Genomic DNA, 142,766 nt, shown 5'->3' on the forward strand with positions numbered 1-142,766 from the left:
CGCTGGGAGAACGCAGAGTATTGGAGTGCGCCCTGTGACGCGTGTGGCGGCTTAAGGAAAGGAGATGATCATATCTGGCAGTGCTTGTGCCCGCAGCATCATCCCCGCGGTTTTAAGGAGTACTTGGATCGCTTTGATGATTGGCATGCTCAAAACATGGAGGTAAGGAAAAGGCGTCCTTAGTTTGCGCAAAGAGTCTCAAAACACACTCTTATATTTATTAATATTCTTTGATTGTTTATTAAGAAGAAAAGAAGAAACATTAATAAATATAAGGACCCCTTTTGTAGAAGGTATGCAGAACTCAATAAGAAAAGAAGAAACATTGATAAATATAAGGACCCCTTTTAAAGGTATATGCTAGCCTACGCAGTCGCCTTCTTAGGAGGATTCCTAATCGCCCTTTCAATATATGGACTGTATTACTTGCGAACTACCTGCCGACTGCATTACGCCACCGATACCCAAACCGCGTAAAAAATACACCTGCCTTCATTGCGACAGGGTATTCTCCGAAGGATCCTTTGTGGGGCATTGGTGCTCCGCGGATCCTAAAGCGCAGCGGACTTTAGCAGACGCGCTTAACTACAAAGAGGAGATGGAGTGACTCTTCTTTCAATGTCAAACTTCCATCGGCCATTTACCTTACCATAGCTGCGTAAGTGGGTGAATTCCTCGCCCTGAATTACGTACCGCACGCAATCCGGCGCCCAAAGGGAATATTCCTTGCCTTCTAAGTCTTTGAGGACTAACCGTAAACGGTCGATGTCTTCGAAGACGACGTAATTTTTTATTTCGTATGCTTTACCGTGGGCAAGATCACGCCAGTGAGTCAAGCTGAGCTTCATTATACCTATGGAATATCTTTAAATGCGTTTTCAAAGTGGCGTAGGACTTAAACCGCTTCACGCAGCCCCTACAGGGAATACGAATGCCATCCGCGTAATCCATCAGGGCACGGCAGATAATGTCGTAATCGTTGCTAACCATCGTTAGGTAACCATTTACGTCAAGCTGTGAGATTTTCTTAGATTGCTTCGCGGATAAGACGCCGTTTCCTTTTGGGGTTTTCAACTCGATACACAACCCGCGGTATTCCTTATGCGCATTTAGGATTAAAAGGTCGGGTTGACCGGCTTGGTAGCCTTTTCGCCAGCAGGTTATTCGCTTGCTGTCTGAATCTTGAAGTTCGCCAAGACCCGGCGCTATGATGAAATCGGGGTAAAACCTACGTATGTAGTCGACTACCTTCGCGTGTAGGTCGGCTTCATTTTCGATCTTGAATACTAACTTGTTTGGGCCGCCAAACCGCCTTTCTATTGCATATTTACCCGTTTTCCTTAGCGCGGGTAGGACTTCCTCAAAGACCCAATCACGAAACTCCACAGCTTTGGGTAGTTTGGAGCTAAATATCAGTTCGTACAAACCAGGTTCGGATATAAACACGGCATTTGGTTGCGTAGTAAAGGAGCGGTGATTCGCAGCCCCTTGTAGATCAGCCCATTTTTTCTGGTATTTTTCAGATACGTGTGCTCTGATTGCATCTCTGGGGCGCTCATAGCCTAACGCGGCTGCCACCTCCTTCGCTTTGAAGTATAGTTTGTCGCCTTGCACTATGCATTGCAGTTTGGTGTCGTTGTTTTCAAATACGCGAAGCATTGTATATTTAAGAAATATTTTAACATTAATATGCAACGCTCTTTAGCTGATTCATTTCTACGCTCAGTTGCGCGTCAGACACGACGAAGACGTAGCAGTTTATTTTGTCGCCGTCGCTCGCACTGGTGTTTTTGGTGCGTTTGATCTCCAATGTTATGCCATCCTGCGTATTTACTAGACGTAAACCCTGACCATGCAGGTCTTCGTCGTTAATGGTGCGCATGTCAATCCACAGCGCATACTTATCCTTAAAGAATTCCTCGGGGCTAATTTGGTCGCCAAACTTGCGCTTTGCCTCCCTGTACACGTCTGCGGGCTTTATCCCCTGGGAGTAAACCTTGTTTGGGACTCCGTTAATATTCACGCCGACGTTAGTAATGTTAGGGTTGTGAAAGGCTTCGGAGTCGCGCTTACCGGCCTCGTAGGGTTTAGCAAACACCAACATTAACCCCGTGAGACTTCTTCGGGGGAGGTTAATGCTTTGGTTGATAACCTCATCCGTCTTATCCAAGAAGCTAAATGTCTTATACATCACTACGTGGTCGTAAAGGAATGCCTTACCGGAGCTGTATTCCATGCCAGCGCTACGGGCCAGCTCTTCGCTGTACACGGTCTCATACTGCAGCTCTAAGTTGGTGATAGAATAGGGATCCGACAGCTCCACTGAATTGCGCTGTCCATTCCTCCTATAACGTTCGTAGGTGTCTGCCTAACGTTACTTCAAACTGCAACTCGGATAACTGTCTGGGGTAATACGCGCCATGGTTCGTAATTACTTCGAAATCCAAGGGGATAACGTACTTGCTACCATAGGCGGTCTTTACCCTCGTTGCGTCTGCTACTGCGGTTGCTCCACTGGAGTCCGTAGGCGCGGGGTTAGTATCGCTGCGAAGCTTACGAAGGATAACGCTTCCAATTCCCTGCTCTATCTTTTGTGCACGGTCGAAGGCTGTTAGCCACAGATCCTTATACGTGGTGTACAAATCGTACCTATTCAAATCCAAGAGGGATTCCCCTGCGAACTTGATTCTCATCTTAGAGACGAGGTTCCTACCCACATTATTGACGGTATAGCGCTTGTCCTTGGTGCTTGGTTGTATTGCTAGGTCAAACCTTAAAGCCAAGGTACCAGGAACCAATACTAGGTTATCCGTTAGGCGGGGCACGCCTACGTACAGCGTCTCCCCCGGCTTTGCGCTAGAAGGTGTGAATGTGACCCGGTGAAAGGTGCGTTCTGCTTTTAGTCCGCCAACCTGCTTAGGTAATACGTTGGGATTTAACTTTGAGCTTATCATATATAATGGAAGTAGAAGGAACAGACCCCGACTTCGATCCCACCACTGAGGAAGGTCAGGCTGACATTAACGACGGTGACGAAGAACCGCTGCTTCCCACCCAACAAGTCGACGATTCCCTAAGGAATAGAATTGCAAAGGCCCTAAGACATCCCAAAGCACGCGAGTACACGTTTCCGCGTGAGCACATAGAGCTTCAAAACATGGGCGAGCCGCAAGCAGCCGCGCGGGAAACCAGTAGAGTGGGCGAAGCAGGAGCTAGAGCTGCGCTACGACAACTTTGATGCTGACGACGTAAAGCTCACGGAAAAGGGAAACAAAGTCCTCATAAGCGTCCAAGACTTAAGATTTCCCGACAAAGACCGCTGGACAAAACCGCAAAACCTCTTTGATGAGGAGGGCAACGTTAGGGGTGACGTCTTGAGATTAAGAGGCTTTCAGCGTGCTACTAGAAGCCTGTTAGAAAGGCTGCACAACTTAACCGAAAGGACCAACGCGGAAAAACGTGCCGCGGAGCTGCAAAGGGAGTTAAAAGAAAAAGATGTAGAATATGCAAAGCAAGGTCAGCTACTTGCCGATGCTGAAAAGAAGTCCGCCCATCAAGATGAAAGAATAAAAGAAATAGGAAATCAGGTGGATCAGGCCTTACGCGAATTAGACAAAGCACGGGAGGACTTAGGAGAAGCCCAAAGCTCTGGCGCCTCAGTGGAAGCGCTGCGGGAAACGTTGGAAGAAAGGGAGGAGGAATACATGAAGCAAAACCAGCGGCTTGCCGACGCGCATAGGAGGGAGGTCGAATTTAAAAATCAAGAAATAAGGGAGCTGGTAGACCAAAGAACCCAAATTCGACGCGAAAGAAATCAAACTCAAAGGGCTCTTAACCTCGCCCTGCAAGAGTTAGACTTAATTAAAGACGATACCGATAACCTGCAAACCACCATAGCCGGCTCTTTAGTGGAACGGCGACGGTTAATGGCTGAAATCAATACTAAGGAGGAACAAATCCGGCAAAGAGATCAGGCTATTGAAGACCTGGAGGGACAAATAGAGCGGCAGCAAGAAGTAATCGAGGACCAAACTCGTACCGAGGAAGAAAGGGAGGCAGCTCAAAGGGAAGTAGAAATCCTTCAGGAAAGAGTCGCGGAATTACAGGCGCAAAAGGACAACCTGGAAAAAGAGCTGGGGCTTACCACCAAGGAAAAGGTAAAAAGAGCTCTGGTGAAGTATGGTATTCCGCTGGCATTTGCGGTTGCTATTTCGAGCGTAGTAGGAGTCATCCTATCCACGCTTAAGGCTACGGGCGCGGGCGTAAAGAAATTAGGCAGTGGGCTGACGGACTTGGGGAAAAAGATGGCAGCCGGTCTTCCTGGGCTGCTGGGTTCGGTTGTTTCCTTGGCACTTAGGGCCGGCGGAGAACTGCTAAGGTTTGTGGGCAACAACATTTGGATCTTGGTCGTCGCTATTGGGATGGTACTCCTGAAGAAGATGAAGGCTTAATCTTATCCTTGTGTATTATGTCGGGCTTATCGTTGTCGGGTGTCCGAGGCGTTCTCGACTGGGGATAAGTAAAGATAGTATTCGCGCCGCCCTGATAATGCGGAACTAGTGGTATAGCGGTCATAGTACTAATGGTCTTATGATGCCAGGTCCTGTCGGGGGTGTTAGCGTATCCGTCCGTGCTATTTATGAAAGCATAATAACCAAGATTGCTACTACCGTCAGGGTAAATCTGTAACTTAGCATACTTACAATTGACTACCATTTGAAACGTAGCCACGTAAAACGCCTCATTACTAAATGGATATGGCTGCGCCGAGAAATGAGTAGGACTTCGATTGTTGGTCAATGCCCTATAAGGAGCTAAGGGCTCACCATTCTCGTCAACCAACCTAAACCCTATGATTCCCGCCCGCCCCGAGGTAACGTTAATGCTACAAACGATCAACGCAAGACCTCCAACTTCAACCCACATCCCAATATCGAGCCAGGTGTGATCAGTATACCGCTCATCCCTTAAGTAATAAGCGTAATGGGCTTCCTTCCAATGTGGATTCATATATTTCAGCAAATAAATTTGCTTCTAAAGGCTAAGCACCGTAAGAGTGCTTATGGTCTCGTGGTTATAGGTCGTATCCCTTTGATTTTCTATGCCATTTACGCAAACGCTCCCAGTGTCGTCTACGCGTATTTGCAGCTTTACCTTCCCATGGCAATCAGCAACCATGTGAAAAGTCCAAGTCGTAAGATTCTCAGCGCTATTCGTTGGCGGCTCTACGGAGAAATGCGCAGGCTCCCTGTTGTTCGTTTTCGTACGCATAGGCTGCAGTATGCCATTCTCATCCAGGAACCTGAAGCCCACGTTGGCATGGCTGCTCGTGCCAATGCAAATACTAAAAAGGATCAATTTCTTTCCTGAGTAGTTCAAATTCACGGACATGCCCGTGACATCAACCCAAGATGCCTGGGTGTATTTTTTCTCGCCTGTGTAAGTCGTATAAACACAATCTACTCCAGCTACGTAGGGGTTGTTCATCGCCATATATAATAGCTCAGACCAATGCTTGCAGCGGTTAAGCCGACCTTTAGTAAGTTATGGTCATATTCCTCAGGTATCGCAGGCAGGGCCTTCTTTGATGGTTTCTTAACTACGGGTAGCTTCGTTTCATGCGACTTTTTTGACTTCTCCACGAAATGGGGGATGTTCCTAAGAGTGTCAGAGTTCACGTCGTTCACCCCAAACTTCATATCCTTAGTAGCTCGTTGAAGTTTGTTGTTGTATCCTACTACAGAACCAGTATTTATAGATAAATTACTAGGCATTAACCAACAACCCGGGGCTACTGCATAGTCCAACCTCGCCTTAGAATTTTGTATAGCTAGTTGGTAACGCTGTACGCCCTTGCTAATGTCGCCCTCCAAGATTGAACTTTCGAATAAGATCAAGGCTTCGGCTCGCGTCTCTTCTGCGGCGCCGGTATTCCCCACTATGCTCGATCGGGTGTTTACCTGAGCTCCAAGGATGGAATACACGTAAGCTTCTATGCTGCGGTTCAAACGGGCAAGGCCGGCTTTGGTTAGTCCTTTACCTTCTGGGGGTATGAAATTAAAGTATTGCTTCGTTTGCTCGTCGTTGGTAATCTTGATAATCAGCGGGTTAGCCCCTGCATACTTACCGCCCTCGTCTTTGAACAGAGGTCCGTCTCTGACTTCTTTAGTGGTTTTGGCATTTGGTTCAAAGAAGGTGCTACTGTCGTGAGTTTCCTTATGATACCCAGTGTTCCATCGTAGATTCAATGCATGAACTTCCCTGTTGCTTAGCTCGTGCCCACCAATCCCCCAATAAGCCCAAATATGCCCCAAGCCATTGTTAGCACCGACAGTGCATCTAAAATCCTTCCCTACAACACCAAACTCCTTACAAAGTCGGTCGTAAGCAGGAACGTTGTATTTATTATCTCTTGGATAAAACGTGGCATCTCCCGGCAGCGCAATAACACCCATCTCATGCAGTATTCTTCGGACGGTAAAGTGGAAGTGAAACATAAATATCGAATTCTTCATCAAGTTTGCACTTACACCACAGCCGCTAGTGGCACACCAAACCGCAAAGTTCAGCTGCTGCGGCCAATAACGCATGTTAGGACCACTTAACCATTCATGAGATTCCTTAGCGGTGGTATGATTAATGGGTACGTCTTTGAAGATATCTCGCACCTTTAACGAAAAGGAATGGTTGTTAGAGATCCGCATGTTCAATGTCAAATCCAAACTTGGATGTTTATCAAATGAAACCGCGGGTATCGGATAAGTACCGGTACCAAGCAATAATTCCTTTGACCAACCTTGCACGGGCTTATGTTCGATATAACCAGAATTCTTCAGTTGATTGTCTATCTGATCGACCAGCGTAGGTTTCAAATCCTCGTTGCTGTACATCCTAGAGCCGTTATAGTAAATCCCATCGGGTCTCCTTTCGAACTTACTAGGGTCTGCATGCGGAAACATCTTCCTAAAGGCCCTCCAGTTCCAGTAATCTCGATTATCGTGATGTGGCTGCTCCTCAATATCATTCCCAAAAGCGTCGTACATTAGTATATATAATGGATGTTATACCTTCAGCACCTAAGTTGTACCCAGATGTTCCCTATACTACACCTAACGAACTAAACGCCGAAAACTTTCGTCTGAATAAAGCGAACTTAATCTTGGCTTACTTGGAAGGGCAGGCAAAACACTACGAAAAAGTCCGAAAAAAGTACGTCAGAGCCCGGAGTACGCTACATAAGATTGCGATAACTTCAGGATCCATTTCTGTTGTGTTAACGGGCTCCGGCGTTGCTACTTCGCTTACTGGACCGGGAATAATCGTTGGAGTTCCTTTGGCCGGCGTTGGGGCAGCTTGTGGTATCATTTCGGCTGTTGCTACGGGCATTATGAAAAAGCTATCCACGAAAATATCCAAGCATGACACGACAATAGCTCTATCTAGGGCTAAAGTAAATACTATTACCGATCTTGTCTCAAAGGCTTTGCGTGACAGAAAGATAGACGACGTAGAATTCTCGCTTATTCTGGCCGAAGAAGACAAATACGAGAAATTAAAGACGGACATAAGGAATAAAAAAACAGTCGTAAAAGATCTTTCCGAGGAATCTCGCAAAAAGATTTACCAAGAAGCGAAAGAAGAGCTTCAAAGAAAGCTTGCTCAGTAAATATCGTGACAGGATTCTATTTACATATTGAACGTCAGTCTGGAAATTACGCGTAATCTTATGCCATAAGATTTATGCTAATTACTCATCTTATGGCATAAGATTTATGCTATTCGCTCATCTTATGGCATAAGATTTATGCTATTCGCTCATCTTATGCCATAAGATTCACTATCTTCTCGGAATCCATCCTAACAGGGGGTGGTTGGGGTCAATTTCGTAAAATATTTCGTAAATTACGTCAGGATAATAAGGAATATCCTTATCCAGCCGACAAAACATCCACTCGGCTTTTGTCATATCAGAAACCTCGGGAATAGACTTACCGGTAATTTCAGACAAAAGATAAGGAATAGCTTTGTAATATTTCCCTAGTTTTAATTTTTTCAGCGTTTTCCGTAGACTTTGCGGGGTTGGCTCTTCTAAATGGTCTATGATTTTCTTCTTTACTTCGTCGCTTAAATATATCGGTCGATAACCTTGGATATGACTCATCCAGTCCCTAAAGTATTTTATTCTCTTATAAGGTGTTTTCTTACGACCTCCATTGGCGTAATACTGCTCTCTGGTAGCATTTGGTACGGCATTACGAATATTCTTACCACACTCGTAACACTGTGCTGACGTGTCATCTTCTATTTGCATTTTTTTACCACAACACCAAAAGGGTTCTGGCTTAGGTACGATAACTTTAGGTCTTAGACAAATTATGCAAAAGTCGTTAACGAACTTCTTACATTCGTGCATCGTATATTTATAAGATATTTTAACCTCCGTTTGCGGTAAATCTGCTGTACCCGTCTTCGTAAATCCGCGAGTTAAACCCGTATATCTTTGGCATCGATCGCGAGTCCCCCTACCTGCTGCTTGTGGGACCTGGGCTCCATAACCTTGTGCGCAAGGCATGATGGTAGTGGAAGCCCTCGGCCAGTGATGCTTTTATTTTTATTTTAATTTCTTTTATCCTTTATTAATTTTTTTTTTTAAATAATCACCGGCCGAGGACTGCCACTAATTTTTATTTTGATGTCATTTCCTTTTATGTATGTTCTCATTTTTTTTTCATTTTATTTGCGTTTTATTCTAAATAGATTTCATTATGTTTTTAATTTTTTTCGTTTTTTTTATTATTTTGTTTTGTTTTGTTTAATACATAATTAAAACAAAATAAAAATAAAACAAAAGATAAAAGAAAATAAAACAAACGAAAAATTAAAAAAATAAAATAAAATGAAAATAAAATATAAAAAATAAAAGTAAAAGAAATAAAAAAAGAAATGAAAAAAATTCAATAAAATAACGCCATATTTTATGAAATAAGTAGTGGCAGCCCTCGGCCACCATAGATTATCAAGCAAAACACCGCACTCGCTCGTAATTCGCTGATTTCACTTTCAAGTGACGCAGGCTAAAAATATCACAATGACAATGTTTATATAACGTCAACATATAATTATAAATACTCGCAAACATGGTAAAAATAGCCAATCATGAGGAGCCCCGACCCTTCTTTTTTTGTCCCAGCGGTATATCTTGGAAGCGTTGAGTAGGTGATAAGTCAATTGGCATTGTCCAGTCGTCAGAGGCTTCGAATGATAATATAAACAGCATGAAGAAGGTTGCTTTCAAGTGTTTTCGATGAAAATAAGCAGCTCAGTTGTTCAAGCTTTAATAGGATAATGCTTTTTATGGTCATGGCCAACTCTTGGCGCGAGAATCAAAACTTGATTCACCTCTTGCATCACATTCACTTTGTGGTTCGTCGTTGGCACCTCAACATGATGTATCATGACGGTCTTCCATCAAGTGTTCTCCTCCACTCTAGACGTTAAAAAGCACTGGTATGCTCTAAATTCCGAAGTTTGTGGTACCCTTCCGAGGAAATTTTCTAGTTATAAAGTTTTTAAGGTTTTTCCAAGCGATATTCGAGAGGTGGCGATAAAAGAATTGACTACGATCGATGGAGGCGAAGTTCCCGCTAAATGGTTCGTAGGCTCAGAGTCGAATGCAAACAAGAATCGAACTCAAAATGTTTTCGTATCATCAACGCTTGGTGTGTTTGCAGGCATTCTGAGCTCATGCAAGGAAGGAGGAAAGCACGAAAACTTTGGGTCCAATCAAGCACATATTGGACCTTATTCAAGAACAGAAGCTTGACAACGAAGACGTCTCGACCCCTATTAAAGCGAATAAGAGACCATTGCTCGATGAAAGAAAGCAAAATCACGCCCATTCCTAGCTGAGCCAGCCAAATCAAATCCATTCCCAGCCGAAAAGCCCCCCTTCAAATCTCATTCAGCCCAGCCCGCCAAATCTCATAAATCAGTCCAGCCCGCCAAAACTTCATTATTTCAAGCAGACCCCGCCAAATTTTTATTGCAGTTTTTCCTCACGTAACAGTGGCAGCAATGAATTTTCCATAATAGAAATTGAGAATTCTGATTACACTCCAGCCGTGAAGAAAAGAAAAATAAGAAAGCAGGCAAATAGAATCATAAAAAGAATTAGCGGACGTATCTCGATATCAAAAAATATATCTCTTTCCTTTTCACTTCCATATATGGACTCTATGAATCCTACAATCACTACTGGTGACATCACTTTCCTACATCTACAAAACGAAGGCCAGGAGCCTCACTGATAAATGCACATGCGAACCCTTCGATGGTTTACAACTTTTGGATTTCGGTCTTGATTTCTCGATTTATTCTCCTTGGAATGGAAAGTAATATTGACGATCAAACGCCATCAACATCTGGAATTCCTTCCACGACACACTCAGAGAGAGAAGATGTAAGTAAACTTGTTCAAAATCACTTCATTAAGGCTTTAAATATGGAGTACAGAAAAGTGACAAGAACTGGTATACTGTAAGCTTAATATGGTACGCTATTTATTCATGACTGTAGATACGATAGATACTGAGAACTACAAACTTAGAAAATAATGTTCTTGCTTTTACAGTAAGCTAAATGATGACTCGTTATCATGCAAATTTGTTGAAAATATGAGTAAACTTGTGAAACGTATAATAAGCCTGGTTTCCATAATAGATAGCCCAAAAAATCTTCCAGCGAGATAACCGAACTTTTTTTATCTCAGTTTTGGTGGCAACAGCGTTTGCTGCGATCGCTTGAACGATTTTTTTGGCGATCATATGGAAACCAAAGCACATGGGATGGCTGGTAGTTCGGAAAAAGACCAGAGAGCCAAAGGAGGTTGAAGAAATCGACTGCTCTCAGGTAATATATAAAGCTTAAGTGATTCGACCAGCATTGTTAGTTTGGTTCTTATTTTATTATCGTTCTATTCGAGACTCCGAATTTTTAAGCAAATGCTTTTCACCTACATGCTATTAGCTGAAACAGAATTTAATAAAATAATGTAACATTTTTTCCAGGGTCCTGTCGCGATACAGAAATTAGCTCCTCCTCTGAAGATCAAGTAAGTGCATAAAAGGGCAAGGGCCATCTTCAACAACAAATAATGTTGAGAGGCAAATATGACAAAATTTCATTATGTTATGAAAGCAGTAGAACTAGGAATTCAGTATCACAAACAAATGTAAGCTTATATTTCAAATTATATATTTCATGTATTAATAAAAGATTGTGAAAATTTTGAGAAAGTTTTAATTAAGAGTAGCTGTTAGAGGAGAACATTATTTTTGGAACAGTCATGCCTGATTTTTGTTTTGACATTGCCAAAGTTTTTTCAGTTAGGTGTATACACCGCTCATATTGGCTGCTGATAGGCAGTGCACCCCCAAATATTTTCAATTTTGATTAAAATGTGGCTAAGCTGCTTATTAAATACCAAGGTAAAGAGTGTGAATTCAAGTAAAAACAAATGGTCAACATTCTAGTAAATAAAAGTGCTTTCATGTGTTTCCAAAATTAGCAGCAGTAAGGGGGACTCGCGGTCACCATTCGGAATCGCCCGGGAATTACCCGTGTTTACGCACTAGCGTCCCCCGCGGGAATTACCCGTGTTCTGTTATATGTTGCGCGAATGTTAAGATATTTGTCTTATATATGCATGAATGTAAAAAGTTCACCAATGATTTCTGTGTGATTTGCCTAAGATTCAAAGTTAACATACCCAAGCCCAAGGGTTTCTGGTGTTGTGGTAAGAAAATGCAAATAGAAGACGACACGTCAGCACAGTGTTACGAGTGTGGTAAGAATATTCGTAATGCCGTACCAAATGCTACCAGAGAGCAGTATTACGCCAATGGAGGTCGTAAGAAAACGCCATATAAGAGAATAAAATACTTCAGGGACTGGATGAGTCATATCCAAGGTTTACATCCGATATATTTAAGCGATGAAGTAAGGCAGAAAATCATAGACCATTTAGAAGAGCCAACCCCACAAAGTCTACGGAAAACGTTGAAAAAATTAAAGCTAGGGAAATATTACAAAGCTATTCCTTATCTTTTGTCTGAAATTACCGGTAAGTCTATTCCCGAGGTTTCTGATATGACAAAAGCCGAGTGGATGTTTTGTCGGTTGGATAAGGATATTCCTTATTACCCTGACGTAATCTACGAAATATTTTACAAAATAGACCCCAACCACCCACTGTTAGGATGGATTCCAAGAAGATAGTGGATCTTATGCCATAAGATGAGTAATTAGCATTAGAAGAGTATATTTTTACCCATTGTTTCGGCAACCATTTTCGGCTACCTTTTCTACTCTCGTAGACACATTTTGCGTAGGAAAAGTATTTTTTTGTGTCCACTGCGCTGGCAGCAAGCACCAGAAATGTCCGTGGTGCGATTTGCCTCTCCTTTTTTTGTATGGGCTGCGAAACGCCTCTCTTGGAAAGAAGGGCAGCATTTTCCCACCAGAGCAAGAGAGGAACGATTCATTCCCCTTCTACTATCTATGTCGCGGTAGCTGTGCCAAAGTGGCCACGTAGCCCGGTATGCGAATTCCTTGCAAAGTCTTTTGCGCTCGGTAGAGACCTTCCAAGATCTCCAAAAGTATTTGTGTAGTTCTTTGCTTTCCTAGCACGTATGCGACCATACCCGCAGCTATGTAGAGATACATGTCTATATACCTATGGACCCACGGAATACCCCTATGGATCCATAGGTACCTAGCTATGTTCGAACCGTATTCGTAGATATATATGGCAACACCCAAGATACTATCCGAGGAGGAAATCGCAGGATTGTTGGAAGATCGACGAAATGGCGTAGGGCTGCAGAAGGTAGCCAAAACGTACGGCATAGGCATACCGAAAATACGTAGGATAGAACGAGAAAATGGTCTGGAGGTAGCAATCCCCGAAAAGCCTCCAACTACAGACCTGCAGAAACATTTCCTAGAAGTGCAGGATTCCTTTGCTATAGTCCTCGACGATCTCCAAAAAGCTAGAGAAGAACTACAGAACGCAAAGGAGGAACTACTAGCCAAAATGGAGCAGGAAGAAGATTCGTTCGAGAACGCAGAGGATTTGTCCGAAGAAGTAGAGGAAGTATCCACAAAAATAGACTGCCAAATAGCCGGCAATGTACTATTTGCCGCCTTGGGCATTGCTGCCGTCGTTTGGGCGCGCATGCAACCACCCAAAGTTGTCTACTACAAACATCCAGCGGAGCCGCAGAGAAATTCTAGGATTCCGGAAATGGAGTAGAGACGTGTACTAGCCGGTCCTTCTTCTTTGCCTTGGTAGTCTTTTCTCTGCCTATCTTGCAGTACAGCGGCGGCTGCGATGTCCAGTCTATCTTTTGCTCGTCCAAGAAGTGTCCCCAGACCGGAGTGGTTGCATGTTCTACCGTGCAGCCCTCCAAAACGCACTCCGAGCATTTTTCGGAAAGGAATAGGATTGTCCTTTCTTTTTTTCTGTAGGTGGTTTTGGCGTATTTCCAGCATTGGTATTCGCCTGGATGCATATGTAGCGCCTGCACGCATTCTTTGTTTGGCGGCGCAGGTACTTCTAGTAGTCTTTCTGGATTTTTGGGAGGGTCTATTTTCCTAGCCAACTCGTAGTACGTATCCAAACCGGGACCTTCGGGTACGAAGACAGTTGCTACGTTGTTTTTCCACTCCACCAATATTTCTTCTCCGGGTATGGCAGTGCGTATGTTGCCGTTGGCTTCGAACTTTCCAGCCGCACACGCTTCCAATAGGGCTTCCGTGGCCCATGCTACAGAAGTTTCTCTATTCCTTCGCAATACTACGCGGTGCCCTCTTGCCAACCAGTTGGCATCCAAGTCTCTGGGGATCGCATATCCTAGTATCTTGTAGTCTCCTGCAGGTATTTGGTCCATCCTATGTACTTTGGCCCTAGGCGTCTCTGGGCCAAACGGGCTTTCCTCTCCAAAGAACAATCTACGCAGATTGTCTGTCCTTCTGGAAATCCTATCCAATAGTTTCCTATATTTTTCCAACTCTTTTTCTATGGCTTTCCTGTCTTCTTCTTTTTGCCGCAGGATGGACTGCCTTTGTTCCGACAGTTCTGCGTGGTATCTTTTCGTGGCTTCGACCCACTCGTCGCCTTCCAAATCGTCCCGTATGTCTTCCAATCTTTGCTGTCGTTTTCTTTTGGACAGGAAGGATATTCTGCGGGAGGAAGGCACTTCCAAAATGCCGAACGGACTCTTTTCTACTCCGATCCTTTGTGCCTTCTTTGTGCGCCAAACCCACTCCACGTGTTCCGTTGGGGGCAGCATCGTGGCAATGGTGGGGGCATTTGCATGCACTCGAGTGGGAAACTTGGACTCCGCTAGTATGGTTGGGGAGTCCTTCGTGTAGCAGCGCAGTGGAGCTATTTCCACCGGGTCTGTTCCTAAGATATCCACGCGGAATATAGGACATTTTCGGAACCCAAACTCTGCTATCGTCCAAAGTACGCATTGTTCCCACTTTTCGTTGCCTCGAACTCGCACACCGGCTATGCGCCGTGTTCCCAAATTGCAGTACCACGCTAGGAATATTTCTCCCGTCTCTTCGCAGCAAATGCAGCAGCATCTATCCAAGTGTTCTGCGAGAGCCAACCACAAATTCTTTGGCGGCTGTACTACGAATATGTCCTGCAAAGGTTCTATGGTCTCCGCTATGGCATTGGTGTGGGATTTGGAGAAGTCTTTGCCGTAGATGGATATTTCCACTCTGCTGCATCCTCTTTTCTGCACATCTGGATGCAGGAATGTTCTACGCAGGTGGTCGTTCGGACAATCCACGTACTCTGCTAGCTTTGCTCCTACTGGGTTTTGCACTTCTCCGGCTTCGAAGTTGGATACTATTTTGTTGTATATTTTCGTACGTTTTCCGTCTTCCATCCAAGTGCAAACATGTTCTCCCACAGCATGCGTGTTCTCCAAAATCGTACCGTTGCGCCAACCGCTACTATGCTGCGGCACGTATCCCAACTCCCGCAAACGACGCACCAATGCAGCTCTATCCAAAGTTCCGGAGAAGTCCTGTGTGTAGTCCACGGAGTATATTCCATATCCGTGTGCTTGTAGCAGCCTAGCAAACTTGGAAATGTTTTTGTCTACGGCTTCTATGGACAACTCCGAGGTGTCTACTTTGGCTACGAATACCGCGGCGGGTTCTCCATGCAAACTGGACCACTTGGCTGCCATATTGGAGATGCGGTCTACTATGTTTCCCTGCCTGCACGTGTGCACTACGCTGGTTGGTAGGAACACCCCAAATGTCTCCGTGGCTGCAATGGATATCTTGGAGACTATTGCCTTCGCATTCCTACAAAGCAGCTTCTTTCCATACAAATTCTCTTCGGAAACAAAACCATAGACAAACACATCGTCTACGAAAGGAGGCAATCCTTCCAGCGGCTGCAGACTGGTTGGTCCTTCGTTGCCCCGCAAGTAGTCGCACTTGGATATGTCTGGCAGCAGGTTTCCGTCGCAGGCATTGTCCAGCAGCAAATGTGCTAGTAGCCTACTCTTTGCTCGTATACCCATCTCTTGCAATGTAGTCGAAATACTCTTTTGCTCTTCCATCTTCTATATATAGGGGTCGAAGGTTTTGGGCCCTTGCTACCATGGAGAGGCATTTCGCCTCCACCTACTTCCCTACGGACATTCCTGGTGCTTGCTGCCAGCGCAGTGGATACGCAAAATGTGTCTACGAGAGTAGAAAAGGTAGCCGAAAATGGTTGCCGAAACGATGGGCAAAAATATACTCTTCTAAAGGCAAAGTCGGCGTCTAAGCGGTCCAGCACCTGAGTTCGCAGTCGGCGCACAGTCTTGTTACTAATGCTTTTGATGGTGTCCATCTATATCTAAGGAATATTTTATCCTCCGTTTGCGACACAAATATTTTAACCTTCGCAAACATAGCAGCAGTAAGGAAATCTTCGCGCAACATATAACGGGACACGGGTAATTCCCGCGGGGGACGCTAGTGCGTAAACACGGGTAATTCCAGGGCAATTCCGAATGGTGACCGCGAGTCCCCCTTACTGCTGCTAAATTTATTTCTCATAAATTAATGTCTGGGTGACCTTTTTTTGCATGCACCTAGCAGCCATTATGAGAGAGAAAAGAATAACTTCACATGTAGTTATGTAAGTTTTCATACCTGTTTCGTGGTTGTAAAATCAGTTACTTTAATTTATATTTTTATACAAAAGAAAAGTGTTGTTAAATTTTGTAGGTCCTGCCAGTTGCAAGTATATTGGATTTACAGTGGAAACTTAGTTATTTATATATGACCAAAACATTAATCCATATATTTGCTTATGCTTGTAGGATACTGACGACTCCAGCAATGAAGAATTCGGCAGCAGTGATAATGAGGGGAAAGAGGTGAGTGTTCATTTAAAATACACATTACTTTTTATTTTTATTAGAATTTATAATCCTATTTTTTAATGTTCACTTTTCAGTTTTACAAAGGAAGGGATATTCACTTCATACCTGAAGAAATTGTCCACAAAGCAAGATATTGCTGAAGTCAAAGAACAAATGACATCAGATGCATTATCCACATCATCCATTATCAATAGCTACCTCTCACGTGCATCATGTCATCCACCAGTAATGCCTTCATAATCTTCACCTTCATCATCTTCACATCAAGATATTCTTAATGCACGTTCTTACATTACATCCAAACTTGAACGCTTTACTGCAAACATTCCCACATTACCTGAGCACACCAATAAAAATAAAAATAAAATAAAATAAATAAATAATAAAAAATTAAATAAAATTGTTTCAGGATTTTTTTATTAATCAGATAAATGTGAATGCCACTGAAAGGCCACCCTATTGCAGCTAAATAATGTTTTTTTTCTGTTTAATTTCTTCAAATTCAGTCGATGTAAATATTTACCAAAGACGATAAAACGCTTGTGAAGAATATCGTGGTGATTCAAGTGAAGACGATTCTGGGCTGAGTGGGCAGGATGCCTGGGAAAAGGCAGCAGAAACGACTAAGAAAAAAGATACTCGACTTGTCAGGCCCATCTTGAAAGACTCTTTGTCGAGGGACGATGTCATGGATGTGATTAACAATGACTGTGACACTAACGAAAGCACAGAAAAAACTGGCATACGAAAGTAAGTTGCGAAGCAATATCTTAAAACTGAGCGCAAATATTATACCCATGAAATAATAGTTAGAGAGAAATTTTAACTAATTAGTGCCTTATTAGACAAAAAATAGTTAAGGTGTGCGCTGCTCGAGAACAAGAATTAGTCGCAAATTCATAGTGTTGCTAACTTTTTCACGAGTATAGATGAAGACATTTTAAAGGGCCACTTGGACAAACATCGCTCCAAAATTAATTCTCTTTCTTTTTTTCTTTTTCTTTTTTTTAATGAATATTAAAACGTTACAATTTTTCTTTATCTCCTACTTAACCACATAACTATAAATAACTATGGCTCTAATTTTTTTTTTTTTTTTTTAGCTTTAACTATAAATAACTATGGTTCTAATTTTCTTTTTTTTTTTTTTTTACATACACCGACCTCCTCCACATAACTATAAATAACTATGGTTCTATTTTTTTACATACACCAAATTAATTCTCTTTCATTCGAGCTGCGATTTTGCTGAAATAATCTTGAATCACAACGCAGGATTCAAAAGGCAATCGGTTTTTTTCATAACATCCATAGCTGTTAGATTACATTGAAACTTCAAATTTAAGATCTTTATATCATGGACAGAGTATGTAGCTAATGCAAATAATGAAATGAAAGTAAGGAATTCTTAAGAAAAACTTTTCCCAAACATTGCTTCTTCTTCTAGTTCGGCTTCGTCTTCTCTTTTATACACGATAACTTCTGGTTCTAACTCTTCAGGATTGAGAAAGCGAGCGTCCAAAGGACTTTCCATCATATTTGAAAAGGTATCAAATATTTGAAAAAAAGTCTGTTTAGATTATTCTTTTCACGATAACGCGTTTAAAACATCAAATAAACTTCGGGTAATTTAACAATAAATGTATGGTCAAAACGACGCTAACATGAAGGTGTTGAGTAAATGACGTCACAGCGTAAAACCGCTGAACATAATAACTCTTTGACCGTGAATCAAAAAATTAATGGCGGACGAAAATAAATCGTAAAATTTTGGGCCCTTTCCTTTCGAATATCAGAAAGATATTTCAGTGAGTGGTTCTTAATGTTTCAACATTATTTCAGCAAAGTTCCAGTTCGAATAAAAGAGTTTTAATTTTGGAGCGATTTTCGTTCAAGTGGCCCTTTAAAATTGTAATAGTCAAAGTAATAGTCTAATAGACAGAAAATAAAATAAATGGAATTAGGGTCTACTAAAGTGTCTCAGTCTAGTATCTATTTCACGGGTTTATTGACTTCACTCTAATATTTTCACTATGCTCTTTACCGCTTGTATAGTCTATTATCTCTACCTGCGTGGAATATTTCTATCCCAACAAGGGAAAGCCTATATGTTTATTTCATCTTCTCTCTCTCTCTCTCTCTCTGCAGGAAAGATACAGGAAAGAGAAGGCATAAGCAGAACACGGAAGAGAAATGGACAACATTCTTGCCTCCTTGCCTTGCCACAGCTAATAAAAAATGCGAACAAAGCAGCAAAAAACCACAGTGAATGCTTAAAACAATTGAAGGGGGATGAACCTTGGATGACTAATGGAAATTTTGGATAAATCCATGAATATGTCTTTATATAGTTACTGTTCCGTATGGGGAATATATAAACCTTAAAAAACAAGAAAAGAAATTCATCAAAATGATAAGAATGCTGCAACTGAAGTCTGAAGAACAAAATAGCGTTCAGACTGTGTAAGAAATGTGTAATGATCTAAAAATATAAATATTTGTAACCCTTTCCTCTCATCGCTCCACTATCTTTTTAATGTCTGTGAGTACCACGTAACTGAATGCGTACGAAGGCTAGATTATGGCACAAGAATTACGAAATCCTTAATCTGTTTACAAGTCTGAGGTATAAATCAGGAAAAAATCGTATATCAAAATCGATGGAAGTGGATTAAGATTGTACTAGAGAATGAGGTGGAATACCCAAATCACAAGTATGTCAATAGAAAATATGTTCATTTTATAGCGATTTTTGCGAGCAATCATGTGAAATGTAAAAGATGAAGCAATTCACTTAGATGTTTTGGCACGTTCTGTTACCAAATTGCCAGATTTGAGAAAAAAACACTAAATCGGAAAACTTTTTTGAAAGTGCTGGTTAACATTTCAGCGAAAGAAATTGATATTGTCAAACGAGATACAAGAGCCCAAGCAAAGGGACCAGGTTTTGTTAAGCACAGGGCAGTTAGGATAGCAGCCTCTGTTTGTATTGCTGCCTACCATACCTATCTAGCCCAGCCATCCCAATCACTGATTCAATCCATTTGTTATCCTCATTTGTTTAAACTTAACAGCAAGGCCATAAAACATGGTTGCAAATACGAAGGAATCTGCAATTAAAGCATATGTACAATATATGAAATTGAATCGTGAATTTTAAACTTGAGAGATGTAGAATATTTATCCACAATGAATCTAAATATATCCATGCTACACCAGACGGTTTAGTTGCTTGTGATTGCTGTGGATTGGGTTGTGGTGAGTTTAAATGTCCAATTTCAATCCAAAATGGTGACATGGAAGGGTATGTCAAGAAGTCAAGCACATGTCTAGAGAATGTGAATAGACAATTTAAGTTAAAGACAACACACAACTATTACTCCAACAACAGTTGTTTACACTATCATAGAGGAAATATTGTGACTTGTGGTTTATTCAGTTGATTTGTGTGGAAATTAAATCACTGTTTATGACCGAATCACTCCTGACATAAAACACTCACAAACTCATAAAAAGAGTTGAAGCCTTTTGGAAAATATGTATACTTCGTGAAATGTCGAAAAGTACGCAAGGACTCATGAGTGGCCAAAAGCCAGAAAAAATCAACACCTTGGGAAATTCCATCGTGCATTGTTAGAAGACTGCACGAGTACCCCTACGTCAAAATCGAAATTGACACATACTAGCTCCACTGCAACTACGAGCTCTACGTCCTCAAGTGACAACTCTTTTGGACTCTTCAGAGCTGTCTGTTTCGTTTGAAGAAAATTGACTTTCTCCCATTTTCAAACAAGCATATCAAAAGGTCGTGCGCCTTATTAGTTCCGTTGACAACGTCGTTAAAGTCCCTGGCCATCACAAAGGCTACTTTGTAACAAGTGAAACTGAAGCGAGCCTGCATTTGCCAGTGCAAGGGCTTCAAGGTTTCCTCACTTTGTTTACACTCACTCGCGTTTGAACAGCGAAGCAATAATCTAGAACAATACATGTAACTAAATGAAATTTAAGCGAAGTTAAAACCGAGACAATGCATGCTGCTCTGCCGTCTTCCTAACAATGTGCGGGAGGGACCTAGGGCATTCTCAGGGACTCACTTGTTGTTTGCAGTGCTGGTTGATTTTCACCAAGAGTTTTTCTACTTTTTTTCCCTTTGTTTTCACCCCTCTTTTTCACTGTAACTATCTGTAAAATCCCCGCAGAAGCTTCCAAGTCGACGACATCCTCTACCTTATCATCTTGCTTGCCTTCAGCGTCGCTGTCTCCAGACCAAAAGTTTTGGCGGCTTTTCATCTCGCTGTCAGCGAGGCGATGGTGGCTAAAAACACCACACCAATTCAAAGCACTTCTTCGCTCCTTGATGGCCCATTCGCGTCCACAATAACGTCTTTTCTAGACCCAAGCGGAGCTGTACTTCCCAGTCAAATCCCAGCAAGCTCCCTCAGCGGAGGTAGGTCGACAGTTTCTTCCTTTTTACCAATATTTTCATTGCCAAACGCCAATGCTTCATTGCCTCCCTCATTAAGTGTGAGCTCCACTGGCAGTATGTAGTTTTCAGCGTCATCCCCTTTCAAGCCTTTCGTAGTAGTCCCTGGGTATTCCGCTATTCCATCCAAATTGGTGTCACAGATAGTTTCAGGAAAATTTACCTAAACGATTTGATGCCTGCGAACTTGGCCCCAACATCGGGTGATGAGCCCCAGCAACGGGTGATTAGCATGCTAGATGGTCGTTTAGTTCTTACAATCCGGCCAAAGAAACCGTCTTTTCGGGGGCCGTACGTGGCTTACTTAGAAAGAAAGAAAGGAGGGAGGGAGGGAGGGAGGAAGGGAGGAAGGGAGGAAGGGAGGAAGAAAGAAATGTGTTCCAATATTTATAAACTTATAAACTCAATCACCTTAGTCACCACATCTTTGAATATTCCATGCAATTCTGCTTCATCAACTCCAGATCTTTTTGATGTACCATTTTCTTTACAGTATCTTCTTACCGATCTTAAGGAGCTCACTTATCTGATGATACTATTTACTTTCATAATACACCTAAATGAACTGCGCGATCTAGGTGTGTTGTCGCCTTCCTAAGCGAACAAACGTGGAATCTTTTACTGTGGTAAAACTCGTCTTTGAGCGATAATTCGCCAATTACAATGTCCGAAAGTTCAACTAATGTTGATCCTAAGGGCAGGAAAGAAAGTGTTATAAGAAAGGGGAGTAAGAATGACATGGAACTCATTGAAGCCAATGTCAAAATCCAAGACGGAGAAAATGGCGCCAAAAAAGACCTGGCAAATGTGGTTAATGCCAAGCTCAAAGACGGTCTGCTGGACGAAAAATACAGGAAAAGATGAATAAGTATCACAGGCCTGAGAACTGTGAAGCTCTGACCAAGGTCCGAGTTAATGAAGCTGTGTAGGACCATTTATCGCCATCAGTTCGTTCACAAGATGTGAAACTACAGAAGGTGCAGGCTGCTATCTTCAAAGGAATGTGCGCGTTGACAGGCACAGGTGACAGTCTTTTAGGCCCTTTGCAATCGCTACCAGCAGGGAACGATCTCTTACAAAGGTCAACAGACGCACTGGCATTGTTTGCTAATGCAAACCACGAACTGAATTAACGATGAAGAGAACTGATTAAACCAGATCTTCATGATGAATAAAAACATTTGCGTTCTTCGTCTCTGGCAATTACCGACCAGTTACTTGGTGATGATTTGCCTAAACAAGTAAAAGAGTTGACTGAGGTCAACCGTGTTGGAAAGAAAAACCCATCAAAATTTCAAAAGGAAAAACGAGGGGAAGCAGAAGTGACTCAGAATCCAATAAATTGGGATAATCTTTGCTTTGGAAAGAAGTCGTTAGAAAACGCTACCAAATTCATAACGAAATATGTAGGTACACTACAAATTTTTTTTGTCCCTGTCTTTTGTTCAAAATTCAAGAAATTTTAGAAATAAAACCCAGAAGGGTACTAGATTATAAATATATAAAAATATTTCTGGGCAAATGCAAGCGCGCTCTGTAATCCAGTGCTGAGTTTGGCGTATTTTTAGGAATCGGTCATGAGTTATTGCGTGACAGGCCGTGACAGTACTATCATTACTATTTACGCTATGTTATTTGCCGTGGTATTATTTAATTCCTTTCGAAAATCATGTAGAAACTTCCATTTGAGTTGTATATCACCCAATGAATGAAAGACCTGCAAAATATATGGCAAAAAGTTACAGGTTATATCCAAAGTTTGAAACTAAATACTGGTATGCAAATTTAGCTGAGAAATTCCGTGAGACACTACTGGGAATTAAGCAGTTTAATATATTTTCTCCACTTGCTATATATGAAAGTGATGAAATGGAGATAATCGAGGCAGGAATAAATAGTCTGTATAATTATAATCATTTTTATTTTCCCTAATGATGTCGAGTCTAGGAATCTGAAGCCCGATAATTTATGCTTTTAAATAAAAAAAAACTGTTCTGTACAACACCAATTTGCTTTTTTTTTCTTGAATTCATAGTAAAACATAGAACACTATATTGCGCATTTAATTTTTTCCTCTAGTATATATAATACAAAATACAGAACCGGCCAAGGGGTTGGCCAACTGGAGGGTTAGCCTCATTTTTATACAGAATGATCATGTGTTCAAGTGAGAGTCCCGTGGGCTGTCAAAGCGTTCTAATTTATTGAAGTTGCTTTGCCTTTACTATTTATGAATATTTAGACATAGAAAAAGAAGCCTTCAATCAAGGAACACGACTTGATATTTTACGATTTCGAAGGGTCTATCATCTAGCTATTGGTTGCAATCACAACCCTTGACCAAATTGGTTAGCATGTCTACGTAAGGCCTCTTTCTCCTGACAACAATGTCTGATGTGTCAAGGCCAAGGGCTTGACAAATGTCCTGCAACTTGGCTATTGAAAGCGAGTTGATTTTGGAGCTCATTACCATTTCACTAATATTACTGGAATCATGCATAATTGGGTGTGAGTGCTGAACACTGATGTCGGCCAGAACCTGGTTTTGGAGTTCATGGTGTAACTCATTTTCCAAGTCGGCATCCTCTTCATCGTCACTTTCTTATTCATCCGGCATAGTACTATGCTTCGCAGCCATGCGGGAAAAATAACTACGGAGCTGTTGCGTAGACAAAAACTCGACACTATCAAATAAGCTCATTCCGTTAGTGTCTTTTGCAGTTCTCGTTTCTCTAGACACCTACATTGATAAGGTATGGTGACCTTATTCAGGATTTGGCATCTCGTTCCCAAAATTGGAAATATTATGAAAATGTTCGGTTCCTGAGGCAGGGTCAACCTGAAGCCTATCCCTGGGGTACGATTCATTGGGAGCTGTGGCTTCGTTGGCAAGTGAATCATGTTAAGGTGTCGAGTCAACTAGTGAAAGTTTTGCACCCAATGCAAATAAGAAAATTGCAATCCCTAGGGGTTATTGTTATCGATTCCATCAGGGGAAAGAGTGCCCAGGTTGCGATTACAAACATACTTGTTTCAAATGTGAACGCAACCATAGTGGTTTGCAGTGCAATTTTCGTCCCCCCACGAGAACAACCCCAGCAACCTCTAATACCAGATCCCAGCCTCCCAACACCAATAAGAGCTGATCGTTTGCTAAATCTCCTTTCTGGGTATACCCCATCTTTAGTTAATTATTTATACTCTGGGTTTACAAAGGGTTTTCCTCTACATTTTGAGGGGGAAACCCTTTCCTTTGAGGCTGAGAACCTATTAAGCGCCCGTGATTATCCTGACATTGTTTTAGAAAAAATTAAAAAGGAACTGGATGCCCATCGTCTGGCTGACCATTTCATTCCCCACCATTTCCTCAATTTCGTGTTTCTCCTTTGGGTGTGGTGCCAAAGAAAACCCCGGGTGAATTTCGAATGATACATCACTTGTCATTTCCCAACGGATCTTCAGTAAATGACGGCATTCTCCCTGAAAACACAACCGTCCATTATGCCACCATTGAGGATGCAATACGTTTGGTTAAACAGAATGGCAAGGATTGTTTTTTGGCAAAAACGGATATGCTTTTCGTATAATTCCAATTCAATCATCTGACTACCCTTTGTTGGGAATGAAATGGGATGGCCTTTATTATTATGACCGTTGTATGCCTATGGGTTGTTCCAGTTCCTGTAGAACATTCGAGACTTTTACTTCATCAGTGGAGTGAATTGCACGTTCTACGCTTAAGATTTCTTCTATCTTCTATTTTTTCTTATCTCTGCTTTCCTTCGGCGTAAGAAGGTCACTTTAGTAGAGCTTCAGTCCTTGATAGGACTTTTGAATAGCTCTTATCGTAGATGAGCACGCCACCCCAACAAACCAGCGGTATCGTGATGAATGTAGCATCAAAACGAGACTATCGAGTGGAGCTTCGGATAATTTGCTAAGAAATTTACTAAAAATCTTCGAGAGATCACTACATTTTGATGGATATCTTTCATATACAAAGAATTTTGAAGGCTTTCTAGCTATGGTCAAACACTATATAGCTTTTGAATATATGAACAGTAGTTTGAAGGAAGAAAGCAAGGAATTATCGTGGCTTTGCTACCATTGACAACTGTGAAAAGTGTATGGCTCATCAGTCAAAATACGTAGAGAGAACTGAGTTACCAAAAAGTCTTACATTTATAGTTGGCATTTCGAACATGAATGCTTTATTAAGCCACTGGGATGACAGATGATTGATTTGAAGCCGAGATCTTTGCAGTCCAATATTTTTTTTATACTGTCCACACTATGCGAGGAGGTTCTCAGTAAAACACTGCATACGAGGGCTCTTATGAGTCTATTCGTACGGCAGTCAATTTCGTTCTGTAGTTCTCAAGTATGTTAAAAAGAGTTGTTCGAATCTTAACTATCCTATCTTCGTTCAGAAATAGAAAGCGAATAGCTTTTAAACACTTATAAGTGTACGGCTATGAAATAAGCGCCGAATAACTCGATGATCACGATGGACTAGCAAACTATACTGACACACGGCTTCAAAACAAGAACTTCGTGACCAGCATAAAAGACCATAAACATTACCCAAACTTTAATGGAATATGAACTAGTAAAGCTCTTCTGTATCACTTATTGTTTCTTAACAAACATAGAATAGTTCGATTCAAGTTTTTTAAATTACCAAAAGCCGACTGCCAAATCAAAGGTTTGCAATATGTTTACGTTTATTATGCCGTACGAACGGTCACTCCGTTTCTATCTCAACGGCTTTTTAAAGGCAAAAGCGAACTTTGTGGCATGGATACTGGCTTCAAACAAATCCCCCTATCCTCCATGTGGCTTAAAAAAGCATTTAGCTTTGAAATTGTTGATACAAATGTAAGAAATTGTGTTAAATGGAGTGTTCTTTCTCAGTGGCTTTTCTGTGGCAAATTACAAAATGGCAAATGCCGATCGAATTCCTTGCCTTCTGCCTTCAAAATTCTATTCGTACATCCAAAAGAAAAGTAGTGTTTGACCAAAGTTAGAAAGCCTACAAAATTCTTTGTATATGAAAGATATCCATCAAAATGTAGTGATCTCTCGAAGATTCGTAGTAAATGTCTTAGCAAATTATCCGAAGCTCGACTAGATAGTCTCGTTTTGATGCTACATTCATCACGATACCGCTGGTTTGTTGGGGTGGCGTGCTCATCTACGATAAGAGCTATTTTGCTTGTTCGGTAATAATTCCAGGAAGGGCTTACTTTCGTCGGCTTATTGATCTTACAATAGGAATTAAAGCAGCCCACCACAGAGTGAGAATTACGTCAAACGTGAAGGACGATCTACATGTGTGGTTGACTTTTTTGCGTAATTTCAATGGGAAATCCTTTTTCTTGGATGAAGATTGGGTAAATTCTCAAAAATTGCAATTATATACAGATGCAGCAGGCTCCCTTGGTTTTGGGGCCATACTAGGCAGCCATTGGTGCTATGGGCCTTGGCCACGCAAATGGCTTGGTCGAAATATCGCTTTTCTTGAATTCTATCCTATTGTTTTGAGTTTATATTTATGGGGAGCTGAAATGCGGAATCGTTGCGTTCTATTTTTTACCGATAATGAGGCATTAGTCCATGTTATTAATAAGCAGTCCTTCCAGGACAAGCTGCTCATGTTCTTTGTTCGTAAATTGGTGTCAATTTGCCTTGAACATAACATCTTATTTCGACCTAAGCACATTCCACGTGTTTTTAACACTTTGGCCGACCGTCTGTCTCGCTTGTAGGTTCACAACTTCAAGAAGCTTACTCCAGCCCACATGGACCCAGAGCGAACAGTAATTCCCCTTTACCTGCAGCCACAAAATTGGCAGGTATAGTAAAGGATCCGTTGGAGTCTAGCTTGCAGCCGTCATCTGTGCCCATCTATTTCTCTGTCTTGCAAGGGCAGCAGTGTTTGTCCTGTCAATTGTGTAATTCAAAAAATTTAATTCTGTGAGGTACGGATATGAGCAATTAATATTTACTTTATTATAACTTTCTTGTAAGGGCAGAGTTGTTTAGACCTTTTCTTCATAAAATAGGTCAGTTAACACTGTCTTGCAAGGGCAGCGGTGTCTTTAACTGGTCCATTTAATTCAAGGTGATATATTAACTTCCCTTTATTTGTTTGAATATAGGACTCAATTTTTTTTGTCATAAATTTTATGCTGGTTCATTTACTGCATTTGCCTGGGGTGGGGCTGCATCTCGGCTTTCGAGATGCATTTGGCGTTTGTAGTCGCCCTCACCTTTGCTGGGCCAGATGTCAATATTTAGAGAATTTAAAGTATTGTAATTAATTGATTGAACTTATTCACTTAATAAACCGGCTTTGGGTTTTTAACCCATAGTCCTTACCGTTCAATCCTGCCTTAATCAGTGTCTACTTAGCCCAGTAAACCAAGCTCAGGCAAAGCAGTATTTCCAGCACTTATTTTGAGTAGGGTAAGTTAGAGGGAGAGCATGAATTTACCTTTAACTATCATTTATATGGCTTATTATAGTATATTAAGTTCCTTTTACCGATATTCAAATTAAGTGAATAAACAATGATGAAGGTACCTTTAACTATCATGAATAAGGCTAATTAAAGGTAGTTTATGTTCCCTTTACTAATGTTTAATAAAATAATCAAAGGATCATAAAGATAACTTTAAATTTGTTTAACTATACTTTACTCACGTAATGCAAGGTACCATTACATACATTTAGTATACCATTAAACGAAAGTATTACAGCCTCCACTACTAAACTTTAATCGATATGTTTTAAAGCTAAACATACAAGGTTTTAAAATCTTTAATCATTTTGAATAAAGGTATGTAAAAGCTCCATAACCACACCTTTAAAGTGCACCTCAAGTGTAATTTTTCCCCTATTTGAAAGAAATTCTCAATATCTCAGTAATGCTTTTTTGTATCTTTTTCCCATTTTGGAGAAATTCTTAAGCTTTTGCGGCGTTTTAAAGTACGCAAAAAAACTAGTGCCCACTTACTCACAACATGACAGCACCGTGTCACAAAGAGTCCTGTTACGAGAAAGATATACGTCATCGGGGTGAGATGTCATGCGGCCTGTTGTATTGCAAAGTTATGTACAAATTTCGTAAGGTGTTATTTGGTTTCATAAAATGCGTAAATATTGTGTTGTAACTCACTGTAAAAGTGAATCCAACTTGAAAGAAGGCATCAGTCTGCATACGACTCCCTTCTTTAACGATGATCGCCCAGAAGCGAAAGAAGACGTAAACGATGGGTTGACTTTGTATGCCTTCCGCTCAAACACTGGCAGTCATCAGAATGAACCGCAATATGCATTTAAAGCATTTCAAGTCGCAAGACTATGAAACCATGTTTTCAAATATCGAGAAGCTTGAAAAACCCTGTCCACCCAAGATTACGGCGAGATGAGTTTGGCATAATAGCATAGCCAACTATTTTTGTCAGCGACGAATAGAAAGCGCCACCACAAAGTGCATGATTTCGCTTATCTATGGTACTGATGGTGTGCGTAAAATATTTCGTAGATCATGAAAGAAATATAATAACGATAATAAGGAAATAAGAAATAAATAAAATCTCAAAAGATCTCTGAAACTGTAGCGTACCAATGTACACCCTTTTCGAGAAAGTTAGTCACCCGTGGAGAGTGAAAGCCAGTAAGCTAGCGGCGCGGAGGTTCATGGTTACCCTTTAAGAATCACGTGCTTTAAGTCCACTTTACCACGAGGCGGGATTTTCAAAACATTCAAAATGGACACCGGAACGGCACGTGTGAATATTATGCTGAAAGTTTTAAAATTGGAAAACAAAAACCAGTCTTCTTTGTTTTCCTTGAGAGAGGTGCCAATATTTAAAGATGTTGAGATGTTTAAAAGATATTTATTAGAGAAACATGCCGCTGAAATAAGCCCGGCCAAAGAAGTGAATGGCTTCGAACTAGGTTATTATGGACCAAGAGGGAGAAAGCTTTACATACGTACAAACGAACACCTGAAAGAGGCATACTTGAAAGAGAGTTTGAACTACGTGACATTTTGGTTGGATCCCTTTCCTTCGTCTACTCCAAAAGGAAAGGCAATTCTAGGAAAACGAGGGTCGGCTGACGACGACGAGCTCATCTGCCTTGACTTTAGGCCGACGGGAAACAAGAAAACAAGTGAGTGACAGTCAAACTAAAAGGTCTATAAAGGAACTAGCTATGTTTTTTTCAACACTGCAGCTATCTGTTTTTTAATAGAAAGAAAGAACTAAAATTAAAAAAGGATTTACGGTCTGTAAAAATATTAATTGGGCTACGCATTGAGCGCACGTGAAAATTTCGGCATATTGATACGTGCGCTCTAAAAACTATTTTAAATCGAATAAATTATGAACTTGCTCGCTACTTTAATTCAAAAAAATGACTTTGCTACAACGAAAAACTATTAGTACTGAAGTTCGGCTCACGGGAAAAGAAGAAGAATGTAGGGGTTCTTTCTTTCCCAAGCCCTAAAAAAACGATAAACATTCCTTCGTTATTCTTTTATAATTCCTCGAATTATTATTTTGTAGAAACAGAAGTCAAGAAAGAAGGTGATAGTCGCTTCAACAGCTATTTGTCAAAACTACGCCAAACCGAACATGGCTCAAAACTGGCCGATTTTAAAATAAAGTGTTGGGCAAGAATGTTGGTAAGAAAATGTTATTTTTAACTCATTATCTGCACACAAATTTTACGAGTTTATTAAGTAAATTATTATCATACTTATTTTCAGGTAAATGGAAGTCACCATGACGAGACAGTGCCACCAAATGTTTCGTTTTTTGCGACAGAGCCTAAAGGTGTAGTTAAGTCATCAACATCGACTTCCCCGTGTTCTACCTCAGCACAACCCAGCAAACGAGAAATGGATGCCACGGGAGTAAACGAAGCGCAGGTTTGAAATGCCCTTGTAATCTTTTTTGCTGGTGTTACTTCATTTTAAAAAGTTCTTGTTCTACATTTTTTGATAAATGAAACGCGGCTTTCTCTGTTTTTACTATTATAGATCAAAGCACGAGGACTAATTCTTGGCCAACTAGTTGAGCTGAAGAACCTGAGGGATGGCGATGTCATTAGCAACGAAGAGTTTCAAGAGCAGAAAAAGAAGATGTTGGAGGACCTCAAAAAAACTAATTAAACCGAGCAATGATGTAATTTATTACTCAGAAGGTTTTACAAATTAATTACAGAGTATCACCTATTGTAAAACTTAATCATTAAAAGGCTTTACACTTTGAGATATCTTGTGTCGTAGTCTATAGCATATTGGGAAAATTGTCAAGATAACACTGACCCCAAGTTAGAATGGATTTTATAGATACCCAATAAATCGTAAATAGTTTCTGATGTCTACATCAGAAACTTGCATAAAGGCCTCAAAAACCATTTCCTCTGGATCATGACACACTTGCCACACAACATCATTAGCTCGAATCCAACTCTTTGCTTGAGAAAAAATGTTTTCGCACGGGTTAAAATCTGGACTATAAGCTGGAAGGAACACGATTAGAGCACCAGTGGTATTGATAGCTTCAACAACGCGACGGCAGCGATGAATCGCAGCATTATCTGTAAGATAACAAAAACCTTGCTTAACATGATAAGATGAAATAAAAGTCTGCCCTTATGAAGTCATGATAAAAATCATTACCCATAACAACCACAGAGCGCGAATTAATTCCGTCGAACCGCTGTAGATTAGGGATGAGCTTCTCATTTACAAATGCCAGGAAACTCTCTTCATCAGTAGTTCCTCGACGAATGTTCAATTCAATGATCCCTTCTGAGCATATGACAGGAATCGCTGTAATTCGTGGACCCCAATTGCCATACCACCTTAGAATTTGAGCTGGGCAGCCTCGAAAGCTGTAACCAAAGCGTCTCATAATTCGTTTATCCTGAAAAAAGGAAAAAAGCAACAATTTATTAATACTCGATAAATATTTATACTTGCTACTCTCGTTAGGCTTACTGACCTAAAGTGCAAAAGGCCAACGACAACGGTTTATTTTAATATTTACTATTAACGACTTAATTATTTAGATAAATGGAAATGGTGGTCAAAAGGGGAAAAAATGGACTTTGCACAGTACTTACAAATCCACACTCGTCAAGAAATACAAGCATCGCTGGATGAAATAGAGAGACCACAGACCAATAATTTACTCGGTCATCTTCACATCTTTGAGAAGCAGTTCTTCTTAGCTGTAATTGCCAAATATGAAATTTGTATGGAAGTTGTTGTTTGTTTTTTTTTTTTTCATTTATCCTAGTATTTCACGCATTCTCTGCTCACCGGATTTTAATTATCAATTTAATCACCATTTTATGCGTAACGCCATTTCTTTTGAAATAGTCGTGCAATGTGGAAACTGCGACCCTAGTACCGTTAATTCGCCTTACGTGCTCACAAAGCTCGCCAAGAGTTCTTTCTGGGTGCTCTAGTATCTCTTGTATGAGAATGGCTTCGTCTCGAGGTAAAAGGGCATATGAACCTACTGGTCTTCCTTGCTTGTCAGCTTGAACCTTTCCCGTTTCGTCATACCGTCTGGCGAATCTTAGTACGGATCTTGATGGCATTCCAAGACGAACGGCAATTTCTTCTTTCGAATAATTCATGCCATAAAGCAAGACGCTTCTCATACGCAAATCATCACTGAACGTTGAAGACTGTCTATCTTCGGACGAAGATGAAGAGATGTTATTGGACGAGAATGAGGTCGACATGTAGTATGAGACAGGAACAGAAAAAGAATCGTCGATAACCGATGAAGAGGAGAACCAACCGCCAAGGTATATTTCTCATATCCATATTTTTGGTTTAACATCAGGACTTGCATTGATAACAAATACTGATTTATGTAATAATAATAATAATAATTTGTTTTCTTTAGAAAAAAAATTGTATTTGGTATCTATATAGATATATACGACGTATAGATTATCTCTTCATATATCCTACAATAAAAAATTCTTCATGGGCGCTCACGTGATCAATTTTCTGTAATATGATGCCTGGTTACCATGCTGGTGTACAGCTCTGAGTAGAACGAAGATGTGTGTGAACCTTGCGAATCATCATTTTTACTCTATTTTCAATGGTTTTGTGTATTATTGTTGGTTGTTCGACTAGATCTGGTCGAGACAAAGATTTTTCCTTCTTTCGAGTGCCTTGTGTGGTCACAAATAGAGGAGAATTAGAAGAGGAGCTTTCTCGAGAACGCCGAACCCGCTGGATATCCGCCATTAGTCGGGATAACTTGACGGACAAAATCCTAGATTCCCAACGTATTTGTAGCCGACATTTTGTTTCTGGCAAAGCTGCTAGTATATGGGATAGACATAATGTTGACTGGATGCCCACTTTAAACTTGGGACACTCAAAAACTGCTCCAAACGCTTTGAGCGCCGAAGCGAAGAAAGCAAGAGCAGATCGTGAGAAGGAAAGAAGGAAGCGAAGCTTAGAATGGCAGGCTATGGAAGTCGCCGAAAAAGTTAAAAGAATTAATGAGCCAGGACTTTGTGTTTCAAATATTGACTTTGAGACGGTAGATTTAACAGAATCTGTCGAAGGAATTGAGCAAGTAACGAAGCAGCCTCTGAATCACCAGCACACTGTACAGATGACATTTTAGCATCAGCTGCACAATCACTAAAACTAGTTGATAAAGCGTCCCAAACAGAGGAGTTTGAGTACCTTTTCGAACAGAGACAACCCGAATGTTTCAGCGAAAGGTACTTTCTCGAAACTAATGATTGTGACGAAAGAGTTAGATTCTACACGGGTTTGCCTTGCTTCGCTATTTTAAAGAAAACATTCCGCCATGTCTCACCCCATGTGACATACAAGAGCAAAAGGCTCAGTCAGTTTCAGGAGTTTGTGCTGGTCCTGATAAGACTCAGACTGAATGTGTTTATGCAAGACCTGGCATATCGGTTTGAAGTAACTAGGAGAACTGTGAACAGAATATTTCATGCCTGGATGATAATCATGGATGAGAGGCTTTCCCCTCTTATCCACTGGCCAGACAGAGAAGCCTTGCAAAGCACTATGCCTCAGTGCTTCCAATATTCATTTGCAAAGAGGGCAACATGCATTATTGATTGCTATGAAGTATTCATTAACAAGCCAAGCAATTACCTGGCCAGAGCACAACCATTCTCTAACTACAAGCACCATAACACCGTAAAAGTGCTCATTGGTATTACCCATCAGGGTACAGTGTCATTTGTCTCTCAAGCATGGGGTGGGCGCACTTCGGACAAATTTCTCACTGAAAACTGTGGCTTTCTAGACAAATTATGACCTGGGGAAATAGTAATGGCTGATCGAGGATTCACGATTGAAGAAAGTGTTGGACTACGCCAAGCCAAATTAGTAATACCAGCATTCACAAAGGGAAAGGCACAGCTTAGCCCTTTTGACGTGGAAAAAACCAGGGGTATTGCTGCTGTCAGAATCCATGTTGAAAGGGTTATAGGATTACTAAGGAGGAAGTACACTGTTCTACAAGGAATACTTCCAATCGACGTGCTTCAAAAGAGTGGAAAAGATCAAGCTCCAATGATTGACAGGATTATTCAGGTTTGCTCAGGATTAGTGAATCTTTGTCCTCCTATTGTCCCCTTTGAGTGGTATGGCACGGTCTGTATAAATTATACACAGAGGATATTAAGGCCCGGACAAATGCAAAATTTTCAGTGACTGAACAAGCTGAATTTATAAAAACAATTTTTTATTCTCTTAATTATATCCTTTTTCTGTATTACATTTTAATTTTCAGCTGAGAGTATTTCCTTGTACCTACTACTGTTGAATGCATTCTCTAATAATGAAAATTGGTTTAAAGTTTTGATGACACTGATTTAGTCTAGAGTGCAAAACGTTGTGTACAATACATTGTACTATTTACTCCTATATGGTGGCCCACTGAAGCCATAGCATTTTTTTTAGTCTTTTTTAATTATTTCTTTCCTACTTTTTTCATTTTTATGTTTTTATTCTTTTTTTTTTTTTTTTGAAATCAAAATTTAATTTAATTTAATTCCATATTTCGAAACTAATTTTCTTTATCGTGAATTTAATAAAATTGTATTAATTTTTATCTATTTATATTTTATTTATATTTATATTTTTTTAATTAAATTAAATTATTGATAAAAAAATTGATATCAAAATTATAATACTTTGATTTATTTATTTTTTTTTTTTATATATATATTTTCACGTGGCCCATTGAGGCCATAGGGCTAGGAAGGCCATAGACCATGTGATAGATCGCGGGCGCATGATGTACATCATTCCATGTGACATATCTCAACCACTCGACTATTTACTGCTTGAAATGTCTATAAAACGTAAGAAAGATTGGGAAAACTTTCGCGACAAAATCTCAAAAAAGCGAGCTGTTGGAAAGAAGAATCGCGGAGGGTCTTCAGGCAATTTAACCGTGCAAAGGCTGTCAGATAACGTCGAAGGTAAATGTCAGAAGTACTCGAGGATCGGGCCATTAACTCTAGTTCCCTTGGAACCAGAGAAAGAAGTTAATCTGCCAAACATCAAAGCAGCTTGTCAAGCACATTTCAAGAAAAATCTCGAGTGCGATGTCTTAGCTGGAGAGAGGGGACCCTCATTTACCGATGTCGGCCAGATCGAGAACTGGAAGGTATTACATGTCCGGTTTATTGATAATGCTAGCCAGCACACTGTCATTGACAGCGGTCCTTCAAGTACCCCACTTAACGTTAACAAGGAAACTCTGGTGCAATCTCCCTGATCTTCCTTCTCGTGGCCCCTCGTATTGGAAATTAAATGTCTCTGTCCTTGAAGAAGATGACTACTTTCTCCTAATTTCTGACCTCTGGAAACAATGGCGCCTTCAAAAACTGCACTATAGGTCGCCTCTCGTCTGGTGGGATGTAGGAAAACTTCGAATTAAGGAAATCTCTATTAGATACTGTTCTAAACGCCGAAAACAAACTAGGGCTTATCGTAATTCTCTTCAACAAAATCTTTCCTCTCTTCAAAACCGCGTTGATAACGGCGATATTTCTGCTATTCCCTCTCTTCAGTCCTCAAAACTCAGATTAGTCCAGCTAGACAATGAGGAAGCTAAAGCCAGCAAAATCAGAGCCAGAGCCCAGTGGATTGAAGAAGGGGAAACCTCTTCTGCTTTCTTTTTTCGCTTAGAAAAACAAAATCGCGCTTCCCAAATTATTGATGTTATCTTGGATGATAACGGTCACCTTGTCACTGATTCTGAAAACTTATTATCTGCATGGCGTTCGTTTTATTTCTCCCTTTTTGCCTCTCAATCTACTGATGATGTTCTTCAAGATTCTTTCCTTGATTCTCTTGAACGGGTTCTTCCATCTGAGGAACAGACTCTTTGTGAAGGCCCGTTGTCTGTTGATGAGTGCTTGTCTGCTTTGATGGGGATGGAGAATGGCAAGTCTCCTGGCATTGATGGTCTGCCCAAAGAATTCTACGTCAGACTTTGGCCGGTTCTTGGTAGTGACCTTGTTTCTGTACTTAATTATTCCTATCAGTCTGGTCTCCTTTCTGTTTCCCAGCGTCGGGGTTTGATTACTCTTATCCACAAAAAGGGTCCCAGATATCTTCGTAAGAACTGGCGACCCATATCTCTCTTGTGTACCGACTATAAAATAGCCTCCCGCTCTATTTCTTGCCGTCTGCGTAAAGTCATTTCTTCTGTCATCTCTCCAGATCAAACCTGCTCAATTCCTGGCCGCTTTATTGGCGAAAACGTTAGACTTCTGTCTGACGTTGTAGCCTATTCTGATATGATGAATCTTCCCCTGGCACTGATCTCGTTTGATCAAGAGAAAGCCTTTGATCGTGTCGATTGGTCTTATCTGTTGGCAGTTTTGCGTAAGATGGGTTTTGGCCCTTCCTTCTGCCAATGGATAAGACTATTTTATACTGGCCCTGAATCTTCAGTTATCGTTAATGGCTTCTTTACTAACTGGTTTTCTCTTTCTCGTGGTGTCCGTCAGGGTTGTCCTCTCTCTGCTGCTCTCTATGTTCTTGTTGCTGAGACTCTAGCTTGTAAACTACGCTCTTCACAGATCCTCAAAGGCTTGTCTCCTCCTCAAACTAATTTTGAACCCAGTCTCATTTCGCAGTATGCTGATGATACTACTGTTTTTTGTACTACTGATGATGACATCCGTGAAGCTTTTTCCATCTATCAGCAATATGAATCTGCCTCTGGTGCTAAACTTAACATGGAGAAATGCAAAGGTCTTTGGTGTGGATCCTGGAGAGGTCGCCTTAACTCTCAATTCACTATTCAGTGGTCTTCCACTTACATTGTTTGTCTGGGTATTGCTATTGGCCATGGTGACCTATCGCATGAAAACTGGGATCATCGTCTTGCAACATTTTCAAACATCTTACATTCCTGGAGACAACGTTCTTTGTCCTATTCGGGCAAGGCTCTTGTCTTAAATGGCCTTGCTCTTTCCGGTCTCTGGTATTCCGCCACTGTTCTTCCTTTGCCAAATTGGGTTTTACTCAAAATTAATAAAAAAATCAGTTCTTTCTTTTACTCTAAGAGATATCTGCCAATCTACGAGAAAACGCTTATGCAACCTCAGTCCAGAGGGGGCTTTAATCTTGTCTCTGTAGCTTATAAAGTTAACGCTCTGCACATCATGTGGGTTCGACGGTTCTTGTCTACCCCAAACAAGTGGTGTGCCTTTTTTTCTTTTTTCATTCAGAGGGCTTTCATTGACAATCCGAATACAGTTCTTGCTACACCCGCTTTTTACCCTTCTGATTGTCTCCCTCCTTTCTATTCATCAGTTTTAAAATCTTGGTGTCTTATTGGTGGATATCTCTCGGCTGGTCATCTTGGTTACGTTGTTCCCAAGCCATATACGGGACAACCCTTTTCCATCCTTGCATTAACTACCAAGATGACCTACACTTTCCTAATTGACAAAGTTTCTCAGCCCCCTACTTGTATTGCTTCTTTTCGGCCTCAATTTGGACTTCTATATTGGCAGGACACCTGGCAGCAAATTTCTTCTTTCCCGCTTGACCGCAAAGTTCGTGATCATGCGTGGAAAATTGCTCACGGTGTTCTTTATACCATGGACCGTGTTAACAACGCTGGTCGTCAGCTTGACCCCTTATGTTTTTGTAGCCACGCCCCGGAAAATCTTACTCATCTTTTTTTTCATTGCAATTTTATTCAATCCTTACTGCTATGGGCTCAGTCTATGTTTCTCAGGGTTACTCCTCTTTCTCCCAGTCTGCAGCCCCGTCACATTCTTTTTGGGTATGATCATGATGAGAGACAGATAGTGCCCCCGGTCTTCTTTTATCTGCTGTCTCTCATCAAATATTTTGTCTGGCTTGCCCGAAATGATTATCGCTTCAATTCTGTTCCACCTAGTCATGATCATGTTCGTTCTTCCGTTATTGCTCGACTAAATGTTCATCTTCTCTCCTTTTCCAAACGCTTCCGCTCTCCCAGCAAACGTCGATTTTTCAACCGCTCTTGGAACGTGCTGGGCAAGTTCTCTCCTGATATTGAAACAATCACTTTCTAATTTTTTTTTTTTTTTTTTTTTCCAATTTTTCTTTGTTCTGACTCCTGTTTCTGATGTTTTAATTCGGCTTGATATGTATTCATTGTGTTTGTAAAAATGATAAAATTCCAAAAATATTTGCATGTGGTATTGTTTTGTGTGTATGTTTATACTTTATAACTCATATAGTTCTTGACCCTGTATGAATTAGTCTTTTTGCATCTTCGTTTGTGCGTTTGTGTTAACTGGATCGTGATTGTTGTTTTTGTGCTGATGTTATTCTCTGGTCAAGAGGGGGGCGGGGTTCATAACCCCGGCGTGCGGTCGACGTCCTAGTAGGACCCCCCCTTGCTAATGATCACCATTCTGACCTATTTGCACACCCCGGGTCACTGGTGTTGAGGCAGAATCAAAAAGATCAAGTGTAGTATCTGTTCTTATCAGCTTAATATCTGATACGCTGCTCATTGAGTAGCTCATATATTAAACTGATTTTTGGAACTGGGCTGTGGAAAAGAGGCTTGCCTCGTCCCAGCCACGGGTTGTCTCGGTATTGCACTACCTCCGTGTACGGCCCACTTCCTTCGGGAAGATTTTCATCCAACTCAACAACCAAAAGAAAACAACATGTAGATTCTAACTTGGCCTTCTTGTTCTCTATCCGTAGCAGCAGGCAACTCCAAGGCCAGGTGATCAGCTAATCCCACATGGCAGAAGTCATTGATGGACGAGGGGTGAGTGGTAGGGCGGACTATCAAGCATACTTACCTGACGCGGGAGGTTCACTGTGATCATGAAGGCAGTCCTCTCAGGGTGAGGCCCTCTCATTGCACTTCGATTGGGTTGACCCCTGCGATTACCCCAAATGTGGGTAACTCGAGCGTATAATTTCTGGTAGTGGGGACCTGCGTTCGCGCTAGTCCCCGAACAATTCAATCCTAACAACAACAACAACAACAACAACAAAACAAAAACAACAACAGCAGCAGTAATAGTAGTAGTAGTTTCCACTGTGTTCTAGTCCTAGCTAGCTAGATGCTGAACCCTAACGTTGCTCAAACCCTAGGACATGTTTAACCCTAAATTTTCCCTAACCCTAACTACAATGTTAACCCTAAGTCTGCATTTGAACCCTAACTTGGATTTCAACCCCAACCCTAGCTCTATGTCTAACCCTAACCCTAAACCCTTAAAATTTCATCAACTTGTGGTCCAAAAAGGTACTCAAACGTCCTTAGCCAAATATGATCTACGTCTCCTGAAACGTATTTCGGACGTATAACCTCAAGTACTTTCTCATATATAGAAAGGGGCAATCATGTAATCATTTGAATGATTGACACCTGTCAGTTCTCTTCCTGTAGCTTTCCGTAGGGACAACATACCCGTGAAGTATGATGGACATCTGTTGAATATTGACTGAGATAGGGATCATCAATGTTAGGGTTGACAATCTTGGCACTTGGAAAAATTTCGTACTTGTGATATATAACCTGAGGTACCCAATCAAAACCATAGGGAGCAATCATGTAAGGCCTTGATGGACGGATGTCATCTTGTGCTCTTTGTGTAGCCCACCGTTGGGACTACCCACCCTTGAAGTTTGAGTGACATCTGTTGAATATTCAATGAGTTAGAGATCCTCAAACTTAGGGTTTCCAGTCTTGGCACTACAGAGAGAGAAAAAAAAGATAGTCTACAGCACCAGGTATTCCCAGGCGGTCACCCATCCAAGTACTAACCTGGCCCTACCGGGCTTGACTTCGGTGATCGGACGAGAACCGGTATTTTCCCGGTGGTATGGCCGTAGACGAAAGAAAAAGTTGCACTTTAATGGTTTTATAGCTGTGGGCTAGAAGGGCTATGAGTAGGGTAGGGGGTGGTAGGGGGTGAGCAAGCCCTGCGAAATGTCAGCAAAAGTGTCCATTTGTCAGCAAAGTGACAGTGTCGACTTGTCGATGTGCCAGCAGTGTGAGTGATTTTGGCGACTGGAGTCAAGACTTAGTAAAATGTGGTAAAGAGTAGGGTAGGGGGTGAGCGCTGTCGAAAAAAGTGTCTTTTACCCATGATGCACCAGTGTAGTAGAGGTTGGTGAGGCAGGCACAGGGATCCCGTTGGTGGTGTTTGGAGTTGAGCGGCTGCCTCCCACACGGGGTGGACTAGGGAGATGGAAGGGTTGGCGACGGGTGTGGGTGTTGGGGTATCGCTTCTCGGCCTTTTGGCTAAGATCGGAATATTGCCCTGCTCGAGCGAGAAGTGGGTTTCCTGTGCTAGTTCCTCGTGCTTCTGGTGACCTCGTGGCTTTTGGGCGTTGCCGTGTTCTCAAGTCTTCTTTCTTACGTGTGGGATCTTTTGATTGGTAATTATCTTCTTCTTCTTGACTTTTTTGAGATTGTGCACGCTTGTGCACCTTCTCGCTGTTTTTGTTGGCCCTTTTTTTTTTTTTTTTTTTTGATAATGTTTTCTGTACGAAGGCCAAATACTCTTGTTTTGTCTCTTCCTTCTTATCTTCGTCGCGCAAACATTGGTGTGACTAGGGAGGATATCATCACAGCAATTACTGTCTCGATTGGTAGGGAATCCTTAAAATCTATCAAATGTGTTCAGAGAGCTTCCAATGGGTTTTCTTATAGAGTCTCCTTTAAGGAAAATTGTGTACACCAGTCCGAAAGTCTACTAACAAAAGGCATCAACGTTAAGGGTTCTTTTTGTTTCTTTACTGGGGCGGAAGCGACCTATCATGTTGTAACCGTTTCTAATCTTCCCTTTGAATTGACTGATGAAACTTTGAAAAATGTTTTTGAAAAATATGGAGAGGTTAAGGATGTGCTTAGAAATGTAGATAAGCACGGTCTAGAAACTGGGGATAGACGTCTCTTAATGATCCTTAACTGTCATATTCCTGCTAGAGTCTTTTTCGACCCCTACACCGCTAGGGTTCATTATCGCGGACAACCTCTTTCTTGTTTTAACTGTAACTGGTGGGGTCATTCTAATCGCAATTGTCCCCTTTCTGGATCGTGTGCAAATTGTGGGGATCCAAGCCATGTTTCTTTTGACTGTCATACCTCCTTTCTGGCTCCTCCTGAGTTCTTAGTAACGCGTAATCTTAATAATCAACCTTTCGATGATCATCCCGGAACCCTCTTTCAACACCAACCTACGCCAAGCGAGCTCTTTGGCAATATTTCTGAAACGTATAGCGAGATCATGGAAGACGTTCCTAATGAAGAGAATATTATGGAAGATGATACTGAGGAAAATATGGATAATCATCAAGATTCGCCATCTCTTTTTTCCCAAGAACTATCTGATGATATCAATGCGATTTCAACTTGTGATAATAGCCATAATAGTGATAATGTTACTTCTGAACCCTTATTTCCCAATGTTCTGTCGCAGGACCCCCTTAATAATGTCAATATTGTCACTGTCTCTGAAAGTTCCAGTTCTCTATTCCCTCATCCCGGCTCTCAAGATTCTCTTGCGAACGTTCCTCTGCCGGTGTCCTCGCCTCAATCTTGTGTTTCTCCTTCTCAAGGCTCTCCTTTACCCTTTTCTATATCAGTAGGGACTGATCTGTCTTCCCCTTCCTTCAGTAAAATAGTTCAAAAAGTGCCTGTCAATTCCCATATCCCTCCTTCATTAAAAATCCTACCAACTGTTCTTAAGAGACAAATTGCTGACTCTCGCCCGCGTCCTAAATCTAGTAAGACGAGACCCTAATTTAAAAAACCCTCTTTTCACGTTATTTATTATTGGAAAATATTATTGCAGTTATATTGAAAGTTCTGTTTATAAATCAATCTATTGAATGTTAAATTATGTCAAATGTGTTAATTGAATGTGAGTTATTGAATTTATAGTTGCAATTATGTTAAATGCGTTTATTGAATAGTTAGTTGTATGTCTATTTTCCTTATGAGGATTGCCACCTTAAACGTTAAAGGTCTTCGCGACCCAGTTAAAAGGGCTTCTTTTTTCATCTGGCTTCTGTCATTAAACCTCGATATTATCTGCCTCCAGGAAACTCATTGTGTTTCTCAACTAGAACTGGATTCCTGGTTCAAGTACTCTCCTTTCCTCGCTTATGGTTCCTTCTTTTCTTCTCGTTCGGCTGGGGTGGCAATCCTCATTAATCGTTCCTTTTCTTGTAATGTCGAGAACACTCACTCTTTTTCTAATGGGCGCCTTCTGAAGGTTGACCTTACTGTTTGTGACAAGCCGTTTTCCATTACTACTGCATATGCGCCTAATCATAATCCTGACCGTGACACATTTTTTAATCAACTCGAACATATCATTGATCCGTCTACTGACAATCTGCTCTTGGGTGACCTTAACTCTGTGTTTGATGCTAATCTTGATCGTCGATCGCGTTCCTATCTGCACCCTTCTTACGATAGCTCAGACCTTCTGACATCTATTTTTGAAAAATCTCGCCTGCTAGATATCTGGAGGTACCTGCATCCCACGCAGCACTCTTTCAGTTGTGTCTTGTGATTTTCTATTTTGTCCTCACTCTGATCATAGCATGGTTCTCTTAGAGTGGTGCGTGAACTCAGCGGAAGGGTCAAAACCAAACCAGAAAATGGTATAATCGCCCCTTCAGTTGTGGCATCCGTGTCATTGAGCCAAATGCTAAAGGCGAGGTACGGAGAGGGGGAAATCACGGAGGAATGTTGCATTAAATGCCACAAATTATTCCGAAGTGTATCTTCGGGGTTGTTTGTGAAGCCAAATGGGTCTGTGCAGTGTTATTCCGACGAGCAAGACATGTGTGACCTGTGCCAATATCTTGAGAGCCATTCTACTTTGGAAGACAAATTTTAGCTAAGGCATATTGATTTACTCAATGTAAGCTGTACAGACATATGAAAAACTATGCATAGAGTACCTATAATATTTGGTATGTTGTATGACATTTTTTTTCATAGTGGTACTTACTATGCGACCCTATAGACTAATTGCAGAAATATTGACTCTTAGTTCTCAGAAAGGACAGTTAAAGCTAATGTCATTTTTGTGATTTCTATTTGCCTTTTTTAGTTTTCGTTACACCAAATGTATCTCGATATTCAGTACTGTTCTGTTCCAGACTGGCTGCTTTGCCAGTTGTCAAATTTTAAAATGTTCCGATCCTATGTTCAGGAATCCAACTTTTTGGAACACTTGAAAATCATACCAGAAAAATCGTCCAAATGAATTCTTTAGCACGCAATTTCGCGCAAAACTTAGATTTGGAAAGGCCTACTCTTGAATATGGAGAAACCTTTAAGTATGTGAAGGTCTATTTCACTTCACTGGATGATGAATTTGTTACAGTGGAGGACTTTATTGATGGAAATTTCCAAAAGTACATAAACAACACTGGAGAAATTTGTCTTAAGGACGATGAGGACATAACACTTAAAGCAGAAGCCTTCGTCCACTATACCTACGTTAGGTCTGATTTCCATTTGATGGTCACTGACATTCAAGGTGTTGGTTACACTCTCTGTGATCCCGAAATAGCCAGTTCAGTCCTTCAAGATAAGGACAGCTCAATTTATTTTTGCTCAGGAAACCTATCACAAGAAGCCATCAACACCTTTTTTAATGGGCATAACTGCAACAAATTTTGCAATCTTTTAAAGTTGCCATCGCTTTGCAAATCAGTTGCAAAGTGACTGTTGGATACTGGATTATCAATTTTTCTCTCTTTCTCAAAACAAAAAAACAATCCACCAACAAAAGAATGCCTTATGCTTGAGAGCAACAGCAATGATGTCCACCAATATATACATACATACAAAAATACTTTGGTGGTTACAGACTGCTTTTTGATTTTATAAGATACATAGTTGTAACACTTCAGACTCATTGACTTGGTCATACTCTGTTTACATCAAAGTGAGATTTCAGATAGATGTAAGCATTATATGCTTGAGAAGGCTCAATATCTTCTGTGTTTGGAATGTGCCTTTCACACTCCACACGAAAAGCACTCTCTAAGTAGTCATCAGTGCCAGTCTCTAATGGATCATTCGAATTAGCACAGGGATCCCATATGATCCATTAGTGATTATTTAAAAACCTCGAATCATATTTCAAATTACAAAACAACCTACAATATCGTCGACCAAATCAACATCTCAAATCATACCTTAATCGAACGCCTCTCGGCAGTAGTACGGGGCAGTTATGTGAGTATACCTGATTCCTTTATAAATTAATCTTAGAAACAGAATAGCACATCGGAATTGGATTTAATTATTGTGAAATCATGTTATTTAGTTTTTGATAGTAACTCGTGATTGTAACTAATTGTGTTCCAGTTTGCGCCAAGTATAAGCAATAAATCCTCGTCGTATAAAGATCTATCGATTGTTTGCACTAGCAGTAATCTAACCCCGTGTATGGAACCCAACGAACTCAGCGGCCAGCCGCTACAGTAACATAACTCCAAGACTACCTATGAGAGACGCTAAAACTCGATATTTGGGCCGTTTTAAACGATGAGCGACGATTATCCAGAGCAAAAACTCGAAAATTCCGAAAGTACTAAGGAACTTATTAGTAAACTGATCCGCGAAACTCCGATCGCACGTGTAGACGCCGATCAACAAACACGTGAGGATGAAACATCCGTCACGCCACTCGCCGGGCAGGATACAGATTCCCAAGTTAAACGTGACCGGAAACTAACTGAAAAGGGTTTCGAATACAAGTTAGAAATCGCAACCAAAACCCGGAATGCGGCCCATTCGAAATTGACAAAACAAGTAAAAAGAATATACTCGTTTCTCCACGAAGGATTAGATCAGCATTCTCTCGAAGCAGAAAGAGGAATTTTGGATTCAGTTAAAGAAGAACTCAACAAGGCACACGACGCTCTGACCAATTTAAGTCCGGAAGAAGATTTTGGAACTGTTTCCAATGTCAAAGTTCTTAAACTTTTACATGGTCTATCGATGGCTAAAGCCACTGGCACTGATAAGATTTCTAGCAAAATATTAAAAGTTGCAGCATCAGCTATTTCTCCATCCCTTACATATATTATTAATCATGTTATCAGTTCTTGCTGTTTCCCGGATGACTGGAAAATAGCAAGGGTTATGCCCTTTATAAAAGCAGTCCTCGCAATCTTCCTGGAAATTACAGACCAATTTCTATTTTACCAGTTATAAGTAAAATAATAGAGCAAATCATATATGAACAGCTTTATGAATACCTCTCAGAGAACAACATTCTTTCCGAACGTCAGTTTGTCTATCGGAAACTACACTCTACTGCTTCCGCCCTACTGGAAAGTACAAATAGCTGGCAAATTAATATGGACCGTAAAATGTTTAATTTGGTTGTATTTCTCGACCTGAAAAAGGCATTCGATACAGTTAACCATGAAATTTTATTGTGTAAAATGGAAATATATGGTATAACCGGGAATGCCTTAAATCTTTTAAAATCATATCTAGCGGGTCGTAAACAGGTATGCCAGGTAAATGAGTGTTGTCTTCAGAGAGCCGGATCGGCTGCGGAATTCCTCAGAGTTCCATTCTTGGCCCCCTTTTCTTCCTCTTGTACATAAATGATTTACCAGAGTGTCTAAGGCAAACAATACCACGTATGTTTGCTGATGATACTAATCTGACAGCAACTGGTAGATCAATAGAGGTAGTTGAGAGTGCCATGAATTGTGACCTTGAGTGCGTTAAGAACTGGTTGTTAGCTAACAAATTGAGCCTTAATGTAGCGAAAACCGAATTTCTGCTAATTGGGTCTCACTATAACTTGCGTACTATCACTGCTCAGCCTAATGTAGAGATCGGTCAAGATTCCATAAAACAAGTTACCCAAAGCAAGGTTCTTGGTTTGGAGATTGACCAGTTTTTGTCTTGGGATGGGCATGTTGATAGCATAGCTAAAAAAGTTACGTCGCGTATAGGAGCCATTAGAAAAATAAGAGACTTCGTGACCAGGGAAACTCTGATTGGCATACATAATGCTATAGTACAGCCGCACTTTAACTACTGTAGTGAGGTATGGGACACCCTTGGTGAAGGTCACGCTAAACGTCTTCAGAAATTACAAAACAGATCTGCAAGAGTAATTTCTTATATGAGTAATGAAACTCCCCACCAGGAAGATTTGAAAGCTCTGGGCTGGGAACCTCTCAAAAACCAAAGAGAGAAAACAAAGGCCAAGCACATGTACAAAATACTTAACGGAATGGCCCCTAACTGTCTTGTAGATCTCTTTACAAAAACAAAGGCGTTACAAATTACGACTTAAGGGGCTCTAGTATACCTCATTGCAGTTACCTCTCCCTAAAACAGAGTTTGGTAAAAGAAGTTTTTCTTATGATGGGGCAAAAGTCTGGAACTCCCTACCAGAAAATTTAAGAAATTGCAAATCACTGGCCAAATTCAAATCTGAAATTGCCACTCACACTCTATCTGTCTCTTAGTATCTATAAATTTTTACTTAATCTACTATGTATTATTGTAGCTTTATTAACAGTTATATTTATTTTATTTTTATTACTAATTTTTATAATTATTGATTAGAATATAAAATAGTATTACCTTTTCATTGTAATATTTATCCACACGCCCCTTGTGGAAATCAGCTTTAGTTGACGGGGCAAGCGTGTTTAAATAAAGTTTTACCTACCTACTTTATCTACCTACCTACCTCTGGAACTCGACACGGAGATTCGAAAATTGCAGCAAAGTACTAGGAAACAAACGTTATTTGCTCTTTATAATCACTGGAAGCACTTGTGAATTTACACTTTCTTATTTGTTTACATTTTGAGAAAATTGTGATGAAATTCGAAAGTTTTTTTATACGATGGCCGAGGAGGGCCTTCCGACTTCCCGACTTCCCGACTACCCGACTTCCCGATTTTCCGATTTCCGATTAGACGCACGTGATCCACTTGCTGACTCGTCTTTGTGTTCCATAGAGCTTCCATAGAGCGGTTGAGAGTTGTGTGGTTAGATTTACATCTTGCTTTAGTTATAGCGTGGTAGTACGTCGTAATACGATGGAGGATGAAGTAAGTATTCACAATTATCACGTACAACTTTTTAAAAGTTTACAGTATGAATTAACGCGCAATCGATCTCTGTTTTCCGTAAGCGTATTAATAAACGAGTCAAACTGATAAATCTAGAGAAACCTTTAGTCTAATACTAAACTTTCAAAATTTATTTCTTGGTTACTGTATGATGCTAAGTAATTCAACGGCAAATATCATTCAAAACGGGAGCTCTCAAAAATCCCCTAAAACACCCAAAATCGTCTCAAAAACAACTCAAAAAGCTTCAACAACTATCTATCTTTTATTTTGGAACATTTGCTTTTAAGATTTGAAGTTAAGAGATATTCTCAGAGGCGATTTTCAAACTCTACTGAGATTTACTGAGATTCCTTTAGTTCGCAACACAGGAAGCCCAGTATTCAAAAACAGAGGATGGAAAACCTGTGATCTGCCGCTGTAGTAATGAATATACTCTTATAACAGTTTATTGCTCCATTTAAAGGTTTACAGTCTTCAAGCACTAAAAAACCTATCAGACACTCAATATGCAACTATGGGCTTAGCAATTGGGCAGGTTGCCTGGCTGAAGTCATCCCTTGAAAACAATTCGAAGGGGAACGAGGAATAACTGCATCAAATAACTTGTGAGATCGTGTTTTAGCACTAATTTTGCACTCATAATACCGCTTTAGTATATAGAGCCCCTATTTTTGAACTTGACACTTTAGTATTATCACAATGCATGTGGTGTTTATCACTCACCAATTAGTTCCAAAGTATGAAAAACTAAGAATTAAGTGAAATCTCTTTCATCGATACTCTTTAATGTTACGGCATATGTTGTGCCAATGCCGATAAAATGGACAGCTCTACTGCATAATCACTACGTCAATAGGGGAACATCATTGTACACTCCAATTATGATTTACTGAAAAAATATCACCTGGCCTATTTGCTCGGACTTCCGCAGGAACTAAAAATCTAAGTCTAAAAATGCTTTTTCGTCGTATTTTGTCGCCAAAAAACGGGTTCATGGTCCCAGGCGTTCCTAGCTGAGTGGCTGGGAACTGAGGATGAGAATTATAACCGAATGCTAATCAATGCTGATCTAAACCCTGCTTTCTTCGTTCCTTCTGCTTCGGTTCGTAGGATTATAAACTTGTTGCGTGAAGAAATCTTTGGAAAGTGCTCTGCCTTATATGATCATCCCACATACAAACGCACTCGCCATTCGTGGTAGGCCCACACTAAAAGATGTAGAGCTTTTTGGGAACAGGTCGGCCCACGAATCTTATAACTTGAAAGCGTTGAAATCTTTGAAAACATGTAAGCTTACTAGCCAAATTCACACTAGTTCTCACGAGATAACAAATGAGCTATATTCGAGCACAGATTTTAAAATAACCGAAAATCTTCTTGAGCAGAACCTCGAAGGTGAAGCAAACAACAACAGGCTAATCGCCATATTCGATAAAGAATATAGTAAGCGGAGCAACTTGAAAAATAAATATCTAAGTTTAACTTTCTTGTTAAATATCCTGATTCCTTTGCTTGTTTTTGCTGTATTCAATAGTCGTAAAATACGATTTGATTTTGCACCAATAACCAGTTGTGTTTATATCGTACAAGCGATTGTACAAGCTTAGTAGAAGACGTGGTAAATACTCTTGGTGTCTGTTACATACTAGAACAAGTTATCCATTCTACAAATGTACATGAACATAATGATGTTTCACTGGCAATAAAGGTACAAGAATTCAGAACTAGTTATGCAAAGTATGTATTTCATAATTGTGATGTGATAGTCATGGCTCTAGACGCGATCATGAACCAAGCAGGATACCAGTTAACAGATTAAAACGTGTCTTTCAGAAAAACAGAAAACTAAGGAGTTATGTATGCAGCAATTTAAGTAAAGACACGCCTAAGTCATCGAAAGTTCATTGTCTTATTAAAAATATTGCAACGAAAAAGAGAATCATACAGTACAAACCAGGTACCAGATTTGTACAAAAAATGAGTAGGAAACCAATATTTAGAACAGGAAATCTTTACTCTTCGATGAGATATGTTTACAATTCAAGTAAAGATAAATATAGGGTGTTACGTCCAAAGGGCGCTTTTCCTTTCCATTGTTCTTAAGTATATTGTTCGCATAGTTTCGTGTTCTCGTGCAGTGTTTAATGTATTCATGTATAGTTAAGTACTTGCGCTTGGTTAGATTTGTGTTCAGTTGCAACTAGTATCGGTAGGAGCGAGGACCTACTTGGTTTAGAGAACGTTTTCTTGGTTCTCTCGTTAGTTTTTATTTTTTTTTTTCATGGCGTAAGACGAATGTATTTGTAAGTATTTTTTTGTTTTGTTTTCGATCGTTATCTGCTTATACTTTTGGTTCGTCGTATCTAGTAGTTTGTATTTACTTATTTGTCAGGAACTGGTGGCCTTTGTGAATATTACACTACGTTCAAGTATAATTATTAAACGCCTTCATGTATTGAGTTCTCGTTTCCTACAATCGTTCAAATACATTTCTGGATCGCTCAACTTGAATATGGATGCTCAATGTTTAAAGGAAAATCGACGAGCCTTTAAAGCAGCCTTGACGAGGAAGAAAAACGTCATTAGAAGTATCTTGGCTTCATGTACTTCCAAGCATCGAAGGAAGGATCGAACTCTTGATTGGACAAGATGTACCTGAAGCTTTGGAACCAATTGAGATCAAAAGAAGTGAGAGTAAGGGTCCATACGCTACGAGATCAAGCCTAGGCTGGACGATCGATGGTCCTCTTGGAAGACGTGGCAATTAACTAACCCGACAATTCAACCAGTTTATGAATTTAGAATTTGTTGACTCTATTGCAAGTAGCGAACTGTCGATGTCACAAAATGACAAACGTGTGATGAGCTGTTATGATAATTCTGCACATTTAGAGGATGGCCACTACAAGATTGCCATACCTTGGATAAGTGCATCACCAGATCTGCCTAATAACAAGCCATTGGCTGAGCATCGCCTGCGTCTACTGAAGAAAAGACTGCTGAAGGATCGACTGCTTCACAAAAAATATTCTATGTTCATGGATGACCTTATGAAGAAGAATTATGCTAGAGAAGTTCCTAAGCACTTACTAAACAGAAACGAAGGTAAAGTATGGTACCTTCCGCATCATTCTGTTACGCACCCTCAGAAGCCTGAAAAAGTACGTATAGTCTTCGATTGTGCTGCCAAGTACCGTGATATATCGTTGAATAGCAAAGTAATGCAAAGTCCGAATTTGACAAGCAAGCTCGTTAGAGTACTGATAAGACTTAGACAAGAACACTGTTGTTTAAAGTGCCTATAACCTTTATAGGATTATGATCAATTTTGATTTTCTGTGTGTTGGAGATGAATAAACAAAAAAAATTTTTTCGATCGACTAAATATTCTCGGAAATATAACGCCCTAAAGTACGCAGTTTTGTCACGCCCCATCGATTTGGACGGGATCGCGAGGTCTGGTACCTAGTTGGCGTCGAATGACGTCACAACAAGAACGACTCGGCTTCCAATAAGTAAAACAAAGTGGAGCTTGGCTGTTCCTCCCAGTGTTTTTACCTGTTTTGCTTGCTTTATTTGCCTCTTTGTATCTTTGAAATTAACCAGTTGTCAAAGAAAGGCTGTAAGATGGAATCCATTGATAATGCTGATGAATACTTTGATTCAAGCGACGAGAATGAGAGTATTTACGACCTCGAGGACGAAGAATTAGACGAAGCCGTTCATGGATATCCCGAACAGGAATATTCTGATGAAGAAGTTTATGACACTTGGGTTTTATCCTGTCAAATAGTTCCATGCTAGTTTCTTTCATTGTTTATAGCTGGCCCCAGTTTTATGGTTACTTAAAAATAGGACTTACTGAATTAACACCGATCCTCCAAAAAAAAAAAAACCTCAAGAAGTGTTTTGTAAATTTGGGTTATAAAGTTTGACTTTATTATCATTCTATGTTGTAGATATTACGAAAGATGCATGCAATAATAAAACTAGTCAATATTTTGTTCAATGATACCTGTTACTGACACAATTTAGGTACAACAAATAAAGTATATGTTATGTTTAAATAAAGAATACTTTTCCCTACAACTAGCCACCAAATGTTGTATTAGATTAAAAATAGTTGTTGTTGTTCGACTCATTCTCGCACCGTCAACTCAACTTCTTTCGGTGAAGACGCGGAGGCAAGCCATCTTTTAAGACCTTTGGAAAATAGATAACTTAAACAGTTTGAAAACCAAAATCAGAGAATTAGGACTATCGAACAAGTTTGACAAGAAAACATTCCTGGAGATTTGGCCAGCGACACTTTTCGGCGATTACGATCCGACAGTTTGGTTTGCTCTTCATGGTTGCAGACATAAATCCTTGGGATGCCAACAGTCCCAGCCTCATCTTTAACTAACTGAGGACGATTTTACGAGACAAAATAAAATCTCTGATTATAATCCTCTGGTAGGAAGTGTGTAGAAAATATGACGGAGGTAGCCGAGGGGTTGAAATTTGCTTGCTTTCTCTTCACAAAATCAATCCATCTTTGCTTCTGGACGATTGTCGTTATGAAATGGGATCTTATGCAAGTATATACCTTTCGTAAGATCTGGGGTGTTTGAGCACCCAGCAACAACACATCTAGTCGGCATTTTCTCATATTCTGACCGAAGAACTAGTAAGAATCTTTGCTTATCAAAACATTCGTTCTTGTTGTGACGTCACCACTCAGCGAGACTCTGCTCGATCCCAGTTTCCCTTTATTCCGTCCAAATAGATGGGGCGTGGCAAAAATGCGTACTTTAGGGCGCTATATCTCCGAGAATATTTAGTCAATCGAAAAAATTTTTTTGTTTATTCATCTCCAACACACAGAAAATCAAAATTGATCATAATCCTATAAAGGTTATAGGCACTTTAATGTCAGACATCGAGTCCATGTACCACCAAGTGAAGGTAAATCCTGATGACGTTGATGCTTTACGCTTTCTCTGGTATCCAGACAATGATCTAAATAAGGAGCCTAAGGAGTACCAGATGCTCGTTCATCTTTTTGGAGGAATTTGGAGCTCGAGCTGTGCCAACTACGCTCTGCATCGAACCGCTGATGATAACACTCACAAGTGTGACTCAAAACGAGTCACTGAAACAGTCAAGAAAAATTTCTATGTAGATGATTGCCTGAAGAGTGTCAGTACAGAGAAAGATGCAATTCAGCTGGCCAAAGATTTGTCTGATTTATTATCTCAAGGAGGTTTTCATTTAACTAAATGGAGCAGTAACAGTAGAAAACTGATCAACTCCTTTCCGATTCAAGAAAGAGCTAAAGAGGTCAAAGAATTGGATCTTGACAATGACGTTTTGCCTATTGAGAGAGCACTGGGTATCAGATGGAACGTTGAAGCTGACAAGTTCATTTCCTTGATTAAATTAAAGAACAAGCTGCTGACTAGAAGAGGACTTTTGAGTACTTTGTCTTCAGTATTTGATCCACTGGGTTTCGTTTGCCCTTTCGTTTTGTCTGCCAAGTTAATCCTTAGAGAGCTTTCTCATTTAGGATGGGACGACGCTATCCCAGACAGCCACGTTGCAAGATGGAATGAATGGCTTAGAGATTTGCCTAAACTGCAAGAATTATGTGTCGATCGTTGTTTCAAGCCTAAAGACTTTGGAGATGTTCTTGAAATTCAGCTACATCATTTTGCTGATGCCTCAGAGATTGGATATGGTGCTGTTTCCTTCCTGAAATTAGTGGACGACAGAGGAAATGTCAATCTTGCCTTTCCTCTTGGTAAGTCTCGTGTCGCCCCACTTAAAACCATGACGATACCTCGTTTGGAGCTATCTGCTGCCACAGTTGCTGTCCGTCTGGATCAATTGATCAAGAAAGACCTAGAATTGGTGGTTAATCAAACTGTATTCTGGACTCACAGTATATCAGTGCTTGGCTATATACAGAACCAAAACAAGCGTTATCATACCTTTGTTGCAAATCGACTTAGCATTATTCATGATGGATCGAGTCCCCACCAATGGATGTACGTGGATAGCAAGAGTAATCCTGCAGACATTGGTTCAAGAGGAGCTACAGCTGATCAGTTGCTTCGCAATTCAAGTTGGATTCATGGTCCAGAATTCCTATTGATGCCTGAACAAAGTTGGCCTGTGCAAATCCATGCGCGTCAAATTCCTAAAGATGATCCAGAAATCAAGACTCAGATTTGTCATTGTGCTACAGACGTTTCAGATTCCAAAGAGACGATGGACAGAGTCTTGCAATAGCCTGGGTACTAAGATACAAAGGATGGCTTCTTTCAAGGGTAAGAAGAAGACAGAACCAAAAAATCAAATCACGAATTGAGACAGGAAGGATAACCACGGAAGAGTAGTATAGGGGATGGGGGTTCCAGCGCAACGACCACCGGAGGATTACCCGTCTAAAGTGAATTCCTCGATTCGTACCGCGATTACCCGCATCCCATGTTTATGTAGTTAAATATGTTAGTCTATATATGGAGTGCGAAGATTGTAAGAGAACTTTTAAGAAAGAAGTGGACTTGAAGAAGCATTTGAAGATGAAGACGAAATGTATGAGCAGCTATGATTGTGGATGTGGTAAGAAGTTTGAGACTAAGGTTAAATTGTTTTGGCATTGTCAGGATTGTGAGTATGACTACGACGATCTGAAAAGGGTCTGGAATTAGGTATAAGATATTTCCTATTATATAGATGGAATCCCAAAGCAATTTCGAAACGGTGTCAATACCCGGTAACGGTGAGATTGACGTTAGACAGTTTTGGCGTCAGTCGGAAAGGAAGGTCAAGAGAACGCTTCGAAAAGGCATAGAAGAATTAGGAGCCCTGAAAGCGAGTATAATGGTAGAAGTAAGTTTGTCAAAAGATAAGGTAACGACGACAGCAATGCTGCGATCAAAGTCACTGGTTATATTAGAGTCCACGAATCTGGATAGGTCACTCAGCGAAGCCTTAGAAGCAATAATGGAGTCGCTGTCTAACTACACGAAAGAAGGATCAGGTTGGACAGTGGAGGAGGTAGAAGGTATGGAGGTTAGCATGGCAAGGTACGTGCCAATACGAGGAGGAAGTTACGTCCCCCTACCAACGTGGGTAGAAATGAAGAAAGCCATAGTCAACGTAAAGAATGACGACAACCGCTGCTTTATGTGGGCAATACGATCCGCACTGTATCCAGTAGATAAGGATCCATGTAGACCAAGCAAGTACCCAACAGACGATTTGGAGTGGGACGGCGTGGAGTTCCCAATGCAGTTGATAGACATACCGATATTCGAGCAGGAAAATGACCTAGCCATTAACGTTTACGGAGTCAGAGACCAAACGATAGTGCCACTAGTGCTGTCAAAGAGTAAAGGAGAACGAATACACCTCTTCTACCACGGCGGGCATTATTCGTGGGTCAAACATGTTAGCAGACTATTTTACAGACACACCAAACACAAAGGCAAGAAATACTTCTGCGACTGTTGTTTGTTATCCTTTACCAGCGTTAAAGCTCTAAAGGATCACGACGAAATATGTCGCGGAGTCGAAGAAGTGGCGCAACGGATACAGATGCCCACAGACAAGAACCTATCCTACTCAGACCACCAAAAGCAGATGCAGGTGCCTTACGTGATATATGCAGACTTTGAAGCGTTGATAACTAAGGAAGAGCAGAAAAGTGGTGCCACGAATAAGGTGGGATTACACGAGATCTGCTCCTTTGGTTACATAGTAGTCAGATCAGATGGTAAGGCCAACCCTCCTGTGATTTACCGAGGTAAGAACGCAGCTAATGAGTTTCTAGAAGCATTGCGAGAAGAGGAGGAAGAGATAAGAGAACGATTAAGACGCCCAAAGAAGATGGTATTTACCAAAGAGAACCAGGAGGCTTTTACCAAGGCAAAGAAATGCCACATTTGTCAACATACGCTTCTCCAGTTTGGAAGACGGGCCAAGAAAGCGTGGGACGAAGATGGAAAGTATCTAGGAGAAGCTCATTTCAAATGTGGCAGGTATGCAAGGAAGGGGGAAAAGCCCAACAAGCCTTCCACCCACTGCATTCATTGTCATAAAGCATTCGTTGAGGATTTCTATGTGGATAAGGTTAGAGATCACTGCCACATCACGGGTAAATACAGAGGAGCGGCTCATTGGAAATGCAATATAAACTTCAAAGTAGATCCAGAAATGGAAATGCCCGTATTCTTTCACAATTTAAGGGTTACGACAGTCACTTACTCTTACAAGGAACAGACGGCTCCGAAGTAAAGTGCATACCTAAAAACAAAGAAAGGTACATGTCCGTAACCGTAGGCAAGCTGAAGTTCTTAGACTCGCAGCAGTTTATGGCGGACTCCTTAGCAAACTTGGTTAAATACAACACGGAGTTCCCCATTTCCAGCCAATACGGCGCGGAAAGGAAAGGAGTCTACCCATACGAATACATGGATTCCTGGGAGCGATTCGAAGAACCCCTACCGCCCAAAGAGAGATTCTACAGCACCCTAAACGAGCCTGGTATAAAGGACGAGGAGTACCAGCATGCGTTAGATGTGTGGGAAAAGTACTCCTGTGAGAATATGGGAGAATACCACGACATCTACCTACGTTCAGACGTAGTGCTGCTCGCAGATGTTTTCCAAAGCTTTCGAAAGATGGCAATGGAATACTACGGGTTGGATCCAGCGAACTTCTACACGGCTCCTGGGCTTAGTTGGAGTGCGCTGCTAAAGAAGACAAACGCGCAACTGGATCTCCTAACGGAATACGACATGTATCGCTTTATGGAAGACGGTATCCGCGGCGGTGTTTGCGGACCCAGCAGACGATACGCAAAAGCGAACAATCCCACGGTGGAGTACGACCCGGAGAAGCCAACCACATACATCTTCTACTTAGACGCAAACAACCTCTACGGTTGGGCAATGTCGCAGCACTTACCTGTACGCAACTTCGAATGGGACAACATAAAGCCCATAGAGTTTTACCTAAACGTAGGTAAAGAAGACGACAAAGGTTACGTGCTGGAGGTTGATTTGGAATACCCAGAGCACTTGCACGACGCGCACGATGAGTTCCCATTAGCACCAGAAGCAATAGAAATACCATTTAAGCAGCTGAGTCCGCTGCAGAGGGAAATGTGCCCTGGCTACAAACCGTACAGGAAGCTAACGATGAACCTAATGGACAAGAAGAAGTACGCGGTGCATTACCGCAACCTGCAGTTCTATGTGCGCCACGGCTTACGCGTGAAGAAGATCCACCGCGTTTTGAAGTTCACGCAGGAACCATGGATGCGCTCCTACATTGACTTTAACACACAAAAGCGTACGCAGGCAAAGAATGACTTCGAAAAGAACCTGTTTAAACTAATGAACAATAGCGTATTTGGTAAGACAATGGAGAACATCCGCAAGCGCGTAAGCATAAAGATAGCCAGCACCAGAGAGCAAGCAGAAGCATACGTGTCACAGCCTGGATTCGTTAGATACGTAGAAATGTTAAACTTCTACGTGATTCACATGAAGAAAGCGAATCTATTCCTGAATAAACCCGTATACACGGGGTTTACAGTGTTAGACCTATCAAAGCTGCTCATGTATGAGTTTTACTACGACAAGCTAAAACCGAAATACGGTGATAAGTGCCGCCTCTTATACACCGACACCGATTCCTTGATACTAGAGGTGCAGACGGAAGACATTTACGAAGACTGTGTTCCCGACATCGATGAATACGACACCAGCGATTACCCACGCGACCACTTTCTTTACTCCCCTAAAAACAAGAAAGTAATCGGGAAAATGAAGGATGAGATGAAAGGAAAACCCATCGTGGAATACGTGGGCCTGAAACCAAAGATGTACAGCGTGCTGAAGCTGGACGGTGTAGAAAAGAAAGCTAAAGGTGTAAAAAAATACGTGGTTAAGAAGGACATAACCCACGATTCCTACTTAAAGGTCCTGCATACGTGTAAGGAACAGCGACATAAAATGAACAGCCTGCGCAGCTACGGACATCAAATACACAACGTTACACAGGAGAAGGTGTCACTGTCTGCATTTGACGGTAAGAGGTGGATGTGTGATGATGGTATCCATACGATAGCATTCGGACATCACACGATAAGCAGTTCTTCTTTGACGAACCCACGAGTGGGACCATCATGAAGATAATACAAGATGGGCTGACCCTTCTTAGCTAGCGCACTTCGGATCTGGTAAGTTTCCAAAGACCAATTAGGATCCGTAGCTCTTTTGGATCCTCCTTCTAATTCACCCGGCTCATAGAGATATCGAACCGTGACATCACCTAATCTCTTTTCCTGGGGGAAGACCGCCCTCGAACTTCTGACGTAGGACTTGTGTTCCACGTGTTTCTTTTTTATGGCATCCTTGGGTTTCATTCCCGTAGCCCTGGCCGCCTCGTTGTTCAAAGCCGCGACGACCTGGGGGAGCCTCTGAGTCCATTCCCTGTTGCGTTTGGAGGGATCTTCCAGCTCTTTGCAATACTGGTACCCAAAGAGACGCTCGGCCAGGGTCTTATTAAATCTTTCGACGATGCTCTGACCCCTGTGGTACTCAGCTTCGGCTCTCCTAATTTTAGTGTCGTGGTCTTTCAGGGTCTTAGTAACCACGCCCATGAACTCCGTCCCTGCATCCACTTGCAGCAGCTTAGGCCATTTCAAGACGCGCTTATAAATCCTACCTAGGGCTTCTGCGACTTCCCCAGAATCCTTGCTGGTTATGGGTTCGGCGTCCTTATATCTGCTTGCGATATCAACTACGGTCAAAGCGTACCTATAGGTCTTTCTTCTTACCTTGTCGTGCGGTAAGAAAAGCAAATCTGCCTGATGAACTTCATTGGGGGCATTTACGGTAAAGCTGGGCCTGGGAATGTACTTGGGCACGGGAAGATAAACCTGCCAGAGGGTTTGTTTTCTTAGCCAGTTCTTAGCCGTTTCTTCTGATACCCTGGCCGCGGTCGCGAGTTTCTTGATAGCTGACGCTCCTCTCCAATAGCCTTCAGGCCCATAGTAAATCCTTTTAAGTTTGTCCTCTGTTCGACCCATTATATGAATTCCAAAACAAGATTGATCTTTCGCCCGTTGAAATCCACCGTCTCTCCGTCCACTTTAATGGTGATGTTTATGCTTTCTACCAAATGAGACAAGTCATAGCTCAAAGAAATGGGAGTGTATTCTACTGGGTCAAATGGATTACCTTTGGGTAGAAACTTGGACATAAGAGAAGACTTTTCCCCATTGCTGTAACTATTGACCAAGTCGCAATAGACTTCGTAAGAGGATGCGACTTTCCATTTCACAGGTATGGCTGTGTCGGTAATCGTCTTGCCCGAGGCACATAATAAAGATCCCAATGGATCAAACTTTCCAAAAGTTACTGAATAGTTTGGCATATTATGTTTGAGGGTCATTTCGTGCGGCAATCCTGTGGTGAGAGTATAACCGCGCTTGGCGAGCTCCTTAGCAAGGGTGATTGGCGTGTAATGTCCATCGGGTAGCATTTCACCTTGATATTTGTTAGGCGCCTTAAGTACGGTGACCAAGTCATTGACTAAATTATACCAAGAATTGTACAAAGAACAACTAACCAGTCGAACCTTATGGGCTTTGATGGGGGGATTCAGTTAAGTGGTAAAGTCATTCTTGTCGCTTTCCAAAAAGACGATCATTATATTCTAGGCGCCAAAGGCACCACTAGAGGCTAAGCGCAGCTTAGACTAAATACGCCAAAGCTACGCCTCCTGCCAGTCCTGCGATTCCTACGAAGACCAGCTCACTATCTTTTTGTTTCTTAGAAGGCTGATAGTAATTCTTAAACTGAGGCTTTCTCAACCCCGTCGATGCCGCGGGGTGTGCTTGCGCATAGAGCTTAAAGGCGTTGTCTGTATTTTCGAAGTTCTTATCCGCCTGCATCTTGTCTTGGTAGTTCTTGTCCAACCAATCCCTGTAAGCTTGTCTTTTTTCATTCCAAGCCGCCACATCTCGCTGATATTTCTCCAGCGCTAAGTCGTGTCTCTTCCTTTCGGCGGCTAATTCTCCGCTGCGATCACCTCTAACTAATCTATCCAAATACTGACCACCATAATTAGCTCCAGTGAATGCTAAAGCTGCAATGACTGAATGCAGAGGCGACTGCCATTAACTTACCACACTTCAACGACAACCACCCACAGGCTATCTTAAGTTCTTGAGCGATGACATAGTCCTCGCTTATGTCCTTCTGTAGTTGCTCCACGTCGTCTATGGGCAGCGCAAGTCCAAGGAGCTTGGTGGCAAATCGGATAGCGGAGTCTGCTACGGCGTCCGTGGTCTTACTTGCAAGGGCAGCCTCATACCTCTTATGGAACTTTTTAACTTCCTCTTCTGACAACTTATTAACTTGCTCATGGGTAAGTTCCTTGCCTATCATTTCTTTACACTTCCCAGATGACACAAGGATGTTAAGTTGTTCCTTGAGGTTACTTTCATCTAACTGTGTGGGGACTTCATTTAAGAGCTGCTCAATCTCCATATACATTAGGAATCATAGATTCCAACCTCGTACGGAAACCTCAAAGAGAAGATCATCTTGGAATGTTGGTGCGTCTTTAAATGCCGCATGTATTCATGCAACTGTTCCTTGCTTATCTCGCCGCCGTAGTCGCTCAAGATGGTTTCCAGATCAGACTTGCTCGGAGTATAAAATACGACAAGTGAACCTATGTTTTCCCTAAAGGGCTTAGAGACACTGGTAAGCTGCTGCGAGAGCAACCAAACGCTGATATTGTCATGTCTGCCGCTAAAGGCGAGTTTAACGAGCTCGGAAGTGCGTCTTTTTACGTCGTCCCCGCAGGCAATGTCATCCAGTATGAGTAAAGTCTGTGTATCTTTAGGGAATTGTTTGTGCCAAAACTTAAGATGGCTGGATAACTCGTTAGGGTCTAAGATATCTACGAAGAAGTCGTCATCTTTCACTCCTATGCCCGTCCAGGTGCGGTTATTCACGTAGGTGGGGCATAATAGCACTACGTAGTCGAAACGGTATCTAAAGGGTCCTAATAGCTGCTCCACGACGAATTGGGTCTTTCCGCAGCCGGTGGGTCCTACTATCAGAGCGTTACAAGGCATGTGATTTGGTTCCATTATATCCCTTCTTTCGAAGGGAACTTGTTCCCTGACATACGTGAAGCCCATGGAGGCGCTTTAAGGAGGCACGACAGGTCGTTGGGGTCTAGCACTTCCACGTAGGTGGGGCAGAAAAGGATGACGTTGTCGAATTTATGTCTAAGGGGTCCTAAGAGTTGTTCTACCACGAATTGGGTCTTTCCGCAGCCGGTGGGTCCTACGATGAGCGCATCGAAAGGCATGTCGCATTGTATATATGGAAGAACGGATCAGTGAAATACGTAGGCTGCAATCAGAGCTCCTAGGGAGCCGCACAAGGAAAGAGCTGTTCGACGGAATGCATAGGCTGAATACGCAAATAAGGCTCTTAGAGGATCTCACGAAGGAAGAACTTATCGACGAAATAGTATATGGAAGCAGTTCAAAGGGGTGTCGAAGTGCTAAAAGAGAAGAATGCGACGATCGAGGCGCTGCGCGAGGAAGTGCATGAGCTGCGTGATCAGATAGGAAACATGAAGGCCGAAAAAAGGCTGGCGGCGTTGATTACTCTGGGCGGCTGGTTTAAGGACGGCATCAAGGACTTCATTAAGTATCCCTTATAAGGGTTATTAAACACTTAGTTATAATGGGGTGCAAACATTGCAGCAAGTAGTTCAGCTCCAAACAGGCGCTAGAATATCACGTCAAAAAGAAGGTGTGTCGCAAGGCGCGTGAAAGGCGTTGTAAGGAGTGTAATCATTCGTTCAGCAGCGTACAAATGTTGGATTACCACGTTGATAACCGTGTCTGCTTAAAGAATGTATGTGAGCGCTGCGAGGAGGACAAAGATGAAGAGTGGCATCGCTTTCGGTGCCGCGGCAATTACGACCTTGAGGGCGTGGCTTGTCACGAGCACGGCGATATTGCCGCCCGATGTTGTCCGCGCGACACCAAAAGGCGGTTAACGCAGCGTAAGAAGGAGATAGATATGCGCTTTGCGATGTTTGATCGCGTTGAAGGCGTGCGCTGGGAAGACAGGGAATATTGGGAGGCGGACTGTGAGCACTGCGGGTGTCAAAGAAGTGACCAGCATATTTGGCAGTGCTTGTATGCGCGGTCTGATCCGGTCACCTTTAAGGAGTACTTAGATACGTTTCAAAGTTGGAGCGGCAATAACTTAAAAGATAAGATCGCCCGTAAGGGCTAGTAAGGAAGTCAGATCAGGGTTTGCGCAAAGAGTCTCAAATCCTGATCTTATTTTTATTTATTCTTTATACGAATAATAAATAAGAATAAAGACGCTTTTTAAGGGAGGGTCGCAAAACGGTAGTAATCTTGGTTTGCGCAAAGAGTTTCGAATCTTGGTCTCATTTTTATTTATTCTTTATTTGAATGCCTGTACCTTATGGCCATTCGTCATTTTGATAAAATTGAATTATCGATTTATTAAATTTGGCCCCAATTTTCGATTTTTTTATTAATTAAAATTAAACTTTGAATTCCATTTTTTCAATTTCCGAGTTGTCGTTTAAATAGTTGAAGAAATTGACAGACACAGAGAGAAAAATCCCACACCTTATGGCCATTTAAGGTTTTAGCAAATCAAATTGTTAACTTTTTAGTTTTTGAATTCATTTTTCATTTTTTGCGCTAAAAAGACTATCGTTCCGATCATCACCCTCCCATTTTACCCACTTCAACATAACCAAAATCAAAAATTGAGGTAGAATACATAAATTGAAACTACTATTTTTTCAACTTGATAAACTTTGATGCACATACAGACAGATGCATATCAGCCAATCAAAAGCGTAGCATTCATAACCAGGCGGCCGACACAAAGGTAGAACAACAAGCCTAAGAGGTGCGTCTAAGGCACCGCGGCGTCAACATGCATAGTGCTGTGTTGATGTTTTGGATCGAAGGGCATTGTATTTGCCTCTAACGTTGCATCTATGATCGATATGGCTGTTCTTAAACCTTGGGGAGTACAGCCAATGGTCCCCTAATTGCCAGCAAAACTTAACACCTAGTGATTTTCACATAAATATCAAAACAAATGAAATCTGCGTTCCTAAATCAGTTAAAGAACTGATTCCACCAATCAGAGACAAGCGTTCTCACGCCTGAAATGGACAAAGTATTAGTGAATACAAGACTGTAGATTTTACTGTAAGAGGAGACAAAAGAAAGCTTACTCCGCTTAACAGGAAAATTACACAAAAACAGAAAGCAAAAAACTATATTTCAAAGACATATAAATTAATATTAATCGGTAGATACCCCCCCCCCCCCCCCGACGCTCCCGCCGTTGTTTGTTTTCACGTGCAGAAACTTTGTTTGTGATATCAAGCGATAGCTTTGCGGCCTATGATCGATTGGATGTGAGCCAACACTGTGAAAGCTTATTTCGGCAAATAAAGGTGAAGAAATCAAGTCTGTCATTTAAGATGTTTTTGACAGCAATTGACACACCTGGTATAATCATATGGTCTTTAGACCAGTCAGTACGACCTTATCTCATGAAGAGAAGATTTACGTGAAGAGAAGATTTACGTGAAGAGAAAATTTACGAAGGTAGGTCGCTTTAGAACGAACTTTTTTTATTATTTCACTGCTTCCTTCATTGCTCACTTGTCAATTAACAAATTTCTCAGGTATTTTCTGGAACCCTGACAGGAAGATGTCGGTTTACTTACACAGAGACGAGAAAAGAGTATGTCTTAGAACGCAAGATCTGACAACTGAAAGAATAAAGCTTATTTTTCAGGTAAGCTATTTATATTTTATACGTGTTAGTTCTTTATCCTCAAAATGTTTATTCATTTATAGAAATGCGCCATAAGTTCCCATACGTTTGTGAATAACTAATGTCTATTTGGCATACTTATATTTTAAGATTAAACTATTCGGATCGATCGGTAAAATGATAACTTTAAGGACGCATAAGCCTGAGAAAAGTACTTTCACTTTTAGGAGAATCATTTTAATCCTACTTGGCCGTACTTGAACAAACAATTATTCCTGTATTCAAAACTGTTGGTTTAGTAATTTCATGTTCTCCTCTTGTTCACTTAAATCCGCTAACAACTTGTTAACTCTAAAGGAATGTTCTCACGGAAAACTATTCAGTGATGTTTAATTTTTAGTTTATTTTTTAAACGACGATATCCTGTCAATTTACACTTTTGACATGTTGATTAACAGACATGGGGTTTTTCATATTACCCCCCCCCCCCCCCCCCTTTGGCGCCAATGGAAAGCGCAAACATATTCCTCCACCATCCACCACCATCGGCCGACTAACTAGTATACAGCTTAGGGGCATAGACAGGAGGGCCCAGCACACCCCATCCTTTTGTAATTTTTTAGCGCAATTTAGAGCAATGAGATTGGGTTTTCGCGAGTGACAGTTTAAAAGTGTTACAAATTTTAGTGAATATTTGCCATTTGTAGAAAAGGAATGATAAATGACATCAAAACAATGTTCTCGCTGTAGCCCGACTTTAACTTTTATGATTTTCTGTCCGTTGGTCTGTCTATCCATTCATTCATATTTATTTATTGATTGACTAATTCATTCATACATTCATTCATTTAATTTTATTATCTATCTTATTTATTTAAATAATTGATTAATTAATTTATTAATAGATTATTTATTTATTTATATTTATTATTTATTTCTCTTTATTTCTTTATTTGTTTGTTGATTGATTGATTGATTTTATATTGGTAACTGTATATGTACGACGTACAGCATTCTCCGTCTGTCAATAAGTGAATAGACCCCTTTCAGTTCTATTGTTATAGTTCTATTGTGAGTGGGACTGACATTGCTAATTGATAATAACTTTTTCCCTCTAGGTCAGTCCTGAAACTGTTTACTTGAAGGAAGAGTTTAGTGATCTGGTAATAATTCCAGACATAGATGGAAGTTTTCAGCTGGCCGGTTTACAGGATGGTCATTGCTATGATGTTGAGGGTTCACCGCTACAGTCGAGTACCACCTCTAGACTTTGGTCATCAACATCATCACCTGTTACAGCAACTTCTGCCCCTGTCTCCAACAGTCTTGCACTTTCTTACAGTCCAGCATTTTCTTCAGTACTGGCATCTGGTAGTGGACATGCCAAACGCAATCTATCATTTTCCCTAAAGGTCGTTCTGGCCAAAATGACACATAACGGAGCAAAGGTGGAGTTTATCGAAGAAGACCAAACATTCGTCACCTTGACTGAAGCAACCGCAAATGTGCCACACATAACAGCAATCGTGAAAGATGCTTTTAACAAGCCAGATATAGTCTTGGTAACTTCCAACGGGCTAGCTGTCAAAGATTCATCTGGGACCCAAGGTAAGAGTGCAGGAAAACGTTTATCGGATATCGAGCTACTTTTATTTCTAACACAGTTTACATGCATATGGAAAAAACGATATTATACTTGAGCTTACAAATATTGAATTGCGTGTCTTCGTGTTCTTTGTAATTGTTTTGCTAAGCCAAAATTTTTAATCTGTTTTCTAAAGGGTTAATGTTTTGGAAAGTTCCAAGCCGAAAAATTTATGCCATACGAAAAGAGGAAGCAAAAGGCACGACTGTGAGACCCAAGAGAAAACATAAAGAATGTGAATATAATAATGAAGATGACCTAGATTTCCTAAAGAGCCAAATTGTTGAGCTTGGAAGAGTTGTCCAGGGAATGTCTGTTAAACTCGATGAAATGCACCAGTTAACCGTGTCAAAAGGCGAGGGCATGAAAGCAGCAATTGATCAGTTCCTAAAGTGCAAGATATGTCTGTCGTCACCAGCACAAGCACCGTGTGTGTCATCATGCTGTGAAATAGTAATTGGATGTGCAACTTGCTTAGATAGGTGGCTGGAAGAGGATGAAGAGAGAGGATGCCCTTGCTGCAGAGCAACAAGGTTTGACTTCAAACCAGTCAAACTCAGGGGTGTGGACACTATCGTACAAGCTATTTATTAATAAACTTTTATTAAGGAACACAATGATAAGCTAACATAACCACTAAAAAGTATTTGTTGTTCATATCATATTAGCCATTAGGTGATTTAGCCCTAATAGTTGCCAGTTGAGTTTTGGTGGACTTTATTTTTTTGCTAAGAAAACGAAATTAAAAGATTAAGAAAAACAAGTGTTAGTCAACATCAACGAGTGCCAAGTCAGAAGACAAAGAATGGCATCTTAGCAATTTATATTATTACCCATTTAAAGGTGGAAAATAGTTGGCGCCAGTTGAGTTTTGGTGAACTTCCCGTTTTCACGAAAAGTGAAAAGACCAAGAAAAATGGTCAAGCTACATATTATTGTGTTTTGTTATGTTAAAAAACCACGGTCATAAAAACTCGAAAACGTGTAACACACTGTGGGTAGAACTCAAATACTATTAAGACTTTCAGTAAGATAATGACTAGGATAATTATATCCAACTCTCTAGTTTACGCTTATGCTTGTGCAGCAAGCGATTGTGATAAAGTAATATAATAAATTAAAGCTCGTTGAAATAAAGAAGGATTTCCATTTACTAGTTGATTAAATATTGCTTCATATGAAGCAATATTTTGGAGAAGCAGTTGCTCCCTCTGCGTCGACAGCTCCTGATTTCCTTGTAAAGGATCCAGACCAAAACTGCCAAATCTTGTGAGATTTCCTCCATTACCTTCATAGATCTGTGCTGCAGTCAACCCATCAGGGACCTGTTCTTCTGTCAAATTTGCAGTTCCATTATTTGCCTTCATCATTTCAATAGGTGTTTTCCTTTTCCCGCCTTCATTATACAAAAAAGATATGAAAAAATCTTAATGGCATCAGAATTGTTTCGGGAAATTAAAATTCCACGTAAAACAACTGTCTTACTTGCAGGTCTGCAGTTCCATGACTGAATTAGACGATTGATTCCAACTTGAACCACGTGGGTTGTAAATGTAGAAACGCAGAACTTTGTGCACTCATCGTCCATTCGCAATTGCCCAGCCTCCACCATATTGTTTAGACGGCTCTTTACTGGGTAGTTAGCTCGTTGGTTGACCTCACTCCAAAATCTTTCAACTGGAAGATTCTTTCAGGGAAGAATTTTGAGAGTTAATTTCAGTTATCATATTCGTCCACAGTATTAAATTAGATAATATTTTCTTGAAGATTATAAGCGATGGCATTCGTACCTTTTTTGAAGTCGTTCGTCGATGTGGATCTTTAGTTGGGTCATTTCTAAGAGGAGCAAGCAATTCTTGCATCCCCAACGATAGGTAAAATTCGCGCCCTTGATCTGTTCTTAGTTGATCCCAAAGACCATACTTCATTACGACAGACCTAAGGATTGGAGTTAAACAAATATTAGAATAGAATAAATAGATTGCATTAAAATTCGAAATTTCGTAAAACACATACGAATTGGGACGGGTTTTTAAAAGTCGTTATAGCATGAGCTACATTTGTATCAGTAATGTAGTGAGGGCCTCTTGGATCCCTTAACATTGAATAGATTACCGCTGGCCGTCATTAGGCTCAGCCATGACTCGGCTACCGCTGACCAGTGAATGCTAGGTCGGCCATCTTGGATTGTCTGTTTTGCTCATTCGTGAGTAACAGGACTCTTTTCATTGTTAAGTCAGTCTCCTGTAATGTTAATCGATTATCAATTATCATCGTTCACTCGTAATTTACCATTATACCCCATTGTATTTCATAGGACTTGACATCGTCATCTTCAAACAAGTATTGCTTCATAACAAGGTCACATCTAAAGTGATGAAGCACTCGAAAGTAGTGATGGTTTTACTCGAAAGTTTATATTACTTAGACCATCACTGCACAGTCACTGTAATAACTGTTTATATTTAATATTTATTTATATATCTTTCTATAAAATCTAGGATACTTGTAAATATAAACAATTATGATTTCTTATATTCATTTCTATTTAAAGTGTGTAAATAAATTGAATTGAATTGAAGGAAAAAATATTTAGAATTCTGCAAACCATAGGACCATGTTCAAGTAAACCACTAGTACCTGTACACATTTTCATAGATGGCAATGTTGTTTTTCACTGGCATTGTGCAAAATCCAACTACCATCAGGGAATATCCGTCAATAGCACACACGTGTGTCACTCCATAGTCAACCAGCTTCTCATTCTGGTCACAGTGTAGTTTGTGTCCAAAATAAAGAGCTTTATATGGAACAGGATTACGTAATCTTGCTGTGTCGTTAGCTCGAGCTCTGTGGTAATGTGGAGCAATTTCCCTCGATGTTTCCGATAACCGTCTTTGGCTAACGCGAACGCCATTTGATTGAAAATAACCTTTTAGCATTTTCCTTCCATAGGTTGGACCCAACTAAAAATGAAGTTCAACATGCCAATTTAGAAACGAAAGAGTTGAGAAAGAAATATTACAGTTCTAGATTTACTATACCTCTGATATTGCAACCGAAACGGCTTCTTTCAGGTGCTGTTTCCCAAGTCCAGATCTGTAGTGAATCTCCTTTTGATTGCAAAAGCGTCGCACCGACCGCTCGCTTAATCCCCTCGTGTTGGGAAGCAATTCGTTAAGCACCTTACTAATTTCCTTGTATGATTTTCCCTCAACTACAAGCGTTCGGATGAATTCAGGATCAAATCTTTCCATGATACGTATGTCCCCCTACCTGGAGTCATGTACTTTCAGAAAGGAAAATTATAAAAACAGTACTCTTGCGGTCATACCGTTTTGGTAGCTCGCTTATGTATGCTACGCCTGTGATTGGATAAATGAAACAGGAAGTGTATACTTGGCGCCATTTTAATGACCGGCAGTTGTCTGCATTCAACAAAGATTAACGTGGGAGAAAAATAGTATTTCATTCCTCTTCATTTAACTTTGTTTAAATTTGGGATTTTAAAATTGGGAATCGTTCGGAACGATAGTCTTTTTAGCGCAAAAAATGAAAAGTGAATTCAAAAACTAAAAAGTTAACAATTTGATTTGCTAAAACCTTAAATGGCCATAAGGTGTGGGATTTTTCTCTCTGTGTCTGTCAATTTCTTCAACTATTTAAACGACAACTCGAAAATTGAAAAAATGGAATTCAAAGTTTAATTTTAATTAATAAAAAAATCGAAAATTGGGGCCAAATTTAATAAATCGATAATTCAATTTTATCAAAAAGACGAATGGCCATAAGGTACACGCATTCTTTTGAAACGATCCTGCAGAGCCGAGAGGACACATCTTTAACATATGCTACCTTCTTAGTCTTTCAATATATGGACTGTATCACGTGCGAGATACCCAACGACTGCATCGTTAAAAAAAGAGAGTCATCCTCGCCGCCAAAGAGCGAAGGCATGACTACACCTACTTTAGACGCGTCTAACCACAAAGAGGAGACGGGGCAACCCTTCTTTCAATGTCAAACTCCCACCGCCCGTTCTGCTTACCATGCGAGCGCAGATGGGTGAATTCCTCGCCCTGTATGACGTACCTGACGCGATCAGGCGCCCACAGGGAATACTCCACGCCGTCGGACTTGAGGACCAGCCGCAAGCGGTTGATATCCTCGAAGACGACGTAATTTTTTATTTCATACGCAATGCCTTCTATTAGATCTCGCCAATGTATTTGCCTCACCATTATACCTATGGAATATCTTTAAATGCGTTCCCAGCGTCTGCGCGCTTTTAAAGCGCTTGCAGCACCACCTACATGGTAAACGCATTCCTCGTGCATACTCCGTGATGGCTCTGCAGATGTCGTCGTAATCGTTGCTGATCATTACTTTATAACCATTTCTTTCGTATTCGTGCAACAGGCGGCGTTGATCCTCAGACAATACCCCATTGCCTTTAGGGGTCTTCAGCTCTACGCAGAAACCACGGTATCGTACGTGTGCATTCAAAATAAGAAGGTCGGGCTGACCGCGTTGGTAGCCCTTCTGCCAGCACTTTATACGTTTGCCGTCCGAATCCTGCAGTTCACCTAGACCAGGGGTCACGAACATTTGGGTGTAAAACCTGCGGATGTAGTCCACTACCTTTTTATGCAGGTCGAATTCATTTTCGATCTTAAATACCAACTTGTTTGGACCGCCAAACCGCTTTTCTATTGCATATCGACCGTCCTTACGCAGCGCGGGTAGGACTTCCTCAAAGACCCAATCCTGAAATGCTTCTGCCTTTGGTAGCTTTGAGCTAAATATCAGCTGATACAACCCAGGTTCGGAAATGAACACGGAATGTGGGTGCATAGTACAAGTGTCGCGATTCACGACCCTTCCTAACTCAGACAGCCTTTTCTTGTACTTATCCGAAACGTGAGTAATTAAAGCATCTCTAGCATTGGAATATTCCAACGCAGCCGCCACCTCCTTTCCCCTGAAGTACAGTTCGTTGCCTTGCACTATGCATTGCAGTTTGGTTTCGTTGTTTTGAAATACGCGAAGCATATTATACGTAAAGAATATTTTAATAGGCAACGCTTTTTAGCTGATTCATTTCCACGCTTAACTGCGCGTCAGACACCACGAAAACGTAGCAGTTTATTTTGTCGCCGTCGCCGGCATCGGTGTTTTTGGTGCGCTTGATCTCCAATGTTATGCCATCCTGCGTGTTTACCAGCCGCAAACCCTGACCGTGCATGCTTTCGTCGTTGGTGGTGCGCATATCGATCCATAACGCATATTTATCCTTAAAGAATTCCTCAGGGCTAATTTGGTCGCCAAACTTGCGCATGGCCTCCCTGTACACGTCTGCGGGCTTTATTCCCTGGGAGTAGACCTTGTTTGGAACGCCGTTTATGTTTACCCCCACGTTAGTAATGTTGGGGTTGTGAAAGGCCTCGGAGTCGCGCTTACCGGCTTCGTAGGGTTTGGCAAACACCAACATCAGCCCCCTGAGACTTCTTCGGGGGAGGTTAATGCTTTGGTTGATAACCTCATCCGTCTTATCCAAGAAGCTGAACGTCTTGTACATTACTACGTGGTCGTAAAGGAATGCCTTCCCTGCACTGTATTCCATACCGGCGCTACGGGCCAGCTCTTCGCTGTACACGGTCTCGTACTGCAGCTCTAAGTTAGTAATGGAGTATGGAGTTGTTGTGGTAAGTGCAGTGGTCAGCCCACCAATGATGTTATTAGCATCTGCTAAGGTTACTTCAAACTGTAACTCGGATAACTGTCTTGGGTAATACACACCGTGATTCGTAACCACTTCGAAGTCCAGTGGTATGACATACTTACTACCATAGGCTGTCTTTATTCGCTTTGCGTCTGCCACTGCGGTTTCTCCGCTGCCGTCAGTAGGTTGCGTTTTCGTAGGTGTGCGGACCTTACGCAGAATGACACTACCAATTCCTTGTTCTATCCTTTGCGCGCGGTCAAAGGCTGTCAACCATAAGTCTTTGTACGTGGTATACAGATCGTACCTGTTTAGATCCAGCAGGGCCTCCCCGGCAAACTTTACGCGCATCTTAGAAACAATGTTGCGACCCACGTTGTTAACGATAATCCTTTCATCTGTGGGGCTTGACTGTACCGCTAGGTCGAACCTTAAAGCCAAGGTACCGGGTACTAGGACTAGGTTATCCGTTAGGCGGGGTACGCCTACGTACAGGGTTTCCCCTGGCTTTGCGCTGGATGGCGTGAATGTGACCCGGTGAAAGGTGCGTTCTGCTTTCAGCCCGCCAACCTGCTTAGGTAATACGTTGGGGTTTAACTTTGAGCTTATCATATATAATGGAAGTAGAAGGAACGGATTTCGATCCCCTTACCGAAGAAGGTCAAGTCGATATTAACGATGAAGAATACGACGCATGGACCCAAGGCGCGGAAACCGACCCCCCAATGTACGACGCAGCTTTATATAACAAATATGGCGGTAAGTGGCACGCCGCCAAGGCCGCCCTAAGACGCATGTGGCAATCAAGGAACCGCGGCAGCCCCATCCCCGAATACTTGGAACTTCAAAATATAGACGAAGCAACCGCGCGGGAAACCGTAGAGTGGGCAACGCAAGAGCTACGAATGCACTATCCCCGCTTTGAGGCTGACGACATAAGGCTCACAGAACGCGGAAAGAAAGTCCTCATAAGCGTCCAAGACATGAGATATCCCGACAAGAGCCGCTGGACGAAACCACAGCTCCTTTTCGACGAAAATGGCTCGGTCAAGGTTAACGTGGCAAGATTGAGGGGCTTCAAAGAGGCTACTAGGAGCGACTTAGAAAGGTTGGAAACCCTGAACGAAAGGGTCGCGTTAGAAAAACGCGCCGAAGGCCTGCAAGAAACGTTGGAAGAAACAAAAACAGAATACGATAGGAAAGCCCAAGTACTCGCCGACATACACAACATAGAACTTGAGGATAAAGACGATCGAATACTCGAATTAGAAAATGAATTAAGTCATGTTAGGCGTCAAAAAAGCCAAATCGAGGAGAACCTTGGACGCACCTTAGCAGAGTTGGACATGAGCAAGGAAGAAGCTAAGAACTTAAAGGGTAACTTAGTCAACTCTTTAGAGGAACGGCGGCAGTTGGTTGCCGAAATCAACACTAAGGAAGGTCAGATTCAGACAATGGCTCAGGCTATCGAAGACCTGGAAAAAAACATATCTGAAAAACAGGAAATAATCAATGACCAGGCTCGTCCCGAAGAGGAAAGGGAGGCAGCCCAAAGGGAAGTAGAAACCCTCGAAGTAAGAGTTGCGGAATTACGGGCGCAAAAGGACAACCTGGAAAAGGAGCTGGGGCTTACCACCAAGGAAAAGGTAAAAAGAGCCCTTTTGAAGTATGGCGTTCCACTGGCATTCGCGGTTGCTATTAGCACCGTAGTAGGGGTTATCCTATCCGCGCTTAAGGCTACGGGCGCAGGCGTAAAGAAATTAGGCAATGGACTGACAGACTTAGGGAAAAAGATGGCAGCCGGTCTTCCTGGGCTGCTGGGTTCGGTTGTTTCCTTGGCACTTAGGGCCGGCGGCGAACTGTTAAAGTTCGTGGGAAATAACATTTGGATCTTGGTCGTAGCTATTGGAGTGGTACTCCTGAAGAAGATGAAGGTATAACCTTATCCTTGTGTATTACTGGTGGCTTATCGTCGTCGGGCATCCGAGGCGTCCTCGACTGGGGATAAGTAAAGATAGTATTCGCGCCGCCCTGATAATGCGGAACTAGCGGCAGCACACTCATGGTGCTAATGGGCTTATGATTCCAAGTAGCATCCGTCGGAGGATCTTTTGTCGGGGCGGCATTTATTCGTATGCGGCCGTTACCATCGCTGGGGCGAACTTGAAGCTTCGCATATTGGCAATTAGCTATCATATGGAAAGTTACCGGTGTTATGTCTTCCCCTTGCGGAGGAACAGGCTCCGACGAAAAATGAGTTGGATGCCTGGTATTACTTTTTACCCTGTATGGCGGTAATGGGTGGTTATTCTCATCAACGATCCTAAAACCGGCAATGCATGAGTACCCCGCCGAAATACAAATAGTGCACATGATCAATCCCAGGCCTCCAACCTCCACCCACAATCCGGCGTCTTGCCACTTGTCGCCCACGTACTCCTTTTCCTCCAGGTAATGGAGAAACCAATCTTCCTTCGCGTGTGGATTCATATATTTCAGCAAATAAATTTGCTTCTAAAGGCTAAGCACCGTAAGAGTGCTAATGGTAGCGTGATTATAAGGTCGATCTCTTTGGTCATGTATGCTATTTATCGTTACTACACCCGTGTCGTCTACTCTCATTTGCAGCTTTACCTTCCCGTGGCAATCAGCAACCACGTGGAAAGTCCAAACCGAGATGTTTTCGGCGCTGCAGGGGTTGGGCTCTACGGAGAAATGTGTAGGCTCCCTGTTGTTTGTCTTATTTCTCATAGGCTGCAGTATGCCATTCTCATCCGGGAACCTAAAGCCCACGTTGGCGTGACTACTCGTGCCAATGCAAATACTACAAAGGATTAACTTCTTTCCTGAGTAGTTCAAGTCTACAGACATTCCGGTGACATCAACCCAAGATGCTTGGGTGTATTTTTTCTCGCCTGTGTAAGTCGTATAAACGCAATCTACTCCAGCTACGTAGGGGTTGTTCATCGCCATATATAATAGCTCAAACCAATGCTTGCGACTGTTAGACCGGCTTTTAACAGGTTGTGGTCATATTCGTCTTCTTTTTTAGGCGCTCGGTATACTTCTTTTGTTAGCTGCACTTTCTTAGGTGGTTGCGTATGGTGCACTTTTTTAGGCTGTTCAACAAAGTGCCTTCTAATAGTGTCAGAGTTCACGTCGTTCACCCCAAACTTCATATCCTTAGTAGCTCGTTGAAGTTTGTTGTTGTATCCTACTACAGAACCAGTATTTATAGATAAATTACTAGGCATTAACCAACAACCCGGGGCTACTGCATAGTCCAACCTCGCCTTAGAATTTTGTATAGCTAGTTGGTAACGCTGTACGCCCTTGCTAATGTCGCCCTCCAAGATCGAACTTTCGAATAAGACCAAGGCTTCGGCTCGCGTCTCTTCTGCGGCGCCGGTATTTCCAATTATACTCGATCGGGTATTTACCTGAGCTCCAAGAATAGAATACACGTAAGCTTCTATGCTGCGATTCAAACGGGCAAGGCCGGCCTTAGTTAGTCCTTTACCTTCTGGGGGTATGAAATTAAAATATTGCTTCGTTTTCTCGTCGTTAATCATCTTAATAATTAGTGCATTGGCCCCCTCATACTTGCCGCCCTCGTCTTTGAACAGAGGTCCATCTCTTAATACCTCCGTCTCCCCCTTTGGACCTGTTAACATCCACGCCCAATTTTTGAGATGATAATGGGTTTCTGGGTGAGAAGCCATGGTCCATTGCAAATTCAATGCGTGTACTTCCTTATCGCTTAGCTCGTGTCCGCCAGTTCCCCAATAAGCCCAAATATGTCCCAAACCATTGTTAGCACCGGCAGTGCATCTAAAGTCTTTTCCCACGACTCCAAACTCCTTACAAAGCCTGTTGTAGGCTGGAACGTTGTATTTGTTATCTCTAGGATAAAACGCAGCATCTCCTGGCAATGCAGTAACACCCATCTCATGTAGTATTCTTCTGACCGTAAAGTGAAAATGAAACATAAATATCGAATTTTTCATCAAGTTCGCGCTCACACCACAGCCGCCAGTGGCACACCAAACCGCAAAGTTCAGTTGCTGCGGCCAATAACGCATGTTAGGACCACTTAACCATTCATGAGATTCTTTTGCAGTGGTATGAACAATGGGAACTTCTTTGAAGATATCTCGCACCTTTAACAGAAAGGAATGGTCGTTAGAGACCCGCATGTTTAGTGCTAGGTTCAAACTTGGGTGTTCATCAAATGGAACCGCAGGTATCGGATAAGTACTGGCACCCAGCAATAATTCCTTTGACCAGCCTTGCGCGGGCTTAGGATGCTTCAGCCGAGGCGTAGGTCTCAAATCCTCATTGCTGTACATTCTTTCGCCGTTAAAGTAAATACCGTCGGGTCTTCTTTCGAACTTACTAGGGTCTGCATGTGGAAACATCTTCCTAAAGGCCCTCCAGTTCCAGTAATCCCTGTTGTCATGATGTGGCTGCTCCTCAATATCATTCCCAAAAGCGTCGTACATACTATATATAATGGATGTTATACCATCAGCACCTCCACTTTATCCTGAACTTCCTAAGGAACCTAACGAAATGAATGCCGAAAACTCCAGGCTCAACAAAGCAAATTTAATCCTGGCTTACTTGGAAGGGCAGACAAAACACTGCAAAAAAGTCCGAAAAAAGTACGTCAGAGCACGGAGTACGCTACATAAGATTTCGATAACTTCAGGATCCATATCTGTTGTGTTAACAGGCTCCGGCGTTGCTACTTCGCTTACCGGACCGGGAATAATCGTTGGAGTTCCTTTGGCCGGCGTCGGGGCAGCCTGTGGTATTATTTCTGCTGTTGCTACGGGCATTATGAAACAGTTGTCAAGCAAAATATCCAAGCATGACACGACAATAGCTCTGTCAAGGGCTAAAGTAAATACAATTACCGATCTTGTCTCAAAGGCTTTGCGTGACAGAAAGATAGACGACGTTGAATTCTCGCTTATCTTAGCCGAAGAGGAAAAGTACGAGAAATTAAAGTCGGACATAAGGAACAAAAAAACAGTCGTAAAAGATCTTTCCGAGGAATCTCGCAAAAAGATCTACCAGGAGGCAAAAGAAGAGCTTCAAAGAAAGCTTGCTCAGTAAACATCTGCTTTGCAAAACGCAAGACAGGATTCTATTTGCATATTGAACGCCGGCTGTCTGGGTCATACGCAAATTTATTTCACAAATTTATTTCACAAATGTGAAACGTTTTCACAAATGTGAATGAAAATTGTGAAGGTTTTGATTGGCTGAAAAACATGTGACGTAATCGTCCACTATCTTCTCGGAATCCATCCTAACAGGGGGTGGTTGGGGTCAATTTTGTAAAATATTTCATAGATTACGTCAGGGTAATAAGGAATATCCTTATCCAGCCGACAAAACATCCACTCGGCTTTTGTCATATCAGAAACCTCAGGAATAGACTTACCGGTAATTTCAGACAAAAGATAGGGAATAGCTTTGTAATATTTCCCTAGTTTTAATTTTTTCAGCGTTTTCCGTAGACTTTGCGGGGTTGGCTCTTCTAAGTGGTCTATGATTTTCTTCCTTACTTCGTTGTTTAAATATACCGGTCGATAACCTTGGATATGACTCATCCAGTCCCTAAAGTATTTTATTCTCTTATAAGGTGTTTTCTTACGACCTCCATTAGCGTAATGTTGCTCTCTGGTAGCATTTGGTACGGCATTACGAATATTCTTACCACACTCGTAACACTGCGCTGACGTGTCATCTTCTATTTGCATTTTCTTACCACAACAAATATATTTATTTGGCTTAGTGGGTTTAAACTTGGGTTTCAAGCACTTTACACAGAAGTCATAAACAAACTCTTTACAATCTTCGCACTCCATATATAGACTAACATATTTAACTACATAAACATGGGATGTGGGTAATCGCGGTACGAATCGAGGAATTCACTTTAGACGGGTAATCCTCTGGTGGTCGTTGCGCTGGAACCCCCATCCCCTATGCTACTCGGAAGAGATGCAAGCTTCTGAACAAGAAATTTTGAAATACGTACAGAGACAGCGCTTTGGTGAAGAACTGGATAATGCTCCTGATGGGATAACACCTCGTTATAAATCAAGCATCAAAAGATCAAGTCCATTGTACAAACTAGATCCCGTTAAAGTTGATGGTTTACCTCGTGTAGGTGGTCGCTTGAAGAATGCAGATATCGCATTTACTGCTAAACATCCAATCATATTACCGAAGAAGCATCCAGTAATTGACCTTCTCATCAGATACTATCACCTAGAATCTGGCCACTCTGGACAAGAGTACGTTTTATCACTGCTCAGAGAACATTATTGGATAATCAAGAGTAGAGTCGCAGTGCGTAAGATTCTGAGAAGTTGTTTTGCCTGCAAACGACGATGTCAACCAGCTGCTCAACAGATGGCTAATCTACCGTTTGATAGGGTGACTCCAGATAAACCACCGTTTGTCCACACTGTTGTTGATTGCTTTGGACCCTTCTCTGTGAAGCGTGGAAGAGCTACAGTTAAAAGTTATGGCGTAATCCTTACCTGCCTTACTGTCCGAGCTATTCATCTAGAAGTTGCTTTCAGTTTGGACACCAGCTCATTTATAAATGCTATGAGACGCTTCGTCTCCAGAAGGGGAAAGACAGAGATCATGCGGTCCGACAATGGAACTAATTTCAAGGGAGGAGAAAAGGAGATCAGACAAGCCGTAGAGCAATGGAATCAAAGACAAATTCATGAGTTTTTCTTACAGAAAAATATCCGTTGGATCTACAACCCACCTTTCGCTTTGCACATGGGAGGAGTTTGGGAAAGAAATATTAGAACCGTGAGAAAGGTAATGTCAGCTTTGGTCAAAGAACAAGTTCTAGATGATGAAGGCTTTACACTCTTATGTGTGAGATTGAAAGTATCGTGAATGGAAGACCGCTTACAAAGGTTTCTGATGATCCGAAAGACTTGCAAGCCCTTACGCCGAATCATCTCATTTTGCTTAGAAGTGGACCGGAACTTCCTCCTGGGCTCTTTCGCAAGGAAGATGCTTACAGTGTCAGAAGATGGAGACAAGTTCAGTATATGGCAGATATATTCTGGCGTCGATGGACCAGAGAGTACCTTCCATTATTGCAGACAAGAAGCAAGTGGCAAAGACTACAAAGGAATCTACAGGCTGGTGATTTGGTTCTACTCGTGGATGATTCAGCTCCAAGGTGCGCATGGCCTTTGGCTAGAGTTACGGAAGTTTACAGAAGCAAGGATGGCTGTGTACGGCAAGTAAAAATCAAGACCAAGAGCACAGTATTAACAAGACCAATAAACAAGCTGTGTTTATTAGAAGACATTTGAGCATTTGAACACTTGAAGACCTGAACATTTACTGTTATCATGCTACTGAGCAATAATTTGAAATGGTTATTTGATTGGTTACTTTAATTTATAAGATTTATTGCGCGTTTTGAACTTATATTATCATAGTGATTTGGAATACGATTAGGACCTTAATCTGTATTTGGCGGGGGTATGTTACGTCCAAAGGGCGCTTTTCCTTTCCATTGTTCTTAAGTATATTGTTCGCATAGTTTCGTGTTCTCGTGCAGTGTTTAATGTATTCATGTTTAGTTAAGTACTTGCGCTTGGTTAGATTTGTGTTCAGTTGCAACTAGTATCGGTAGGAGCGAGGACCTACTTTTTTTTTTTCTTGGTTCTCTCGTTAGTGGTTTTTTTTTCATGGCGTAAGACAAATGTATTTGTAAGTATTTTTTTGTTTTGTTTTCGTTCGTTATCTGCTTATACTTTTGGTTCGTCGTATTTAGTAGTTTGTATTTACTATTTGTTAGGAACTGGTGGCCTTTGTGAATATTACACTACGTTCAAGTATAATTATTAAACGCCTTCACGTATCGAGTTCTCGTTTCCTACATAGGGATAAATATCTCACATATATAAGGTGATTTTCGTGTAATTTCCCATATAGTGAGTATAAGGGTTTAGTTTATAAAAGCAACTGTGCAAATTACAAGCTTTTTAATGATATAGAGAAAAACCCAGGTCCTATCACCCACCATGTTGATGCTAGTAAAACAGTAAGTGCAGCATATAGTCAAGGGGATGTTGTTATATTTGGAGAAAATACCGGGCAACAATGTGTTGCAATGAGTTTACGTGCTTTAATTTATCACCAAATGAAAGGGATAACCAATTCTGATCACTTAAAACAAATCAAGTATATTTGGGATCAATTGTATAGCAGTTTGTCACAACTTTCACAACAATCGTTTTTACTGCTAACAGAATTACCAGCAATGCTTACAGTATTAGAGGAAAATTACCAGCTCGAATACAGCGAAAGTTACACTGGTGATGTTCATGGTGAGTCTACCATTGAAGGATATCAATATTGCATGGGCATGAAAAGAGCTTTGAATCATTTATTCTAACAGTTGGTTGTATTGAGTTTTGTTTAGAGTTCGGCCAATGTTATCTTGTGCTTTGAACAATTTCCAAAGGACCTACTATCCTGGAAAATGCATTTCTGTTGATGAGGGATGGTAGCTTTTAGAGGACGCTTGTCATTCCTGCAGTATATTCCTGCAAAGCCAACTAAATATGGTATAAAGTGCTGGATGGCCGCCGATTCTGAAAACGCTTACGTTGTAAATTTCAGTGTTTACCTCGGCAGCGATACCTTAAAGTGCTTATCAAGTGAAGCCTCTTTTTTTAAGTTCTCTAATTAATCTTTTGCAATTCCTTAGTAATTTTTTGCAGTTTGAAAGGAATTTGACTACGGAAAAATATTTTTTTGCGCTTTGAAATCCGGCAATATGGCAAAAAATTGGCGAAAAGGAACTGGGTCGAGTGAATCAAGGAGTTGACAAACGCGACCAGGGCACAAGTAACATGTGCAAACACTTGAAAATACTAGCAAGTTGAGTTGTGTTGCTGTTTGGTTTGATTGGTAGGTTTTTATAGTCACGCTTTGGTTTAAAGTTAATATGCATGTAAGCATTCCTTTTTATAATTTGAAAATCAAGTTCGATTCATTCAATCATTCATCGTCACGTCAGCTGCACTCAAAGACGCAAAGATCACACCGAAGTTTTCTTGCCTTTCTTAGTTTAATAAAACTTTAAAGTTTAAAAACTTTCTGAATCACAATTTATTTTCACGCAAGATTAGTATTATTTTATTGTATGTTATCGTTTGTAACTTACAGTTTGATTGTAAATAATCGCGAGACAGTTTATAAGCTGTCAATTCAGTTTGTCGCACCATTCCATGCTATGCATACAGCTGTAAAATATAAACTTACTCGAGTGTCTTGTTTTCAATTGACATTGTAGGTGCAAATGTGGACATTGCAATGTGGAAAATATACTCGTTTCGCGAGAATTTCGATGCTGACACAAGTAAGGCCAGCAATTGGTCTCATGTTTTTTGACGCGTCGGTCGCACCTCATTCCTGTATCACGCAACATGAATACTTTGCCCCCTTGTGAGCAGGACTGTACTGAAACAGGCTGGCCCTTCATTTCGAGACAAAAATGGCAGAATGTAAAGGAAATCAATCAGAAAACGAGTAAGACAAAAAGTTTATAATTATAACTTTTTTATTCTTGTGCATGACATATCATAGGGAATTTCTTTTCATATAAAAGTCAGTGACAAATAAACTGCAATGTGCTGTGTTTACATAAATCCAATACACTAAAAATTGTTTTACTTCAGGAGTTTAAAAAATATATTCCACCATGGCCAGGTTTCTTACAATTCCATATGAATCAATATGTTTATTTCACATTTCAGATACCTCAGAGCAGTGGCGTACAGGTGGCTGATACGATGGTTGTGTGGCTACCTTGGATGGGACAACAGCAGACCATTGTCAGCGTGTTTATATCATTATATTAGAACAACATTTCCAAGCACCAACCGCCATGGATATGCAGGATCACGAGAAAGGAGTGACTAGGTATGGTTGGCGGAATGTTGCAAAATTCAATGACACATATCTATATTCAACAAATTATGTTTACATTCAACTAAATATTCTTGGTCAACTTCAACCTTCGCTATTCACATTTAACACTTATATTTATTCAACTTCAAGGACATATTTGTATTCAGTGTTTCCTTCTTTTTGCATTCAACTTCATCGCCGTTTATTTGCATTTAACAGTAAATGATATCCAACTTCAACCTTCGTTATTATATTCAACACCTAAAAAATGTATATAAGAGCTTTTCCGTATCCCTTGAATTTCATGTGTGAATTTCAAGGGGTGAAATGCTTCATGCAAATTAGCTGTCTGATATATAATTATGAAGTTCTTTTGTCTTCAGTTTTGAACATAAATATATAACTCTGTAATACTGATACGGTAAAATTGCATTGAATTTATTTGGTAAAAGTATGACTGAACGTAGTACCAATTAACATTTTTACTTCAAAACATAGAAAACCCTTTATTCTTAATGAATTATGGCAAGTTCCCGTTTCCTTTTGAAAGGAAAGAAGGTGGTGGGTGTGGGTTTCCATGACTGGGCTTGTAACCGGTTGGGACCCAATTATTGCAGCCACACAAGCTAGCCTTTCTTATAATTATCAACGTATGTGAACATTTTTTTTTAACGGTATTCGTGGCGCTATGATGACGATACAAAGACATCCAAACTTAGTTTTGGCACTGAACTGGAAAAAACACTAAATCTAAATGATTTTTAAACAAAATGGACTGCGTTTCTTTTAATATTGTTAATGAGCTTTCTTCTATTCATGAGGGCCATCACTTAATTAGCCACTCCACTTATTCGCCATCGCCTGTGTTTAAATCTACTTGATACACATCCATAGATTTTTAAGTCAGCGATCCAATCTTCCACTCCAACCGCTATGCTTGGACAAAGCTCAATTAAACATTTCCATGATGGCAGTTAGGCGTCTTCCACCTCTTCGGGAAAAGGGTACAAGCAGGATATCCTGTTGGTTATCCTCTATCTGTCATAAGATAACTACTCACAGGAAGCTGTAGAAGAAAATTATTGCCGAAATCTATTCGTGTTAACATTCCATTTGTGTCAACAGTTGCTTGCCAGTTAACGAAACGAGACCCGCGATCGCCGTGATAGTAGAGCCTTTGCGCGCTCCCTTGAGGTCTGTTGATGCTGATTGGTGTAGCGTCAATCATACCAACAACCATAGGAAAAAAATGTTAATTCCCAACCTGGGGTTATCTTGAATTTTATTCCCCAAAGCTGGATCTATACTGGGGCTGGCATGGGGCAAGTTTGAAAAGCAGTTAGGAAAAGCCCTGTTTGAAATCAATATAAACCCAAGGTTGGGGAAATTGAGAATCTTTAACACTATTTAGCCCCAGAATAGTATTCAATGGAGTCAATATAAACCCATGGTTGGGGAAATTGATATCTTTTAAAACTAATTTAACCCCAGGCTAGTATTCAATGGGGTCAATATAAACCCAAGGTTGGGGAAATTCTGAATCTTTAATACTATTTAACCCCAGGCTAGTATTCAATGAGGTCAATATAAACTCAAGATTGGGGAAATTGAGAATCTTTAAAACTATTTCCCCCAGACTAGTATTCAATGGAGTCAATATAAACCCAAGGTTGGGAAAATTCTGAATCTTTAAAACTATTTAACCCCAGGCTAGTATTCAATGGGGTCAATATAAACCCAAGGTTGGGGAAATTCTGAATCTTTAATACTATTTAACCCCAGGCTAATATTCAATGGGGTCAATATAAACCCAAGGTTGAGGAAATTAAGAATCTTTAAAACTAATTAAACGTAAAACCCCAAGCTATTACGGATGTCTGGCACTTCCCTGGTAGATACATAGTCATTAAGGTATGTGACCTGAGTTGTGGCTGGGAAAAAATCCTCACTTTTTAGTAACTAGTTAGCTTGTTTACGATAATATGAATCCATATTCTCCATTTCTCGGAGTTTAGTTGTTCCGTTTTCTTAGAAAACGGTGCTAAAATTTGTATCAAAGGAAGCCATTTTGTTTACTTCGTGTGTAATGCGAGAGTATTTCCATAGTTTGTATACATTGCAAAAGAACATTTATAAGTTGAATTACCTTTCCTCGAGTATTAAAGACATATTGTTAGGGTCTGCTTTCCCCATTTTCTTTATGCGCTGTCGAACATCATTCTGCAACATGAACAATGCAGTGCATTAATATTTAACCAGCTAGTTATTTAAGGCGGGAGAATTTGTATTTAACAATGGCTATGTGTTTCATCATTCGTAAAATATAGCAGCAGTTTTTAGGCAAAAAACTCCCTGTTACTGCTATCCCAAAAAATATCAGATCTGTTTCATATTAAATGCGTAATTTATAAAAAAATCATAATAATCATTGCAAGGATTAACGATTTATCCAACGACCACGTTGAGATTTTGAGGTTATAAAAAAAGAACAAAGGCAAATAAAAATATTATAAACTTAATTAAGATTTAAGATTGTCTTTTGTGTTTACATGAGTACTTTCGATTAAGCTTAAAAAGCTCTGCATGCATTCTAAACTGCATGATGACAATGAAATCACTCGAGCGAAAGAGAGGTCAACTAGAGGGTTTAATTTTTAAAAGATATTTTCTTTGTATCTGTTGTTTTAAATATTAAAGATCGACAAACTTTAAATACTTACGCTACACATCTTGGGTACTTTTATATGTCCTCCAGTCTGGCGTACTCTTCCCCCTCTACTCGTGGTACTTAGCGAGGTTACTGTCCTCGCTAGCCCATCGACTTTTTGAGATATGCTCTCAAGAGCATTATTCTCCTTGGTTTTGACGTTTTTAATTTCCTCTCTCAAACGTTTCGTTTGATTTACGACATCTTGAAGAAGAACAACGTAGTGATCACTCAGTGAAATATCAGTCATTATTATAAAAAAGAAAGCTGGAAACCTTAGACGAGTAAGTGCTTAGGTCAAAGATTGCTAAGAAAGAGACCTTCGTATGTTTTAGAACTAAATTATTGTAACTAAAATAAATCATATTTTGGCGGGAAATACCGCGCTATTTGATTGGCAAATCAGGTAGAAACCCCACGTGGGATGCCAAACGTAGAACAGACTCACCGGGTAGGTATAATGATTGTCAACGGCAAAAAAGTATGTTGTTTACGGTCTATCGGCAATCTTATTGCGATATTGGTATGCTATTTTCAATGACGGCACAAAAATCTTTAAGCGATATAGAATAACGTAAATTATTGTGTCTGCTGTGTTATTACACTTCTGGGGGGAGACCACTGAGAAGATACTGTCCAGGGAGGTGTAGCTAGCAATAGTTATCAAATGTTACACTCTTTACGCGCGTATTATGATCACGAGGGATGCAGAAGAAGTGATACCTTGGATCTTGTTTCCTTTGCCTACGTTCTCTTTTAACCCGTTTGGTTTAATCATCTTTCGGTGGAATAATAGTGTTGTAAAACTGGCTGAAATGGCACATTTTAGCTCGGTATTTCACAAGGCGAGTGGCGCATTTGCCATGGGTGAACAGCAATACGAACCTCCGCCATTGATGAATGCTAAACAAAGACGACTTTCTCGCCCTAACACCATCGAAGAAATACGAATTAAAAGACGCAAAAGAAGGCAAAAACAGCGCAAAGAGGAAAAAAAGATGTCCAACAAAGTGAAGAGGATGATGAAAGCACGAAAACTTGAATTGGCAAAGGAAAAAATTAATAAAGAATTAGAAGAGAAAGATTTGTATGGCAAAGAACAGCACAAGAGAGCCATATATTTTTGGAAAAAGTGGCACGAAGAGCGACGACTGGCGAAAAATGAATCCACGTGAGTCTCTGTTCTTAAGTTTTTATTTATTAATTGTTAGGCATTTTTTAAATTTTAATTATAATTTCCTTTTTTTTCTTCGAAGTTCTAGGCATTTCTACATCTCATGGGGGGCTACATTTTCATCCAGGGAAAATAAGGGTCCATAAATCTTTCTTGTTTGCCTGCAAATTCCATGGATACCAGAAAATTTGTGATTATCACTTGTAATTTTCAAATGTGGCATCATGGTTTTATAGGGCAATTCAAGTTTGTAACTTTCACATTCATCTTCTATAATTAACCCCTCAATTTCCATTAGTTTATTGAGCTCCTTGTATATTTATTTTTCATTATCTGGTTGGCTTTGTTGTTGTTTTTTTTATGATTCTGTAATCTGTGGTTCATTGGTTTTTCTAAGGGTTGTAAAAAACGTTTGGAATCTTTGAAAACAATCAGATTAGAGGGCTTTTCTATGGTGATCAATGAATTTTTTAAATAAATTTTGAAGGGGCGCTATCGAACAGCATGAGATTTTTCATACTTAGCAAAAATGTTTGACTAAAGGGCTAATGACATATCTTTGTTCACTTCTCTCATTTGTAACTGTTGCATAAGAACACTTTGAGAATATTCTCTGTACAGGAAGAAATCTTGATGGGTAAAGAAATAATCAACTGTTCCAAATGTCAGAAGGGAAGAGTCTTTTGCAATGTTACCATCATTTCTAGGCCAAGATGCGAGTATCCCATTTAATCTACCGCTTCGATGAGCCATCCTTGAACCAAAATCAAGGCCATAAATGCTAACTGAACCATACTTGTTTACTGATCTGCCAAGTCGTTCCTGTGTAAGATCTCTTTCAGGAAGCATAATCTTGTATGTTTGTAGAAGAATACGTAAGTCCTCATCAGCAAAAATCCCCTGCCTATAATTTGTAGGAATTGATATTGATGAAATATTCAACCAATCTATATTATGCAGTGACAGTTTGAAATCCATTCCATAGTATTCGAGTCGGTCAAAGAAGGATGTAGTAGTAACATTATTTTGCCAATCTTCTGAAACAGCTGTAATTGATGATGTTATACCACTGAACAATGGCTTGAATTCTTCAGGCAAAGAAACATCATCAAGAAATCTAGAGATGCATAGCTTTCTCATTAATTGTAGCTCTACAGATATGTTGTTAGTTATGATACTTCCAAGTATACCATTATAGCGTTCAAAGCTAAAACACCAAAAACTATGTATAGGCCCATAGTCAAGAATTACTTCTTTAAGATGACAGTGAAGATGCATATTTGGTGTTGTAGCTTTATTCCCATAAAGTGACTGAAATTCTCTGCAGAATTTTAATAGTAGACCATCCCCTTTTATTATGTCTGCTTGAGTGAGGATTGGTTTACAGATGTACCTACAAGCCAAGGTGAAAGCACCTAAAATGGTCATCTCCAATAATATCTTTCAGAGCAAAGGGAGAAGAGAGTATTGTCCAGTTCTTCCATTATTCAGCAGTTAATGTTCCATAATTAGCTGAAATGTTCTTGGGCAGTCTTCCCAGATGAGGTGGAACATCCATTTCTTGTATTCGGCAATCAATTTTTTTCAGTTGTTTATTACCTAAGATACCCTCTACAATCCAAAGCTTGGATATAGATTTAGCTGTACCAAGAAACAAATTGTGCATTGGATCTATAGCACAGAAGCGTATTACATCAAAGTATTCAAGGTCTAATAATGAGGAATAAAATGTTATACCATATTTTTTTGAGAGCTCTTTAGCTTTGACCTTAGTTTTGCTTTTTTTGATTATTTTTGCATATTTTCTGTGACTTCTATTTGTTCTTTTTTCCCATTTGGTACGATCATATCCAGAATAATCTCTCTTTTCTCCAAAAGAACCTGGAAATTTCTTCAGACGTCTAGAACAACCCAGCTCTGCACCATGACCCTTGAGACCACAGAGTTTTCTTGAGGCAGGGATGTCAGACGATGTACACAGAACTGCTGCTCGAAACTTCAGTGGTACCGTTGTAATGATGTTTTGCATGTAAATTCCTGACCATAATGCTTGTAGTTCTTCAACTGCGGGGCTTAAAAACTCATTTAATGTTTTTGGTTCATGTTTCATTGTCGAAATTATACCTACCACAATTACATTTTCCCACTTAAATCTTTCTGATTTCGGCAGGTTCAAAAGAACGAGGTAAAGTACTCCAACTGAATAGTCCTTTCTTGGTTTCATGGGTTGGAAAAAATCAAAATTTAACATCAGGCCATAGTTTCTTGGTGCATCTAAAAAGGGTTTTCCATTAAATGTTTAAAATCTTTCCATAGTTGGCCATCATAGATGTCGGTCATAACTGAACCACCACCATCCCTTTCTCTCCACTCCTCACATTTCTGTGCAAAACCATTTTTCTTCAGCAAGTTTTCCAGGGGATTGATTATCCCATTGTAACAGTAATAATGGATGGGATAAAATTTAACAGAGTTATTTTTTAGTGTTACCTTCTTTACAAGTACACTTCCACACTCCTGGGGTCGTCCTCTTAAATAACTAATATTGGTGCAGTGTTTTCCAACTTGATTGCCGTGGACATCATATGTCAGACATTCACCATACTTGTAAATGTTTGTACACTTTGGACAAACAACAAACTTGTAAAGTTATCCCTGTCTAGGTTCAGACACTGCCTTACCATGTACAATGAACAAGGAAATGCAGCAATTAGATCTGTTAAGAGTTCATTCGATATATGGAGGTTTAAAGCTTTAAAAAACTGAAGAAAAAATCGTAGCATCCATGTAAGACCATTGTCGCTTAGATGACAATAGCTTTGCCAAATTAGTAGAAAATATAATAACCACTGCAGTAAGGAATGGGCCAAGTGAATTCTTTTCTTCTTTCGTTTGGGTTCTGGCAAAGGAATAGGTGTCTCTATATCTTGGTTAAGTATGGATTCAGGAACATCATCCCAAAATTCGTGAACATCTGAATCGGCAGATTCACTATCATCATCGTCGTCATCATCATCATCATCATCACTTAATCTCCCTGCATTCTCAAGGTCACTGTCGATATATGTCACTTGTTCAGCCTGAAAACATTTCATCAAATTTAGGGATAATTCAGTTTTTCTCAAAATGATTTTTTGATTCACTAGAAAATTTTTCCTTTTTTATATTTTAACAATCATAAATATGACATTACAACGAAATTTATTATGCTTACTGTGTCACAAGTTTGACTTTGAACCTCTTGTGTCAATGAATCTTGATTTTGATCTGCAAGTAAAAAATTACGAGAACGACTGTCGGATGAATAGTTTCCGATTAATATAACCTTAACCGATGTAAAGAATTAGTTAATAGGTCATACCTTGTGGTAACGTTGGTAGATAAAAAGATTCAACTTCAGAATCAGATGATGAAGTATCTTCTCGATCGTGCTCACTAGGAACAAGAGTTGTCGCTTGTCTCGAAGACAAGTTCGTATGTCGTCTATGTGTTGATTCAGAAACGTACTCATTGCAGTGAGAGCAATAGACATATCCATTGATGCATATCGATAGCAATTTAATAATCAAAACTCAAGTATATAACTCAAGTATATAAGTAAACTAGCTGCACCCTCGACGCGACGCGACGCTCTAAATTTTTTTTTCGTCTCCTAGCAACCATGATTAACAAACGCTACCTGAATCACCTTCAGATGTGTATAGTACCTAATGAGAAAGTACCTTCAACACTTTAGAGATAGCTATTTCATTCGAGAAGGGGAAAAAATCATATAAAATATAATTACGGTTCTACGCGCATGCATTACACTCTGCGTATATATATTTATATTTCAAAAACTGATGTAAACCTTTACTCATCTTTAGGACGATGTGTAAATACCGTTAAAGGCATATCCATATTTACAGACCTTTATCTATGCTTATTAAAAGTACGTTAAGCTGATGTAGACCTTTATTCATCTTTAAGACGATGTGTAAATACCGTTAAAGGCATATCCATGTTTACAGACCTTTATCTATGCTTATTAAAAGTACGTTAAGCTGATGTAGACCTTTATTCATCTTTAAGACGATATGTAAATACCGTTAAAGGCATATCCATGTTTATAGACCTTTATCTATGCTTATTAAAAGTACGTTAAGCTGATGTAGACCTTTATTCATCTTTAAGACGATATGTAAATACCGTTAAAGGCATATCCATGTTTACAGACCTTTATCTATGCTTATTAAAGCAAATTAAACTTGAAGGAACCTTTATTAACCGGCTTACCATAAACCACGAAACGAAACGAAACGAAACGACAGACTGTAAAATGCGAAATGTATATTCAGTTTAAAATATATAAATAGATGAAAGTGAAACTGGATATAAACTTAACGATTGTGTTACCTGAGGCTTTGCGATCCCATGTTTAACTGTCCCATGTTTTACTTTGAATGTCCGTGGGAAGAACAATGTAAACTTTCGTTTACAGTTTAACTCAGTTCAACTCGTGTTGTTGTGGCGCCATTTTGAATGCACAGGGACCCCAATCATAAGATATGACAGCACAAAGGAAGCCCACAAAGACATTTCTTCCCCGCCAATCAGCTCAGAGAAAAAGATTTGGCGCCAAACCTTTTAATTAGGAAATCCTTTCAATGAGGTCAGCCATTTGGAAGTATGGCGTTTAAAATTCCAAAACTCACTGTTAAAGAACACAATTTTATCGAGAGAGAAGTCCAAAAATTGCCTCAGTTCAACTGGCAAGATCTTTCCGACAAAGATGAAATTGGGCAAGGTACGTTTGGTTCCGTTTTTACTGCAAATTATCAAGAGAAAAAAGTTGTGGTGAAAAAGCTTCTCGGAGCGGACAAGAATGGGAGGGAAAAATTCGTCAAAGAGGCAAGGCTACTCAAAAGTTTCAATGATAAGAACATTGTCAAGTTTGAAGGCTTTTGCATTAGCCCTACAGCAATCATGTTGGAGTATCTATACTTTGATTTTTCCCCGTTTATTGATAGTAGCCGCAAGTTAAGAGTAAGCTCATTGGATGAATTTTTGATGTCTTTGCATGAACTGAATGCCGTGGACGTTTTCCCTGTACAAAGCAAGGTGGTAAGCGATGTAACAAAAGGCCTGCAGTTTCTTCATGCACACGATTGCTTTCACAGAGATCTCAAGACGGCTAACATATTGGTTTCGAACCAGCAATTACTGCTCTTTGGAAAGCACGGATGACATTGAGGACGCATTTAACAAGGAAGCAATTGTCTGTAAACTAACTGACTTTGGTGAAAGCAGAGGAAAAGAAATTCAAACGCAAGAAGTTGTCAACACTTGTACGAACAAAGTTGGACGCGGAACCCCAGCCTTCATGGCCCCAGAAATTATTTCAAGTAATAAAATGTCGGAAGTAAGAGCCCTTGACCTGCAAAGAATAGATATTTGGGCCCTTGGTATGGTCATCTTTTGCGTCATAAATAATGACATCTCTTTCCCTTACAAGCGAGACCTGGAACTTGCAAGAGCAACGTGCAAAGAACACTTTAACGCGTTAGATCATATTAAAGGCCTTTTGACACAGCAAAGAAAGCCAATGGGGTCTGAAAAATATCAAGAACAACAGCGAAACAAATGGAGCCACCTCGTATGAGTCTATCACGAATGCACCAGTTTTGAACCATCTTCAAGACCATCCCTAAGCCAAGTGTTGGAAATCCTTAATTCCAGTGATACAGAATATAACAATGTAATTCCTCTGAGTGTGCATCAAGGTAGTGTTGTTGAAAGAGCCGACTACCTGATCGCTTTGGGAGTGAGTGATATTTCTTCAACTATGAGCAACGATGGCACAAATGGTTGTGCTTTTCTGTGTGTCTTAATTGGCGATCACCTATTGAATGAGAACATTAAAGTCCCATCCACTTGGCAAGATATTGCAGTTTTAGCAGAAGGTGTCATCAGAAAATCCCCTTCGTCGTTCAACCATTTGAGAGACAAAGCTCTTCTTTACGATGGTCAAGAGGCTTCTTCTATACTCTGGAAAGGCGGAATTCTTCAGCGCCGTTACGAGATGACAGAGGAAATCATATCCCCTGATGGTGTTTTCTCAGAAGAAGGTAATACTACCTTTCTTTTTGATAAATACATTCTATAATAATATAAAAATGACAGAAACGTGATTTTTTTGTATCATTTTTTCAATCTTTTTTCAGTTTTTGTCAGTTTCAGTTTCTTTATCAGTCTTTATTTTCAATTATAAGTCTGTCTAATGAATACGATCATATAACACCAATAATGACGGAGTTGCATCATGGCTGTCAGTAGAACAGAGAATGAAATATAAGAATTCTTCTTTTTTTGTACAAAGCACTAAATGGTGTTTCACCAGTTTATCTAAGTGAGTTATTATATAAGTATCAACCATCTCGCACTCTTTGGTCATCTAAGAAAGGTTTAATTGTTATACCTAAGTATAAATTACAAACGTATGGATCACGTGCTTTCTCAATCAGTGGTCCAGTTTTGCCCAATAATCTCCCTGTTGATCAGTTAGAACATGTGATAGCATTAATATTTTTAAGACGAAATTAAAAACATATTTATTTAAAGAAGCATATATGTAATTATTGGAATTTTATTGGAATTAGTATTATCTTATTATTATTTATCTTCATTATTTTTTAGGGAAAAGCCATTTAATGAGAGCGATTGAGAATTTGCGAATTCCTGAAGTACGCGTTTCAGTTGCCCTTTACACTTGTTCCAAAACAGTAGTATTGGTCGGCGTACTCGAAGGTCAGTTCTTCGTTATTGATATCCATTCTCGTGTAGAAGATACAAATGGCGATAAAACTGGATGTTTGGTAGTTTTTGAGAAACACCCAGACGACGTTGAGCGTCTGTGCTCGTGGTTACTGGAAGGAATGAGCGACAATAGAGTGAAACATAATGAACTACAGTCTTTCTCTATTATGAGGTAAGTAAGTGCAGAGTCCACTTACAATCACATACATATATCACATACTACGAAAGAGGAACACACATAAAATAACATATGAAAGAAGATTATAGCCTATATAATCCAATGTATGCTTTTAAAAACCGCAAGTGAGGCCTCTACATGCGTTGCACTTTATGCTCTTACAATACATTCAGTAGATTTTAAGACGAAACATTATAAGCTATACTTATTGTTTACAACTTTTTTTTTGATTTTCATTCAGGAAATTCCAAAACAGCTGCCTTGAATCGAGTGCAAAACTGAGGCCAAAACACGACAGTGATTGCAATGAAGTCCAACGGAAGAAAAAGGCCGATAGCAGCGTCGGAAATCAGGTTGACGTGAAAAATGTAAATGAGAAACCAAATGAAGATGACAGCGATGACATGGTACTTCTCGGCGAGAAAAACCCTCCTTCTAAAGTAGATAACATCGAAGTTATATTGTTAGATGATGATAATGAAAAAGATGACGCTGAGCTTTCGTTTGAAGAAGAAGAAGATCTCCATTAGTCACAGTTTTGTCCCCGCGAGACATCGACGAAGAAAGCGGTAAGATTCCTATATCCTTAACGTCCTCGTCAAATGCAAGTAAACGATATCATATGTATATGTATATGCCTTTATTGAAATGTATTCTTATTGGCTCATAAATACGAATTTTTTTTGCGGGTATACTTTTGTTATTTTGTTTTTAAGTTTCCTTTTATTCAGGTTTACTTTGACTTATTTATTTACTTACTTACGTACGTACGTTGTACGTCCTTACTTACTTACTCATTTCTTTATTAGTTTGTATGTTTTTTTCCACAAGTATCATTGCAGTTACTTCAATTGAGTTTATCTTTTAGGATGATGCAGAGCTTTCCTTCGAAGAAGAGGATCAAGATCTTCTTCATTCACCCTTTCTTTCGCGCAAGACATCGACGGAGGAAACGGTAAGATAAACCGTATCCTTAACGTCCTCTGCAAACACAAATAAACAATCTATATATATATATATATATGCGCTTTTATAACGATATTTTTATGTGATATCGTTTATGGTACTGTTCCATGATCATAATCATCATCTACATTACCTTTTTTTAGCTCTTACAAATGTAAGTGGAAAAGAAACGTGGTATGTTTGCAATTAGTTCATATTAATTAATCTTTTAGGACAAAGCTAACAAGAACACCAAGCACAATGGTAACTTTGCTGATTCTTCTGCTGACACATCTGGTTAGAGAAAAGAAACACGTATAGGTCCAGGGGTCCAGCAATTTTCCTCCTGCAGATACAGCTTTGACCTCCAGCAGTAATTCATTACACTAAAGTAAAGCCAGCTCAAACATATTTACTATTCTTTTCTTGTCCAGCATGCATATTGCCAGTCTTAAGATAACTTTATAGTCGCCAAATGCAGGTGAAAAAATGCACGCATATAGGTTTAATGTCAATAATCCTGTGTTCGTTTTTAGGTACCACGACTGTTAATGGCTTACCAATATTGAAATGTACTGACCGTGGATTAGGAATAAACGAAATCCTTCGTATATGTGTCGAAGAAAAAGTACCAAAAGAAAAGATATGCACAAAATTGCCCGCGATGGTACAAAGAAGTGCAGTATTCGTCATCGATCTGTCTTTCGTCAACCACATAGATTTAGCTGCTGACGATTGCGGAGTGTATGGTTGCCACTCAAGTCCATCTGTGAAGGTAGAAGTAGGAGTAGATGACGAAGGAAATCTGGAAAATAGTATAAGGAGTGTGTGCAAAGATGAGACGCAAGCAGCTTCCAGTTCCAGAAATGTCCGACAGTTTACTGTGCGTAGACAGTACAGTTGGCACAGCCTTTCAAAAGATTACAAACGCATCATTACAAAGGTCGAAGAAAATGATAAGATGTTGCGTTTTGCCATAGTCCAATATATTGTAAAAACAAAGGACACGTCTAAGTTGTTTGAAATGCCCCATGGTCATAGCAGGAAGACGAAAGCACCATATCTAAGAACGAAGCCCAGCGTGTTGCAGAAGATAAGAAAACTTGGTCAGAATCAAGCAAGTGCCAAACGGATAATCAGAGAAATTGAGAACCAAGCTGGCGATGTTATATGTATTTCCTCTCCTTCGAATCTACCACGAGATCGCAACCAAGTATATTCGCAAGTACGAAATATCCCAGGACGAATAAGGTCGAGGAGTACTGGTCCAGCTGCTGCACCAAATCTTACAAAGTTGCTGTCCCTGCAGTATTCCGGTTCTTTTTTAAAAAACATAAGTTTTGCTGTCAGTACAAGTAAGGATGGAGTCAAACGAGCAGCACCCAATACATTTGCAGCGTCAGAAACGTGCCTAAAGTGGGTGAACCGGTTTTGTAAAGGAACTTCACCAGAGGCTGTGGCGGGTGTTGACATGACATACAAGCTTGGGCCATTCTATCTTACGACTCTGACATTTCCAAATCCCATGTTTGTGCTTAAATCGAACGACCAAAAGCACCCGACGACACTGGCTGCCATTATGACCTCCACGACAAAAGAAAAAAGGGATTACGAATATATGGCGAGATGTATTAAGTCAGAGGGCATCACATCTTTGACTTACGGCATGGATGGTGAATGCGCTATGGAGATGGGTTTTGAAGAAGTATTTCCGATCCATAATGGCTGTTTAGGTGAAAATATCCACCTACGCTGCTTTGATCATGTTCAGAATGACATTAACCAAAAGCTGCTTGCTCTTAAATTAACAGAAGCAGAGAGAAAGGTTATCATTTCTGACATTCTTGGACAAGAGCATCGCGGAGTAAGAACAACGGGTTTGGTTGATTGTACCACAGACGAGGACTTTGCATGGAGATATGTAGAAGTAGAAAAGAAATGGCCTGAAGAATTTAAGAAGTGGATGAAAACAGCAACTGGTCGCGTACGCCCTTTAACGGAGACGCTAAAGGAATGCATGTTGAAGCCAGTACGTACTGCTGCAGGACTAGGGGATCCACCAAATAAATGGTCCAACCAAAGAACGGAATCTATGAACAATGTAATTAAAGAGGCAAACCAGAATCAAGTAACTGACCAGGCACATATCCATGAAGTAATTGAAGCCAATGTCATCAGACAACAAGAGAGTGAATACATCAAAGCCATATACAATACCGGAGAATATCGTTTAGCTCCAAAATATAGACGACATTCAGTCAGTCCCTTGGAGTGGTCTAGAAAAACAGACGAACAACGTAAAGAGCACGTGAAACGCGTTCTAGGATGCCATTTTGAAAGTGCCAAAAGTCAAAATCATTTGACAACCAAAAAGCTGTCTGTAGATCTGCTAAATTCTGGAATCAACACAGTTGCTCCAGGCCTCCTTCATTCCATATGGCATCAGGCTGAAGTTATTTTGTCTTTCCACCACGTAATCGTAATCGTAATCGTTTTCTCAGGAAAAAACCTATAAATAAACGTAAAATAATTCTTCATCATTACATGGAAACATTCTTATGTGAATCCACTTTTTTCGCTTTTGTCTTTGTGGGCTTCCTTTGTGCTGTCATATCTTATGATTGGGGTCCCTGTGCATTCAAAATGGCGCCACAACAACACGAGTTGAACTGTAAACGAAAGTTTACATTGTTCTTCCCACAGACATTCAAAGTAAAACATGGGACAGTTAAACATGGGATCGCAAAGCCTCAGGTAACACAATCGTTAAGTTTATATCCAGTTTCACTTTCATCTATTTATATATTTTAAACTGAATATACATTTCGCATTTTACAGTCTGTCGTTTCGCATTTTACAGATCTGTAAAATGCGAAATCCTCGTTTCGCATTTTATTGTGTCGTTTCGTTTCGTTTCGTTTCGTGGTTTATGGTAAGCCTTATTAACCTTTATCACAACATTAATCGTTCTTAAAGAGGATTTCTATTTAATCGTCTTTAAGTTGTTAATTAAAGGTATATAAGGTACCTTTACCAACTTTAATCTATTGATTAAAGGTAAGTTAAGATAATTTTTCGCCCTGTGAATTTCTTATAAAAGGAAAGTGAATATATTTACCGCCGATGTTTTGCACTTTTGAAGAGACGAAGACGTTGCTTCAAACCTGCATCGAGAGTGGTTTTCAAAACACAGCCTCTCAGGAAAATTCTCAATCCAATTGTAATTTATGTAATAACAAGAACCTTAAACCTCAAGAAAGGTTGTCGTAAATGTTTTAAATAACTTAAAAGAAGAAGACAACTATTACAAGACTTGAAGGACATTCAATTTCAGTTTGAAAGGCAAGCATCGTCAAGTGCAGGCATACAGACTACAAACCAACAAAGAAATCAAATGAAGAAACCTGTCCTAGCGTTTCTACTCCGACGCGTCATGACGATCAAGCTCCTTTTCTTCAATGGCCAGTTAGTCCAGTGAAATGTGACGTTCATAACTTGTTGGACCACTTCTGAGTCGTCCTGTTCCAGCATGGCAACCGCGGGAACACCAATGTTGTTTAGTTTTTCGACCATCAGCGCTTTTAGTGGAGAGATAACCAACATAATGCTCGATCCACGCGGTCTTTCATAGAGTGCGTCCACCACGAGTGGAAGGCATTGAAAAATCAATGATTTACCGTACCCTTCAGGGAGGTTCACAAATATATTTCCGCTCTCGATGAACTTCCTTAAATATTCTTTTTCTAGTTCCAACAAACTTTCGATTTCGAATTGTTTTTTTACATATTTATAAGCATTTTCCTACCTCTCTTCACTGAACAACACACTAGACGACACCATTTTCTTATTTTGCATATTTCAGCGCAACGGGAAGAGATTGGCACGAGCTGTCGACCAATCAGAGCTCGGGTAAGAATTGATCCGGGCGAGAGCCAATCAGAAATCGCTTCTTATTTCGGGTCACAGGGAATACGATATATGGCGGACTTTGGCTGCTAGCATTCGAACTACATTCCTTTCTCATTGTTTGGATCGTACCAATGAGGTCGAGCGTATTGTTTCCTATTGAGCCAATCACAGTGTCCGAAAGTATAAACATGCTGAGTTTCAATCGAGCTGCCGAAGAACATCCTCGAAAGAAATCGGTGCGGAATATTCGCCGTTTTCGACTTCACACCGTTCTTCCTCTTCTAGTGAGCTTATCTTCACAGCACTAACTCCTAAACTACGTAACTTTGAGACTTGGTCATCCATTAGACGTATTAGCGACCTTTAGATACGTCGACGAGTACGAGTACGAGTAACGCTAAATCGTAGTCGATTTCCGATTTTTTACGATCACGATCAAGACTACAAAGAGATAGTGCCAATCTTTAAAAGTTTTAACTCGGATTCGTTCTCGTACTCGTCGTCGAATCTATAGGTCTCAATTAAAGGAGACACAACAACCACGATGTGGCCAGACTCTAGTGTATATTTGTAATCAAATACGAGAGGCAGAGCTTGGTAAATTAGAGATTTGCCAAACTCTGTTGGAAGATTGACAAAAATATTTTTTTTCTCTTCGACTAAAGTTTTGATAGCCGACTTCTGATGCGCATTTGGATCAGGAATACCGGACTTTGAAGACGCGAGGCCAAACATGCATGTACACTTCTTCTATGAACGAGTTGAGAATGCGAAATAAAAGCTGCACGGTGATTGGTCAGATCAAAATCCGCCAACGGTTCTAAATATTTAACCCGTCTTGTGATTGGCCAAACAATGAGAAAGGAATGTAGTTCGAATGCAAGCAGCCGTTTGTGGGGAGGGAGCGTTGCGTGACGACCGACACTAAAAACGGATGCGAGGGAGACTAGACTTTCGCAGACGGTTATTACGGAGAAATAAACAGGTGCACGCAGGCTACTTTTTTAAGGCTTGATATTTTAATATCATTAAAAACCTTATTTAAAAAGCATTACATAATTATTTTATTTTAAAAACATAACAGATATCAGAAAATTGGTAAATGATATAAAAAAATTCTTCAAATATAGTGAAACACAGAACCTGAGCTACCTGAACCACTATCACAAATGGAACAGGAACTTCAGGCTGCAAGTGAAGAAATCCATTGTTTAAAATACCTTCTGAAAATAGCAAAGATAGAAATCACCAATAAGGAGGTTGAGTTGAAGAACGTCAAAGAAGCTAAATTTTTAATAGTCTCTGACTATGGTCGAGTGATCACAACAAAGAATTTCAAAACGAGACCTAGAGACCTCATAATTTAAGCTCAAGTGTACAATTATTATCTAATAAGTAATGAAACAAAAATATTCAGATATATATTTTGATTCATAACATAGGCAATATATAATGCGTGCTCTGATTGGCTAACTTGCTATGTGAAAAAAATGGATATCCCATAGAGATATCCCATAAAAAAATTTTTTACGGTGAAGCGGCGAAAAATTCACCGTTGGTTCGCTAGCTGTAGCAAATAGCAAAGTGTTTCGTGACTTAAAACTAGAAATATGGCTTCTTTTCCATCTAGGAAAGATTATGAGCTTCCTAATTTTGATTTTGAGTTTGAACAAAATATTGAACCCCCAGTTAATAAACAACAAAAACCAGAAACAAATTCCCAAAGATTTGCTAACTTGAACGAAAGCGAGTTGCAAAATATCCTCACTGATAAGCAGTCTGCCAAGACCATAAAACCACAAACTGGTGTGTTTCCACGTTTAAAGGTAAGAAAAATTAATTAATAGCTTTTATGAGATAAAATGGTATGAGCTTTTGACTTAGTTAAAAAGATAGAAACTAGTTTTCATGAAAAACATTTTTCGCCAAAAAGTTAAAACACAGACAATAAACACTAACGTGGCTTCCGTATGTTGTGTTGTAGACAGCTATCACTATCAACGAGGAAAATCATAAAATATTAAACACCAATCTTTTCGCTTTGTTTTTATTGCTAGCAAACTGTTTACATATTTTTAAAGCAGAGAATCGATCTATCGGCAAACATCTCCTACTAATTCACTAAGTAATGTAATAAAACATCGTTTTTAACCGGTTTTGCACAACAGCTTGTTGAGTGCGCTTCACACTGCAACTAAGAAAACCAAAAAATAATTTCTCGATAATAGGTAAGAAATTCAAACCTTTATTCTTTTAGCATGGTGCAAAGAGAAGCACATTCAAACACCTCTTGAGAAGATGACGCTTGGTCAACTGGATGCAAATGTCCGCAGGTTTTATCCCGACGCACGAAAGACAACCGGCGAGATGTACAGCAAGAAAACATTCCTGGGCTATCTACATGCCATTGAGAGATATATGAATCAGCCTCCTTTAAACCGTGGTTTGAAGCTCTCAACTGGCCCAAGGTTTAACTGTTCAAATGAGATGCTTGATGTCCAGCTAGTTCAAATGAAGCGAAAAAACACGGATACACAACATAAACCAGTCATAGAAAACCAAGATCTATTGAAGTTGAAAACTTCCAAGGCTCTCTCCCTTAATGATCCACGGAGTCTGTTAAGGAATGTCTGGTTCCATCTGATCTTGTTTTTCTGCAGGAGAGGAAGAGAGTCTGATTGAAGGGTGGAATAACCCCTTCACAGAAAGCAAAGAGCTTGTTAGTTTATCTACAGTGAAACAAGCACCTGACGATGTAACTAGAGACCTGACGCTCAGAAAGTAGGGTTAGAAGCCTACAAAGTTTTCAGAGAGCAGCGGCTGGAATCCTCGCCACCACAGATAAAATTTCATGACAAAATCAAGTTGAAGAAAATGTAAACCTTTTCTTCCCTTAATAAGAAGAAAAAAGTCTCCGTCGATGGCAGGACAATGATCTTGAAAGCTGACAGATCTCTCTTCGGACGAATCATCATCATTGGTCAAAGCCGAAAAATCGAAGTCACAGAATTGCTGCAGTACAGTCTAGGGCCTTTGCCATGGTCTTTAGCTACTACAGAAGGACTTTCTCGGAAAACAAACAAGGCAGCCTTGGCGACCTCCCTGCAAAAGGATGTACAGCTGGCTGATTTGAAGTTGAGTGTTAGTGGGCGACAGACAACCTTTGCAATGGTTGCATCTTCACTTCTAACAAAAGTTCTTCACGAGGGTGCCCAGAGTAACAGAATCGACGTGGTCTTCGATACTTACCGAGATATCTCAATCAAGAATGCAGAGAGAGCCATGAATTAATCGGCACTCCTCCACCTACACCAACCACAGTTGACAATTCAGAGAGATCCAGCCATGTCGATATCGATTATTGGTCGTGTAAAAGTACAATATGAGAAGTAGCGGAACTTCAAATAGGCCCAATAACCAAAAGAAAATTAGTGTTGAAGAAAAGTAACAAAATCATCGAATCACTTAAAGAGTCAGTAAGTCCAGATTCATTTGGTAGTTTCATGGGACACAGTCTTCTCTATGATGCAGAGCAAGCATTGCAATTTCTAAATAAAGAATTATCTGAATCCATGGAAATCTCGGCCAAGAAGTACGACCCTCACAAGAGCCTGGTAAAACTTGTTGGTGAAGATGTAATGGCAAAGCAAACCATTACTTTAAGAGTTCCGGACTGGGTTCAGCTTCTTGTAAAAATTAAGACCAAGCTCCCAGATGATGGTTGGCAAACTATACTAAATTACTTGAATCTTGGCAGGAGTGGGGTTAGTATTTTTTATGAATTATTAGCTCAAAAATAACAACTAATGTTATTACTTTAATGTTGTCCCTAACTTAATCCACACTGTACATTATTCATTCTTCTTTTCTTTCTATTGACAATTCAATAATCTATTTACACTTGTGTGTCATTTATTTTGTTTTATTATCCATTCATGCATCCATTTCCTTACTAGTTTTCCTGACTAGTTACAATCACTTTCTTCTGTTCTTCATCTATGCAGTCATAAGCGCACTCATATTCATTGGTCAGTACTAATTCTCCACAATATTTTCTTCAAGAAATCAAGTGATGCTCAGTTGCTGCTTTCAAAGAACATGGTAAAGGCACTGAAGGAAATGATATTTGCAGTTGTGAAAAATGCAGTTGGCGTAGAGCCCCTTCCAGATGGCCTCTCTGGTCACTGTACTTCCCTTCCAGGTGTCCTCATGTGGGCAATAAGAGAGGCCAGGCTGCGACAATGTTAAAAACAAAAACTTGTTTTCAACTTAAAACTGGATGGCAGACCACTTTTTGGTATGGTGTTATATATGGCTTTATTGGATGTTACATGAAAAGATGTCAGAATCTTTGCCTATCTACTTAACACTACATCATAACAGGCTAGCTATATCTCAGGCCTCAATTATTTTCTAAACAAGTTTAATAGGTAAAGATCAAGTTTCGGTTGGAATTGTGCCAGTTGACTGCAATTTCCAAAGTTCTGAAAGTGCAGAAGCAGTTTATCCTCTTGCAATTGCAAATTGCAAAGAGGATAGATAAGTGAAAATTGTAAGTTTTTTAATTATAATTATTTATCATGAATTTGTTAATGAGTGTAAGACTGTATTATTACTCAGCCTACTGACCATTGGTATTCCATCTTAGAAGCCACAATTAATCATTCCTAATAGAAATTTCCCAATTATGTTTTTATGATTCAAAATGTAGTTTTAAAAGCTCATGTAATTCTTAATAAAAAATCTCTTTATTATATTCTTAAAGGGTCAATTTGAAAGCACTGATAAAAAAACTCAACCATGAAAGGCAGGTCATCAAACAACACGGTTTGACAATGGATGGAGAAACCTATGATATCAAATTTGTAGGTACTGAAAAAATAATAACTGAATATATGTAGCTATGCCAATTTCTTTATTCACATGTTTTTTATTAATACCAATTATCATTCTTTATAGTTACCCTTGACTACAAGGCATTGCTTTTGCTGATAGTAAAAAAAAATGATGAAAAGTTCATGCTTGGGGGAAAGGGCCTTGATGTGGAGTTTTGCATTTTCTGTGAAGCTGTTAGAGTAAGGATTATCAATATCTTATAAGAATGGAAGCTATAGAATACAGTGCAAATCAAAAATATATGACAAATGTTTCTTAGACTGTTGTTATCTGTGGTCATCATTTCTCAGATAGGCCAGAATAAAATAAATAATGTTTAAATAATGTTTAAATAATGTTTAAATGGTGGCTATATATGATGGCACTAGCTGTCAGCATGCATGCATGTAATGATGTTTCTCTATTGTATATCCTATTTTCTTATAGTTTCTTGAAGGAATCCTGAAAAAAGAACAATACATGAGGGATTATGGCACAAGAACTGAACATGTAGAGCTCACTGAAACCAAAGGTTAGAATTTGAAGTAGCAAAAAATAGTTATTAATTTGACATTTTATTTTAACTTAATGAGTGGAAATCATTTATTTTTTACTTAATTAGTTCTCAAGTTATTGATTGAGAAAAAATTGGAGGAGACTACTAAAAGACAAACCAAAATTGAGGAGAAATTTGTACAATGGTCCATTAAATAAGTTTTCGTTTGAATAATAGGCTCTAGAAGCAAGGACAAAGTTTAGGCTTTGGGGGCCCTTTTTTCTGCCAGTTTATCGTTCAACTTCTTCTTTGTCTTATAAATTGAATAAAGATCTGTATTCCTTTGCCTAAGAGGTTCTTAAAACTATGTACTGATATTGATAAAGCAGTAGAAGGGCTAGATGTTGCTTTGGCTGTTTTATTTCTTCAATTCTACGACCGAAGAGCAGGAGATGAATAAATTAAAACACGATAGATACCCAAATAAGCTAGTGCTTGATAAGTCATTCTCATCATTTTGTAAATGAACAGCGAAATATATTTGTAATAAGTTGATAATAGCTATGTGAATAATGTATGCGATATATTTGCAGGATATCAAGTTTGTTTTAAATGGATTTAGTTTAATTTATCTAGAGAAGTTGTTGTTACCAAGCGAGACATTTGTAGATTTTGCGCGCGTTCGTGTTCATCATGCATTAATGTGTTCGTGCTGTTTAAATAGATAAATAAAGCGGCCTCGTAACACGCTTAATTTCTTAAATTTTATACAATTTTAAAATTAGAAATGGTCATTTAGGAGTATTAAATTCATTAGAACGTTTTTAAAAAAAACTGCGATGTATTTGTTTGTGTTTTAGATTGTAATATCAATAAGCGGATGTTATAGAAAATTTTGTATGGAGAGCGAAAGTGTAAAAGAGAGCCGCTTGGAATTATTCCTCGACGCTATGAATGATGTGGAAGAAAATAAATTGAGCATAAGGAAAGCAGCCAAAATATGGGGTGTTAACAGGCAAACACTAGCCGATCGTATAAATGGAAAAGTAAAACTTGATAGGCGCAGGGGTCCCCCTTCAGCGTTGGCAAAAACTGAAGAGAACCTTTTGGCGGAATGGTTGATTGAACTGTCAAACCGTGGCTTTGGAATGTCTAAGCAAGGGTTCCTTCTATCAGTCAAGCAATTTTTGGATAAGGACGGTAGAGCTACTCCATTCAAAGATAATATGCCCGGGCGTAGGTGGTACAGAAGCTTTCTTAGCCGTAACCCCAAAGTGAAGCTCCGCAAGGCACGCCCTCTTGAGAAAAAACGAGCGAGAATCACAAAGGAGGATGTTAATGGCTGGTTTGATGAGTTCGAAATGTTTTTGACAGAGAAAGGGCTTACAGATTCCCCAGCGCATCTATGGAATTGTGATGAGACTGGTTTTGATTTGCAAGGGCGTACTGGAAACGTGCTTGGACCATCAAATCAGAAAGAGGCACCGTATCAAGTAACCACAGGAAACCGTGAGCGCATAACCATGCTGCCTTGCTTTAACGCGTGGCCAGTGGATGACACCGTATTTTATCTTCCCAGGGAAGAGGATACCTGTGACTTAGAATCCTCTTGAGGGAGGGGTCCAAGGAAGTGTTTTTTCTGTCACACCATCCGGTTACATGGACACTTCAACCTTTTATATGAGGCTTGCAAATCACTTTATACCCAATCTGCCACCAGCAAGACCCGTTGTGTTGCTTATCGATAGCCACGATTCACATTTAGATCTGGAAACGTTTCAGTTAGCAGAACAAAATGGTGTTCATATTTATGCTCTTCTAAAGAACACGACACATATGTTGCAACCAGCTGACGTAAGTCTCTTCGGCCCAATGAAGAAAAGCTGGTATAACTCACTCAGGCGTTTTAACCAAGCAAATCCGAATGCCGACATCAATAAGAAAAACTTTTGTGCTGTGTTTAAACCTACTTGGGAAGAGGTTATGATTCCAACTATTCTGAGCGGTGCTTTTCGAAAATCGGGTATATACCCTTTGGATAGAGGCCAGGTATCAAAGAGTGTACTCGCTGCGACGAACACTCTTGGAGAAGCTAATTCAGCGCCAGCCGCTAATGAAAGTGCAACACATGCAGCGTTTAAGGAATTAGATGGAGTGCTGGCAACGCCCACTCGAGACAAGTACCGCCGTCGGGTTGAAGAGAATTATGATATCGAAAGCAGCCCGACTTTTAACGCCTGGCAAAAGCTTTATCGTAAGGCTTTTCCTGACAACTCTAGTGTCAATCTCTCTAAGGCCAGCACCTCGACGACAGAAAAGCCAAAGGAAAGGATGGCCTTATGTTCTGTGCCTTCTCAACCACTGAGCGATTCCAGATCAGGAACGTTGCTGAAAGAAATCCTGACATACCCTACCTTAGAAGCAAAAGGCCCTCCAAAAAGAAAGAATATAAAGCGAACTATTCCAAATTTCGTCAGCGGGCCCGCGTCAAGGCAGATCCTTTTGGATGAGAAACTAAAGAAAGCGCGCGAGCTAGCAGACAAGCAGAAAAAGTTCCAAGAACGGGAAGAAATGAAGGAAGAAAGAAGGAAGAGAGCGGAAGAAGATAAAGCTCGAAAAGAAAAAAGAAAACGAGAAATTCAGGAAAAGAAGAGAAAGGACAAAGAAAACAAAAGACCAAGGAAGCAATGAGAATCGAGGAAAAAACTTTTTCAAACAATTTTCAAACGATTTCGAGTCATCGTTAGAGAACGTTTCTCTTGAAAGCAAATATCATCATAGGTTGCAATTAAAGTTTGCCAATCCATGAAGCACAAATTAAGAACCTCACAAGATAAACCTGTCAAATGCCTAAAAGAGACATAAACATAATACCTTATTATTTTCATGAAATAATCGCAACGCATTTCGTGATTTGAAGATGAGCATATTGCGCGCGCGGCTGTTTAATTTTGCTATTGAACATCTTAAATCACTTAAATGTTGCGGTTTTTTTAAGTTGTTTAGAAATTCTCTTAATGAGTGCGCTAGTAGATCACTTTCTTTTTGAGTCGTCACGTTAAAGCTTGGGTGCATAAGGATATGTCAACTGTTATATGTCATATTGCGTTTTATTAGTTCTGGTTGAAATTTTTTTGCTTTGCTTTTCCTATTAGAATGCATATTATCTTGATAGACAACGCGGTAATTAAAGGATATCATGAGTTCCAAATCAGACCTCCCCCGGCGATGTTATTATCAGTGACGAGAGAGCTAGGAAACAAACATGACCCCAATGCATGCCTCGTTTGGGTGCCAAAACTGGACCAAATACCGGCTTCAGAATGGAATATGGTTACTGACGAGAAGCGCGGAGAGACAGTCAGGACAATTGCTGGCCTCCCTATCGGGAGGGTCCCTAGGGGAATTTCTAAGTGCTTTTGGGAATTGTTAGGATCCCCTGACATCAACGATATCAACTGGTAAGCTGCACTAATATGGACGTGAGGAGGCTATAGGGTGGTTCTTGTTAACCCGTCAAACACACTTAGAATCTACTTTCTTGTGCGGATTAATAAAAATCGCTCTTATCCTTTTATCAAATTATTTGTTTCACATCCCTGTTTTAGAGATTGCATATTAAAATTGGTTACTTTGGTAGATTGTTCTTTGTTTTGAGCTATCATCTCTCTAAACTCAAGCTAAATGTAATTTGTCCTGTGAGTAGGAAGTTTTGGGTTTGAATGGCTTCTGATTATTAGCTAGGTGTATTTACTTTGTGGCAAACTCTCAACTAGGACCGCAGTCATCTCCCATTCCAATATATATAATTTCCCTGTTGCCTCCGCAGATAAGGACACAGGAGTATGATCAATAGTGTAAACTACTGATAATATGCAACCTCTACTTTCCAGAAGGCAGATGGGCGTGCCATGTAAAAGCTTTCCCCCGTGGCCCAACCAGCATTCCCCTAGGGGGAGGTGCTGTAATTCCATGCTCCTACAGAATAGAAGTCAAGAGTGGCCACCAGTATGTGTTACAGAAAGTGCGAGCAGCGGTCGCTGCTATGGATGAAAGCACCGTTCTTGAAGTGCATATGCTTTAAGCGTCGAAGTTAAAGATTATAAATAAAAGTATTGCTTATAAATTCTGTGCACGGAGTGTTGAATTAATGTATCCTGGGCCCGGTTGTTTGAAGGTGGATTAGCGTTAGCCAAGGGATAATTGCCATGGCAGCTAAATGGCTTTGAACAGCGGTTAAACCTCCTGAATTAAAATTAAACATGTTGACATTATATTCATTTATATCTACAGATTGCGATAAATTAATGTTATTGATGCTTTCCTTTTTTCTTGCGATATTTTGATAGATTTAGATACGATCTACGCATTTTCTATCAGAGAGCTAACAGTTTACTTGCATAAATACTATTGATCTCATGGAATTTTCGCAAATGCTAAAGTGCGCAGTAAAATTGGCGTTGTTTCTGCATGATATCTAACTTGTTTTGCAATTTTTAATGTAAGAAACTATTAAGTGTGTATTTAGAAAGTGCCTTTTTGCTATTTAGCTCCTAAACAACACAGGGATCTCAATAAACCGCACAGTTATTGGCAGTGGCAGGATACTGGACCAGATGGCAGCATACTGGACCTCCAAACCACTTTGTTAAAACTGCGATGCAAACCAAAGACAAAGGATACAAATGACAAATTTGTTCTTATTGTGTTGCAGAATAATTGATTCATAATTTGGTCGGGTTTCAATGCATTAGCTTTTAATAAAAGGGAGTTACAGCGATTTTTAGCTGAAGTGGCAGGATACTGGGCCACACACTGTACAGGTGCTATTGGAATTGCCAAGCAAGCAAAGAGAAGGAAGAAAAACAAAGAAGTAGATTCAAAGAAAAATGCCATGGCAGGTGCTGCAGCTCACCTACAGGTAGAACATTATATGAAGGTATGTTATCAACCATTTTTTACAGCTAACATTGCTGGATCAATTTATTTCAAAGATCATTGAAGTCATTACACAACACTGCCCAATGACCAGTGAAAATTTCTAAGAAATGTAAAACCAATTACAAGTCTGATAATTATGCAATCAACTGACAGAATAAGTGATTTCTAACCATGCATGCACATAAATTGACATTTATGAAATCAAGGTATGCAACCAATAAAGGGAACCAAAAAATATGAGGGTCCATTCTTTCTAATTGGTTTCTGTTCTTTTAAGTGCCAGTTGTGGGGAGGTCTACTTCGTCACGTTTGGTTTGACGCTTGGCAGTGGTGACTATGGCCATCTGACTATCGATCACAGTGCAATGCTTTTTAGACTGCACAGGTCATTTCGTCTTTTTTCTAACCAAAGGTTTGAAGCATCGCACAAGTTACACCGCATGATGTATTCCAGGTCCACCAACCATGATACTTCAGGGGAAGCACAATCATGTAGGTTATACTTATTACTTGATTTCAGTCATAGCGCTCGAACCATGAACCCTTTGGACTTTTTTCTGCATATAATTATGGCAGCATCCAATCACAACAAACTTTAGGTGTTTTTTTTTTTAGCTTTCTCATGGGAACTACTGAGAAACACGTCAATATTGTGCTGTGTGCTCTGATTAAATGGTTCCTAAAAGTGGTTTCATTCCTTTTTATATCAAGCGCTGATTGAATTAGTTGGAAAAAAGACAAAAAAGGACCTAAGTTTTCATGGTTCATTAGGGCTGTGACTGTAACAAACAGTTTGTATATTTGGCCAATTTTTAGCATGAAAAATATAAAACAAATATGAAAATTTACACTTTAAAAGAAAGGTGTATTGAATAAACCTAAAAATTAACTTTATTTTAAAATTAAGATATTGATTTTTACATTACCTGTTTCCTCAACAGTAGAACAAATTCTCATACATTGGTTTTCAGGAAAACTCCTTGAACTTCGCTATCAGTTTGTAAAGGCACAAGAATGCCTAGAAAATGGCGAGGCTGACATGATTTCTATTGTTTCCAAGCCAATCAGAATGCTTACATTTTCATTTGATTTCTTTCCATTTTTATGCACTTGATTTTCAAAAAAACAGAACTGCTCTCAGCCAATCAGAATCAAGAAATTTTTGCTTAAGTATTATTAATAAGGAAAGAGAGAGGAATTACTGTTTTAATATGACTGTATGTGAATATTATGACTATGAATATTATGTATTTTCAAAGTAAATTTTTGTCAAAAACATTTTATCAAATGACTAGGCGTCCAATGTTCTGGGTTCCATCCCTGGTGCTGAAAGATTGGAATTGATATAAGAACATCAATAATTATTATGTTTAAATATGTTTACTTAATTATTTACATCCCTAGTCAATTACCAAAGCAATAAGCACTTTATTAGTGTATATTGTTTTGCAACTTTCAGGTTCCCGTCACTTCAAATTTCGAGGTTGTGGATGGAAACCAAGATATCCAGTCCAGCATTGGACCACAGAAGATAAGTTCTGGATATGTCTTATGAATGGGCTGTTTAAGGAAATGTTTGGTGAGGATCACCTGGAGTATGTTTTTGTTAAAGGCAAAGGCACAAGAGTGAGTGAGCTAACAGACCCAAGAGTCCATATGTCTTACAATCATGATGTTTGGGAAGCAGGGTATGAAAGAAAAAAACAAGAAGTGAAACTCCCTCAGCCAGTTGCAATCAATATACTAAATCTCTTGCCAACAATTGCAAAGAATGATGATAGTGCCAGTGTTGATAATATGGAAAAGGAGGAGGAGGAGGAGGATCCTGAAGATGGTAATGGTAGCGGTGTTAGTGATGATGATTGTGGTGGTGACAGAGATGATATGTATGGTGATAATGATGATGATGACTTTACCACTAAATGTGATTCAAGCAAATATCATCCAACAGAAGTAATCGATATCGATAGTGACAGTGAAGTGGAAGATGATTTTTAATCCTGTACTGACAAACAAGAGGAAACTTCCTTTAGAGGGAATATCTCAGAATTATCTTACCATCAAATTAAGCCAGACATAACAAGAAATGAGCTAGCCCTTTCGATGACAAACCATAACATTCCAAGAGCTGATATAGCATGTATGGGAATACCGGATGTTGGTTTTCAAAGAACCCATGTCAGAGCCATTTATGGAACATTTAAAGAAACAGACCCCAGAAAGCTCAAGGAAAGGCCATGTTCTAGTGTTCTGACAAGAGCTGAAAACCTAATGAAGGGGGAAAAAGGCAAATCTCAAATTCTTACTGGTGTGAAAATAGGATCTCAGTAGCAGGGGTTTGCTAGTTCTTCAACGATACTCTTTGATATCCAGTATTCGAAAGGAAATTAAAGCAGAAGTTGGCTGGTTAGATGAGATAGATAACATTGCAGATGCTGACAGGGCAAGGATTGGTGTGCAATTATGGCACAATAGACCTACTACTATTGTCCTTAAGCATAGATCCAAGGCTATAGATGTAGAGTCCTTTTCGTACCTAGCAATGGAAAGATACATTGACAACATGGTGATAGACATGGTTTCAAGGTTTCAAGGTTTTTTTATTTCCCAGAATAAGAAGTTTATACTTTACATCACTATTTTTTTTAAATTAACTGGGAGGAGCAGAAGAAAAACAACCCAAAAGGGTTAAGAGAATATTTCTGCACCTTGAAACTATATAATACTTTCAAAGAAGGGGGAAAGAGGCAAAACTAAAATACATTCAATACACATAAAAAGTTATATACAATAAAGTGAAGTTTGAACTAAATCAATAAATTGCATTCAATTAATAAATTGCATTCAATGCTTTCTTAGGGAATCTTATGAGGCAGACAAGAAAGATACTTCGTATCTACCAACTGAATTTTGGCAGTGGATTGATTGTGATAATGATTTCCTTTATCAGAAAGTTGAGTCACTCAATGCCAACCTTCATGGTCAAAAGCTAAAGCAGATCTTAACACCAGTGCATATGACCAATCACTGGGGGCTAGTATATGTTGATATTGAAGGCAAGACCCTGCGTTTTGATGATGGCCTTCGACTGGTACCAGGTCAGTATGTAATCAAAGGAATCAAGCACCTCCTAGATATTTTGCAAGTGATGTTGCCTGATCATCAGGAACTTTCCAGTTCCTTCTGGAATGGGGGTACTGACCATTTCAGACGTTTTGGGATGCCAAGTCAGACAGGACCAACAAGTAGTGAAGGGGCAGGAAGCTGTGTAATTTTGTCTGCAAAAGACTTCATCAACCATGGGCCAATCATAATGAATAAGTTCTCTTGGTCCTTTGCTGAAATGAAAGCCCACAGGATCCAACTTATGTTAAATATTCTAAGTTGGACTACATAGATAAAAACTAAAAAGCTATTCCTAGGGAATAAAAGGTAGTCAGCTCTGAATGGGCTGTTGTTATCTGGAAGGTATTAGGATTTTTTCAAAATTATATCATTTCTACTGCCTTCCTTGGGTAGTCAGCACTGAATGGGCTGTTGTTATCTGGAAGGTATTAGGATTTTTTCAAAATTATATCATTTCTACTGCCTTCCTTGGGTAGTCAGCACTGAATGGGCTGTTGTTATCTGGAAGGTATTAGGATGTTTTCAAAATTATATCATTTCTACTGCCTTCCTTGGGTAGTCAACTCTGAATGGGCTGTTGTTATCTGAAAAGTATTAGGGCTTTTTCAAAATTATATCATTTCTACTGCCTTCCTTGGGAGGTCAGCAATGAATGGGCTGTTGTTATCTGGAAGGTATTAGGATTTTTTCAAAATAATATCATTTCTACTGCCTTCCTTGGGTAGTCAGCACTGAATGGGCTGTTGTTATCTGGAAGGTATTAGGATTTTTTAGTTGTTACTAGTTGGAAATCCCGTTAAATAAAATATGAACCTGTATTTTGAATGAATATGGCAGTTATCAATTTTCACTGTCTATCATGCGTACTTTTTTTCAAATGCGTTACAGGTATATTATATACTATCAATCATTTCCTGCAGCTTCCTCAGCGTCCAATTATACGTCTAATTAAGGAGACCGGTGATTTCTTTTGTTTGAAATTATCAACGGCATTTGTCAAACATCGACCAACCCGCAAACGGCTTCATTTCCATTATAGTGTTAAAGCTCGATAATAAGCCGTCACGTGTGCTAGTGCTAGTTGAGTGTTCCGATATCTTTTTTAAAATCTCTAGCTTGCGCACAAATGGCTAGGAACAAGGGGAAAAATTTAAAAGACAAAGAGAAAATTAAAGAGATTAGAAAGGAGGCCAAGAAGAGATGGAGGGTCCGAAAGAAAAACGTAAAGCCACTACTACAGGTTGCTGGAGCAGGAAACAAGAGACAAGAGTTCAAACAGACAAACCAAGTTCCCGATCAAATGGTACCAGATGAGACTGATTCTGCTAACGTCGAAAAATTGAATGGTGTAGATAATGTCGGAGAGACCCGTCGCCCAGATCTGGAGAGAACAAGAGATGGTGGTAAATATTACGGATGAAGCTTGCCGGGAAATTGACTTAGATAACGCTAAAGACGACGAAGGGCAAGGGCAAGGGGATGACGAACACAGAACACAGTCAAAGAAATTTCGCCTTGCCAAATTATAAAAAGTACGACGTGTTTGGGTGCGGGTATGTTCGGGAGCTGCTATTTGGCCAGGTACAGAGGAATAAAGGTAGCTGTTAAAGAATACCACTGCCATCCAAACACGGATGAAAGCCACGTAAAGAAAGAGGTTCTCCACGAGGCGTCTGTGTTGTCTCGTCTTGGACACCATCGTGGACTACCGCTTTTGTTAGGAATTGGGACGCAAATTAAGCCCTATCGCCTTATTATCCAGTTTCACAGTGAAGCGAAAAAAAGTCTGACGCTCTTAAAAGCGATTAAAAAGCTGTCCATGGCAAATGAAGAATGGTTAAGTGTCATGAAAAAAGTTACTGTCGCCGTTTCTCGAGTGCACGAAGTGGGATTTCTTCACAACGACATTAAAGTGAACAATGTTGTGTTGGGGAAACGAGGGGAAGGCTACAATCCAGTATTAGTGGATTTCGGCAAAGCACGAACAATTGACAGCCCAAAATCACGGAAAATCCTTCCGCTGCCGGAACAAAGAGCCCATCTAAAGAAGTACCCATATTTTGCTCCAGAGATTCCGCGAGGCCAGGGTACGCAAAGCATAGCAAGTGACATATATTCACTTGGATATATGTTTATCCACGTTAAAGAAGTCATGAAACCAACAAGTTGTCGAGAAATCCACTTGCTGACTTTTAATCTTAAAATGGCTGTGCACGACATTCCGTCTCGTCGCCCTTCAATTAGAAGCATTCTCTCGGTTTTATAGTTTCATTCCTCCTCGTACGAAATTGTTCCATCATCCTTTTTGAGGCTTCCAGCACATTTTCAAAAACTTTTATAAATTTTTGCTTTGATTCTTCTAGGTTTTTTTGAAGGACCTGTGGACCTTTTATGAACTCGAAAATATTTTAGTATTTGAAACTACAGCACAGGATAATTATGCTATATCAAGAGCTAATGAAATACTAGCAATTTAAGCTCGACGTGAGACTCCGTACTTCACGCGAGCTGAACCTAATACAAATAAGCAAAACCCATTATTTAGATTTCTTTGTATTAAGTTCGGCTCGTGTAAAGTACAGCGTTTGACCCTGCCTTAAAGAATAAAAAGCAACTCATTTGAAAAGTCAGGGTGACTATTAACTGTTAGTAAAAAAAGAAGAAAAAGAATGAAAGAAAAAAAAACGAAAGATAGACTAGAAAGAAAGAAAGCAAGAGAATAAAGGATTCCTTTTTTGGTTAGCCATTTAAGCCATTATGTTTTGTTGACAACTTGTAACATCGACTAAACGATTAAACTTTATATTTAAGTCGTTAGACTTAGTTTGTTACTTTTCATGATCCGAAACAAGGTAATGAAACAACTAAACATATATATTATTTGAAACATAAGGGTTAAGCAAATGAACTATATTTAAAAGACAAAAGAAAGTCCGCTTCAGTAGTCTTAGCTAATCTTTATTTCTCGTATCACACTAATAAGTACAAGCGCTGCAGTATCTACAGTCCAAGAATAGAATCAACCACTTAATTATAAATTATTGTTGTTTGTTATATGATCTGTCAACTAATTTGATACGCTAGATCGACACTTTGGCTACAAAATATCTAAAAATTAGCTTGCCATGAGAATTACTTGAATACATATTTGGAAACCAAATGATATGAAATTCCCTTGTTGCTCTGCCTTCACCATGACCAACAACTAATTCTACATCCATGGTGGGAATTTCGAGCTGGTTAAGGTTACCATCTCCACGAGCTTGCGCTTTGGCGGCGTTGATGGCATCCCTTCCTGTAAGCTGCAGCGTGCTTGGTTGAGCAATGTTCTCGCCAATATAAGACTTCTTAGTCTGTAGTTGAAGTCCCTCCTGACGACCAAATGCAGCCCTTACCTCCAAATCGAAATTTCGGTAGGTTTGGGATACGGTTGTATCCCAATAGACGGGAAGCCGTAAATGCCTTACATCCTTCACGGCATTTAAATAAGCGCTTGGCATATGATAAAGAAGATTTCGGAGGTATTGCTCAGGAACATGGTGGCGTTCAACTCTTAACCATTTGCCTAAAGTAGAATAAGAGTATTGAATTAGAGAGCTGGTGAAATGCCGTGCATCAACGGAATTTAAAAATTTAAAAGCTGCCAGAAACTTAGGAAAAAACTTGACCGATTCATTACAGTTGTGTTTACAGCTAAAATATTTTATGCTTAGGAGAGTCAAGATACCTTATAATTTTGACTGCTCGCAGGTAAATCTAATGTTTTTTTTTATGATGTATCTTGATTTCTTAGACGGATACTTACTGCATGCCTTATGATGAAGAGTTGAATTTATGCTTTCAGTGACTCCGGCGATCCACGCTTTGTAGCTAGAAGAGCTGCGGTATCTTCCACTTGGTTCTGCTACTATTATTTCGCCTTTAACAAAAGAAAGACTCTTGACTGATTTTGCTTTCGGATGTTTTAAATTTCTGTGTTTAAGTAAGGCAGTGGTGGTACTGAATGAAGAACAGCAGACATCGCACTCGGTCTTGTAAGAAGCCATTTTTCTCTTCAAAAGTTGTTTGGTAATCAGAGATGAAATGTAAAAGTTTTCTACCAATCACAATGCTTTCTGATGTTTATAGTTGTTCTCGACGTCTGTGCTAGCATTCAGAAGTTCTAGGTGTCCGGTGCACACACGAACTGACCAATCACAGCCCGCTTCGATGCTTAGCCAAGCGGCCCTACTAAACACGCGTTTCTACTTGGAATTTCGAGAGAAAAGGTAGAAAACTGGGGTTTTTTTCAAATTAGATATTGCAAATTATAGCAAAATTTTATGACTGCGACATCTTTGTCCCCCTTCAGCTGGAATGTCGTCCGATTTATGACTTAAGAAAATGGTGAGGGCCGTGCAAACACAATTTAAATTGGTGTGTGTGTGTGTGTGTGTTAGAGATGAATCAAGAAAGTTTTTTAGCAATTAACTCGTAGAGTGGTTTTAAAACTACAGCAGCAGAACTACTCTTTGTTTTGAATACCTGAATACGAATTTCGCGGATTATAACAGGTACTTCACAACTATGTCTTCGTCTTATCCGTACCTTTTTTACCAAACGTTGGCATCGGATTTCTAACATTGCATGTTAGGACACAGCGGGGACCCCACATTCCTGAACGAGTAAAGCTTGTCATGCAAGTATTTCAAATCCTCTAACCACAAATATGAGGCCTCTTGAAGGAAAAACACTCCGGAAAATTGGTCATAAATACTAGTGAAATCTAGAGAGAATGAGGAAGCATCTAAACCCAATTTACTACTATGACGTCACAGCCAAGTCCCCTAGGTTATCATTTCACGCGGCCAGAGGTTAAAGAAATGCCGATTTTCGCACTTTTGACCACTCGAAAAAAAATACGAAGCATCAGAATCAAAAAATTCTTTCAACACGTTTCTTAAAATAGCTTATATTTCGATATAAAAAAAGTAAAAAAATAAGGGTCATAGGCACTTTAAGTAAAAGCCTATTTTCTGCTCACCTTAACCAGTTTTCAAGTCTGTTTTTTGGTCTTGTTTGTCCTAAATCTCCACATTTTTTATTTCAATGAAAGATATCCGAGGTAAATTTCACTAAACTTGATATTGTATTGGATTATCTGTAGTTATTCTTCGTTTTTTTAAGTAAAAGAGATTCAAAGCCTAAAACTGTCGGCCTTGGAAAACTTTGTTGAAGAATCTTCCAAGAACAAAACTAGCCCCTGGGGGTTGTGGTGAGTTGTGTACAAAATTCCTAAGTGGGAGAGTATACTCGCGCAAAAAAGAAAAAACAAACAATGTAATGCTTTTCGATTCGATTTCTCTGCATGGTTTTTATTATGGGAGAAATTATCTTCATCTCGAATAAAAAATAATAGAAGATTTTTTCCCCGATCTTATTTTTACCTTTCAGTTTCATTCAAATTGTTCTCCCTGTGACTTCCTTATCGGGAGCTCCGCTTTTAGGCAGTGCCTAAATATATATATTATTTTCCCATAGTTCAGACCATGTGTCATTCTCTTGCGAATACAATTCTTTGTTTTTGTAATTGCAGACATTCATGTGACTGTATTTTCAAATAAAATCATTACACAAACGGTAGACTAATCCATATGGGAAAAGCCTTTGAGTTTGCTATCTCGTGATAATAATTGATAGAGATTTAAGATACATTTAATTCACCTTTTCGGCGTTAGCTTGGATTGTGTTACAGTCACCAAAAAGTTAGGACATTGTTCTCAGATTCCCATACAAATTCACTGACTTAAAGAGAAAATTTAAGTAGCTTTCTTCAGTAACCTCTCTTAACAGCAGTAAGAAAAGCTTCAATCAAGCTAATAAAATGATATTTACTTGTATTTAGAGAACTAACTAAACAAACCAAGTAAATAGTTTATCTAAAGTCAGTGCATTTATACGGAAATTCAAGAACGATGTGCGAACTTTTTGGTGACAGTAACACAATCTAAAACGATTTGTACTCCGCGACGGCTAGTGCCGAAAAGGTGAATTGTAAGTCTGTTGAAACAAAGCAACAGATATGTTGAAGGAATCAGTTGAAATTAGAAACTTCTGTTGGACACTAGTAGTTAAGTGTCGACAGGTTATAAGTTATAGAGGTTCAGTATATCAGTATGGATTTACCAATTACTTAAAATGATCCTATATAAATCCAAAAATAAACATCAAAAGTTTTATTTAACTTGTTTACTAATTTGAATAAAAGCTTAGAGAAGCCTTTATGAAAAGGGATGAGTGAACCAACAGTCACAATGACCTTCCCGCTCCACTTTTCCCCTCTCCCCAGTCCCCTGGAGAAATCCACTGGTCTGGCAGGTAAAATTTACTATTGGCTGGCTATAATTCCTATTTCGAGCCCTGCATGTTCACAGGCTAAATCAGCAATATAAGAAGTATATATTTTCTAATTAAGAATCTTTGGTTTTTTAAAACAACTTATGTAATCTACACTGTGAGTCTATGAAGTTATTTTCATATGCAATGAAAACTTTCTTCTCTTCAGCACTTGACTAGTCGTTTCTAGAAAGTGAAGTGCTGCGAGATTGCTATATTGATATATCTGCTACTCTTTTTACAATAATTTCTCGCGCGCTGATTGGTTATTTTATATCATCAATAAGAGGAGAGACAGATAAAGCTGACGTCAACGAGCACGCGCTCTTTTCGTTAGTTCTTTTGATCACTATGTATAAGTTTTTATCGTTTTTGTTATTGTAAAAAACAAATAGACAGTTTTTTTTTTGTCTGTCCTATTATTGACAATAAATGAGAAGTTTTTATCGTTTTTGTTATTGTAAAAAACAAATAGACATTAGTTTTTTTATGTGTCTGTCCTATTATTGACAATAAATCTCGTCATCACATTGTCAAAGTAGTATGTGAATCGGCTACTCCTCGTGGAGACACACTACTTTGACAAGGTGATGACGCAATTTATCGTCAATAAGAGGACAGACACATAAAAAAACTAGTAGTTAAGTGTCGACAGGTTATAAGTTATAGAGGTTCAGTATATCAGTATGGATTTACCAATTACTTAAAATGATCCTATATAAATCCAAAAATAAACATCAAAAGTTTTATTTAACTTGTTTACTAATTTGAATAAAAGCTTAGAGAAGCCTTTATGAAAAGGGATGAGTGAACCAACAGTCACAATGACCTTCCCGCTCCACTTTTCCCCTCTCCCCAGTCCCCTGGAGAAATCCACTGGTCTGGCAGGTAAAATTTACTATTGGCTGGCTATAATTCCTATTTCGAGCCCTGCATGTTCACAGGCTAAATCAGCAATATAAGAAGTATATATTTTCTAATTAAGAATCTTTGGTTTTTTAAAACAACTTATGTAATCTACACTGTGAGTCTATGAAGTTATTTTCATATGCAATGAAAACTTTCTTCTCTTCAGCACTTGACTAGTCGTTTCTAGAAAGTGAAGTGCTGCGAGATTGCTATATTGATATATCTGCTACTCTTTTTACAATAATTTCTCGCGCGCTGATTGGTTATTTTATATCATCAATAAGAGGAGAGACAGATAAAGCTGACGTCAACGAGCACGCGCTCTTTTCGTTAGTTCTTTTGATCACTATGTATAAGTTTTTATCGTTTTTGTTATTGTAAAAAACAAATAGACAGTTTTTTTTTTGTCTGTCCTATTATTGACAATAAATGAGAAGTTTTTATCGTTTTTGTTATTGTAAAAAACAAATAGACATTAGTTTTATGTGTCTGTCCTATTATTGACAATAAATCTCGTCATCACATTGTCAAAGTAGTATGTGAATCGGCTACTCCTCGTGGAGACACACTACTTTGACAAGGTGATGACGCAATTTATCGTCAATAAGAGGACAGACACATAAAAAATGATGTCTGTACGTTAAATGGATTTGTGCAATGTTTCCCATAAAAAGTTTTGTGGATAAATAAAAGCTTATCAAACATTATGAAAAGAAAAATAGATTGAATGAAGACGGAAGTCATATGTTAAATACTAAAGTGATTTTGCTCATTTGCATACGGAAAATTTCTGCAAAATTATGTATGTGTGCCTTTCGAGCCACGTTGTCCTATCACTGATCTGTCTCAGCCTGAGTTTTGGTTGACGAGGAAATATATAAAACAAAATATAGGCACATTTAAGTAATCATTTTCGTAGTTTCATAATGTCAAATGCATACCTAATTACTACTAGGAGCATTCATCAAGTTCACGAAAAGTTATTGATATTTCGAGGGGAAGACAGGGTTCTTTTATGGGTTTTTCAGCGCTGTTGTGTGCTCTGCAGTTGGTCTGCAAAATTTGAGAACACAACAGCTCTAGTAGTATAGGGCATACCAGTCCTGATTCACCCGACCTCACCCCATGATTCCCTGAGTTAATCAAATTCGCGTAGTAATGAAATTCCAAAAACGCAGTAAAAGCTACGGCACCAAAAAATGGTCCTCGAGGATTACAGGGGTCTCAAAAAGCGAGTAAAAATATGCTAGATATATATGCATGAATGCAAAGAATTCGTTTATGACTTCTGTGTAAAGTGCTTGAAACCCAAGCTTGTTACCCCACCACCAAATAAAATTTGTTGTGGTAGCAAAATGCAAATAGAAGACGACACGTCAGCACAGTGTTACGAGTGTGGTAAGAATATTCGTAATGCCGTACCAAATGCTACCAAAGAGCAATATTACGCCAATAGAGGTCGTACGAAAACACCTTATAAGAGAATAAAATACTTTAGAGACTGGATGAGTCATATCCAAGGTTTACACCCGGTATATCTTGACGAGCAAGTAAAGAAAGAAAATCATAGACCACTTAGAAGAGTCAACCCCACAAAGCTTAAGGAAGACATTGAAAAAATTAAAACTAGGGAAATATTACAAAGCTATTCCCTATCTTTTGTCTGAAATTAGCGGTAAGTCTATTCCCGAGGTTTCTGATATGAGCAGAGCCGAGTGGATGTTTTGTCGCCTGGATAGGGATATTCCTTATTACCCTGACGTAATCTACGAAATATTTTACAAAATAGACCCCAACCACCCCCTGTTAGGATGGTTTCCGAGGCGTTGACGTCACGTAGCAACGCCAACATTCCTCTTCCCCATAGCAACCAGCACTTTCACTTTCGAAGTTGGAAAATGCACGAGGGAAATGGAATGTAAGGAATTAATTTGCATAATCGCCAGACCGACGCTCGACATGCAAATAGAATCCCGTCACGCTCTTTTCAAAGCAGATGTTTACTGAGCAAGCTTTCTTTGAAGCTCTTCTTTTGCCTCCTGGTAGATCTTTTTGCGAGATTCCTCGGAAAGATCTTTTACGACTGTTTTTTTATTCCTTATGTCCGTCTTTAGTTTCTCGTATTTGTCTTCTTCGGCCAGAATAAGCGAGAATTCTACGTCGTCTATCTTTCTGTCACGCAAAGCCTTTCAGACAAGGTCAGTGATCGTATTTACTTTAGCCTTTGACAGAGCTATTGTCGTGTCGTGTTTTGATATTTTGCTTGACAACTGTTTCATAATACCCGTAGCAACAGCAGAAATGATACCACAGGCTGCCCCAACGCCGGCCAAAGGAACCCTAACGATTATTCCCGGTCCAGTAAGCGAAGTAGCAACGCCGGAGCCCGTTAACACGACAGATATGGATCCTGAAGTTATCGAAATCTTATGTAGCGTACTCCGTGCTCTGACGTACTTTTTTCGGACTTTTTCGTAGTGTTTTGTCTGCCCTTCCAAGTAAGCCAGTATCAAGTTCGCTTTATTCAGACGAAAGTTTTCTGCGTTTAGTTCGTTAGGAACGTCTGGGTACAACTGAGGTGCTGATGGTATAACATCCATTATATATACTAATGTACGACGCTTTTGGGAATGATTTTGAGGAGCAACCACATTATGGAGATTACTTAAGTCGGAAAGATCTCGGAAAGATGTTTGAGCATCGGCCAGAACCAAAGCCTGTAAGGAAGCAACCAAAGCCTGAACATGAAAAGAAGCAACCAAAACCTGTACATGAAAGGCAGCAACCAAAACCCGTGCTACCTAATTTTCCAAAGAATCTATTAGTAACCGACCAGGATTACCCATTTTACGATGCTGAAGGTGGCGTAAACAACTTTGATAAGATAGTAACGCACTTGAAGATCCCAGTGGGTAAGCAAACCTTTGACGTAGTAGTAAGGAATATCTTTAAGGATTTTAAGCTTAAGCACACTTCAGGAAAAGAAGCCCACGAATGGTTAAAGGGGCCTAACTTTAAGTACTGGCCGCAGCAGTTAAACTTTGCCGTCTGGGCGGCTACAAAGGGCTGCGGGGTTGCCGCGGATATGTTCGACATTGCCTTTCTAGGGTTCCACGTTGCCTTTACTATGCGGCGCATATTGAAGGAGCTTAGCTTACCATTACCGGGGGAAAAGCCATTCAATAGAAGGAATAACCACTACGATCCTGCCGCCCTAGAAAGGCTAATGAATGAGTTTAAGCCGCAGCAGAGAGACTTTCGTTATCGGGAGGGCGCCACGCATGGCTTGGGCATTATCTATGCTTGGCATGTTGACGGCGTGCGTCCGGCAGACATGTATCATCAAAAATACCCCGGGTTCCTAAAGTTTTACGACTTGGGTGGTCGTAAGAATGACGTTACGCTGATCGATAGGATTGAGACAATTTACCCCAGTCCTTGGGATCCGTTTGTATTATTAAAAGGAAAAGGCCTAAGAAACCTAGCCAGGATTAACCGCAGCATTGAAGCATTCGTCTACTGCACCCTGGGAGCGCAGGTAAATACCCGCAGCCCCATTGTTGGATCCCAAGGTGCTTCGCGGGAAAGGCAACAAGAATTCCTAACCCTGTTTGAGTACGTAATAATAGAAAATGACATATCCAAGTCAGTTCAAAGGTATCAATTAGCGGTGCAGCAATCTAAAGTGCGGTTAGATTACGCTTTGAGTCCTGGTTGTTGGTTAATGCCAAGTAATTTGGTTATCAACGCCAATTCCGTTGTGGGTTATAACAACAAGCTGCAGCGAGCAACCAAAGACATGAAGTTCGGGGCAAATGACGTGAACTCTGACATGACCAAGGGCATTCCTTACTTCGTAGAGAAGCCAAAAAAGTCACACGAAACGAAGCTACCCGTAGTTAAGAAACCATCAAAGAAGGCCCATGTTATGCCTAGGATACCCGAGGAATATGACCATAACTTACTAAAAGCCGGCTTAACAGCTGCAAGCATTGGTCTGAGCTATTATATATGGCGATGAACAACCCCTACGTAGCTGGAGTAGATTGTGTCTATACGACTTACACAGGCGAGAAAAAATACAACCAGGCATCTTGGGTTGATGTCACTGGGATGTCCGTGGATTTGAACTACTCAGGAAAGAAGCTGATAATATGTAGCATTTGCATTGGTACGAGTAGTCACGCCAACGTGGGCTTTAGGTTCCTGGATGACAACGGCATACTGCAGCCTATGCGTGTGAAGACAAACAACAGGGAGCCTACGCATTTTTCAGTAGAGCCGAACCCCGGCAGCACTGAAAACATCTCGGTTTGGACTTTTCACATGGTCGCCGATTGTCACGGGAAGGTAAAGCTGCAAATACGCGTAGATGATACGGGAAAGGTCACGGTAAATAGCATAGAGGACCAAAGAGATCGACCTTATAATCACGCAACCATTAGCACTCTTACGGTGGTGAGCCTTTAAATATATGGACAACCCACACGTGAAGGAAGATTGGTTTCTCCATTACCTGGAGGAAAAGGAGTACGTGGGCGACAAGTGGCAAGACGCCGGATTGTGGGTGGAGGTTGGAGGCCTGGGATTAATCATGTGCACTATTTGTATTTCGGCGGGGTACTCATGCAATGCCGGCTTTAGGATCGTTGATGAGAATAACCACCCATTGCCGCCATACAGGGTAAAAACGAATACCAGGATATTCAGCTCATTTTTCGTCGGAGCCCGTTCCTCCGCAAGCGGAAGACATTACGCCGGTAACTTTCCATATGATAGCTAATTGTCAATATGCGAAGCTTCAATTTCGCCCCAGCGATGCCGGCCGCGTACGAATAAATGCCGCCCTGACCGTTAACCCTTCGACGGATGCCACTTGGAATCATAAGCCCATTAGCACCATGAGCGTCTTGCTGCTAGTTCCGCATTATCAAGGCGGCGCGAATACTATCGTTACTTATCCCCAGTCGAGAACACCCCGGATGCCCGACGACGACAAGCCGCCAGTAATACACAAGGATAAGATTAACCCCTCATCTTCTTCAGGAGGACCACCCCGATAGCTACTACCAGGATCCAGATGTTATTCTCCACAAACTTCAACAGTTCTCCGCCGGCCCTAAGTGCCAGGCCAAGAACGCTACCAAGCAGCCCAGGCAAGCCGGCTGCCATCTTTTTTCCCAAGTCCGTCAGCCCACTGCCTAATTTCTTTACGCCTGCGCCTGTAGCCTTAAGTGCGGACAAGATTACTCCTACTACGCTTGAAATAGCAATCGCAAATGCCAGCGGAACGCCATACTTCACCAGAGCTCTTTTTACCTTTTCCTTGGTGGTAAGCCCCAACTCCTTTTCCAGGTTTTCCTTTTGTGCCTGTAATTCCGCAAGGCGTACCTCGAGGGTTTCTACTTCCTTTTGGGCTGCCTCCCTTTCCTCTTCGGGACGAGTTTGGTCATTGATTATTTCCTGCTGCCGCTCTAATTGCCCCTCCAGGTCTTCGATGGCCTGACTCATTTGCCGGATTTGCTCTTCTTTGGTGTTAATTTCGGCAACCAACTGCCGCCGTTCCTCCAAAGAGCCGGCTATGGTGATATGCAAGTTTTTGGCTTCCTCCTTGCTCATGTCCAGGTCTCGTAGGGCAAGCTCAAAGGCCTTTTGGGCTTGGTCTCTATCGCGTAGGGCATTGTCTTTTTGTTCTCTCATTTCTATCATTCGCTGATTTTTATCATTGATTTCTCTTTTTTGAGCATCAAGGAGTAGTTGGTTTTGTCTCATGTATTCTGCCTCCCTTTCTTCCAACGTTTCTTGTAGGTCCTTGACGTGTCTTTCTAACGCAACCCTCTCATTCAGGGTTGCCAACCTTTCTAACTCACTTCGGGTAGCTAGTTGAAAACCTCTTAATCTCGCCACGTCACCCCTAACTTCACCATCTTCATCAAAAAGGGGTTGCGGTTTCGTCCAGCGGTCTTTGTCAGGAAATCTCAAGTCTTGGACGCTTATGAAGACTCTACCGCCGCGCTCGGTAAGCCTTACTTCATCTGAGTTAAAGTTGGAATACGTATCTTTTAGCCGCTGCATGGCCGAGTTTACAGTGCCTAAGTCCTCTAGCTCTATGTGCTCGCGCGTAAATACGTACTCGCGTGCTTTGGGATGTCTTAGGGCCTTTGTGATTCTATTTCTTAGGGAATCGTCAGGTTGTTGGGTGGGAAGCAGCGGTTCTTCGTCACCGTCGTTAATGTCTTCCTTACCTTCCTCAGTGGTGGGGTCGAAATCCGTTCCTTCTTCTTCCATTATATATGATAAGCTCAAAGTTAAACCCCAACGTACTACCTAAGCAGGTTGGCGGACTAAAGGCAGAACGAACCTTTCACCGGGTCACCTTTACCCCCAGCAGCGCAAAGCCTGGAGAAACCTTGTACATAGGCGTGCCCCGCCTAACGGATAACCTAGTATTGGTTCCTGGCACCTTGGCGTTAAGGTTTGACCTAGCGGTGCAGCCCAGCACTGCGGATGAAAGGTGTTGCGTCAATAACGTGGGCCGCAACCTTGTCTCTAAGATGAGAATCAAGTTTGCTGGGGAATCCTTGCTGGACTTAAATAGGTACGATCTGTATACCACACCTATAAGGACCTATGGTTAACAGCCTTCGACCGCGCGCAAAGGATAGACCAAGGAATTGATAGTCTCATCCTGTGTAAGGTCCGCACGCCTGTTAAGACGCAGCCCACGGACTCCAGCGGAGAAACCGCAGTAGCAGATGCAAAGCGAATAAAGACGGCCTATGGTAGCAAGTATTTCATCCCGCTTGATTTTGAAGTGATTACGAACCATGGCGCGTATTACCCCAGACAACTAAGTGAGTTACAGTTCGAAGTAACCCTAGCCGATACGACCAACATCCTTGGAGAGATGTCCACCGCAATTAGTGGAGCCGTTCACCCTTATTCTATCACTAACTTAGAGCTGCAATATGAGACCATATACAGCGAAGAGCTGGCCCGTAGCGCTGGCATGGAATACAGCTCCGGCAAGGCATTCCTTTACGACCACGTAGTGATGTATAAGACGTTCAGCTTCTTGGATAAGACGGACGAGGTTATCAACCAAAGCATTAACCTCCCCCGAAGAAGTCTCACGGGGTTAATGCTGGTGTTTGCTAAGCCCTATGAGGCCGGTAAGCGCAACTCCGAAGCGTTCTTTAACCCCAACATTACTAACGTGGGGCTGAATGTCAACGGCGTTTCAAACAAGGTCTACTCCCAGGGAATAAAGCCCGCAGACGTGTACAGAGAGGCCATGCGCAAGTTTGGCGACCAAATTAGCCCTGAGGAATTCTTTAATGATAAGTACGCGTTATGGATTGACATGCGCACCACCAACGACGAAGACCTACATGGTCAGGGCTTACGTCTAGTGAATACGCAGGATGGCATTACCTTGGAGATCAAGCGCACAAAGAACACCAGTGCGGGCGACGGTGATAAGATAAACGCGTACATCTTCGTGGTGTCTGACGCGCAACTGAGTGTAGAAAGGAACCAATTGAAAAGCATCGCCTACTAGTTTCGCAAAAGGAAAGTTAATATATGTGTCTAATATACCATGTTACGCGTCTTCGAAAACAACAACACCAAACTGCAATGCATAGTGCAAGGCAATTCCCTCTACTTTAAAGCAAAGGAGGTGGCTGCTGCGTTAGATTACGAGAACACGGCTAAGGCTATTAGCGACCACGTCTCAGATAAGAACAAGAAAAGGCTGTGCGAGATGAACATAACGAATCGTTATGCTTCTACTATGCACCCACGTTCCTTATTTATATCAGAGCCTGGTTTGTATCAGCTGATATTTAGCTCCAAGCTACCTAAAGCCGTGGAATTACAAGATTGAGTATTTGAGGAAGTGCTACCCGCACTAAGAAAGACCGGTAAATACGAAATAGAAAAGCGCTTTGACACCCCAAATAAGTTGGTATTTAAGATAGAAAACGAATTTGACCTACATAAGAAGGTGGTTAACTACATTCGCCGGTTTTACCCTCAGATGCTCATAGCGCCAGGCTTAGGAGAATTGCAGGACAGCGACGGCAAGCGCATAAAGTGCTGGCAAAAAGGTTACCAACGAGGTCAACCTGACTTACTACTGTTAAATGCGCACGTGCACTACCGAGGCTTCTGCATTGAGTTAAAAACCCCTAAGGGTGATGGTAGATTGTCGCCAGATCAACAACTACTCCTGAAAAGGTATGAAGAAAACGGCTATAAGGTGCTCATAAGCAACGACTACGACGACATATGCCGCGCAATTGCCGCATACGCCGAGCAATTGAGGATTCCCTGTAGGTGGTGCTGTAAGTCTTTCAAAACCACGGACACTCTGACAACGCACTTAAAGATATTTCATAGGATATATGATCCGGCAAGTGCATTGGCGTGATCTAATCGAGGGTATTGCATATGAGATTAAAAAATTACGTAGTATTTGAGGATTTAAACCGAATGCGGTTACTCCTCAAATACGACGATGTAGAGTATTCTTTATGGGCGCCTGACAGGGTTCGCTACATACTGCAAGGTGAAGAATTTACCCACCTGCGTTCACATGGTAAGCAGAACGGTAGATGGGTGTTTGACATAGAAAGGAGGGTTACTCAATCTCCCCTCTGTAGTTAAGTGCGTCGGTGACGGTCCGTAGCGCCTTAGGGTCTGCGCTGCACCAATGCTCGGTAAAGTCGTCGCCTAAGTAGGTGTGGCGGCAGTAGAGACAGTCATACCTTCGCTCTGCGACGAGGGTGACTCTTTTTTTTAACCTGCTTGGCGCGCTCCTTAACAACTTCTATGACCTCAGGGGTAATTATGCAGTCGTTGGATATCTCGCAGGTAATACAGTCCATATATTGAAACCTCCAAAGAATGCGACTGCGTAGGCTAGCATATATCCTGCAAACTATTTCAAAATAGGTCTCAGAATGTTGCGTAGAGGTTAAGGAATTTGTTAAGAAGGGCTGCAAACTATTTCAAGATAGACCTCAGAATGTCGAAATAAGGTTAACTTCTTGTTAAGAGGCAGTTGAATATGTGTTCTTCCTCCCTTACGCATCCGCACCTCTCACATTCACACCTCCAATATTCCCTATTCGTCCATGGTACTCCCTCCAACTTATCGAACCCTGGTAAGACTCTTTTCATCTTCATAAAGTAGTCTATTCTATTCCTTAGGTAATCATCTTTGTGCTCGCAACGACTCATAAGATCGCCGCATTGGTAACAATCCACCCCTTCCAAATCGTACTTCTCTGAAAGGACTTGATATGCTTCCTTATGCACTTTCTTATGCGTCTGAAGACGTTGGCGGCTGCTAAGGACCTTGTCACAGAAACCACATCGTTTTGTCTTATAACAAACTTCTTTCCTTACGTGTTGCTGTAACTTCTGAAGGGAGCTGAACTCCTTGTTACAGTTTTTGCAGGTCTTCTCAATGGGCTTCTTCGTGCAAACTCCATGGTAAACGTGGTATTGGAGTCTTTGTTTGGTGCTAAACACCTTACACATCAAGCAGTTCATATATATTAACAAATATCTTAACCTCTATTTAACATCCTAAGGCACTTCTTTGAAATAGTTTGCAGCCCTTCTTAACAAATTCCTTAACCTCTACGCAACATTCTGAGGCGCTTTTCAAAATAGTTTGCGTTCCCTTTTAACAAATTCCTTAACCTCAGCGCAACATTATTGACCCTTTTACATGGGGTAGCGCATGAAATCCTTTACGGATTCCTTGGGCCACGTTGCCATCGTTATCAAAGCCCCAAACCGTTCTGCGTGCTTTAGGCCGCACATTTCCTCATATAGCTCCTTTACGCGTTCATTCAGCTGGTTTATCTCCTCCCTTTGCATTTCGACCGTCCTCTCCAGGTCTGACTTCCTTTTGACGACGTTAACCATTGCTTTGACTGCTTCCACGGGCTCCATATATTTCAGGTAATAAATTACCTTAGTGAAAATCCCTGTGATTTTCTAAAATATAATGGAACCAAATCACATGCCTTGTAACGCTCTGATAGTAGGACCCACCGGCTGCGGAAAGACCCAGTTTGTGGTAGAGCAGCTATTAGGACCCTTTAGATACCGTTTGACTATATCGTGCTATTATGCCCCACCTACGTGAATAACCGCACCTGGACGGGCGTAGGCGCAAAAGATGATGACTTCTTTGTGGATATCTTAGACCCTAACGAGTTATCTGGACATCTTAAGTTCTGGCACAAACAATTCCCTAAAGATACGCAAACCTTGCTCATACTGGATGACATTGCCTGTGGGGACGACGTAAAAAGACGCACCTCCGAATTGGTGAAGCTCGCCTTTAGCGGCAGGCATGACAACATTAGCGTTTGGTTGCTCTCGCAGCAGCTTACCAGTGTCTCCAAGCCTTTTAGGGAAAACATAGGATCTCTCGTAGTATTTTATACTCCGAGCCGATCTGACCTGGAAACCATCTTAAGCGACTACGGTGGCGAGATATCCAAGGAACAGTTGCACGAATACATGCGGCATTTGAAGACGCACCAACATTCCAAGTTGATCTTCTCTTTGAGGTTTCCGTATTTCATAAAGATCTGCGATCTTTAACCCCTAACATATATGGAGATTGAGCAGTTGATAGAAGTCCCCACACAGCTAGATGAAAGTAACCTTAAGGAACAACTTAACATCCTGGTGTCTTCTGGGAAGTGCAAAGAAATGATAGGCAAGGAACTTACCCATGAGCAGGTTAATAAGTTGTCAGAAGAGGAAGTTAAGAAGTTCCATAAGAGGTACGAGGCCGCCCTTGCAAGTAAGACCACGGATGCCGTAGCAGACTCCGCTATCCGACTTGCCACTAAATTACTTGGACTTGCACTACCCATAGACGACGTGGAGCAACTGCGGAAGGACATAATCGAGGACTATGTCATCGCCCAAGAACTTAAGATAACCTGCGGGTGGTTGTCTTTGAAGTGTGGTAAGTTAATGGCAGTCGCCTCTGCGGCACTTCACATAGCTCAGCACGTCGACTTGAAGGAACTTACGACGTCTTGGAAGGACTTCAAGAAGGACAGAGAAGTCGAAAGGATATTTATGGCAGCACTTGCTGAGGTACCTGATCAAGTCACCTCAAGTCCTCCTTAAGTACTTACTTAAGTCATCCTCAGGTCGCCACAAGTACTTACTCAAGTCATTCTAAAGTCGTCCTTAAGTTACTTGTCAAGTCCTTCAAGTCCTTAGTATAAATGAGTGAAGCTGAATCGAAGGCGGAGGAACCCAAGCAGAAGATCACCAAGGCTAAATCTCCAGGCAGAGTTGCTGCCGGAAAGAATCTCGCAGAGATGAACAGGAAGAACAAAGCCAAAAAAGAAGAAAAGGTGGAGGACGAAGGCGAATCCTTTATTAATCCTGGGTACGTCACTGGCGCATTAGGAGTTGCTATAGCAGCAGGCAGCCTCTACTTACAATGGCGGGCTACGAAGCCAAAAGTAGAACCCGTGCATGTGACGCAGGAGCCTAGAAGCAAAATACCCGTGATGGAGTAATAACCTTCTCGCTCTGTAATATAATGTCAACCGCGTTATTGAAAACTGTTGAAGAAGCAGCTATTATTACTTCCATCGTTGCGTGTATTGGTTGGGTAGGTAAGAAAGTGCTCAAAGAAGACTTTACTGAAGACCCAAGCAAGAGCTTCGCTAACTTTGCTAAGATGACCACTCCCGTGGGCGGGGCTATCATGGTAAAGGATTACCTACGAAAGGAAAAGTACCTGCCTAACATATAAATGGCTACCTTGCTTGCAGGCAGAGTTATTGCAGCTTTAGCATTCACTGGAGCTAATTATGGCGGTCAGTATTTGGATAGATTAGTTAGAGGCGATCGCAGCAGAGAATTAGCCGCTGAAAGGAAGAGACATGACTTAGCGCTGGAAAAGTATCAAAGGGACGTGGCTGCTTGGAATGAAAAAAGACAAGCTTACAGGGATTGGTTGGATAAGAACTACCAAGACAAAATGCAGGCAGACAAGAACTTTGAAAACACAGACTACGCCTTTAAACTCAACGCGCAGGCGCACCCCGACTTTAGAATGAGAAAGCCCCAGTTTAAGAATTACTACCAGCCTTCTAAAAAACAAAAAGACAATGAGCTGGTATTTGTAGGAGTTGAAGGGCTGGCAGGAGGCGTGGCTTTGGCGTATCTAATATAATGATCGTCTTTTTGGAAAGCGACAAGAATAACTTTACCACTTACTTGAATCCTCCCATCAAAGCCCATAAAGTTAGGCTCATAAGTTGTTCTTTGTACAATTCTTGGTATAATTTAGTCAATGGCATGGTCACCATACTTAAGGCGCCTGGCAAATATCAAGGTGAAATGCTACCCGATGGACATTACACGCCAATCACCCTTGCTAAGGAGCTTGCCAAGCGCGGTTATACTCTCACCACGTGGTTGCCGCACGAAATGACCCTCAAACATAATATGCCAAACTATTCAGTAACTTTTGGAAAGTTTGACCCATTGGGGTCATTATTATGTGCCTCGGGCAAGACGATTACCGACACAGCCATACCTGTGAAATGGAAAGTTACATCCTCCTATGACGTCTATTGCGACTTGGTACATAGTTACAACAATGGAGAAAAGTCTTTTCTCATGTCCAAGTTTCTGCCCAAAGGTAATCCATTTGACCTGGTAGAATACACTCCCATTTCTTTGAGCTATGACTTGTCTCATTTGGTAGAAAGCATAAACATCACCATCAAAGTGGACGGAAAGACGGTGGATTTCAACGGGCGAAAGATCAATCTTGTCCTATCCTTCGCTTGAATCAAATTTATGTAATGGGTCGAACTGAGGACAAACTTAAACGGGTTTACTATGGGCCTGAAGGCTATTGGAGAGGAGCGTCAGCTATCAAGAAACTCGCGACCACGGCCAGGGTATCAGAAGAAACGGCTAAGAACTGGTTAAAAATACAAACCCTCTGGCAGGTTTATCTTCCCGTGTCCAAGTACATTCCCAGGCCCAGCTTCACCGTAAGTGTCCCCAATGAAGTTCATCAGGCGGATTTGCTTTTCTTGCCGCACGACATGGTGAGAAGAAAGACCTATAGATACGCTTTGACCGTAGTCGATATCGCAAGCAGGTATAAGGACGCCGAACCCATAACCAGCAAGGATTCTGGGGAAGTCGCAGAAGCCCTAGGTAGGATTTATAAGCGCGTCTTGAAATGGCCTAAGCTGCTGCAAGTGGATGCGGGGACGGAGTTCATGGGCGTGGTTACCAAGACCCTGAAAGACCACGACACTAAGATTAGGAGAGCCGAAGCTGAGTACCACAGGGGTCAGAGCATCGTCGAAACATTTAATAAGACCCTGCCCGAGCGTCTCTTTGGGTACCAGTATTGGAAAGAGCTGGAAGATCCCTCCAAACGCAACAGGGAATGGACTCAGAGGCTCCCCCAGGTCGTCGCGGCTTTGAACAACGAGGCGGCCAGGGCTACAGGAATGAAACCCAAGGATGCCATAAAAAAGAAACACGTGGAACACAAGTCCTACGTCAGAAGCTCAAGGGCGGTCTTCCCCCAGGAAAAGAGATTAGGCGATGTCACGGTTCGATATCTCTATGAGCCGGGTGAATTAGAAGGAGGATCCAAAAGAGCTACGGATCCTAATTGGTCTATGGAAACTTACCAGATCCAAAGCGCGATAGCTAAGAAGGGTCAGGCTAATCGTATGGATGCCATCATCACACATCCATCTCTTACCATCAAATGCTGACAGTGACACCTTCTCCTGCGTAACGTTGTGTATTTGATGTTTAAAGGACCGCAGGGAGTTCATTTGGTGCTTCTGAGACTTTTGAGTTTGAAGCACATCCACGTACGATTGGTGAGTCAAGTCTTTCTTCACCACGTACTTTTTTACACCTTTGGCTTTCTTATCTGCGCCGTCTGTCTTTAGTACGCTGTACATCTTCGGTTTTAACCCGACGTACTCCACGATTGGCTTGCCTAGCATTTCATCCTTCATCTTCCCGATAACCTTCTTGTTCTTCGCAGAGTAAAGTGGGTGATCCCTCGGGTAACCAGACGTGTCGTATTCGTCAATGTCCTCCAAGCAGTCCGCGTAAACGTCGGGTGTCTCTATCTCCATTATCAGAGAGTCGGTGTCCGTGTATAGCAGGTGACAGCGGTCTCCGTACTTTGGCTTTAGCTTGTCATAGTAGAACTCATACATCAGCAGTTTTGACAGCTCCAGGACGGTAAATCCGGTGTATACAGGCTTGTTTAAGAAAAGGTTTGCCTTCTTCATATGAATTACAAAGAAGTTCAACATATCTACATAGCGGACAAACCCTGGTTGCGACACATACGCCTCTGCTTCTTCGCGAGTGTTAGCAATCTTTATGGAAACACGCTTGCGAATGTTCTCCATGGTCTTTCCGAAAACACTATTATTCATCAGCTTGAATAAATTCTTCTCGAAATCGTTCTTTGCTGCTGTGCGCTTTTCCGTGTTGAAATCTATGTAAGGATGCATCCACGGCTCTCGACGAAACTTCAAAGCGCGGTGTACCTTTGTCACACGCATTCCGTGGCGCACATAGAATTGCAGGTTGCGATAGTGAACAACGTAATTTTTCTTGTTCATCAAGTTCATCGTTAATTTACGGTACGGCTTGTAGTTGGGGCATAGACGCTTTTGTAGTGGTGATAGCTGTTCGAAAGGTATTTCGATTGCTTCCGGGGCAAGTGGGTAGTCGTTGTGAAGGTGATGTAGTTCTGGCGGGTACTCCAAATCCACCTCCAGGATGAAGCCTTTGCGGCTGTCAGGTCTTATCCGCATGTAGTACTCTGACTCGCGTGGTTCTGTCCACTCAAAGTCGCGCACGGGTAGGTGCTGGGACATTGCCCACCCATAGAGGTTGTTAGCATCCAGGTAAAAGATGTAGGTGTTTGGCTTTTCAGGGTCGTACCCCTCCACCTGGGGATTGTTCGCTCTGGCGTAACGCCTGCTGGGTCCGCAGACTCCACCACGGATACCGTCTTCCATAAAGCGGTACATTTCATAATCGGTTAGGAGGTCCAGCCGTGCGTCTGTCTTCTTTAGCAGCGCACTCCAGGAAAGCCCAGGAGCCGTGTAGAAGTTCACTGGATCCAACCCGTAGTAAGACATAGCCATCTTTCGAAAGCTTTGAAAGACGTCTGCTAGTAGTACGACGTCTGACAACAGGTAAACGTCGTGGTAATCTCCCATGTTCTTACATTCGTGGCGCTTCCAAACCTCCTTTGCGTGCTCGTACTCAGCGTCAGATATTCCCGCTTCATTTAGGGTGCTGTAGAAGCATTCTTGGGGAGGCAGCTGCTTTTCCTCGAAGAGCTCCCAGCAATTCATGTATTCGTATGGATACACGCCTTTCCTTTCCGCGCCGTATTCATCGGATATCGGCGAATCCTCGTTGTACTTGGCTAAATTGGCTAAGGAATCTGCCATGAACTGCTGGGAGTCCAGGAATTTCAGCTTACCAATGGTTGCGGACATATACCGTTCTTTGTTGTTAGGTATGCACTTTACTTCGTGCCCCTCCACGCCTTGCAGCAAGAGATGGGAGTCGTACCCACGAAGATTGTGAAAAACACAGGAATCTCCATGTTTGGGTCTATCCGTTGTCTACATTTCCAGTGCGATGCACCTTTAAACTCACCAGTGATTTCACAGCAATCCATCACTTTGTCTGTGTAAAAGTCTTCCTCTATAGGTTCGCCGCAGTGAAAGCAGTGCGTGGAAGGCTTGCCAGGCTTATCTCCGTCTTTTGCATAACGTCCACATGTGGGATGCGCTTCTCCTAAGTAAGCCCCATCTTTATCCCAGGCTTTCTTTGCTCGGCGTCCGTACTTTAGAACACCTAGCTCGCAAACATGGCACTTCTGTGCTGCGTGATATGCTCCTAACTGCTCTTTAGTCAACTTAACCTTCTTTTTATGCATTAACCGACGTCGAATGTATTCTTCCTCTTCTTCTAAGGCTGTAAGGAAATTCCGCGCAGCGTTGGGGCCCCGGTAAAGCACTGGCTCATCCACTTCACCGTCACAGCGGACAACTACGTAACCATATGAGCAAATCTCGTGTAGCCCTTTCTTTTGCGTGTTACCAGCTTCCTCATACTCATCCGTAATCAAGGACTCGAAGTCCGCGTAAATCACGTAAGGCACCTTGTTTTGGCGTTTGTGGTCGTCGTATCGTAAATCTTTGCTTACTGGCAGCTGAATTCTTTGCGCTGGCTCCTCGACTCCTCAACAAATTTGGTCGTGTTTCTTCAATGCTTTTACATCTTTAAATGGTAACAGACAGGCGTCGCAGTAAAACCTTTTGTGTCCGTCTTTACTATGCATGGCAAATAGGCGGCTTGGCGACTTCACCCACGAATAATACTCACCATGGTAGAAAAGGTTTATGCGCTCTCCTCTGTTACATGAAACATGTAGGGGAACTATGGTCTTTTCTCGGACACCGTAAACATTTATAGCAAGCTCGTTTCGCTCTTCAAAGTCGGGTATGCATCGTATTTCCATTGGAAACTCTACGTCAGACCAATCTAGGTCGTCGTGTGGATACTTAGACGTTCTGAATGGATTTTGATTCACTGGATACAACGCTGATCGCAGTGCCCATTGAAAACACCTGTTATCTTTGTTACGCACACTGATATTTGCCTTCTTACGCTCTATGAAAGTTGGCAGTGGCACGTAAGAACCACCACGAATCGGCACGTAACGGGCAATGCTAATCGTAGCGCCTTTGATAGCTGTTACAGTCCATCCAGATCCTTCTCTGGTGTACTTGGCAAGCGATTCCGAGATTGGTTCGATTTGCGAGGACACCCTTTGATCCAAATCCGTCGACTCTAAGACTGTTAGCGTTTTGGTGCGCAACCAAACTGTTGTTTCCGTTTCATCTTTCATCAAGTCAACCTCCACCACGATGGATACTTTTGCAGCTCCTAACTCTTCTATACCTCTCTCTATCAATCGCTGTATGCGTCTCGCGTTCGTATCCCAATACCTCCGCAAATCTATTGCAGAACTACCAGCGATGGCGTAAGTTTCGAAATTGTATTGCGAGTCCATTGTCTATATATAAGGAATATTTTTTGGAAGGCAACATGGAGAATACCCGTAGGATCATTCTTGACCCCATGAATGCCCGCTTTTTGAGACCCCTGTAATCCCCGAGGACCATTTTTTGGTGCCGTAGCTTTTACTGCGTTTTTGGAATTTCATTACTACGCGAATTTGATTAACTCAGGAAATCATGGGGTTAGGTCGGGTGAATCAGGACTGGCATGCCCTATACTACTGCTCTGAAACACTCATAAAAGACCACTGTCTTCTCAAAATATCACTAAACTGTTCGTGGCCTTGATGAATGTTCCCAGTAATAAATAAGTTTGCATTTGGCACAATAAACCTACAAAAACAATTACTACCGAAATCACTCAACTGTTAGCACCGCCAAAAAAAAACGATCGATCGCATTTTGAATTTCGGTTAACCCATGTGACCATTTGGAGCGCTCCAAGTGGTCACGTGACATTAGTTTCCCGCTAGATTTCAGTATGGAGTGCTATCAGATAAAAGTTTACTATGGGGATAACTTTCAAAAATGTGGGACATTTTTTTACTCGCCTGCCGGTTTAACTTACTTAGACTTGTTATCCAGAGTTAAAGAAGTTACCAAATCATTCAATCACATAAGTTGCGACCAGATTCGGATTAGATATCTCGATGACGAGGGCTGTTATGTCAACTTCGAAGAAAACCTTATGAGCGAACTCTTCAGGTGTGCCCAGGATGTTCATGGGGCAAACTGGAAGAGAATTAATCTACAAGCAGAAGTCTGGCATTCACCCGCGCCCTTTAAGAGAAAAGACGAAGAAAACCAAAATCTGCCTGAGCCGAAGAAATTAGCGAAACGACAGCTTGCTAATACCACTACTTCCAACAGTAATTTACAAAGCGAGCTTTATAGATCTCCTGTTGAAAATCTTATTCGTTCCAAGAAAGAAAACATCAAAAAACAAGAAGATGGAATTGCAGCGAAACATCAGGAAATTTCAGCACTTGAAGAATCCTACTCATTCAAGCCATTAGATAATATGAGACTCGCTTGTACGAAATGTCACCTCAGAGCTGGTCATACACGCGCAAATTGCGTTAGCGAAGCTTGTCCTTCGTCGCATCTGTGTGGCGATTTGAAACGCCATCCAGAAGAAAAACGACAAATTAGGGACTTGAATACGGAACTTCAATTGCTCAAGTCAAAACTCAAAAGATCTAAAAGTGAACTAGAAAGCTTACAGGAAGGCCTTCAGTCCAGCAAGCGTACAATTTCCCAGCGGATACTTACACAGTTAATTAACAGCAACAAGGATAAGTACATTTCATATGTCAAGGGCCGAGAAATAATGAACTGGATGGCGATCAACACAGATTCCAAAAAGATCGAGAAGATTTGCAATGGTGTTGTTCCAGGGCCAAACGAGAATCTTCAAGAACTAATTCAGCAGCATGATAAGCAAGAGAAGCTCGGGTTATGTGTATCTAATAGTTCTACTAACAGATCAAGTATGGTTAAAGATTTATGGGCCAAGAAAGGAGTGACTTTTCCGGGAACTGGCCCTATATGTCCTTCAGCCCCACCTGTGGATTATGCCATTCCTGTACCTCAAACACCAGAAGAGGAGAACTACCAAATAAACTTAGCAATGCCTGAAAGCGAGAGAGAAAGTTCTTATCATTCATCTTTTATGCGCGCCGCAACACCGCCAATTCATTATTCGCACACTGCTACTAGTACGATTAGCACGCCCAGCAATGCAGATAATAAAGATTCATCTGAAGATTCTTCGAGTCTTTTAGCAGCAGCAGCTTCATTGCTGACCAATAATCATTGTACCCTGTACCCTGCAGACGAAGGAAATAACAAGTAAACCTGATTTTCACTTCATACAAGGGTAGTACATTTGCGTTCCAGTTTTATTAGTGAAATGTTACAATTATATTATTACAAATTAGAACTGTAAATCAATCCCTGTAGCGAGTTACAAGATATTGAATAACTAAAAGTTTACATGTAGTTTCAGTATTGAAAGTGAATTGAAATAAAATCTTGAAGTTTGATGCACGAGTTATTTAAAATAGCTAGGATTTGCGCGTTCATGTAATCAAACCCTAGCGTTGGATTTTAAGCAAAAAATAAAATACATGTGGAATAGGTTAGTTTCTGGGTTTTAAAAATCGTATAATAAAAGTTATCAGTAAATAATAAAGGCAAAACTAGCAATATCGGTGAAGTGATTGAAGTCCTGAAATGTACATGCAACAACAAGTGCCCTCGCTTGCCTTGACATCTTGTCAATCCTGATTACAAAGAAGTATTTTATTTTAACTGGAAATCATTTTTCAATTGAATATTTGCTACTATTAAGCAATGTTTTTTGTCTTGCTTTTATTTGTTTGTTTTTATGCTTATGAGAGCTACTGGTATTTACTAGTAAAACTTAAATATAAGCAAAACAATGCTAGAGTCAGAGTACTCCTGGTTAGAGTACTTTTTGTTTACAAACGAGTAAGTGCTTGCATCGATTTCATGGGCTAAACTATTAATGCCCAACTCTTCAGAAGTACTGAGTCCAATCCCGCTGATTAAATTCTTCTGAGGTATTCAACTTTGTTATAAAAGCCACGTAAATCGTTGGGAGTCACATCCTGAAGAGCACGGTAAATAGCTACATCCATGTTAAATTTCAGAAGATCGCGATACTCGTACCTGTGTAGCACAGTTTTGAGTTCGTTAAAAACAAGCTCGACAGGATTGAGCTCTGATGAATACACTGGGAGGTATATTAATGTCATTCCAAAGCTGTCCAACCATTCAGCTAAGATTTCTCCTCCGTCGAAGCGATGGAATGCTACATTGTCAACCACAATGATGTATCCGTATTCCAGAATTGAATTACCGTCGGGCTGTGTGAATTGACTTGCCTCGTAGAAGAAATTCAAGAACTCCACAGTATTGCTTGCTTCACGAAGTGTTGGCGTACATTATTCCCTTCCGACCACACAATAAGTTTAAAGTAACATTTGGCGTTTGGGAATTGCGCATCACTTCAACACAAGGTGTACCAATTACAGAATGCCCATACTTGGGGTTCGCACAATCTGGCAATTCGAAGCCTGCTTCGTCAAAAAATTTCACACGATACGGATCTTCTGTACTCATGAAATTTATGTAACTTTGGCAATAAGCAATACTATCAGGTGAGAATTTTTCGGCGGCTGGTCTAATCATCTTTTTCCAAGACATTTTGCCCTCGGGTAGGTGTTCTCTAACTGCTCTTCCTATAGTTGAAATCGAGACTCCTGCTGTCGAGTAAGCATCCACGTTTTCTTTTATTTCTTTGTATGTAATGGACGGCCTAGACTTTATCATTAATGGAATCAGATCTAGATCTGGTTCCTCAAGCTTTTTGGGATGACCTCTGACTGGATGGAGAGGGAAGAGTTCTCCTGTACGACAAAAGGTCTGCCAGATTTTTGAGACTGCAACTCCACTAATCTTGTATCTCGAGCCTATTGCTCGGAAACTTCCAGCGAAATAGCCCGTCGATACGTCTCCCCCTTGGCCTAGAATTTCGTCAATGATCAAAGACTTTAAATCGCTTCCAAGTGTCTTCCCTTGGTTAAATGTTCTACCATAAACATTCATTTCTGCTCATAACTTCTGTATAGCTTGCAAAAACCGATTCTATTGTCAAGTGACCACTTGGAGCGCTCCAAATGGTCACGTGGGTTAACCGAAATTCAAAATGCGATCGATCGTTCTTTTGGCGGTGCTAACAGTTGAGTGATTTCGGTAGTATAAGCTAGCCTATATTTTGCTTGCTTTGAAAATTGACAGTGAAGCCTAAGCGATCAAGCTGAATGCTGCTGACCTTGCGCATTGTTGGCCCCAAAATTCATTAGTGAGTGACAACACAGGTACCCCAAGCTCGTTATTTGTATAAGAGAATGTATGGAAATATTCCTGGATCTTTAAGTTGAAGCTGTCTGGTGATGGAACTGTCCTGTCAAGAACTTCAAGTCTATTTGTCCTTTCCTGTACATGAACCTCTCGTGTTTTAGTTGGCCAATAAAAGTTGTTTTAACTCTAAATACAAATTCAGAGTTTGGAAACACAAGGACGCGGCTCACGTTCTCACACTTGATTTCAAAACTCTTCAAAAATGAATATCTCGTATAGTTGTATAGTTGTAGTTCACCAATTCAAAGAGCAGGGTTTTTGAAAACTGTTCCTTGTTGTTTGATCGCAGTTAAAACATAGAGTAAGTAGTGAACTTGCAAAAAAAGAAATTTCTAAAATCTAGAGTACAAAAGATCGAATAAAGAGCACAGCATTTTATTTGGAGTATTTGAATGTTTTTTCAATTTTTGAGTCAGAATCCAAAGACAATGAATACGAATTAGGCAATTGCTCATTACTGTGGAGTAGTCCAAGTTTTTCATGATTTCCTGGCCATAAACCGATTTTTTGTTTCACTCATTACTGAATTTAGAAGTATACGAGATATAACCCCCTTGAAAGGGACACACTTCTATGGAAAATTCTCAAGTTATTGTGTTTCAAAAGTTGAATAACTAGCCGTCCCATATTAAAAGTCTCCAAAAATTACTTGAAATTAACTATCGATTACCAATACGTAAAAAATTGTAAAAGTTGGAGGCAAATAAGCCAGTGGTACTTACATGATTTTGGCCATTTTCTTTGTAAATTCAGTCTTGATATTTGAACTTCGAGTGCAACAGAGTGGATCAGAGGCGTTGCTAATTAATTCAGGGCTTTCAAATGACCGGCAATTCTGCGTAATGCACAATTGGTAAGATGCTGGGATCTAAACAAGGTAGCACTTTATAGCTTTTCTTTATTAAATTATCAGGGATACCTTTTCCGTCAGCCACCATGAAAATCAAACCAAACTGTCAGATCGTAATCGTTGAAAGGTATGTGTCGCTGGTCAAAACTCCAGGAATGTTTACTTGTTTGATAGTTCTAATTCTCTGATTTTGGTTTTCAAACTGTTTTTATTATCTATTTTCAAAAGGTTTTAAAATATACCATTGCCTCCATGTCTTCACCGAAAGAAGTTGAGTTGCCAGTGAGAGAGGCGGTCGCACAACAACAACGATTTTAATCTAATACAACATTTGATGGCTAGTTGTAGGGAAAAGTATTCTTTATTACTCGGGCTTTCGAAAAAAAAAGCCCGAGTCATAAATTACCCTCTGTTTTTTTTCTTTTTTTGGTCGCCAAAATGGGGTCATGGTCCAGGCGTTCCTAGCCCAGTCTTGGAAAACTGGGTTCGAGAAATGCAAAGGTATCGTGTTCATCAGACTATTCGCTTGTCGAAGAACGGAATTATATATTGAATGCTGTGTTTTGTGAAGGAAGTTTTGGAAAGAATTATGCCCTTTACGCTCATTTCACATACAGACGCAAACGCCCGTCGTGGTAGACCCACACTAAAAGACGTCGAGCGCTTTCGAAATGGGTCGGTCCGCGAAGACTTTAGCTTGAAATTTAGCCAAACTAGCAAAGCTCTTACTAGTTCTCACGAGATAGCAAATGAGCCATTCATGGGTCAAAATTACGACAACACTGACAAATTTATGACTACTGACTTATCAACAAAATATTATGGTGATGTGAACGTCTCACACGTCGAACAAACCAATAATCTTCATGAGCAGAACTTCGAACCTTTGAACAACAATATGAAGATCGCCATATTGGATGAAGACAAAGAAACTCAACAAACTAATTTGAATAGTAAATACACGAGCTTAACAATTTTGTTCACTGTTCTGATTCTTTCGCTGCTTAATTGTATTATTTTGTTTCATACCTGTAAGGAAATATTTTATATATTTGTGTATATAAGCTATAGCATTAGTGCTTTTATAGCGATCATGATTTCTGGTCTTTACTGTGTATGGTGTCGCACGTGCTTTGCAGAAGCCATGAAGGTAAATATACTTGAAGAATGTGACATTTTAGAAAATGTGTTCGAATTTTCTAATGTACATCAATATAATGATATTTTTGTGTCAATAAACGTACATGAATTTCGATCTCGTTTTGCAAAATATGTATATTATAGTCATTCTGCTTGTGTTGTTTGTAAATGCCATAGATCTAGACGCGATCGCGAACCAAGCAGACTACGTGTGAATGTTTTGAAACGACTATCTTGAAAAAGCAAAAAAATAAAGCGTTATGCTTGGAGGAGTTTGAAAAAAAACATCCCAGAGTCATCCAAGGTTTACAGCTATGTTATAATTTCTGGAGCACGAAAAAAAAGCAAGCAGAAAACAAATATCAGGTTGGTACAGAAAATGAGAAGAAGCCCAATTAATAGAACAAAAATAAATAAAACTTTTGTAGGACATGGTTACAATTCTAGTAAAAATAAAGATAGAAAGAAATATATCAAATACTTTAGGCTGTTTTCGTCTAATTTCCCATATGGCGAGTACAAAAGTGTTACTCATAAGGGTAGTTGTACAAAATACAAGCTTTGTAATGATATTGAGAAAAATCCTGGTCCAGGTATTCATGTTAATCCAAGCAATACTATACAAGCACCATACAGCCAAGGGGATGTTGTTGTATTTGGACAGAATGCAGGGCAACAATGTGTGGCAATGAGTTTATGTGCTTTAATATACCACAATATGAAAGGAATAAACAGCCCTGATGACTTAATACAAATCCTGCATATTGGGGATCAATTATACAGCAGTTTGTCACATCTAGCAAGACAATCATTCTTACTGCTCACAGAATTACCAACAATGCTTACACTATTAGAGAAAAACTACCACCTAGAATACAGCGAAAGATACACTGGTACTGTACATGGTGAACCTAGCATTGAGGATTATCAATACTGTGTGGGCGTGAAAAGAGCTTTTGAGTCATTGATATCAGAACAGTATAATTCTTTTATTTTAACAGTTAACTGTATTGGAGTTGGTATTATTTACTGTGCTGATAGTGGCCATTTTAAAGTGTTTGACTCTCATGGTAGAGATGTTTATGGAAAGAGTCATCCTCAAGGGACATGTGTTCTGTTAGATGTATTGTCTATAGACAACTTGGTCCAATATTTTCAAAGCTTGTATGGTATAAATGATCAGTATGAACTAAAAGGTTTACAGATTACAGTATGCAAAGTAGTAACAAGCACCAAAGTTGAAAACCTGTCATGTGCAAGTACATCATCAGATCAAAACAAGTGTACTTTAAACCAGTGCTTTGTAATAGCTCTTTATTCTATGTGTTACTCAATCATTTCACCTTCCAGTTACTGGACGTCAAATACTTTAGATGCAATCATACAATATGGATCACAGCTTTACACTACATTCAGTAATGAGCATTGTTTAACTCCTGGTAAAGTACCAGACAGTGTTACAATTTTTGGTAAGAAGATAAAAGTAGACAAAAATTAAGTGAGTCATGGAAAATTAACTAATTTAGCTGAAAGCAGGATAACTCTAGAGACATTAATATCGAAAAAAATAAATGAAAAAACAGGATTTTTAATGTGGATTTCAAGTTACTGCATAGCTTGTTTTTATCAAAACAATACTAAAGTACAGCAAATGTTTTCTCTTTTTACATATCATGAAGGCAATTCACCTGCAATAAAAAACAAAAAATATCAGTGGTGTAAATAAACTTGTGGAGGCAATTATTAATGTAATTATCCAAAATCAACACGAGTGTGAGACTATAGAGTATGACATGCTGTTTATTCGCTGTTCTGGCGAAATGACTGAATATGAAAGAAAAAGTATTATGAGAAAACACAGAAAAAAACATGCATATGAAACCATGGAACCTGCTGTCAAAAAAAGATATTTAACAATGGATGCTACAAAAAAAAAAAGAACTACTTAACAAAAGCAAAGAAAAGTACCAATCTATGGAAGCTACAAAAGAGACATCTACTTGGCAAATCCAAAGAAAACTACCAATTCATGGATAGTACAAAAAAGAAAGAACTGCTTAAGAGACGGAAAGAAAAATACCAGTCTATGGATACTACAAAAAAGGAAAAGCTACTTGGTAGCCTTAGAGAAAAAAATCAATCTATGGAAGTAGAAGTTAGGCAAGATCTTCTTAAGAAAAGAAAAGAAAGAATGAAAGATAAACAAGCAAGCATTGACTCCTGCATCAATCAGTTTAAGAAAAAAATAAGACAAGGGCCCATATTTTATATGTACTGTCTGTAATAGAATACTTTACAAGAAATCAGTAACAGGTGTGTAAATTACAATCTGTACCCTTGCCAAACATGTTTCAGTATTCAACAATCATTTGATGGTAAAGAATACATATGCAAGACTTGTCATTTCAAAAATCATAAAAGGAAAATTACCTTGTCAGGCCATAGTAAACAACATGTATGTGGATGAAATACCCACACAACTAGCTTCACTAGAGAAACTAGAACAAATAGTAATAGCTCAACGAATAGTATTGAGAAGATTATCATCATGCCCAAAAGGACAACAGAGAAAAATTAAAGGAGCTATATGTAATGTACCTGTGGAATGTGAATCAGACATGTAATCAACTTCCTCGTCCACCTGAGAGATCTGGTATAATAATGCTAAAACTTAAGAGAAAGTTATAGTTTAGAGGACATGTTTACTTTCAAGCAGTGAGACCAGAGTTAATAAACAATTCTTATTTGGCTCCAGATACTAATCCATTGTACAAAAATATAATTTGATATGAACAATATACCTATCAGTCTCACTGCTTTACACGGATATGATACACTTCATAATGGTGTAGGAACAACACCTATATTGAGAAATGCACAACAGAATACAGATACTGGATCCTGCAGTAGAACAGATGCAACTATGATGCACTGAATATTGACAAGAAGAAGTGATGACCCATTAAATGAATACAGGCTCCAGTTACATGAAAGTATGCTTACAATCCTTTCCCAAACTATCCATTACTACCAGATGGAACACTGACCAGTCCAGGAATGAGGTCTTAGCATAGTCACCTGGAGAACACCAGCATCCTCTCTCATTTATGCTTGATAAACAAGGTGAAGAACTAGCTTTCAGTATTGTTTTCCTAAGGGCAGAATGGTACCATCCGAACGACAAGTTCCAGTTGTCACCAGTGAAATACTTTATAATGCCAGACTTTTGCATTATAGTGGAAGGTTGCAACAACCCAGAACCCTGTTTTTATTGCCACAGTTTTAAGTGAAGCAAAAAAAAAGTTATCAGATAGCTTATTGTTGCCTTAATAAAGGTTCAAGGACAACCACTGACAGCCTCTCAACGAAGACTACCCCGAGAGCTTAGCAAACCTTATTTGCCA

At 40.4% G+C, this 142,766-nt stretch overlaps 6 protein-coding genes, 1 long non-coding RNA gene, 2 other non-coding genes and 4 pseudogenes across 9 annotated transcripts; 9 read left to right on the forward strand and 4 right to left on the reverse strand.

Moving 5' to 3' along the window:
• The first annotated feature begins 21,606 nt into the window (after positions 1-21,606).
• LOC148912173 (uncharacterized) lies at positions 21,607-26,804 on the forward strand (annotated as a pseudogene).
• A 3,497-nt stretch (positions 26,805-30,301) lies between these two features.
• Positions 30,302-31,716, reverse strand: LOC116306696 (uncharacterized). The gene is made up of 3 exons (XM_089027980.1): positions 31,393-31,716; positions 30,641-30,887; positions 30,302-30,558 (listed from the first exon to the last, which is right to left on the reverse strand). The coding sequence occupies exons 1-3, from the start codon at positions 31,714-31,716 to the stop codon at positions 30,302-30,304; spliced, it is 828 nt and encodes a 275-aa protein (XP_088884106.1).
• A 6,235-nt stretch (positions 31,717-37,951) lies between these two features.
• LOC148912174 (U2 spliceosomal RNA) lies at positions 37,952-38,132 on the forward strand (annotated as a pseudogene).
• Positions 38,133-38,308: 176 nt separating this feature from the next.
• On the forward strand, positions 38,309-38,474 carry LOC148912175 (U1 spliceosomal RNA). The gene has a single exon (XR_016119504.1). It is a non-coding gene; the product is annotated as a U1 spliceosomal RNA (small nuclear RNA).
• Positions 38,475-39,241: 767 nt separating this feature from the next.
• Positions 39,242-39,360, reverse strand: LOC148912176 (5S ribosomal RNA). Its single transcript, XR_016119505.1, has one exon. It is a non-coding gene; the product is annotated as a 5S ribosomal RNA (ribosomal RNA).
• A 12,166-nt stretch (positions 39,361-51,526) lies between these two features.
• Positions 51,527-52,888, forward strand: LOC148912177 (uncharacterized). The gene has a single exon (XM_089027981.1). It carries the CDS (start codon positions 51,527-51,529, stop codon positions 52,886-52,888), a length of 1,362 nt encoding a protein of 453 aa, XP_088884107.1.
• A 9,437-nt stretch (positions 52,889-62,325) lies between these two features.
• On the forward strand, positions 62,326-64,726 carry LOC148912178 (uncharacterized). The gene is made up of 3 exons (XM_089027982.1): positions 62,326-62,508; positions 63,606-64,095; positions 64,269-64,726. Exons 1-3 carry the CDS (start codon positions 62,422-62,424, stop codon positions 64,724-64,726), a joined length of 1,035 nt encoding a protein of 344 aa, XP_088884108.1. The 5' UTR covers positions 62,326-62,421.
• Positions 64,727-65,118: 392 nt separating this feature from the next.
• Positions 65,119-67,625, reverse strand: LOC148912179 (uncharacterized). The gene is made up of 5 exons (XM_089028133.1): positions 67,177-67,625; positions 66,773-67,098; positions 65,923-66,070; positions 65,618-65,819; positions 65,119-65,528 (listed from the first exon to the last, which is right to left on the reverse strand). Exons 1-5 carry the CDS (start codon positions 67,387-67,389, stop codon positions 65,206-65,208), a joined length of 1,212 nt encoding a protein of 403 aa, XP_088884259.1. The 5' UTR covers positions 67,390-67,625; the 3' UTR covers positions 65,119-65,205.
• On the forward strand, positions 66,234-66,949 carry LOC148912180 (uncharacterized). Its single transcript, XR_016119412.1, has 2 exons — positions 66,234-66,338; positions 66,450-66,949. It is a non-coding gene; the product is annotated as an uncharacterized LOC148912180 (long non-coding RNA).
• Positions 67,626-75,869: 8,244 nt separating the features above from the next.
• Positions 75,870-76,790, forward strand: LOC148912181 (uncharacterized). The gene has a single exon (XM_089027983.1). It carries the CDS (start codon positions 75,870-75,872, stop codon positions 76,788-76,790), a length of 921 nt encoding a protein of 306 aa, XP_088884109.1.
• A 7,457-nt stretch (positions 76,791-84,247) lies between these two features.
• Positions 84,248-87,248, reverse strand: LOC148912182 (uncharacterized; annotated as a pseudogene).
• Positions 87,249-99,109: 11,861 nt separating this feature from the next.
• LOC148912183 (uncharacterized) lies at positions 99,110-103,599 on the forward strand (annotated as a pseudogene).
• Positions 103,600-110,530: 6,931 nt separating this feature from the next.
• On the forward strand, positions 110,531-111,241 carry LOC116306977 (sperm motility kinase 3A-like). The gene has a single exon (XM_031717113.2). The coding sequence runs from the start codon at positions 110,531-110,533 to the stop codon at positions 111,239-111,241; it is 711 nt and encodes a 236-aa protein (XP_031572973.2).
• The last annotated feature ends 31,525 nt before the right edge of the window (positions 111,242-142,766 follow it).

Source organism: Actinia tenebrosa, unplaced genomic scaffold (genome assembly GCF_029948245.1).
Source record: "Actinia tenebrosa isolate PJP-AT-01 unplaced genomic scaffold, QUT_ActTen_1.0 PGA_scaffold12__29_contigs__length_12842862, whole genome shotgun sequence".
NCBI classification, from domain to species: Eukaryota; Metazoa; Cnidaria; class Anthozoa; order Actiniaria; family Actiniidae; genus Actinia; species Actinia tenebrosa.

Coding starts and splice junctions, on each gene's coding strand:
- LOC148912178 (XM_089027982.1), top strand. CDS start 62,422: ATGTCGGTTTACTTACACAGAGACGAGAAAAGAGTATGTCTTAGAACG. Junction 62,509..63,605: donor GAATAAAGCTTATTTTTCAG/GTAAGCTATTTA, acceptor TTTTCCCTCTAG/GTCAGTCCTGAAACTGTTTA. Junction 64,096..64,268: donor AGATTCATCTGGGACCCAAG/GTAAGAGTGCAG, acceptor TGTTTTCTAAAG/GGTTAATGTTTTGGAAAGTT.
- LOC116306696 (XM_089027980.1), bottom strand. CDS start 31,716: ATGTCGACCTCATTCTCGTCCAATAACATCTCTTCATCTTCGTCCGAA. Junction 30,888..31,392: donor TTGGCGAGCTTTGTGAGCAC/GTAAGGCGAATT, acceptor TCCTTTTTTCAG/GATAAACGAATTATGAGACG. Junction 30,559..30,640: donor GCGCTCTGTGGTTGTTATGG/GTAATGATTTTT, acceptor GTTATCTTACAG/ATAATGCTGCGATTCATCGC.
- LOC148912181 (XM_089027983.1), top strand. CDS start 75,870: ATGCAAGCTTCTGAACAAGAAATTTTGAAATACGTACAGAGACAGCGC.
- LOC116306977 (XM_031717113.2), top strand. CDS start 110,531: ATGTTCGGGAGCTGCTATTTGGCCAGGTACAGAGGAATAAAGGTAGCT.
- LOC148912179 (XM_089028133.1), bottom strand. CDS start 67,389: ATGGAAAGATTTGATCCTGAATTCATCCGAACGCTTGTAGTTGAGGGA. Junction 66,071..66,772: donor ATCTATGAAAATGTGTACAG/GTACTAGTGGTT, acceptor TCCAATCCTTAG/GTCTGTCGTAATGAAGTATG. Junction 65,820..65,922: donor GACGAACGACTTCAAAAAAG/GTACGAATGCCA, acceptor CTTCCCTGAAAG/AATCTTCCAGTTGAAAGATT.
- LOC148912177 (XM_089027981.1), top strand. CDS start 51,527: ATGTCAGACATCGAGTCCATGTACCACCAAGTGAAGGTAAATCCTGAT.